At 43.6% G+C, this 144,179-nt stretch overlaps 1 protein-coding gene and 1 long non-coding RNA gene across 2 annotated transcripts; one reads left to right on the top strand and one right to left on the bottom strand.

Annotated features, from left to right (window-relative positions):
- Positions 1–77,100: 77,100 nt before the first annotated feature.
- On the bottom strand, positions 77,101–123,982 carry ZNF475 (zinc finger protein 475). The gene is made up of 5 exons (XM_090038452.1): positions 123,917–123,982; positions 108,790–108,914; positions 106,469–107,407; positions 86,181–86,361; positions 77,101–77,252 (listed from the first exon to the last, which is right to left on the bottom strand). The coding sequence occupies exons 3-5, from the start codon at positions 107,180–107,182 to the stop codon at positions 77,101–77,103; spliced, it is 1,047 nt and encodes a 348-aa protein (XP_089894578.1). The 5' UTR covers positions 107,183–107,407; positions 108,790–108,914; positions 123,917–123,982.
- On the top strand, positions 78,753–134,934 carry LOC149868363 (uncharacterized). Its single transcript, XR_016441235.1, has 3 exons — positions 78,753–78,985; positions 113,637–113,735; positions 132,647–134,934. It is a non-coding gene; the product is annotated as an uncharacterized LOC149868363 (long non-coding RNA).
- The last annotated feature ends 9,245 nt before the right edge of the window (positions 134,935–144,179 follow it).

Raw genomic sequence — 144,179 nt, 5'->3', positions numbered from 1 at the left:
TATGGGTCAACACTGCAATCTTTACTTATAAATGGGCCTTCTCATACAAGTAATGAGGGAATGCCACAGATATGAAAATAGCGTCTGAAATCACAAGGGGCTCTCTGCAGTATAAAAACTCCACCCATCTTAGGAAAGCTTATTTTTATTTAAAATGTTGAAAAACATCAAGGTATCATTCAAATAATCAAACAGGAATTTAAAAGATCTGAACTTGAAAGAAAGAAAAAAAAAGTATATTACCTACCATATAGTTAGAATGGGAATGAATTACTGGCTTACCTGCATTCAACTTTTAACATAATAAAATAAAGCATGCATAAATGGGGAACTAGCACCATGCCACTGATATTTTTGGAGTAATTAATATACAATGCTTTATGTTTAAACTGGACATCTAGTAAATAAATAATTGTTGTAGTTTTTAGTCTACAAAAATATATTTTTTAAACAAACCTGCTCAAAGAAGTCCCAGAATACATTCCTTTTGAAAACTGGTAATTTAACTGCTATTCTTAACCCTGGTTAAAACATCACATCAGGAGATTGCATATGACAGAATTCTCCCTAGAAATTTGACTGTGCAAAAGCTTCAGAAATTAACAACCTTGTCTCTGTCATTTTAGAAAATGTGAACATTAATAAAGACTTTGATTTAAAAAAAAAAGAAGCTTGAAAGACACATGGTTGTTCTCTCGTTGCGCCATTAAAATTTAGAGCATAATCACACACGTCATTACAAACTTCAACTCTTTAAAAAAAAAAACCCCATGTGTACAATAACACTTGTGATTCTTGGAGGCAAACACAGACTATAGAGCTAATGCATGACTTTTCAAGTAAAATACAACAGCTGCATTCACAGTAATCTTGCTGCATTCACAGTGACACTCTGAAATCCAAGCCTGTTTTGGATTTATCTTTTCATAGATTACAAAGGTTTATAGACTATAAGTAAGTCCTATCTTTTCATAGGCTACTTTAAATATCAACGACAATGTAGCAAATTCACAACATGAATTCTCAGGAAGCTTGTAAACGTATCTTTGAGAACAACAAAGATAACAATTATACACATCTCCAGATTGCACTTGGGCCAGGCTCACACATTACACTTTTACTGGTATAAATGACAAAAAATTATTTATACTTGTAACAGAACAGAAGTTTAGCACACAGACTGGTTTAAAGTGGCAGAACCAAGTCTAAGATTAGTCCCCTACCCCCAAAAAGGGTGAATGCATGTTCTGCTTGCTACTAATCTAAAATATGTCGCTTACAGAAAACCACATAGCTTAGAATCACCTCAGGCTTTTTGAATGTCTGTATGTAGCCTTGGAGATGAATACTGGCAAATTGTGAATGCACATTTTTCAGATTATTGCAATCATGATTTCCTCCTGGCTCATGGATGTTGGCATGAATGAACAATAATAAATTTTAATATATTGTAAAAAGGCTCAATTTTCACAAACATATACACTATATATTTATCTCTCTCTCATACATATAGGCCACGTCTACACAAGACATGTTACTGTGTATTAGCCTAATTTAATATGCATTAAGGGTGCATATCTACATATGCATGCCCTTAAGGCACATTTAAAAATGGCAGATTTAGGCTAATCGTGCCTCAATTTGATACCTGCAAATGCAAGTATCAAATTTAGGCATGATTAGTTTAAAGTGTATTAATGCACATGTAGACGTGACCCAACACTAACTTTAGTGCCTGGTGTGCCCAGCCCCAGGGCTCCTGACTGGCCACCTCTCCTCCCCCAGGCTGGGCTGCTCTGTGGCAGCCCTGAGCACTTTGTGCTCTGGGGCACACTTCAGAGGAGCTTGGAGGAGCCTGTGCATTCCCCAAAAGCTCATCAGGCCCCATGTACCCCTACGGACAGACCACAGGCTGTCTCTGCCTGACCTGTTCCCCTCCAGAGCTGCTGCTTGCCCACAGGTGAGTATTGCAAAGGGCTGCAGCTTGCCCAGCACTGAGATCCCCTTGAGGGCTGCTGCTTGGCTGTCTCTGGCAGCACTGCTCCCTGCTGCTGCTTACCCACAGCTGTCTCCTGTGCCTGCAGGTCCTATGGTGAAGTTGCTCTGCTGTGCAGCATTTAGTGCTGGGCACTGCTGCCAGCTGTCCAGGGCTGGCCATGCAGAGACAGCCACGTCAGATCCCAGAGAGACAGCACAGGATGACCATGTTGTTGTCCTCCTCCCCATCAAGCCCCAGCCTGACCCATGCGTGGACACCTTGTCAACTGCTAGGACCCCCAAGTGGACCCGGGAGGCAGCTGTGGGACTCTGGGGCCATACTGATGTGAAGGGGCAGTTTAAGCAGGGCGGGCACTTGAACATCCACATTTATGAGGCCTTGTTGGGCAAGATGCAAGAGCAAAGGCAATGACGCATAAAAGTCAGGGTCTTGCAGGTACAATGAATGGCTGTGACCAGCTTCAATCATTGGTCTGGTCATGCCCAAAAGTCCATGTCCTTTACGCAGCAACTGACCTGCATTTTGGTTCCCCAGGAGATGGGTTGCACCTCTGTGAGCACCACCAGCAGGGGCAGCTTGGCAGAGCCCCCCACCTCATAGAGATGCCTCTGGTGACACTTCACTGGAGGAGGGGACCTTGGGCCTTCAGTGCCCTGCCCTGCCTTCCTCCCCTGGCAGCTTGGGAAGCTCTGCCCAGTGGAGACCCTTGGTGCAGCCCCACACTTCAGCATGAGGAATAGTTGGCAGTGCCACTGCTGGCCACCAGCAATGTCAGCTCACCCCCCATGGGGTCCACTGGCTGGGCACCAACCTGCCATGCACCAGGCACAGCAGTCACAGCTGGATGCTGTTGTAAATGAGGAGGCCCATGCCACCAGCCCCACCAGCCCTAGACACATGGTAAGTCCTGCACTGGGGGAGGGCCCTTCCAATCCCTGCTCTTGGCCCCTGTCCCTGCCTGGCTCGCTTGCAATTGCCTGGCCCCAGGTTCCGCCCTGCCCCCCACCCCTTCCAGCACACAGACAGCTGAGACACTGTATCAATCATGCACAAATACTTGTGCTGTCCAACATTTTTGTAAATCCTCCATTAAATGTTGATTTGAGACTGAACCAAAGACTTACATGGATCAAGTCAGGTTTGCTTGGAACATTGAAAGAGACACAAAATACCATGATATTTAATGTCAAGATTACTTACATTTCACTGATTTATTTCAAAGAATGGTAGCGACTGAAATATATGGTACTACATATTAAAGCCACTGCTTAGTCTTTTTCTTTAATACAGAAGGCAGACTAGTAGATGACTATCAGGAGATCAGCTTGCAGTACTCCTAAATTATCTGATACAAGTTGTATCCTGCTAATGTAAGCAAAGAAACAAGAGAACCTTGTGCATCTATTTAAGTATACTGTTGAAAAAGAGGAAATTAACTGTTCAAATGATAAAGAAGCCTTGCTTCACATGTATACATTCTTTACAAAAATAGCTCTGAGTGTGATTCTACTATAAGCCAGCATTCATGCAATAAACCATTATTTGTTTCACATGGAAACCATATTGTAATGAAAATTAAAACCATACAGCATAAATGATTGAACATTGTACATAACCTATATATGACTTTCCACTAAGGTTACATCAAATGAAGGCTACATCACATGGGGAAAAAAAGGTGTTGTATGCATGCACACACAATATGATTGGCATACTCCAATCTACTTCAGAAAAAAACAAACAAATGTGATAATATGTTAAGGCATAATAGATACAGGTCTACATATTATTTTACTTTTTTTATAGTTTACATCAGATGCTATTTGAACACTATCCTAGTCTATCCATAAAATGTTCATGGCTTGAAGAATAATTTTACACAGGTACCAATATTCAACAGCTGTTGGAATGGTGTATATTCATGAAGTAAGAACTATATCACTATTTTTCTAGCATAGTTCCTCAAGTGAAAAGCCAAAGTTTATGTGCCTAGCAGGGGTACCACAAGGCATCAGATGCTCAGCCCCCAAAACAGTCAAAGTAGCACTATTATACAGTACTACAGCTAAAGCAGACTCCATAGTTTAAGCTAGCATAGGTTCAAGGAGACTGAAGCTCAGGCATAGTTCCTTTCACCCTTAGTTACAGATCTTAAACCAGATGCAACTCTTAAATTTAAAATCATGAACTGCAGTCCTTCTCCTGCTCACACTAAAATTAATGACAGAAGATCAGATCACTAATCTTTCAAAAAATGGATTTACTCACCCTCCAATTAGCATGAGTAGTTCATAATTACTTGAAATTATGTTAACTGGCAATATACCTGCTCAAATGCTTACTTCTAGCTCTCTTCCCCATTTCAAGTATTGTCTCTACCCAGGAACTCTTAAGTCCATGTTTATTTTAAAACCAGGAATTTAGTAAAAACTATTAGAATTTCTTTAGATACAATTTACTTGGTGGAATGAACATTTCAACAAATACTCTGTTTGAAAAAATTCAGCAATTAAGCTATCTTTGCTCAATTTATGTCAAATATTAGTAACTTTTCTTAGATCACTTCTGTTATTTTTAAGATCAGAGTTCTCTTTGAAACATTTACCTAAATCTTTCACTTGGATCCTTAATTTTCCTGATCCAAATTAAATCATTCCCCATTACATTTTAACATCTTATAATTCCCTCCATTTGAATAATCACTTTTTGACATTTTATGAGCAGAACTAATGCCAAATGGCATTCAGTTAAATAACATTCAAACCGTGTATAAAAAATTGAAAGCTTTGCGTGTCTAAATTTGCATGCCAAAATGCACAACTTGAATCTAATCCCCAAATGACCTTTCCATATAATTCTTAATTAAAAATAAAAATAAAGGGATTATGTAAATAAATGTCTCTCAGGTAACATTTTTTTCAGGCTATAGTATCTGTCAAATTTATCCAGGACTTGTGTAAAATCCTCTGTAATTAATTCCTTGCTTATTTGTAAGGAATGCAAATGTTGTATGCCTGAAATACTGCTAGAATATTCCAGTCTATTTCTAACGTGACTAATCACACCCATTGTTGTCTCTCTCCTATCCAACAATACGTAGGCAACTGTTTATCCTCTGGATCATGGTGTGAGCACAAGAGGTCTACGACCATCACACCAAGACCTCTGATGCATATGCCTAGGTGAGAGTATGGAGGAGTGGAAGCTGCCCAAGACCTACCATCTTCCCTTTAGACCAGAGACAGAATCCAAAGGCTAGACCAAGTCCAGACATTCAGTGCCTCAATAGTTGTAGCTACTGCCAGAGTTCAATAGATTAGAACAGCTGCTGACTGCCTAATGCCTCAGTAAGGGTGCATTTCTGTCAGGGTGTTGTCCCTTAGCCTTTGTCCAACTAAACAGTACCTACAACCAAACAACAACTGCATATCAGAATGAACACACACCAAAAAACCAAAAGACAAAAATATCCAGTTTCCTATAGGTGCCCACTTCTCGCAAGACAATTACTTCCTCTCTGATCTCACAGTTCTGATCCTCAAAGAGAACTTACAAAACACCTTTCATAGATGAGCCTATGAACTTCACTCCATAAATCTACTGGATACAAAAAATCATGGACTTAATATAGACATTGGATTTATGACACATTACAATCTGCCTGACATCTAACACACCAGGAAACCTGCCTCAAGCTGACCACTTGCATTCTTTTACACATTTCCCTCCCTATATTTACTAACATAACTTAGCAATTTTTAATAAATATCACTGTAACTAGAAACTAATGGTTTCATTCCAAATTTCAAATTAAACTTTTCAATAATGTTTACTGGACAGTAAGATTTATTTGAAGTCTGGTTTTGCACAATAGTGAACAACTAACAGCACATATGGAGAAAGCAACAAATTATTATGAATAGCGAGTTACTCTCAGACAGGACACATTACAAAAAGGCTACATGTCTATGCATGTCATGGCCATAGACAAAAAGTCTTTATAATGTATAACATTTTCCTCTGATTTTTGTCTCTTTGACCAGTTCACTTCCTAATGAAACCGCTCCATGAATTTTTACAATTTTTCCAAAATGTTTACAAAGTGTTTGCAGTATGTCCAATGATGTGCAGTGTAACTTTAAAATAATCAAAATTAAGAAACATGAAAGTTTTATTGAAAAGGAATTTATATCAACATTTTATTTATTTTCCCTTAAACAATTTAATAGCATGCTACACATTTTTCATTTTAGTGAAATTAAAATGCAAACAGTTAAGTAAATGTCCAGCCTTTCATGCTCATCATAGTTTGTTATAATAAATTAACTAACTAAAATTATTTAAGCAAGACGTAATCAAAATGAATAATGGATAATGAGACTGATCATGCACAGATGTTCACTTTCTACTGGAAGGACTGCTACTCTCCCAATAGAAACTATGAGTGTACAGGTATTTAACATTTTTCTCCAAGAGCAAAAATGCCCACTGCTGAGCCACAGGTCATTATCCCTGAAAACTCATGGTGATCAGGAGAGGCCCCAGATGATTGGGAAATGGCAAATATACAGCCCATCCTTAAGAAAGGGAAAAAGAAGGATCCAGGGATCCCTCATGGTCAAGGATAATCACTCCCATGGGTCAAGTAAAGGGTGGTAGATGAGTCTGTTAATGGCTAAGAAAGCCTGTCCTAGAGCCACAGACTCTCTGGCAAACACCACAGATGGTGGTTAAAAGGGAGAGTCAGACCATGGAGTTGTGAGTTTTGTTTCCTTTCCTTCCCTATCTATCATTTTTGCTGCCTCTAGCGCAAGACAGTTTTCCTCAAAGTAAGATGTGCCTCCTCTCACAAGGTATCATTATGTAGCCCTGTCCTGGACTAGTTTTTCCCCAATTTGTGGTGTCAATGCCACACTTAATGTTTCCCTTGACGGTGTCCTTGAAACATTTCCTCTGGTATCCTCATGTCCTTTGTCCTGGCTGAGTTGGGAATATAGAAGTCGTTTTGGTGTATGTACATCAGACATATGCACACAATGACCTGTCCACTGCAACTGATGTTGAATAATCAACATCATACCAGTGTAAGCTTCCATACTGGTAGTATTAATGTCGGTGAGGACAGGCTTATTGGTGAGGATAGGCATGTGACAATCCTCCCACTTTATGCCAAGGATCTTTTGATGGTAGTGCTGGTGATGGCATTGCAGGGTTTTCAGGACACTCCTCCAGAGAGATAGATCACATGTTTGAAAGAGCCACCCAGATACCATGTGAAGAACTGCAGCAGTACAGAAGGAAAACCCCCACAAAATTGCACGCTGCTGGTTATGACATATCACCCTTCCCTCGAACCTATATGGAAAATCCTGAAACAGTTGCAAGCCCTACTAGATGGAGACCCAGTTCTTAAAGAGATCTTCCCAGAACCACCCATCCTAGCCTTCAAACAATCACTGAACCTTGCTGACCTCATTACCGGAAGCAAACTTCCTACAGCCCAAAACATGCTGAATGGATCTAGACCATGCCAAGACAAGAAATGCAAAAGCCTGCCACCACCCCGACAATTACTACACCCCACAACAGAGCCATTAGCATCCCTGGATCTTGCAGCTGCACCTCCAGAAATGTAATACATCTCATCCAATGCACCAAATGCCCTGATGAAAAATACATAGGAGAGACCAAACAACAACTGCGCACCAGAATGAACGTACACTGGATATCTATCAATTACAAGAATACCCAATTACTCACAAGAAAACCACACTCTCTCTCCAATCTCTCAGTTCTAATCCTCAAAGGGAAATTATGAAACACTTCTCTGAGATGAGCCTATGAACTTCACTTCATCAGCCTCCTGGATACAAAAAAAAAAAAAGAAAATGGACTAAATTTAGACATTGGATTTATGACACATTATAACCTGCCTGACATCTGACTCCCCAGGTACCTCTTCACTATTTACCTGCTACATTCATCCTTCTCCCCAACCCCAATCTCTCTCTCACCCATTGACTCCTCAATTTACATCTTCACTGACTGGCTTTCTTGCATGCATGTCAGCCTTTGGCTTCTTTACTATTAATTCCATCCAGAAAGAGCACACACCAACTGCAGCTGCTTCCTCAGCCTGATGAAGGGTTTTTAAGCCCAAAAGCTTGCTAAGAAGAAACTTTCCAACTATTTAGTTGGTATAATAAAAGCTATCAGATTTACCCAAAGAAACTTGTTCTCCTCTATTTGGCACGGGTGAAGCCACATCTGGAGTACTGTGTCCAGTTTGGGCCCCCCACTACAGAAGAGAAGTGTACAAATCCTATTATGCTTCACTTCCATCATCATGGGCAGAAAGGCTGGCCCTGCTACCATGACATGGGGCTGCTGCTGCAGACTTCCTCGGTGTCCCACTCCCTCCGGGCAGCAGATTGGGAAACGGGGTGGGGGCAGGGTTCCAGCTGGGTGGGATCATGGAGCTTGGGGCTGGGGCTGAGGCTGGCTGCAGCACAGAGCCCTCACCCAGGGGGGCAGAAGCAGTGCAGAGATCAGGTGGGCAGGCTGTGGGCGTGAGGAGGGAGGGGTATGGAGACCCCTCTTACACTCCCCTTATGGTGCACAGCCCTGGCAAGCAGTGAGGGCAACATCAGAAGTGGCTGCTCTCTGCTTCACGCTAGTGCCTGGCTCCAGGCAGTGCTGTGAGGAGGGCAGCCCCCACCAGGCCACTGGTTTTCCTGGCACTCCCCACACTCATGGGGCACAGGAGGGAAGCCCTAGGCACTGGAGAGGGCTGGGGCAGGGAAAGCAGTCAGCTCCAGTGCCTGGGGCTTCCCTCTTGGCTCCTGCGATTATGGGGAGTGCTAGGGAAACAAGTGGCCCAGTGGGGCCTACACTTCTCACTGCAATGTTCAGTGCTGGCCAGAGCCAGGTACCAGCACCTGCACCTTCTGGTGTGCCATGGGGGGTGGTGGAAGGGGGCATATGGGGAGGTCCCCACAACCCCCCACCAACCACACAAACAGACACCCCCCCCATGTCCCCCTGTTGACTGGGGAGGAGTGTGTTCCAGAGGCACACACCCACCAATGCCACACAATCCCCCAACATACCCCATGCCCCCCCACAGTCACAACTCCTCACAAGTTCCCCCCAAACCATATACATACACCCACAACAGCACCCCCAATAATATAAAATACCAAGAATTTATTTTTGAGTTATTATGCAATCATCTCCATATACAGTACACAAACACAAATCATGACAAAACATTTTATGTAATAAAATTAAAATGTTATAGTAGGTGTTTGACTTTTAGTGTACAATTTGTTTTTTTCTGGTTCTAAGATGGCAACCCGCTCCCCCCGCCCCCAAGGAGTATTTCCACGGGCCAAGGGGAAGGATTTCTGGTGGCAAAAGTCAGGGGTTGGGGTGGGACTTCTGGTACCAAGATGGCAGCCACGGGCAACTGTCAAGGGGCGGGGCTACCCATGCGGCCCTCCACCTGAAATACTTGCCTGCCCCTGTTAATACGTGCACTGTGCATTGTGAAAAGAGAATCAGGCAGACAGAAGATTGTACCATAATGCACATGCTCTAGGGGAAAATCACAAATCTTTAATTTCCTAGCTTTTGACTGCTTGACTATGTCACCATAGAAATATTCTTTTAATAGGTTTTATTATTTGTTTTTATATGAATTCCTATCCTTTTTTTTATTTCAGGAAGCTGGGGTAAATCAGCCCACACTCAGCTCTGTGCTGCCACAGCTCAGGCTTCCAGTACCCAAGGCAGCTCATATCCCATTGCTGAGTGTTGAGTGAAGGCTCCTACTGCTCTACCAATGCAAACCGAAGGGCAAGAGAACACCAAGAGTGACTTTGGGAGATGGATTTGGGGAGTTTTGAGAAGTCTGAAATTGCTACATTGTTCACAGGAAAAAATGCTGTACACTGGGCACATAAAAAAATTAAGTTATATGCAGATTTACTTTAAAAACTGATCCTAAGTTTTGCTCAGGAAGATGCTGTCAGAGCAGAAAGCTTATTCTGAGTTCTCCAATAGTTCCACCCTGGTATCCTACCCACTGCAACAGCTCTACAGTGATTTCCAAGTTCTCCTGGAGAAGCTGTCTTGCTCCCAGGAGTCCCAGTGCAGTCTCTGCTGCTACTGCTGCTTTGGCAGTAAGATTAAGGTGTTTGTATTCTGTTAATATTTTGACACTTTACTCATTATAAAAGCAAAACACAAGAACAGTGATTTTCAAAAGTGCTTATCTCAATCAAACCCAAACAAATATTCATGAAACAAAGTAAAGGCATTGTTATAACCTTGGGCCTTTCTTCCATAGCAGGCTACAGACTGTTTAGGTGTTAGGACTTCTCAATAAAACATTGCTAGGATCTTTTAAAATGGAAAGGGTTAGGCCACGGTCAGCTCCATATATTATAGAAACATGTTGCCATTAACACCTCCTATAATAAGTGAAGACATTACTCATTTTATAGATGGAGGATCTGTAACATGATTTACTCCAAGGCAACAGCATAAGCACCAAGATTAGAAATTTCATGTTTCTAGTTCAGTAATCCATGAATGACAGTGCTGCTGTTTATCCTACACCAGCAGATATAGGCAGTAATAAAATTAAATTTCTATAATAAGTCTTTTTAAGCCACAACTGTAATATAAGGAGGGGTGACAATATTCTACTTATTTCAGTACAGTCATGTATCTAAAAAGAACGTTTTTTTATCTTGGCAGATAAGCAAGCTGTAACATTCCACCAGGCTGAAAGCTCAGGTTCACTTTCTGCCTCCAAAACATGCAGTAATTCACAGAGACACAAGTCTTGTTGCATCTGCTTCTTACATTTTGCCTAATAGTCAGAGGTTCTGCCTACCATACTTTTTAACTGCACCCTCTTCATGTTAAAACCTGTTACTCAATAACTATATAGTAATCTTGTATTTAACTGGAAACAAGCATATTTCCACTAACATTTGAAAGGGTTGTATGGCCTGTTGAAGGCAAACATTAAGTTATAAGCAGTATCTTAAACAGCCATATATCAAAATACTGTATTGGGTGGGGGGGAGCGGAGACCCCCCCCACTAACCTTATGTGACTTTCTACTTGTAAATTTGACTAACAAACCTCACCAGAAACAAGAGTTTTCTGTAAATTAGATGTTTCTTGAAATATTCAAAGACTGAACAAAACGCCTATACATCATGATAAATAGAAGTCCATTTAGTACAGCTGAAGTAATCACTGTATACAAGACCCTAAATAGAATGTGATTATATGTCTTCATGAATAGCCACATAATTGGCCTTTTTGAAATTACTACATAGTTGTGTTCTAATTTTTTTTAAATAGGAAGTGTTTAAAAAAAGTATTTAGCTCTGCACACTTAAGATTGCTCGTCACCCAAGTATTAGCCTAAACCCTCCACTTACTTGCATACAAAAAACTTCTCATTGGATATTAAGGGTGCTTTGAGTCAGTTACACCCAGCTTGGGATACAAATTAGAACCTGGTTATATTCAGACTGGAACCAATACATTTTGTAGTAGGAAATGCGGGGCTAAGGGGGTGGTGGGAAATCAGTTCCTCAGAAAGAATATGCAACAAGTTCTCCCATAATTGACAAGTCATATCTCTACATGAAAAAACTTAGTTGGCGTGGCAGCAGCCCACTCAGTTTTGTCTCACTGCCATATGAAGGCTTCCTCCAAAACAATTAGCAATGTAAATATTTCATACCAACATAAAAATCTACAGCACATTAAAAATTACAAAGCCATTGAACAGTAACGTAATAAAAAACATGATAAAGTGAAAATGTACTGATAATACTATTTATTTTCTTATTTAAATAGTATCAATAATTTTTAAATTTATTTGAATTTGCAGTTTTGTTTTTCATGCCAGAGGGCCTCTTAATCTAGAAAGTACAGTTGCAGATTTTAAATCCATTTTGCTACAAAGAACATAATGCCATATATTTATGGTGCTAAGGAGTAGGCTACCCTTTGAGGCAGGGGTGGACAAAATGTGGCCTGTGGGCTGGATGCGGCCCACCAGGCCATTCTATTGGGCCTGCAGGGCCCCTAAAAATTTTAGAAAGTTAATATTTATCTGCCCTGGCTGCCTGTCACGCAGCCCTTGATGCCTTGCCAAAATTCAGTAGGCGGCCTTCCGCCCAAAATTACTGCCCACCCCTGCTTTGAGGGCAATGGATGGCTGGTGGTTTTGAGGACAGGAAGCCACAAGTCATGAAGAAGCCATGAAGTTTTGAAGGGGTACTCCTGCACACTTATTTTCATAGCTACAGGAATTTATTCACATGCTTGAAGTTAACATCATACCTAAATATTTTGCTGAACAGAGGTTTGTGTGCTTAAGTGTTTTGCTGAATCATGACCAGAGTTAAGGAAAATTGTTTGGCCCTTGACACCTAACCTAAGGGCATGAACAGAACAATCTTTGTGTTTGCACATGACTTCTTATCACATTACCTGGACTAGATATTGACTCGTGTCCCTCCAGGTGTTAAAAAATGCTATTCTTCATCCTTAGTCCCTTGATATGAAGATGAAAGTAGTCTAGAGTGGACAAGTAAACAAATATCCTGAACCCATACTCAATGAGAACACCATTGGAAAGAAAAACATTTTGATTAACTTTATTCAGTCCCTGGAAAGCCTATTGTGCCCCCATGAGCCCTGGGACCCCCAGGGCCTGCTAAGAGGACCCCCAGCCCGCTACCCAGAGGTGAGCAGGGGCCCATGGTGGGAGGGATGTAGCCCAGCTGTGGTGAGGCAGCTGAGTGGAGCTGAGGAGGGTCACTCCCCCACATTTCCTACCTTTCCAAGCCCCCCAGGGAGCCATGCGACTGGAGCCTTGTGAACAGGATGTGCAAATAGGCATGCTTCAGGGCCCAGCATGTGAGTTAGTGCAGGAGTTTGCTCAGGAGGGTGAATGGGAGGGCCCGAGACCCTGCCAGTGAGCCCCAAGGGAAGACAGTCACAGCGGTAGCCGGACTACCACTGGTACAATGTGGATGGCCACATGCTGCACCCAGAGGATCCCCTTGGAGTCTGAGACCTCCCGCTCTGGTGCTTCTGAGGTTTCCACCCATATGGAACCTACAGTTCCAGGCTCCACACAGACTGAGCCTCTGGCTCTTGGCTGTGGGGGCTGCCTGGCATGAGTCCAGGCACATGGGACTGGGAGCATGACCACCTCCCCTTGTAAAGTCTGGTCCACTTTGAAGTCTGTGGCACCAGATAGGGGAGCTCCAGACTGGAGTCCAAAGACTGTGTCATCAGAGATGGTGAGCAGGAGATCGACTCCTACTGCCAGGCCCTTCACCCCATGAAGGCTGAGGGTCAACAAAGGTCACCTTCCAAGACAAGGGAGGACTTGAGGATCTCCCAATGCATCAGGATCTTGAGCAATGTCTGTTCACCAGAGTGCCCCAAAGGATGACAAGGGATGACAAGGTCCAATGGTCACAAATCTGGACAGCGCTGTAGTGGAGCTGCCAGGTTCTGGCATGTGGCCTGCAGCTGTATAGCATGTGGGGGTGGTTTCCACATCATAGCCACACCACCAGCACCTCTTGTCCCGGTGGCCAAAGCAGATGGCCCCATTCAGAGGCAGGCAGTTGAGGTGGGTATGGTGAAGGAACTGCCAGTCCACAAAGTGCGTGAAGCTCCCACTGGGCATGAAGTGGTTGCTGAAGTCTCACTTCAAGGTGATGTCAAAGACCTTGCCCTGGTTTAGTTTGGCCCTCAGGTCGCCAGCATACTTGTTGCAGATGCCATCCAACAGGAGACATTCCAGGAAGGTCTTCATGCGGGTCATCATGGTGATGCGGTTGGCACGTGGGGCTCAAAATGGATGCCTCACAGGACACCCTCAACCTTATAGGCTAGATGCGTAGCTCCAAAACCACTCCTTTACCATATCCCATGCCATGTAGGTGGTATTCAAACATTGTCCCTCTGAGGTCTTGGTCTAGCTTGGCTTCCTGTCATTACTGGGCTCTCTGCAGCCCTATCTATGTGCCTTCCCTGGTGTTGGGCTCGCCCAGCCCTGTCTCTCTGCCCCCTGGCACTGGGCTGTCCACAGCCCTGTCTCTGCACCCACACTGGCACTGGGGTCTGCTCACCCCCTTTTCACTGCACATGAACTTCTCACAAGGAGTTAAGCACCTTGTAGCCCAAGGCACCTGGTGAGTTCCTGGAGCTCCATGAGTCCAGTAAGCAGCATATCAGGTGGGCACAGCATGTCTGGGCAATTATTCTCTGCAGGCTCCTTCCTATGGGTCTTGCCAGAGAACTATATGTGCCCAGGGCCCTGCCTTCTTCCGGTCAGCTGACTGGGTGCAGGTGCAAGTTAATTCCCTCATTAGCCTGCTGCCATAGTAACCTACACCTGTGGGGTTTTTGCCTGGCTTCTAGGGCCCTCTCCCTAGGCAGTTTTTGCCCTTAAAGATGGAGGCACTTTAGTGACCTGCAGCACTGAGACAGTGGGTGGCATTGTGCACTTGGCTTCACAGGAAGGTGAAGTCTCCGCTGTTTCTGCTAAACTCGCCCTCCAGCAAGCAGTGAAGAAGGTGGCTAGGTCACATCTAGTGGGTTGCCTCACGATCCTCTTGTAGGTGGTCTCCTTGAGGGCACTGGCAGTGCTGATACTTATCCTTGGGTCCAGACAGGTCAGGAGGAAGTAGGCTTGGGTAACCGCCATGATGTCACAGAGGTCTCCCACGCAGGGGATGTTGGTGACTCCCTGCTGGTAGGGGATGTACAGGCTCTCATTGCTGGCCCTCAGTGGCAGGTGCAGCCACCAGACCTCAGCGTCCACCTTCTTGAGGGGGGTCTTGGGGACCGCCAAGCCTCTCAGGATGCACACGACATAGGAGGTGAGGAAGGTGTTCACTGCATCTATCTTCTGCCAGGGGGCCAGCAAAGACAAGTTTAGCTTTTGGGCATCCAGAACAATCCCATTGATGGTCTCCTCCGGCATCTGCTTGGCCTGGTGGCCAGTGGGCATCCCAAAGTGGCAGTAGACCTTGCTGTCATGCAGGTGCCTCATTGCCTGGCCCTGGACTATAAGGGTGGAGTCCAGGATGTGACTCTTCTTCCTGCCATCAATGTGCAGGGAGGTGCACTTGGCAACACTGAAGCGCGGGCCCATCCACCTGGCTGCCTCGGACGTCACATCCAACATCTGCTGCAGCTGGGTGGCAGAGTTGGTGAGGAGGACGAGGTCATTGGCATAGGTCAAGATGCTCAACTTCTGGTCATACAGGTTGAGCCTGCTGCAGCTGCCCGCCACAGCTTGAAGAAGTGGTTCCATGGCCAGGTTGAAGATGATGGGGCTGAGGGGACAGCCCTGTCTCACCCCTGATTGGATAGAGATCTCATCAGTCTCTCCTTCAGTGGACTGGATGGTAATAGTACAGCTGTTGTATAGCTCCTGCACCTGGTCAATGATTCCATCTGGCAGGCCAAGCTCACGGAGGGTGCTGAGGAAGTGGTGGTGGGCCATGGAGCCAAAGGTGTTAGGGATGTCCAGCCACGCCACTGCGCACTGCTTCCTGGTCCTCCAGGTATTGTCCAGGGCCATCTGGAGGGTGAAGTTGTGCTCATAGCAGCCCTCCTTCTACATGAAGCCCTTCTGGATCTGGCTGATGGCTCTGCCGGTCACTGCTTAGTCTGCAATATGGGCCGCCAGGCAGGTAGCGTACAGCTTGGCTATAGGGGAGCAGAGGGTGATGGGTCTCCAGTTGCCTGGGTCCCCCTTCTTATGGACTGTCATGGCCCCCTTCCAGGCACTGTGTGCGCGCTGGTACTCTCTGCACCTGTTGAAGAGAAAGGAGAGGATGAGGCAGCCTGGGTTGCAGTTCTTCAGGAGGCCGCACTGGATGCTGTCCTTGCTGAGGGCAGTGTCCTTGGTTCTTTTGAGGTGGGCCTCCACCTTTTACAGCTTGAAGGTGGCCTTGAACCCCTCTGTAGGGGCAACAGGGGTTGGAGCTTTGACAGTTGCAGGATGTGGGGTGGCGCCTTCCACCAAGGGGGTTGAAGACCCTGCTGAAGTAGGTGAACAGAGTCCTCAAGCGGACCTGGCAGAAGACCTGACCTGACCTTGCATTGGACCTGAATCCTACAAGCCCATACTGATACAAGTTGTTTTTTCTTACATTCCTTTTGTTGACTTCAGTGGTTTGTAGAGCTAAGTCCTGTATTGTTAGAATACACTTGGAGTCATTTAATAGTAATCTACATGGCAGTACATTTTCCTTATAGCTCTGTAGCTCATGGCATTCAAGCTAATAGGATGCTATGCTTCAACTCAGTTTCTTTAGCAGGAATAAAACAGAAACCTTTTAACTTTAAAATTTCAATATGCATCAGTGGACGATCCACGGTATTTAAAACCATTTCCCCACCCGGGATGTCTGGCTCAGACCAGACCAGAAATAAATCTGTATTGGCTTCAGATTTCACAGAGAACATGCACTCAAATGATTTTTACAGTGGCACTTTGGAGAACTGACATCATGTATATACTTAGCCCAAATAAAATCCTTCACATTTGGCCCTGATTTCACGTGGAAAACACTACCCCAGTTTGGCTCCACTTCACATGGGGGTGGGGAGAGAACCAGCTCTTTCTTCTGCTTTCCTTTTCTCTTGCCTCACAGAGCTGTCCTGAGATGGATACCTGCTTGTCATAAGACGTACAAGGCTCTGTGGCTTGTCTTAACCCTCAGAGAAAATAGGAAGGAAGTGGGGAACACAGGAAACAAGAGGCGGACAGCATGTTCCTTGCCAAACATTCCCATGCTGGCAACAATTCAACAGGAAAGAAAAGGGGAAGAAAAGAAACAATGCCATTTTAGGAATGAATTCCAAACAAACCCTGCAAACGGTCATCGTTGGTTCTTTTGGAAGCTGCTGGCTTCCTTGCAAGGGAGCCGAGCAAAGAATGACCATGTTTCCTGTGGAAACTGTGCGGCTGCCAGTAAGCGTCCTAAAAATTTTTCTTCTTGTGGCTGGGGGCATTGGGCTTGGTTGCTGGTGCATGGCTTGCTGTTGAAAAAGGAGCAGAAGGTGGCATGTTTCTTCAAGATACCAGCAAGAACAGCTCCCCACCCCAAATGACCACCTACACAGCAAAATCATTGGGGAAGGGAACCTCCAACAGCACCAACCTCCAACCCCCTAGTTCTGCACCTGGGGCTGCTTATGATGTCACTGAGAAGCAGAGTTGTGAGGGACCTCCAGAGCCCATCTGTGCTTATCTGTCAGTCTCCATCTCCTCCAGTAGGGCTACTGAACGTTCCTATATTGGACAGTTGACCTAGAGAAAGCTTTAAAAGAATAACTGGACCTTGTTTTCAATAAACCCTACCTGTCTGGAGATCTAGTGAGGTAGGATCATCCCTACCCAAAGCATCCCATACAAACCATCACCTAAACCCTCTAGACGTTCAAGTCCTGAGTTATGTTCTGGAGTGGTGGTGCTGGGAAGAAGGGCAGCAACCTCTTCTTCATGGATGTCACCCCCTGTCCCCACCCTCTCTACTCTGATCCCATCCCTCCCTCTTGGGTTCCTGGAAAGAGAGATAGATGCAGGATGCCTGTGGGGATGGGAGGCTTCAAGCACCATGTACAACTACTGCACTCCTGGGGCTTCACAGATGAGCCTTGAAGTGCCCTTCTCTCTATCAGCTGCCTTGCATCTGGCATCCTCCTCTCCATCTCCCTTGCCCTGCCCTGATCCTTCCCTTGCATTGCAGCCCCCTCCCTGCTCATCTTTTCTTCATTTTCTTTCTCCCTGTCACATTCCCTTTACACACATAGCCCCCTTCCCTCCTCCTCCTGGGTTCAGTGCAGCCTCCTTCTCCGCATGTGTCTTCCTGGCATCACCCCACAAGCCCAGAGCAGGAGGGCACCACAAAGTGCTAGACTTGTTGCCTCCCACCAAGAAATCCAAAGGATGCTTGCCCCCCAGTTGGCCCCTTCAACTAAGAAACCCCTGCTCCTATGACCCAGGCTACCAGTCCATGCCTTTGTTACCTAAGCAGTTAAAAAAGTGGGGTGGGTGTGGGCGTAAGCTTGCTGGGCTACAACCACCAGTTCCTTTAGTTCTTCATGCACCTTGTTTGCCAAGGTGGTGCTTACACCAAGCAGGTCCATAACCACCCCTGTGCAGTGGGATCCCTTCAGGTCCATAATCACCCCTGCAGTGGGCTCCCTTCAGCTAGAGGAATGAGGCAGATACATGAAACCCTGTGGGGATGAGTGAAACTTCTCTTCAGCCTTCTCTTGTGATGCTTTGACCACAGAGGAGAAAAGTCAAGACGGAGAGCCTGAATGGGCTGTGCACATAAAACTTCCCCTGGATGCTCTTCTAGCGCAAGACCACCACTAAAAAAAATAAATTAAGGCTGTAGTTATAGAGAGGTCCAGTGTCATAATCAGCTGGCACTGCAATGCACAATTTTTAGCTATGTATAAAATGTGTATAGTTCTCATTTGAAAAGGCATCTTATCCTGCTGTATAAAATAATTCTCTCCTGTTGCACTAAAAATTCCTGAAAATATTGAGCTGGTTTCATTCACATCTGCTTAAAATAATACCTCAGTTTTTGGCCTAATATAAAACCTGGAAAGCACACATCATAGTTCCTTCCAGTAGATACAGATGGAGCTGGTGCTACCCTTGCAATGTATGGGATATACTTCCATTAAAATAATTTTAACTCCCTCTGTTAGAAAACCATATTTCATTTTATGTCATTGTGGGCCAATACAGTTGGAGGCTGCACCTCTACATCCAAATGTTTCAAATGGGTAGTATATCTGTCAAAAACAGGCCAGGTGGTCACTGCACTTACACTCTGCAGTAGTTTATTGTGAGAAGGTTCTTATAATAGTTTAGTCTTGTAAGTAACATCACATCGATGTGAAATCAGATGGTAATAGGATAATACTGTCTGGTAAGTGATGCTTTTGCTTAATGTATTTTCCCCTTTTTCATAATTTAAGTATATTCTCTGTTCTGCCATGTTTTCTCAGTACTGCCAGGAGACTTCTTTTACCTGCTGCTCTCATACGCATTTTCCATCCTCTCTCTTAACCTTATCTGCTATATAGCTTTCTCCCATGTATCTATTCTATATGCTTTTACATTCCAAAATACTTATCAGGACTTCTTGGAATTTCTGCCTCAGATGAGAAAACACTGTAAAACCCACCAGAGTGTGCATAGTAAATTACAATGAATTTCACAGAAATTCAGAAAGACCCATCAGATACTAACAACTCAGAGGTATTTCTGATTTAACCTACATTTGCACCAGTGACTTAGAGATGAAAGGCAACACAACATTCCATGATCATTCCCTTGAGCTGTCTAGTCACTGCAACATAATGCGTTTTCATAAATTTCACAGCTCATTCGGTGTACTTGCCCAAAGGCAGAAAACTGCTACATTTCTTTTTTTAAAATTACACTTTTAAGATGTGTGAAAAGAAGCTAGAACAGGAATTACAATGACTTTTTCATATACATGGCATGTTACATGAAACAATAATTTTCAGAACTCCACTCTAAGAAGGTCTATATAGTACCTGAAAAGAGTGCTGATTCAGGATGAGGTAGAGTAGGGGTTTATTTTGCCAACAATTGACTCATGCCGGGCTCTTAGGAGAGGGCATATTTAGACACTGCATGTTTCACACTTGTACATATATGGAGATTAAATAATCCTTTGGGGTACTTGAAATGCATTTGATTAGGTGGTTTTATAAAGGAATGCTGGTCAGCTGTATGTAATTAAATGGTTTTAAAAGGAATGCAGGTCAGCTCCAGAACACAATGTCACATGAATGGGGCCTATTTGAAGACATGGTATCGACAATAAAAGCTTTTATTTGAATTTATAGGCTGTAAATACACTCCACATTTAAATACTGCCATGTGCCAAGGACCTTTTTATGTGTTATATGTGATAATATCTCAATTAGAGTCAATATTTCTGTTTATGGATCTGCTCCAGAAATTTTGCAAAGTTTGTTTGAATAAGGAGGGGTGATCAAGCCATGTGCAAACAGTACCTAATGAGATACAAGGTTCAGTTCCTATGAGGACTGTCAAATGTAGAGCTACATTCAATTCCATACCACTGTCATTACTCCTATTTAAAGGATAAGCACAGAACATTCTGTCTTGTGTGCAGTGGCAAAGTTTTGCTGAAATGTAAAACTACCCCATGTTATCACTTTATCTCCAGACATATAAGGTTTTTTGAAAACAAGCTAATGTTCTGTTAAAGCTTTCCCTAGATCAGCTCTCCAATATATGAAAATTCAGTTACCCTAGTCGATGAGATGGAGACTGACTGATAGTCATATAATTAAGATAAGAAACATCTTTAATAGATGTATCCAAGTAAGCACCTGATCCTGTTCCCAGTGTAGCAGCTGAGGACTGCATCTTGCTGTCTTGAATTCTACTGCTCTGGTCAAGCACCCTCTGAAATCAGGAGGAATCTTTCCACTGACTTCAGTGTGCACTGCATCAAACTCTGTGTCTGAAATTCAGTAAAGGTGACCTTCACATAAGTTAAAAGAAACAGATCATTTTAGCATCATAATGAAATATTGTACAACTTGGTAATATCTCCCATATCATATTTTTTAATATAGTGTTTTATTATTTATACATAAAGACATTTACACTACCTTATCTAAGTATATACTGTGTTCTGTATCTCACAGTGGTATGAAATCACCGTCTACAGACATTGATGGTAATATCTAACTGAAGTGAGAACTGCTGACTGAATAGAATCTGCATCTGTTAAAATAAAGATTTTTTTTTTTACTTAGTAATATTATGGTTACTCTGTATATTTATTAGAAAGAATAAGCAGAAGTATATTTAGTTTTTCTACTTAGAATTTAAGGCCTCATGTCCTGGCACACTCTAAGTAGTCTTTGCAACTTTTAGAGGGATAAGTCAAAACTAGGTTAATTGTTACTACCGCCACATCCAAACTTGACAGCTGAGAAAAATGGCACACTGATCCAAATTAACTCTGGTTTTAGTTATTTTAAACCAGCCTTAGTCTTCCCCATCTCCAAATTTTCATCTCAGTAGACTGAATATGTTGTGTAATTTACATTAACATTTATGTTCTGAAAAGTGTGAAGATATATACCAATACTATATTTGTTACTACTGTTTAATTAAGAGCATGAAGACAACATTTTAAAACTATTGGAAGTACTGACCTACTGAGGGTTGAAATTATGACCAACAGTACTTCATAAGTGCTGAAAAATAAATTACCTTATTTTAGAGTAATGAAATTGCTGCATTTTGAGCAGACACATCAGACCCTGCTTCTGGGACTGCAATAAAATGAATTATCTTGTGCCATTTCCTATTTTCAATGCTGCTTGTAACCTCTGAACCTTGTCCTCTAATCCTTGCTCAGGAAATCTGTAGTCAGTAAGTTTCAGAGACCTAAAGGTGGCAGAACGAGGAACGTAGATCAGGTCCTCATTCAAGATTAGAAAAATGAGGTTAGAAACACTTGAATAATTAATCAAAAGCTATATGCATTGCAGGCAGATTTTAGTCTGGGATTTATATTTAGTTTTTTCCCCCCAACAATATGAAAAGGTCATTTATCTGATGACCAGAGCTGGGGAAGAAGTCATAGGCCTAGATATTATTAAACTCTTACTGACTTTATCCTAGCCTTTGGGCAAGTCACGGAGGTTGTGATTTTCATCACCTTCATCATGTGTGTGGTTTTCTTTTGGCCATTCCTGTACCATAACAGTGGAGGCAAAGTAAGCGTAATACAAATAGCTAGAATTCCAGCACAATGTCATTGGGTTTAAGGATCTGCAGGGTAACAGTTGAACTTTTTGCATAATTAATTCCATTAGTTACTTATCTTTGCCACTAAAAATGTGCATGTTGAATTTGCCTAATTTCAGATTCTACCCACTGGATACTGTTATATCTTTGTTTACTATAGCAAAGGCTCTCTATTGTCAGAATTTTTTCCGCTTGCAGGTCAGAATGCAGCATGACTAACTCACCTCTTTTTTCTGTCTCTTGGGCTAGGGACAGAAGTTACACATAAACCAGTTTAAGTGATTAGAAACTGGCTTACAGAACAGAAGTTCAGTGCACATAAACCAGTTTCAAGATGGCTGAAACTGGTTTAAGATAAACCTGGTTGAATGAAGTATCAGATTTAACTGATTTGGGTCAAAACTGGTTTATGAAACTTCTGTCTCAGACCCCTTTCTGCATGGGGTCTGAGACAGAATCACAGTCCTCCAGCATCCTAGCATGCTTTCCAGCCCTGGGCTGGGCTCAATTGTCTGCTCCAGAAAGCAGGGCTCACCTTGCCTCTCTGCTCCCTAGGTGGAGCAGTGAGAGTTGGCTGACAAGGGGGTGGTGCTGGGGGACAAGTCTGGCTGGGGACGCAGCCTAGTCTATGGTGGGGAGGGGGACTGTCCCCCAGACAAACCCTGGCTGGCATCTAGGGCCAGGGAAGGGGGTTAACACTCTTTCTCCTGCTCAAATTTACTGCTGGCTGAAACTGTGGACTACAAATCCCAGAGGCACCTGGAAGCAGGAAGAGGAAGTGATCAGCAACCCTGCTGAGTCTTGTTGCTGTAATTCTGGACTGCAAATCCCAGAAACCTCAGGGGCAGCAAGAAGAGGAAGTGAACACACAGCCAGAGAACTGTACTCTAGTGCCCCCTGAGTCCTGGCTAAAGCCACTACAGACGTGGCTGCAATTCCTGAATCAAAGGTAAATGTCTGTTCACTTCTGTTTCAGTTTAATCTGTGCAGCTTAAACTAACCTGCAAAGACTGAACTGTTTCAGCCACAGGCTTTTAAATGTTTGTATTTAGCTTTGGAGAAATAAAGAAATGGAACTTGTTCAGACTCTTGCTGTAATGCAGCTGTTGCAAATCTTGAATTATTCTTAGAAATGTTTTAATGAAAACTTCTTCCAATTGGTCAAGATTCCAGTAATGGTTCCTCTAGTACTGTGGGAGTACCACTTCCCTTTTTCTCCCTGATAGTTCTATGCAAGAATATAATTGAGGATTACCTTGACACCCTTAGCTAACTCCTGTCCATCTGTTTGGCTGCCATGATCCTTTGTCCCTTCCCGAGTCACTACTTTCCAAAATGTAGTTTCCCATCCTGTGTGTGTGACCTACATTCTTTGATATGACCTTCCTAGGAAAGAGAGACAGGGAGAAGAAAGGAGGAACTGTTGTTTTATTCAGCGAGAGTATAAACACATGCTCTGTTGTGCCACTTGAGATAAGCTATACAAAGTCAAAGGCTCTGAGTTAAGTTAAATGTCAATGTACACATATCCTTTTCAATTCAATAGGGCTATAAATGATTCACTTTAGGAAATCCTGACCATCAACATGTTTAATTGGATTAAGACCACTGAATAGAAATGATTCATTTGAGCCTTAAGCAAAAAGTAGTACCATCAGAAACTAAAGTCTGCAAATGAGTCCAAATCAAAGAAATCCTGTTATTTAATGAGGAATTTTTGAGGCTATAATCAACAAACCATTACTAATTAAGCCTTCTGCTGGGCTTTTAAGATGCCCTAGTGAATAACACAATTCTGAGAAAGTTTAAATTCACACTTGCAGTAAACCACTTAAAATACAAAAGAAGAAGAATATATTTCCTGGGCTATTTTAAAACAAGGTATTTAAAGAAAATTCATAAAACGATGTTGAAAATAATAATGTTCAAACAAATTGGAAAAAGGCTTTGAGAAACAATGCTCTGCTATTTATACTTAGTCAAAAGGCAATGTTAGACATCTGGAGTGCCTCATAATGAACCTTCTCTAAGAGAAGGAGGGTTATATGCAAGTAAGTAACAAACATGGACAAACTTAATATTCAGCAGAAGCCATCAGATACTAATATGAGGAGCCAATCCCTAATTATTGAAGGCGAGGAAAGTTTTATAATTAACTTGAATAGGAGCAGGGTTAAAGCCACAGAGATATGTGGGAGAAGTTCTAGAAAGTGTTGGGAGCTCACTGAACTTCCTATTCTATTTCAGCTGGAGTAGACAGGTTATATCTAGGGGAGTACTGTAATTTCATTGTTTCAGAAGCAAGAATCCCATATACCCCACAGAAATCAGTTCTTAACAATATACAACAATTTCTGTTCTGTTCCCATTGAAGCCAGAAGCTGAACTCTCAAAATCCCTCAGAAATGTGTGACTATGAACCAGCCAGAAAATAAACTGGAATTTTATCATTTTAACCTCTATTCTGATGCAAAGGAGGGCTTCGCTCCCCCTCCCCCCCCAAATTATTATTATTACATTTTTATTTTTTATGAATCAATCATATAGCATTGGACACAATGGTTCTCAAACCAGAGTAGAAGGTCAGATCCTTGATCCAAAGAACTCACAGTCTCTTGTTTCATACATTCACAGATTGTAAGGCCAGAAGGGACCTCAGAAGATCATCGGGTCCAGCCCTCTGCAACAAGCAGGAAAGATAACTGGGGGTCAGGTGACCCCAGCAAGGTGACTGTCCAGTCTCTTCTTGAAGATTTCCAGGGTAAGTGATCGCACCACTTCAGAAGGGAGTTTATTCCACAGTCTGGCACCCTCGCTGTGAAGAAGTTTTTTCTAATGTTGAGACTGAATTGATCTTCCAGGAGTTTTTGGTCATTACTCCTGATTTTCTCCTCCAGTGCCCTGGTGAACAGTTGCTCACTGAGCCCTTGATGTACTCCCCTAGTGTAGTGGTAAGTTGTTAACCCACCTGTTCTCCTGTTCCATGCTCTTCAACATAGCATATAAATGGTATACAAAAACAAATCAAGCCTGCAAAGTTTAGAACAATTTGGTTCAGATAGTCACCAGATATAAATTAGCACAAATCCTTCACATTCAATGGAATTATAAAGATTTACACTAGGAGAGAAGCAGCAGATGGGGTTTTTTCCTCTTCCTCTTTCTCTTTTCCTTAGCTATGTATATAACAATCTTAAATAGTAGCAAATAATGATATGTAGTTCTTATCTTGTACAGATACATTCTTAATCTGGTCAGGCCGCAGCTGGAGTACTGTGTCCAGTTCTGGGTGCTGCACTTCAAGAAGGATGCAGAGAACCTGGAGAGGGTTCAGAGGAGGCCACTCATACAGTTGGGGGCCTCCGTGGCCAGCCCTATGAGGAGAAGCTGAGGGACCTGAATCTCTTCAGTCTCCACAAGAGGAGACTGAGGGGGGATCTAGTGGCTGCCTACAGCCTTATCAGGGGCCACCAGCAGGGACTCGGGGAAAGTCTGTTCACCAGGGCCCCCCTTGGAGTCACCAGGAATGATGGCCACAAGCTGAGGGAGGATAGGTTTAGGTTGAATATTAGGAAGAACTACTTCACTGTAAGGGTGGCCAGTGCCTGGAATAGGCTTCCCAGAGAGGTGGTGCTCTCACGTTCCCTGGAAATCTTCAAGAGGAGACTGGATAGGCACCTGGCGGGGGGCTTATGACCCCTGCCACCCCCAGTGCTCCTTCCTGCCCATGGCAGGGGGTCAGACTAGATGATCTGTCTAGGTCCCTTCCAATTCATTGATTCTACAATTCTATGATTTTTTTCCACCAGAATCACCTATTTCATTAGTTGAATCTCTTCCTTCAGTCCCAGGTAGGGTTCCTGTTTCTCATTCTGTCTCTATTTTGTCTCTTCTCTCAGGATAGTATTGTTATTTGTGCTGGCAAAGGAGGCATCTTGAAGAAAACAGATTGATTTACCTGAATTTCAATTGGCAGGATGATCCACAGCCATGGGATACCTGTAAACTCTGTCCTCTGCTCTTATGGACAGTTCCAGTGTTCCTGATGATTACTTTTATTGTGATGTATTACAGTAATGGAGGGAGATGGTCCTTCAAAATAGTTGCACGCAAGTCATTGAGAACTAGAAGATCAATATCAGGATCAGTATTATTTCCCTCCTTTTTTTATATTGGCCTCTTTATATTGTTGGAACAATGCAAAAGAACCAGCAACTCGTCAAAGCTGGGCAAGTCAGAAATCTCTGGCAACCGAGGAGCCTTAAATTAATATGTACCTGCTATAACTCTTTTATATGCAGTTCCCCTTCTCTGCTTCAGAATTGGAGCAGAATAGTCCAAATGACACTGCACCCTGGGGATTCTTAACTAACTTTTTAGGCAACATTAACAGCTGGCGTGGCTTACAATTGTTTCTGGTATACTTTAAATTGCTGTGGGGCTGTTAGTCCACCAGGCTGTTTAATTGCCCCATCCATCTGGAGTGCCAAGTAGAAGCTGAGTGCGACAGAGAATTAAGATCCAGGTGTCACAAATTCTCCCAGGGCAGTATTTGCTCAGTTATTCTGAGCTCCGTCATTCTGAGTACTCCTTGAAGCCAAACCCAAGTGTAACTTGCAGGCTAAGTACAGATGTTCAAAAAGGCCAAGGCAGAATCGATCTAAGTTAAGCAGCATAATTTAGATCAGCAGCAAACAGAATACACATTCGCCCTTTGGTGGGAGGAGGCAAATCTTAGACCGGGTTCCGCCATTTTTAAACCAGTCTATGTGCACCAAACTTCTGTTCTGTTACAGGTATAAACCAGTTTCTGATCACTTATACTGGTAAAAATGTAATGTCTGTAGAGCGAGAAGTCCTTCTGACTGAGACTCTGGCCTTTTGGTCACTTATTGTCCATGTCCTTCCTCAGGGAGTTATCTTCCAGTTCAGCCCCTAAGAGAAGGACTTACCTATTCAAAAGGGAACAACAGGCACCCTTGATGTCCCAAGCAGTGAAGCAGAAAGCTGTTCTTCAATAAAGGCTTTTATTAGGGCAGAGGTTACTAAGTAAGAAGACCCTGCCCCTCTCCAAAGCTTTAAGTACTCCTTCTGTCTCTAGCCCTTACTGCCCTGAGCACCCCAAAGTTAGTTTAGCAGCCCAGTCCAGTTTTCTTTCCAGTTTGGACAGCCTTGAATACCCCAAAGTAGCTTGGCTCTTGCTTCTCTTCAGACTCTTCAGTTACCTGGTCTACATGCTACTTTCTAGGCCGCTCTGTGCATTGTGATGCTTATTCCCAATCTGCTTCCTTTTACACCTCCAGAGCATCTCCAAAGAATGTGTACCAAGCCTACCTGAAGTGTCAGCACAGCTATTCAGTTCTTTTGCTGCTGGAAGTGCATTGTGTCTCATCCTGCATGTAGGTAGCTCTGGATTCAACAAGGACTCTAATAATAACCCTTCTTTCTCTGTATACAAGATAATCAGGAAACATTGAAGCATGCAAGATTATTACAATATGAAAACATTTAAACCAATATTATTGCAACAAAAAACTGTCTGGTGCACCAGGATTTTGAGTTTAATTGAGAAACCTTAGCAGACCACATGCTGTCTGTTGTACCAGAGCTGTATTACTAAGATGGACTGTTACACTCACTAAATGTTACTAAGCGGACTGATGGCACTCACTGCCAATTCTTTATTTTCCAGGTATCACACTTTGCATTAATCAAGTCTAGAGCTTGATATTTGAGGATGATCCACATACTTGCAGATGCCCAGAAACAAGCAAGTATGTGGATCATCTTGGTCAGGTCTGTTTATGAAGACGCTTTGAAGATTTTGAAGGTCAAGTTTGTATAAAGGCCCAATGAATGGAGAATAGACACCCAAGTACTATTCACGAGGGCAAGAAACCTCAAGTTAGGCATTTAAAGACAGGAATCCAGGTAGAAGATTCAAAGAGCTGATGGTTACAGCGTCAGGAGAACCTGTAATTGGAAGTAGCAGTAAAAGAAATTTAAACCATGTGAAAAAACCATGATGTGAATACATCTCTTTCTTGCCCTCCTAGAGTTTGTTTGATGAGCAGCATTTGTAGGATGGATTGATGTGTATGTGGAATATAAATGATCCTTTGAATTACTCTAACCAGTCCTGTTTATTAAAAAATATGTTTGCTTGCAGGGTGAGATTTTTATCTACATGTGAAATGAATATGAAGGGATAAATTCAAGAGAAGTTCACGCCAGGGTTAACTGCTCCCAGGAACAGCATCTCCCTGTGTATCCAGAACAGCAGCACATCAAGCTAGGGTGGAGTAGCCCCGGGCTGCCACCAGGCTTAGGGAATCAGTCCCAGTTGTCAGATGGTGGTGTTGGGTGGCAGAGGGGCTGGCTGGGGAATGTGCGGAACTGTGTAGCTAGGCAGCAGGTAGGGGTCTGGCCCCCTGCTGCCTGGGCTGACTGGGTGCAGTTTATACCTGGATCAGCATTTCACTGCAGTTAATAACTCCATTGTAAGACAGTACTGTCTCCAACAGTACTATCTTACAGCAGAGATAATTACTGCCTCCTAATACTGGTGCATGTGTAGACAATGACACTTTACTGCAGAGCCAATTAGTCAACTCCACAGTAAAGCGCACACATGTAGATGCACCTAGTGGTATTAGTCTAGAAGCAGCACTTTTCTTTTCACTACTGGGATGCATTTTCAGTGTCACATTGAATGAAAGGAAGTAAAATATTTCATGTTTAACTATATTCTGACCTAACAGGCAATTACATGCCTTAAACATTATTTTCCTCCTATATTTGTTCTTTTTCCTAGTTGCTACTTTTAGGTTTTAGAAAAAATAACTCTGACTCAAGGAAGTATGAAAACACCTGCTCCTTCTCATTTGCTCCATCCTTTCTTATTGGTTAATGTTTGTTCTTTTTATTTTCTCCAATTGTACAAACAGGAAAAAACAATCATAAAAACTAAGCAAGGAGCCAGAATGCATTTTGACCAAGAATGTAAAGAAAAGAATGGAAATAAAACAGTTTATAAAGTTTTCAATTTACAGTAGTTGTAATCATATAATATCAATATTACACGGAAGTGATATTTTTACTACTTTTCAATAAACAACATAACATCTGCAAGAGGGAATATATTCTTAACAAAAGAAAAATTAAGATCCTTTAATTAGGTTTTGTAATGTTCAAAGTAGGGTTTTAGGAACAAACAAAGTGGTTATATAAGAAAGAACTCTCTCACAACCAGCAGTTTGAAAATCAACATGATCAGCAAAGAGACTGGTAAACTTTTTTTTAGCAAGTTCCTCTTCTGGGTGTAGAAGGCTATTCTGTTTCAGAAAGTAAGCTCTGTGAGTAGGCAGAACATTGGGATCCACCTATGAATTATGCCGAGTTCTCATTAACTTTAGCCTTGACTGCTTAGTTTTTGTTTCATGATTAGATCTTGATTTGTCTTCATGGAATCAGATTAAACGAATAGGGATTTTGCTGTGTACGTTTAGAAGTAAAGTAAGACAAAGGCTTATTCAGCTTCAGGGAAGTGACAAAATCCGAAGATAACCTTAGAGCCTGATCCTGGGCCATGCTGATCATCATTAATTGGCAAAAAACTGAACTACTTCAAAGATGGAACTTGATAAGTATATCAAAAGGATTATGGCAGAAGATGAATTATCCATGGTAGTAGGGGATTTTATGAGCCGGGGTCCATCTCATCTGTATGTTTCTAAATGGGATTGCTGGCAGGGGCTGCCTGGTGACTAGCAGTTTGCTCTGGGCTGCTTGCTCCCCCATCTCTGTATTTGTCCATGCACATGCAGCTACTTTCATACGTTTTGCCCCACTTGTTTTCGTGGCTTTTTTTTGGTACTGGAAAAGCTCAGTAGCAAATTTTGCTGCTGTGTTGCAAATTAGTAACATGGCACATGGTTTAATGTGCAAGGTGTGTGGTTTGTGGTGCCACAAGGAGGTTAGTGAGGTCACAAACTGCACGTGCCTGTATGTGAGGACATGGCCTAGTACTCCAACTAGTTGCAGAATTTCAGTATTCCGATGCTTAATTTCTGGTGCATATTAATTCATAGCCAGTTAGCATTCATTTGTTCTTATGCTAACATTATCCTTTAGTTTAAAAAGTTCTTCACCCTCCCTAGCATGTCCCACTTCTACCTTACAAGTATTTATGGAGAATAACAATCCCTCTTCTCACTCTTCACCTTATTAGACTAAACAAGCCAGGGTCGTGCAGTCTTTTCTCATATGATAGATGCTTCATTCCATTGATCATCTTGATTGCCCTTCCTCTGCACATGATCTGGTCTGAGATCATTCTTCTTGAACATAGATAACTAGAATAATGCACAATATTCCAGATGTGGTTCCACCAGTGCCTTGTACTCTGCTCCAGGCTCACCTGTTAGGGCTGCGCATGGCAGCAGCAGCTGCAGCCCGCCCCCCACCCCCCCACTTGCCACACCAGGTAGTGTTTGTCAGCTCCACCTCTGGGCTGCCCAGCATGGAAAGCAGGGTGGCTGCAGCTGCTGCCGCCACACATAGCCCCGACAGGCAAGCCTGGAGCTGCGGGGGGCCCAGGCTAGGAGCAGGGCTGGGTTACAAGCTGGTGCTGAGCATGGGGAAAAGCAGCCCCTCACTTGCCCCATGATGTAGCCACTTGCAGCCCATGTGGAGCTGCCTGTGCCTGCTCTGGACAGTCCTGCGTGGGCTGCAAGCGCCTGCAGCAGGGAGAGCCAGCCATGGGGCAGGTGAGGGGCTGCTTTTCCCCATACTCAGCACTAGTTTCTTTCCTGCTGGCAAGCAGCAGGTTGGGGCTGTGTGCTGCCCTCACCTGTACCGCAGGGCTGGGGGGCACTGGGAGAGAGTGGGTGGGGAGCCAGCAGGAGCATGGGGCCCACACCTGTGTCCTGGGGCCAGTGCTGGTGGGGCCCAGAGCAGGGTGGCAGGAGTGCAGGCCCCCAGCTGGCAGAGGCTCTATGGAGGGACCAGCTCTCCCTCCCCCTCCTGGTGCAGCCCAGCCCAGATCCAGGGACCTCTGCCAGCTTGTGCCCCACCAGTGCTGGCCCTGGGACATTGGTCCCAAGATGGTGACCAGGGAGCAGGGCACCTGTCAAGTGGCGAGGCTACCAATTCGGCCCTCAACAGCCTGCCAAAACTGGGTAAGTGGCCCTCCACCCAAAATAATTGCCCACCCTAGGTCTGGACAGACCTCAGCAGTTCCTGTTGTAAGAAAGTTTCTCTCAAGTTTAATTCTATACTTTTGATAATTGAAAATGCCCTCACTGTCTTAAAAATATGCTGAAATTGTTACATTGTAACTCTTCAATAGGTGCAAGTGTAAAATACAATACATTCATGTATTGTAAGATTAATTTAGCTTGCAATTTAGTCCCACTTCCCAAAATATCTGAGCCATCAATCCTGCTACAGGAACAGTTCTTTAAAATACAAAATTTAGACTCAGAGTCTCTCCCTCTCCCCCCACTGCTTTTTTTATTTTTAGTTTTAGGCAGGATATAGTGTGGTATGACCAAAATAGAGAGATACATGATAGAAATAGACACTTCTCCTTTCCATAAAGTTGTCAGTCTTAAACCATGGAATAAGATGAATGTTGTTTCATTTTTTTTCCCTTTTGCAGTCCTTTGATCTTAATTGTCCATTTCCAGTATGTAGTTTATGGTTTCACACAACAGTTATAAATATCTGTATGCCTTTTTAGCTGAGGGGAATTGTTTAAAGAAAATATATCTGTGCTTTTTTAAGGGAGGGATGAAGGCGGGGGTTGTTTAAAGAGATGTATTTTTAAGAAATGCTGACAGATCTTTAGCTACAGAAATATTAGGGAGCACTGCCATGGTAATATTATAAGCTGTGCTAACAGAGTCCATAATAGGATCAAGCTGGATAAACCTTTCTCCTTATGCATGAAAGAACACCTTTATAAGTCCATGTTTCTTCTCAGTTATAATCCTTGAAGCCTAATGCATAAAAAGTTTATCACATGGGATTTTCACTCAAGTAGAAGAATACAGGCTTAAAACTAGGGCAGGAGTTAGATTTGAAAAAAAAATCAGCTGTAGTTTTGAGTTATGTTTCTCCATGCAAAGTAAAATTATTTCCTGCAAAAAGGAACCAAAGATGATAAATTAAGGATAATAGAAATTTACTATTTGTTTGCGATCATTTTATATGTATATGTTAGAAAGAGAGAGAGAGAGAGAGAGAAAGCTCTAGTGTAAGCTCCAGGGAAAACTGACTGTCCTTTCTGTTGTATAAATTCCACTTAAAGAAAAAAAACTTCAGAAACGCAGTACAAAAACACCTGAAGAAGAAAATGTTGTTATGCCCCTGAGTGTACTAATGTGTTGAAAGCATAGTGGAATTTGCATAGTTCCTGGCCAACCACAACAACCACAATAAAATGGCAAGTCTCTGGAAAATGGAAATATGCTGGTGAAAAGTTCACCTGGACTTCATGATCACCTTCCTGAAAGCATTGGGGTGGGGAGGACACAGAGGATACTCAGTTAAACTGCCCAGAAGGTTTTTAACTGCATATTGCACTTCACTATCCAGTAAAGTATGGTTCAAAGTGAGATCCAAGCAAATCAGTCATAACTAAAACCTCTACAAGATGGGCTGTTCTCCCACAGGATGGTAAAGAACCAGAGGACAAATCAGCCATAAAGCAAAAGATACTAGAAGATGAAAAGGTGCAGAATGGGAAACAGAGAATTATATATGGACACACCTATGACAGAAGGCTCAGACACAGTATGGCAGCTAAAACATCGGAAACTAATGAATGACACATTTTAGAATAGATGCAGGCACAGAAAATTGCAGAGTGGCTGCCTTCCCTATTTTCAGTACACATCTTTTCTCCTGGCCTGCAGCTGGATTGATTGGCATCCTACTCTATTCCAGAATCTGTTGTCCTTTGCTTCCAGGTCTGGAAAGCTGTTAATCTAACTTGCTTTATGTTCAACAATTTAATTTTGCTACTGAAAAAAAACAGTGAGACTCTTTCCTCTGCAACATTGTCAGTTAATCCTGGAGTTTTAATATTAACCAAAGAAGAATACTTAAAGACAGGCAAGGTAGTGCTTTTATACCCACAAAAGAGAGGTAAGGAAGGTTTCCTTTTCACTGTTGTTTATAAAGCCAGATGCACACAATTCATTAATCAAATTCAGCACTTTTCAATGTGTGAATTGCCAATAAACAGAGCACTGTTTCTATAAATGTGTTTCATTGTATAAAACATCCATAATGTCAAACATGTCTGAACATGTTTCAGGCTATGATTTCCCTATAACTGTTTTCTGTAGGGACTACTATGAGTATCTGATAGTCACAATTTGATATTTGAGCTGTTTCTAAGTTTCTGAACTAAGTTTCTTAGTTTTTGTGGAATTCTCTCTTCTCCCAGACACTGAATGACTGAGTCTTTTATACTCTCTTAGGGAAAAGACTGGAGCATTTGAGGAAGAGGTAGCAGAGATAGGCAGGCCTAGGAAGTTATAGGACATTTGCTTTTCCCTTTATTGTTTTCCATGAGAATATAATATTTTGTCACAATTATTTCCAGGCTTTCAAGCAGCCAAGCTGCAGAGCCACGCACAGATGGACAGTATCAGGCACAAAGTCTGCCCCGGTAGTGTACCAAGGGTCCCAGAACTAGGTCCCTAACCCAGATGGGAGATCCTGGGATTGAGTTTACACAGAAGAGACTCAGATCTATCCCCAGAGGACTGCGCCAGGTTGTGACAGGGTTTATCTAGTATTGCTAGTAGATTTTTCTTCCATGTTTTGTACCATATATTACCTATTGCTTATACTATGTATGGCTGAAACCAGCTTTTTAGTTCTCAGTTAATCCCCCAAGACCTATGCCTGCAGATTTGTTTGTTTGCTTGTTTTTGGCGCAAGTTTTGTAAGGGATGCACGTAAAACAGACTCATGGCCTGCAGGCCAGATCCGGCCTCTGAAATGACTGGTCCTAGCCTACAGGCAGCTATAAGCAGCTTGGCCCAGTGCGTCCCCTTCCTCGCCTTGCACCAGGCTGCTGATCCTCTCCACAGCCCTCCCTGCTTTCTCCCTCTCCCTTCCTCTAGGCAGGCACCATTTATAGGTGACATAGGCACTGGGATGATATAGCTGGGGGTGGTCCTGTTCTGAGCAGGGGGGTTGGACTAGATGACCACCTGAGGTCCCTTCCAACCCTCATATTCTGTGATTCTGTTATTTATATCAGATTTAAAAAAAAAACCTCTTCTGTTTCTTGACTGAAAAAGGCACAGCCCTTTGAGAATAATATTTTTTAAAATTTACTGCAGATTATAAATTCATTTTCCCCATCACAAATCACAGAAATAATTGCCTGTCCTTGCATGTGTTCAGCCTTATTTGAGATAACTACAATCTATGTCTATCCCACGCTTTAGTGACAGGACTGTACCAGGGACTTTGGGAACAGTTAACAAATCACAACTTTTAGCAGAACTTGTAACTATTAACATAATTTTCTTAGCCATGATGGTCATTGATATCTAAGATTAGTTTTCACAGTCAGTAAGGGAAACAGAGAGTCATCCAAAAAAGCCTGAGTTTGGATAAATATCAATTTATGAATTGGCCGACAAGCTGGGAAGAACCATGTTAGTAGGTGATCCATCTAGTATCTATCTGTTCCCAGAATCCCCATCCTGGGAACATCTCCTGTAATAAGCAGACCAGATAATGAAAGTTGTAATGTCATTCCTGAACCTGAGATCCAAGAGGATATTGTCTAGCCACTAGGCTGCCTTGTCAGCTGTTTTTTTTGCCACAGCTACACTGTTTAATTTATTACTTTTCATAGATTCCAGCTGTGTGTGTGTCATTAGTTCATCTATTGCCAAAAAAAGAAGATTCTCCATAGTCATATTTGATTTTTTATATACAGTTGCATCAAAACCACACTCGCCCACAATGTGATTCTTCACTTTGTTCTGCATATTCACTGTAAAATATGTCAGCATCTGCAATGAACATAGCATCGTCTAAACTCTGTCACTTTTTAGAAGGGATGGCAGGTCAGTTTTTCTAGTTTTAACGTCTTTCACTGATTAATTAATTGAGCTCAAGTGAGTAATGTTAAATGTACTATGTAACTGTAGTCCTACAAGTCACTTGTTTGCATTTTGTTCTCATATGTTTTATGTTAGCTTTGTTTTATACTGCATTGTCTATTGAAGATTCCCTAACAGTCTTCAGTACTTTATGTTTAATAACATTATTTAAAGTTGCATTAACTTACAAAACCAAACCATATTGGAAATTAGACAATTACAAAATCTAACTGAATTGGAAATTTTTATAGTAACTGCAACAAAAATAATCACTGATTTATTCAGAGTAAAATTCCTCCCTCTACAGAAAACCAATAAAAACCATTTTTACTAGGTACTACAGGATCATACCCTCCAGGAGCCTGTGTCATGCACAGTATGCATACTGTTCTTCTGAACTTAGCCGAGGTGTATGCTTTTGCTGAGCAAGTCCCTCAGACAATGGCCTTGAGTGTCTACTTCAGCAGAGCTCTGCTCAGGTGGCATAGAGGGAGAGATCACTAGTTGTGGCTCTTGATTCCTAAGTAACTGAGGAGCCCTTTTTCAGTTTTAGACCAAGAGAGATGGGAAAATTTTCTATTGGCTACTGGGGAATCCAGCCTACATCACTGCTGTCAGAATAGCTGATAAGTATGGCTACTCATGGCAACAAGGGAAGCATAACAAAACCCAACAAGTACAAATGTAATGTTTGTATTAAACAGAGGACACATATCCCTACAGCACTGCATATTCCTGCTGCATGTTAGTATCATTGCTGGGGTTCTTCACACAGTTATGAAGAGAAAAGTCTACTGCTACCCAGCTGACTTGCAAACAGCATGTCATTGTTAGAAATCAGGAGGAGGGGGGAAAAATCTGTTTTGTCTGCTTTTAAGTAGCTTAGATTCAGTCTGTTATAGGGAATGAAATAGTCTGCATTTTGGGAGTGCACAAAATAACTTACTAGTGCCATGCCCAGTAGTACTATTGTAATAATGGGGCAGGTCCTAGTACTATTATAAACTATGTATTCCAGGGCTTTGCAAGCACTTAAACACAGATTTTAGTCTGATTGCATAAAAGGAACTACCACTGGCAACTATAAAAGAAATGCAGACTAAGTCCCTCAAATCTTATTGTAGACTGGTGCCTTTCACTATTTTTTTAATTTAAAAAAAGGGGAGGGGGGAAGCAAGCAACATGACCTGTGTGTACTTGCATAACCTTCCAGCCTAAGCTGTTTCTTGTGACGGTCAGCTACATCAATAAAACGATTTAGTGACATACAATATCAAATTCTTTACTGACATGGTATCATGTCTGGAGGGCCTAATGATAATATCAGAGGGAATTTCTCATTAAGTGTACTACTGGGAATGGCAACACTGGCACAACAGATCCAAAGAAGTTGGAGGCAGGTTACAGTGTCAGTAGAAGGGTTTTGGTTTTAATGGATGGGTCTCATTGTCTTGCATTTTGGAAGTGGTACAATGTCAATAGAAATTGGTTTTTGGTTTATTTTGAATATTATATTAAAAATAAGGAAAATGCATTAAATATAATTAATTCCAATTAAACCTAGAAGAGTATATCTGCCCTAAGTAGACATTTTAGCACATATAATATTTAAAATTCCACACTTATTGATGTCAGTTGGGGTAGTATCTGCAAACTGAATACCTATAATACCTGATCACAACGAGATGACTGGAATGAGTCTTGACCACCTGAGTTACCCTGAATAGTTCAGGCATCAGAATCAGTATAAGTGCAGTTACGAGGTGCTCTGCCTGGGATACACTAGTCTAGATGAGAAGTAGGATGTATTTGCATGGGGGTAGCACCACAATAATGTGGTTAGCCTGCTTTCAGCATCCAACTAGTTGGTTGACAGTTCATTTGGGTATTTCTGCATGGCACTGCATTATGTCATACAGAATTATAGTCATAGAGAAGCAGGGCTAGAAAGGATCTCCAGAGGTCATCTAGTCCAAACCCCTTCCTCAGGCAGGATCATCCTTATCCAAACTATCCCATATAAGCCATAATCTAAACTCTACATAAGGCTGCCATCAACCCTGACAAGACATAGACCTTGTGACAGGCTGGCTGGCAGTGATCTAGCCCAGGGGTTTTGAAGGGGTAAAAGATAATTGGAGGACTTGGGATTCCTTTTCCGCACCAACCAGGCCCCAGGGACTCACCCTCCATGTCCCCCAATTGGCCCCTTGGGTCACCTGGAGGGGGATAAAAGGGGCAGTGCAGCTGAGAAAACCCAGCGAGGAACAACAAGGAAGGAGCTTCACAGAGCTGAGCCAGTGGGGCAGGAGCAGTGCCCCAGAAGAGCCTGAAAGAGCAGGACCTGCAGGCAGCAGTGGGACCCTCAGCAGCATGGTGTGCGGCTGGCTAAGAGAGGCTCCCCAGCTCCAGCAAGGATCTGAGCAATGACCTGAGAGGTTCCCAGCTCTGCTTCCAGCTCCTCCAGAGGCCAGGCAGCTCAACATGAGGCCAGGGCTCTGGGAAGGTCAAGACCCCTAGTAGGTTAGAGCAGTACCACCATTGGTGGCTGTATAGCAATGTTTCTGCCTACCATGTGGGAGTTCTGAGTTTAAGTCCCAGATGAAGTAACTTGGGGTAAGTGAGCTAACAAGAAGCAAGTCTTCTTGCAGTGGAAAGAGGGCATTGTGTTTGCCCCCTTTTCTCCCCCTCCAGGTACCTAGGCTCTATATTTCCTTGACATTTTGTATTTTGTGCCTTTTTATATTTCACCAACCCATATTGTTTGTTCTGCTGTTTGTGTTTTATATCTTGTTAACCCTGTCTTTTGTCAATGATTGTAAGTGTCTAACCTCTGTTGAATCGTGCCCTCTTCAGGCATTGTAGTGTTTACTATACCCTCTGATTTATGCCTGTTATGTTCCCAGTATTGTTCCCTCATTAAAAGGTATATGGTTAAGTCCCCATTGGTGGTCTGGCTCTGCTCTGTTGGGGGGAGGAGAGTCCCTACACCTCCCACAGTGCTTGTGCACCTGCTTTGATCCCTTGAATTGGAGAGGCAGTACCTCTTGGAGTATGGCCCAGGTTACAACCTAATACCCTAACCTGCCACAGGTAAAGCAGGGGAGCCATAGCAGCCGATGTCCTGCCTCTACAAAATGTTATCAATATATGCCCAAGAGGGCAGAGGGCTATGCCCCCAGCTACCAAGGAAGGCAAACCCCTCCTACAGTCCTTACCCATCTGAACACGGGGTAAAATTCCTTCCTGACCCCAAATATGACAATCAGTTGGACTCTTCTTTTCCCACATTCTTTTGGCCCTTCCCCTGCTCCAATCCTGGATCTGAAGCTGCCACTGCCATTGGCAGCAGCGGCAGAGGTGGAAGAAGAGGGGGTAGCAAGTGGCTGGATGCACCGCTGCTGCTCTGCTTGGCTCCATGCCATCGCTGCTCCACCCGGCTCCTTGGGGCCCCCCAAAGCACAGGGCCTGGGGCAGTTTCCCGATTCACACCCCCACAAGGGACATCCCTGTATCCCAGTCTCCTCTCTTGTACTTTCTTAGATGCCTCCTCTACCTTCACTGATGCTCTGGGGTAAGTATTCGTCACTATCTATCTTTGTCACTCTGCACATCCATTGGAGCATTCTTATCTCTGTCATGTTTAGTCTCCATTCTTGAGTTTTCTTCAGGGGCCATGTCTCTGCTCTGTACGATAGAGCTGGATGCACACACATCTTGTAGGCTTTCCACTTCAGCTTCACTGATATTCTCTTGTCACATAATATTCTTGTCACCAATTTCCACTCTGTCCACCCTGCTGTTAAATGATGGTTCAACTTTTCATCTAACTCTGCGTCCCACTGAACAGCTAACCCCAGATACCTGAACTTAACTTGTCAAGTTTTCAGACGTGTTTCTCACTGATTATCGCGTTTCCAGCATCACGTACTTCAGAGGAATCACAGTGCATATACAGGCATACCTCGTTTTATTGCGCTTCATTTTATTGCGCTTCACAGATATTGTGTTTTTTTTACAAACTGAAGGTTTGTGGCAACCCTGCATCGAGCAAGTCTATCGGCGTCATTTTTCCATCGGCGCCATTTTCTCAACAGCATTTGTTCAGTTCGTGTCTGTGTCACATTTTGGTAATTCTTGCAATATTTCAAACTTTTTCATTATTATTATATTTGTTATCGTGATTTGTGATCTTTGATGTTACTATTGTAATTGTTTTGGGGCGCCATGAACTGCGCCCATATAAGACGGCAAACTTAATCGATAAACGTTGTGTGTGTTCTGACTGCTCCACCGACCGGCCGTTCCCCCGTCTCTCTCCCTCTCCTCGGGCCTCCCTATTTCCTGAGATACAACAATATTGAAATTAGGCCAATTAATAACCCTACAATGGCCTCTAAGTGTTCAAGTGAAAGGAAGAGTCGCACGTCTCTCACTTTAAATCAAAAGCTAGAAATGATTAAGCTTAGTGAGGAAGGCATGTTGAAAGCCGAGATAGGCCGAAAGCTAGGCCTCTTGCGCCAAACAGTTAGCCAAGTTATGAATGCAAAGGAAAAGTTACGACTCGCTGAAGGCTCAGATGATGGTTAGCATTTTTTAGCAATAAAGTATTTTTTAATTAAGGTATGTACATTGTTTTTTTAGACATAATGCTATTGCACACTTAATAGACTACAGTATAGTGTAAACATAACTTTTATATGCACTGGGAAACCAAAAAAATTCGTGTGACTCGCTTTATTGCGATATTCGCTTTATTGCGGTGGTCTGGAACCAAACCCGCAATCTCTCCAAGGTATGCCTGTATTCTGTTTTGGATCAACTAATCTTCATTCCTCTTCCCTCTAGCACTTCTCTCCATTGGTCCAATCCAGCTTGCATGCTGTCCATAAACATCATATTCTAGGGTAGTCTCCTTATTTGTTCAGTAAACACATCCATTGTTGCTACAAACCAAAACAAGCTGAAAACTTATTCTTGATGTACTCCCATCTTCACCTCAAAGCTTTGTCCCTTGTGACTGCTCCTCACTTTTGTTGTATATTTCCAATACATGTCCTTGATGTTCTGACATTTCTCCAGCATCTCCTTAACTCTCAGACACTCCCGTATTTCCTCCATGGGTATATGATCACAGGCTTTAACCAGGTCAATAAAAACAAAATGAATATCTTTACAACCTTCCCTGTATTTCTCCATTGTTTGTTTTATTGCAAGAACCAGATCTAGGGTACTTTTCCCCAGCAAGAATCTGTACCGGCTTTCTCCAATGACCATGTCAGTCCTTAACCAATTCTCCACCACTCTTCCCAATGCTTTCAACGTGTGAGACCTCAATTGGATTCCCTGATAGTTGCCACAATCCTGGACATCACGTTTTTGCTTGAATATTCGCACCAACACACTACCTCTCCATACATTTGGCATCTTCTCTGTTGTAAATATTGCTTTAAAAAACTTCCGCAGTATATTAATTCCTTCTTCCCTCAAGACTTTCCACATTTCCACTGGTATATCATCAGGTCCTGTTACTTTTCAATTCTTAATTTTGTTCAAGGCTCTTTTCACATCCATTCTGCTGATGTCAGTCACCATGCCTTGAGTTTGTGGCTCCTGCTCACAAACTTCTTAGGTTCTCTTTGATCAAAGACAAATCTGGGAGACTGTTGACAAATGAAGAAGAGATTAAGGTGAAAGAACTATTTTGAAGATCTGATGAACACTCTCACATGCATCATGTTTCTTGTCAATCTCTGTCTTATTTTAGACGTCCTGTACACTTTCTTCTGTCCCTCTTTTGTTTCTAGCCTTGGGTAGAAATTGTCCATTGCAGCATTTTGGCCTTAGTAACAGTCCTCTTTGGCCTCTTCCTCTCCACTTTGTATGCTTCAAAGTCCAGAGGGACCCTTGTATTTTTCTATTTCTCTTTCTCCATTACCACTTCCCAGACCTCCTCATTCCACCACCACATTTCCTTCCCGATGAGCATATTTCTAGATGACACTCCACAGATTCCTTATCTTATCCACTGCCTCTTGCCACCATCTTTCTGTCTATTTCTTCAACCTGTATTTCTTCCAACACTCTTGCTCTGAAGGACTCTCTTGCTTCCTTGTCCTGCTGCAGCCTCCATCACCTACTTTTCTAAACTCCTTGATATTTAGCATTCCTCACTCCTTTCACCCCCATGTCCACAACTACCATCCTATGTTGCATTCTATAGCCCTATATCCATTACTGTTCAATATCTTCATTAATTACTTAGAAGATTGAAATAAGTGTACACTTGGAAATTTTTAGATGACAAAGCTGTGTGATGTAGCAGACAGTTTGAAAGACAGGGTTAAAATTCAAAATGATTTTGATAAATAAGAAACACTATCTGAATTAAAGTGCATAAAATTTTCAATGAAGAAAAATGCAAAGCTGTGTTCTTAGGAAGGACCAATCATATGCACAAATGCCATACAGATACAAAAGGACTAGAGTGTTATTTCTTCTCCTATTTGGCAGTCATTGGCCTCAGGACAGCATGGAGATTGTGTCTTTGATGAATACAACCACAGGTTCTTGAGTAGCTGAGGAGTCCAACATGCAACAAGCAGACCCTCCAGCAAATTGCATATACAAAATCTGTTGAGCTTATGCTGGCATGCTGAGTACTGTCTTGTCTTGCTTGCCTCTGACACCTCTTTTCTGTTTCATAACTTACCATCTCCATGTCAAAGCAATGTAGGCCCTGCTTCACAGTGGCTTTCCACTCGCAGTGGTCCAAACCAACTGATTCCCAGTGTTGGCCATCAATGCACAGCTCACAACAGGCTTTTCTTGTAGACAACAAGAAAATGGAGCTTGGGCCATCCAAGTTGACATTTGCCCATGGCCAGCTCACCATCTCCTTGGGGATTTGGCCATTTTTATATGATTCATGTGGGCATAATTTGGTAGAGTATGTCCTTGGGGATTCTGCCACTACTCATACGACTCATGTGCCCTAACCAACAGTGGCATCTCTGTCTCAGGAGCACAAACATACTGGGTATCTTGGCCCATTTCAGAGCAGAGAAGTTGGAGACTTTGTTATACCAAATCAAAAATTAAATATACCAAAATAAAATTAACAGCATAATGCCTGCTCTCTGCATTCAAGTAGCAATGGATGCTGCTGCGGCTACTGCTGTAGTATCATAGGCTGAGGCTGCTAATGCTGGGGAACAGGCTCTGGAGGTGCGGGCTCACCAGAAATTACCTCTGGTTCCCTGTTTGCTTCCCTCCCTGCCCAGGTATGCTACAGAGCATAGGGCTGCTCCTGCCATGACAAAAAGATTTGATGTCATCCCCTTGCATTCCCAGATATACTGCTGGGTAAGGGGCTTCACCTACCTGGCTGCTATGGCCAGGCAGCATGGAACTATTCCTGCTGTGGCAAAGCCCCCTCTGGGAGAGTACCCAGGGCTGGTGTCCCAGGCACTCTCCCCTAGTTATGCTACTCTCTATAAGGGATGTTAAGCCCTGGAACAGATTACTTAAAGTAGTAGTAGATTCTTGGTCCTGGAAGTTTGTAAATGCAGTTTAGACAAATAAGCGTCTTGGTTGATTTAGACAGGAATAATCCTGCCTTGAGCCTGGGGTTGGACTAGGTGACTTCTTGATATCCCTTCCAACTCTGGTTTTTTCTGATTCTAGAAGTAAAGAAGAGGAGAATGCTGCTTTAGACAGCCTATTCATATACTCACCTAAAAAGGGACACATCTAGATTCTAGCCTGTGCTTCCATTAATATGTTTTATACAAAGAAACAAACTTTAAGCAGGACTTAGAGCCTCTTGCCCCACCTAATACACTGTAGCATGATGGTTAAATATAGGTGCAAACTCTCACAAAACAGGGTGTGTCTACATATGCTGTTACTGCACATGAGTAAACTCCAGAGCTTATTGCTCTGGAGTTTATCGCTCCCAGGGTATGCAATTTAAACATGCATTCAGGAGCAATCAATTTGAGTTTATTCATGTGCAGTACATTGAGTTGGGTCAGAACAGCCCTCGCAGGAAGGGGGCCCAAGGGGTCAGCCTGCCAGCCTGGGGCTGCTCCCCCCTGGCTCAATGTACTGTGGAGAGGCTGGCTGGGGCACAAGGGTGCTTCAGTGTGGGGCTAGATGGCAGGCAGCCCATGCACTGGAGCACCCTCATGCCCCAGCTAGATGGGGGAAGCACCTACACTTGTGCTGCTGCAGAGTAAAAGAGAACTCTGCTGCAAGATTGCACTTGTGTTTACAAGTACTACCCTTCTGTGGAGTTAATTTACTCTGGCCTAATAGGGGTGCACGTGTAGATGCACAACATTTACTGATAAGCTAATTAGTCCACGCCACAGGAGATCTCGTGTAGATGCACTTACTGGGGAGGGACTAGCACCTTGATTCCCATGTCCTGGTTGAGTGCCATAACAACTGAGCAGTTGGGTAATGTGAGCTACTATCTACCTCATCTTTAGTCCTTTATTGCTTTGCTTTCTTTCAAGAACGCAAAAATGAAATATTTCATTTTCGCTCAGACTAAATGTTTGTTTTGATACACAACAGTTTCAAATGTGGTTCATTTCAAGCCAAACAGTTTTTTTTTCCTGTTTTCGGTTCAGTTGCTGAAACATATCATCACTTCTTTGCATAGGCAGGATCTAGACCTTTTAGTGATGTAAAAAATTCTCCGCTGGACATTACTACTAGAGGAGACTACACTGGGGCAATCCTTTTGTGATGTCAGAACATATTTAAGGCTATTCTGGCTAGTAGTTTGATAGAGAGTCTGCTGTGCAAGGGAAATCTGAACAACCCCATTTAGTAGCATAGTCTTAGAGTAATTATTACAACTTATGAGACAATGTTTGCTAGACAACAGTCCAAGCCAGTCCATTTCTCACACCATCCAGTGAAAAGGCAGAGGTCAGTTTTCACTAGCAAGTTCTGTCCTGGGCCAATTCCTTTAATTTTCCAAAATCCTATATTAAATGTGGAAGCAACCTAGAGCAGATGACTCATCAAAATATCAGTTTTTGGTCAAGGCAATGTTTGGCTGGTTCCTAGTACCTCTATCCACTTATTCAAGTACCTGAGATTGCAAACTGTGAGGGCTTTTTTCTGTTTTAATGACAAGAATCTTTGCTGAGGCATGCAGTTAACAGCCCTCATACCTGGAGAACCAGGAGAGTATATTTGTCAGGCCATAGTTCTTCTGCTTCCCCAGCATGGATCTCCTTGCCAAGAGGAAAACTTCACCATCCTCACTTGTTGGCTTATAAAGGCCTGAAAACACCCCAGCAACTGCAAAGTACCAGTCTGAGTAGAAGCTGCTTATTTGACAAATACTTTTTTTTTTTAAACTTTTACATGGAGAATACCACAGCAAGTCTCAGCCTGCAGAAATTGCTCATACAAAACTGTCATTGACATTCTAAGGGGGTATTTGTTTGAGTAAAGGCAGCAGCATATGGCTCTCACTCTCCAGCTGAGTTATTACAATAAATGTACATTCTGATCTGGCACACTCAGCAAAAATGCTTCACAATAGCATAAATTGCTTATATCTATTCTTATCTGTTTTCTGACTCATTATACTTCTTCTAATGGATTGTTTTTTCTGACAATTATTAGGTAATGGAAAGTCATAACTATGATTATTATTAATTCAATATACTTACAGTAAACAGAATGTGATGGAGTAGTATAGATAGTTGAGGACATATATAAAAGACACGATCCTGCCCTGAAGACCCTGGATCATGCAAATATCTAGTCATAAGTGGGTACTTGCATGTACACAGACATGAAATCAGGGTACTGGTAAACAGGAATATAAGAGAGAAAGGGTGAAAATATGAGGAAAAAGGCAATATGGTTGAAGACTGATGTTAAGTGCCTTTCTTGGAAGTTATACTTTATTTTGTTGTTGCTGCTGCTTGAAAAAAGTTATGCCATCTGCTTTGTTCACTCATCTGAAAGGAAGATCAGGTGCCTTCACCCTTCGGGAAAAAGTGTGTTTTGAATAAATGTCCTAGTGCAGCATAAGCATCTTTTATCCATTGTTTTTCAAGTTCTTTAATGAGTAGAATTTCTATGTGAACTGGTAAATTAGGGATATTAAAAAGCCAATAAAAAGTGATGAAAGAGCCATGACATTTTAAATGCTGGTATGAGTCACAAAATGACAGTCTTGTCTACTGAGAATGCATTTATGTACTTTTTAACCATCCTTTTCCAATTTTGCTTTTAAACTGTTCTTTGTTGCAACTTCTTGTTGTCTTGCAATACCATTTTAGTAACTAGTAGCTGAAGCCCACAAAACATTTGTGATTACATTTTTACTGCAAAAGTATTTCTTTAAATACAGGATTTTTAGTTATCCTTTGACTGCATACTATAACGGTAGTTTCACATAGCCCCTGAGCTGTGGGGAGCCCTGATGCTTCCCTCCGTGTTCTGTTTGGTTGTTTCAGTAAGCATTGCAATTGGCTGCTGAGATAACCAGAGTGCTCCAGACAGACAGAATAAGCCTATTATTATAGAGTAATATCTTAAATTGGCTGGACTTAGTGTTTATTCTCGTGAAGCGTTCCATATTTTTACAGGAAATATATATTTTTTTTTGCAATTTCTCAGTTAGTCTAATAAGAGGTATCATTTTGGAACCAAGAGTTCTAGACTTTTGCATTTCTGTTCATCACAAAGCACTTGACAAATCATACCTGAATGGTATCATCAAAGTGTTATATACCTCTGCAGTGAAAGAGTGTAACTTAACTCTGTTACAAAATAAATGAGGGGGGAAACTGAACAAATGTAATGGATTAGGACTTCCACTTATATAAAGTATCATGAGATAATTAATAGATACTAGGCCTGTGCAAAGTGGTTAGTACTGGCTTTAGGTTTGGCCAGTTCGGGGGAACAGTGATTTGATTCGGCCAAGTCTGATTTGGAGATTTGACTGCTGCTGAATCAGCCAGATCTCCTAATCAAACAGGCCCCATCCCCTGCCCGCTCTCCCAGCCCTGTCAATGCCTGCCCCATTTGGCCCCAGCCTCATGGCTCTTTAAAACAAAAAAAGAGCAGCACTCACTGGCTACTGCCATGTGGGGTGGGGGCAATCCCCACTGCCCCACGCTGTGTGGGGCGCTATGCTGCAAGCCCCCAGAAGCCCTGATAGCTGCTGCTGCAGCTGGTGAATGGGGGCTTTTTTTTTTCTTTTTTTTTTTTTTTTGTTTTTGAAACTGGGAGCTGGGGCCAGGCGAGGCAGTCATGAAGGAGGCTGGGAGAGCAGGCAGGGGATGGGGATGGCAGGGATCCCCCCATGGTCCCATCCAGGTCCCCCCCACCGCCCCATATTTACCAGCATGGAGTCTGGGTCCAGCTCCCTTTGGCAGCTAGTGGGGACTGCCCAAATCTCCAAAGCTCTCCAAATCTTTTCCGAATGGATTCAGAGAGCTTCAAATCAATTCAGACCTTTTTATTCGTCTCCTGATTGAATTTGGATTCAGAGATTCGGCTGCCAAATTGGGTCAAATCTCCTCCAAATTGAAATCAGCACCCAAAGCCTTTGCACAGTCCTAGTAGACACACACAATGGACAAGAACCCATTTTAAGTTCTCTTCTAGCAAAGAGAACATCCTAGAAGTATGTAATTTGGACAGATGAAAGAACTCACTGCTGCTAAGATTTGAGCTTGTAGCTATGGAGACCAAAGTTATTCCCACACATGAGGCTTAAATCACACTAAGCCATCCCTTCTAGCTGGAGGAAACTCTTTAGTAGATGTCTATGTGGTATGACAGTTGGTGTAATTTCAGATGCCTGAATTCATAGTTTGAGGATAAATCTGAGCCCACCCAGACTTGCCATGTTTGAGTCCACCAGATTGCTCAAATTGCAACTTTGGTTTGGCAGACCTAGAAGGGTACTACATTTAAGCATTTATATTGGAACATCACACCATAGCTTTGCAATGATAAGAAATTGTATATACCATATAAGGAGGAATATGCCAGCTGTTTCTTTGTAGTAATAATCCACATGCCTACAATATATATACATACACACACAGAGCACAGTCAACACATATGCTAGTCTAACAAGTGAACTCTACTGTGTAAGCAGCTGGGGTGAAATCATCCTGCAAATACTGACTCATCTAAAGTCACAGCAACTATAGATAGAATACAAGACAATACAGGTTCGTCTTATACAAGCCAAACATGGTTGGATTTCAGTTTGTTTTATTTTGTGGCCAACAGCAGTAGCACCATAAACTGAACTTCTACAGGCTTACCTACCTCTAATATTCATGCATGAGATAGTAAGATAGCATCCCTAATTTCAAGGTAAGCTGTCATTTTGGGACCCAAGGCACATGGAAATCAAGTGATTTGCTTAATGCTACTTCACAAGTTAAAAGCAGAGTTGAGAATAGACCCGAGATTTCCTGACATCTTTTCCCTTTAGACTAGAATGTACTGCCTTCTACTCACATTTCATATAGTTATTTCATTCTCGTTTTCAAACTATTCTATCCTTTCCCCCCAAAAAGTGTCTAGGAATAAATATTTTACTTTCAGAAAGAAGAAAGAAAATTGCAGCACATTTTCATGGTGCTTAAAATTTTTTTTATTCTATTCACTCATTGAATTCATTCATTCTATTCACTCAATTCACTCTATTTTCATTCTATTCACTCATCTGAAAGGAAATTGGCTCCATGGTCAGACCCAGAGGGTAGTAATTGATGGCAGTCACTCATCGTGGTGCCCTGTGACCAGTGGGGTCCCCCAAGGCTCAATCCTTGGACCCATACTGTTCAATGTCTTCATTAATGATGTGGACATTGGAGTCAGAAGTGGACTGGCCAAGTTCACTGATGACACCAAACTTTGGGGAAAAGCATCCACACCAGATGAAAGGCGGGTGATCTAGGCTGACCTGGACAGGCTCAGCAAATGGGCAGATGAAAACCTGATAGTGTTTAATATTGAAAAATGCAAGGTTCTCCACCTTGGGAAGAAAAACCTGCAGCATCCTCATAGGCTTGGCAGTGCTACGCTGGCTAGCACTATGAAAGAAAGAGACTTGGGGGTCAGCATTGACCACAAGATGAACATCAGCCTGCAATTCGATGCTGTGGCTAGTAAAGCAACCAAAACGCTGGCTTGCATCCACAGATGCTTCTCAAGCAAATCCCGGGACGTCATTCTCCCCTTATACTCAGCCTTGGTGAGGCCGCAGCTGAAGTACTGCATCCAGTTTTGGGCTCCACAATTCAAAAAGGATGTGGAGAAGCTTAAGAGAGTCCAGAGGAGAGCCACGCACATGATCAGAGGTCAGGATAACAGGCCTCACGATGACAGGCTGAGAGCCATGGGGCTCTTTAGCCTGGAAAAGCGCAGGCTCAGGGGTGATCTGATGGCCACCTATAAGTTTATCAGGGGTGACCACCAGGATCTGGGGGAACATTTGTTCACCAGAGCGCTCCAAGAGATGATGAGGTCGAACGGTCATAAACTACTACAAGACCATTTCAGGCTGGACATAAGGAAGAATTTATTTACTGCCAACTTCATCATTAGTTTGAGAAAGACCATTTTTAGTGACAAATTTGTTGTACCCATCCTATTTTAAATGTATTGTTTGTTCCTTACTTTGTTAGAAGGACACTACCAAGAGGTTGGTATTAAAATTAAACAGCCTTAAAGCTGATATGAGGTAGGAGCATCTCTCATGCATTTTATCATTATAATGCATTTTAAAGCAATCATTGCTTCAACACTAAATTTAAAACACACACAACAATGGTGCACCCAGGAAAAGCACTTATTTATAGTGCCAACCCAGTCAGTCTGGTAGCTTGGTGGCTTTCTTTCTAGAAATAGTGTTTTAGTAGTGGCCAATTAATAAAAGAATACATTCCTGGGAATGCTGATTTGCTATAGCAATAGAAATTAATTTCTAAGATGTAAGAAGACTTTATAAATAATTTGTACTAAGAAGGACCTGTATAGTAATCAACTATGTTAGTATTGCAATGGTACTGTAAATTGGTAAGTATTGTTGTTCTTAGAAACATTTTACAGATGCGTAAAGTGGAATACAGAGTTTGTGACCTGATCAAGATTACACAGAAAGTCTCTGACAAAGAGATTAAAATTAGGAGTCTTGATTACCAGTTGTCTTCCCAACACATATTTTAACATAATTAAAAACCTATTTGACCATTATATGCAGGAACCTTAAAAGTCTCTCTAATATTTAGGCGGAACTTGCTTACGGGCAGAATTCTCTTTGTTCAGACTTTTTTGCAATGGAGTCGGTCAGAAGGAACTAGCACCACTTACATTAAAAGGTGTGTTACAATAAAGATATTCAGCATGATAATAGGGAATGGCTTCTACTTCTAAATAGTTGCTAGATTTACTTAACAAATTTTATATTTTGCAACTCATGCTTCCACTTCCAGGTGAGAGATATAGTCTGAAGGCTGTTCTAGCGATGTATGAAAAACTGTCAGAAGAGCACTAGAAGAGTTGCCAAGGAAAGAATCTCTGGGAAGAGAAGGGTACCCCCTACTGATGGATCCTTTGCCTCCTACCAACCAAGGGAAACACACTCTGACTTTTATTTGGGAAATATAAAGGAAAAAAAAACTTTACCAGGTACTGAAGTGTCAGCCTTAGCTGCAACGCAGAGCTGATGTTTCTTTACCTTTTACCTGTTCCCTCCCTTCGGCCTGTTGACTTGTGGCCTTAACCCAGGGGTGGACAAAATACAATCCAAAGACCAGATCCAGCCTGCCAATAGATTCAATCCAGCCCATGGATAGACAGACACCAGTTCTAAAGACACTTGTTTTTAAGTGAGATGTCTTTCTCTAGAGTGAATTCTGGCCTGTGACAGGAGCCAGTCTCTGCATTTCAAGCTGATGATAGCTCTCAGAAATCAAGCTGGCTTGCTTACTCCTTCCTCTAACAGCTACAGCTGCTCTCCCTTATTTCCCTTTCTCGGTGTGGGAGAGGAAAGGAATAAGGAAGAATAATATGAAATTGCCCCAAATCCAGTATCTTCCTCCCAAAGCCAGAATCTGAGGGTCCCCTTGTTGTACAAGCTAGGCTCTTTAGAGAAGCAGAATCCTTGTGGTGCTAATGACTGACACTTTGTTTGAAAATATGACAAAAGTGGCAAAGTCAGCATGGGAGCAGAACTCATGTCTCCATCTTCAACAGCGAAGCTGAGGCAGAATTTAAGAATTAATCTAAAACAGCTAGCACCTCTTTTAAAATAATCTCCAGGTGTGGGCATGTACAGTATCTATCATCATCTAGGTAGTGCTGGTACAGCAGAGGTAACTGGGGCAGTTCTGCACACTGGGTAGGGGCTGTGAATGAGGCAGTGGCTGCAGCCAGGCTGCTGGCAGCATCTGCTATTTGTTTGCCTTCTCCCACTTACTTGCGCTACTGTGGTAGGATAAAAAATGAACAATAGCCACACATCAGTACATTGCAAAGATTATCATCTCTTGTGTTGTTGCATGAGAGGTGCAGATTTGCAAACTGTAATCGAGAAACTGTAGCTGCAAACATCAGGCGCCCCCAGAAAACACAGGAAATTTAGTCATCTTTGATGGCAAGCAATTCTACTCCATTGTTAAAAGAGAAGGTAGTTCTTTAAATGACCCATGTGTGATATTGTGCTGGCTTGCATCAAACTGTAGCATGTCACATATGATATGTACAGTAGTTTATGTTCTGAAAAATGATGAGGTGAATTTCAGGTCAGGAGGATACTGTAAATGCTATTCCTGCTGTTCTTTGGAGTATTGCATACACTTATGGGAAAATGTCCAATTTCTTTTTACACTTGTGGATACTCAGAATGGGCCAGATCTAGATTGGTGCTGAGAGCCTGCAGATGTTTACAGATGTCAAAAACAACCCTACCAGTTCACTTCTGCTCCATTTTAATTAGAAATGGGCATGAACCAAAACCTCAGACCAAGTGCTCCTGAACAAACTAAGTTTTCCAATTTGAAATTGAGCTTTGTGGCTTAAGGCCAGCCTTAATTTTAACATTCTCCCTCATTGCAAAATAAGATACATAGGCTCTAGAAAATTTGCACATCCAGTAAGTCAGGTGGTTGACAAGAGTAAACACATGATATGACACTGCACCACCTGCACAGGAAAGGCAGCCTGATGGCTATATAATTGATCACTGTCCCAAAGGTGACTGTGGTCTTCTTCTATGGACAGAATCCATGCTATACACAAAGTCTGATCTCAGTTATACAAGTTTAAATCCAGAGACACATTGTTGAATTCTCTTATGAAATGAGAGGAGAACTTGGTCTTAAATCTCTCTCTCTCTTTTTTTTTTTTATTTGGTGCGGTTTCAGATATAGAAAAGTCTCCAACTCATGCTAGAGTATGAACACTAATTATATACTTGTCCCTCCTCCCAAGATTTGGCAACTAAAGTGTTAGTTAAAGTTTAAAACAACTCAGCTCTTACAAAGATTATCAGAAAGGTAAAGAACAGAAATGAGGCGGGGAAAGGGGATAGTAGGGAAAGAAAAATAAAAGTAAAAAGGAAGGACAGGAAGAATGAAATAATTAAAAAAAACCCAAAAAACTCAACACATGCTGGAACCCAAGTATGCTTACATGCTTTGTCATTGGTATGGCATTTTTTCCCCCCATAGCAGATATTTTCTCATAGCTGTTGAAATAACACAGCTGGGGAAGATTTTTGTTGATACTGTATTTTTTGTATACAACATGCCCCCAAATATAAGACACACCCAACTGTCACAGGTTGGGGTTCCCAGGAGTGACTGTTGATGCCCCGGATGGCTCAGCAACCATGCTAGTTCTGCCCTGAAGGCACCCTCTCATCTTGCCTGCCATATCTTGATGCCAATAAATAAATTGGAAGGCTGTTTATGGGCCTTTGCGTGGCCCCGGTCCACTGAACCCCACAAGAACTCACTGGTTTTTGGGCCCTTCTCTGAACCTCACTCCAGCGCTGTGCCACATGGGGCACCTTGAGCCTTACAAGCTAATTGTGTGGCTCCAAAACCTCCCTTGCACCATGTCTCATGCCTTGTGGGTGTGATGAAAGTATTGTTTCCTCTGTTGGGGCTTTGGCCTCCTCGGCTTCTGCCCATTTAATCTAGCTAGGCATTCTAGTCTAGGCCCACTGCATCAGGCCTGGTTTGAGGCACTGGCTCCAATCGGTCCCATCCAGTCACCAGATCTCTGGCCCCTAGGCCCATGAGGCTGCCCCGCTCTGGTGCCAGGCCCTCTGGCCCCTGTACAGCTGTGCCCCTCTGGTGCCAGGCCCTCTGACTGCTCAAGCCCTGATTCTGCCTTTAGGAGGGGTCAAGAGGATCAGATGCCCCTCCCAGGCACTAATGGAACCTCCTTAACCACTCCTCACAGTCCCATCCTAAACCTCTTGTTCAAACAGCAATGTAAACATAAGCCCCTGGGCTATAACATAAGAACAACAATGGAGACAACACTCTTTCCCTTTAAGAGAACAAACCTCTACCCTAGCATAGGACACCACCTAGCCCTGGGTACCTGTGACCTCCTGGAGTTTTCTTATTCTTGTAGGCAGCAAAAAAAGGCAACCAAACATCCCTGGGTACCTTTCCTATACAGGAGCTCCTTCCCCTGACTGTTGACAGAGAGCAAACTCCTACCAGCCCCAGCCTTGGGCTTATATGCTCCCAGGGCCCTGCTCCCTTCCAGTCAGCTGACCACCTGCGGTGCTGGCTAATTAATTACCTCATTAGCCTGTTGCTCAGGCAACTTGCTGCTGTGGTGCCCTGCCTAACCTGTAGGGCTTCCTGGCTAGGCTGCTTCTATTCTTAAAGGAGCAGGCACCTCATAGTGCCCTGCAACACCTATTTCTGGAAGGACCTACGAAGGAAAAAAAAGATCTCACCTTGGAGTACCAGTAAATACTTGAGGACTGGGATCTCAGGGGCTTGGAGCCATGCACTGGGTCTGGGGCCTCCAGAGTTGAAGCCTTGGGAGGTGAGGCCACATGCCAGGGCTCTGGGCTTGAGAGCTGGGAAGCTCTAGACTGTGGTCTGGCCCAATCCAGTGGTGCTAGCACAAAGATCACACAGAAGGGCTCAATCCAACTGTGGTTTTGTTGGGGACCATGCAGTGAAACCCAATCTAGCCATGGTAGGATTGGGGGCCATGTGGTGGGGCTGGGCCTGATTTGGCTGCAGCAGCACTGAGGCCCAACTCAGGAGAGAAGGGGTAGGGAGCCACACAGTGGGGCCCAATCTGGCTGTAGCAGCACTGGGGCTGCCTGGCAAGGTCCAATCTGGCCATAATGAGGCTGCAGGCTGCATTCTGGGTCCTAGTTTGGCCAAGGCAGTGCTGGGGCTTTGTGGTGGGTCCAAACCTGCATGCTGGCTCCAGGATCACACGCCAGTCCAACCTAGCATACAGCCTTAAGAACCAGCACGTGGTCCTGGACTCGGCACACCGAATGTAACTTAGCACTCAGCTCTGGACACCCTGTGTACCCTGGTCTGGACCAAAGCAATTAAACACTGCCACCTCTCTGCCTCACCTCCAAATTTCTAGACCCATTGAGAGCCTTTTCCTTGCATATAATGCACATTCCAATTTACCCAGCTGGCTTAGAGAGAAAAAGTGCAGGTTATAGGCAAGAAAATACAGCAATTAGGTTAGGTTCTTCAAACTTAGATATTACTGTGATGATGTGGTCTTAGCTTTCCATCCTTACGAGGAGTCAGACTTGGAAGTGCAAATTCCTTATACAGATGTTCAAATGATCACTTAGGAGCACAAGTAAGCCCTGTTTAGGCCCTGAACTTATAATAACTTGAGTAGGGCTACACAACCCATTTTTGCAGTAGGGCTCCACATAGTTAGATGGATCTACTAGCATGCAACTCTTTGCAGGACTGGACTGTTAAATATTAAAATATGGGACTTCAGATTCCTAATGTTGGTGTTGTAACTGGGAATATTGAAAGTATTGTTTCAATTTGCAGACTCCCTTCTAAACAAGCCAGTGCTTTGTTCTGAGAGGGAGCAGAGTCCAGTTCACAGAGGAGAGGGCTGGGCATTATAACTAAATTGACTTGCTATACTGACCTAAGGCAATCAATTTCCCCAGTCTTTTAAAATAGCATTAATAAGACTTCCTGGCAGGAACTGTAAGCCTGAACTAATGAATAGTTTTAAAGCATTTGGAGAGCTCTGAATGGAAGGTGCTATGGAAGTGCAAGGTATTATTATTACAGTCTGTCAGATCTCTTAACAGAATGTTCAAGGTTTCAGAGGCTTCCTAGCACTCTTGGTTCTTAATTTCATCTCAGGGGACTCTCCAGTTACTTCAGTACCCAGAAGAAACCTTCATCTCTACTGGGCTCACTTTGTCTATATAATCCTTTAAGCACAATCTTCAGCTTACTGCACAAAACTAGTTCACTGCTCAAAATGTCTTCCTTTAGTGTACTCTGGGCATACCTACATGTACACATTTAATGTGCATTAGATCAGTTCAAGGCACATTAAGGGCACATGTCTACACACATAAGGCAGATGTCAAATTTAAGCGCGAATAGCCAAGTCATACTGGCGCATGTCTAGACGCATTAATGTGCCTTAGCACAGTATGTGTCAATGGATACACACCATGCTAATGTTCATTAGCATGCCTGCACATGCACTAATGTGACTTAGCTATTTGTGCCTAAATTTAATGCACCTTAATGCGCATTAGCGTGTCCACATGTAGAGATGTACCTAAATTGCCTTAATGCACCTTAAGCAAAATATTAAGTTTATCTATACATGTATTTACATGTGGCTGATGTCATCTGTGTAACATATGCACACACATATCCTTTCTTTCAGAACTCTCCATATAAGTTGTTTAAAATGCCCTCATCATCTCAGCTCAAATACTTTCACTTGCCCTTAAACGAATAATAATAAAAGTAATTGGTGATCAGTTAACTCTCAGGAGACCTAACCCCACAAGCTTTTGAAGAATGGTTGATTAATTACAGACAGAAAAAACCTTTTGAAACCTTAACCAGATGAGAATCTTTGTATTAAGTGACTCAAATGTAAAACTCATTAAAAGCAGTGTTTCAAGAGAATGTTTTAATCAGAGGTAACTGTTAGCTTTCAAAAGGCCATTTAATAAAGAAAAACGATGAGGTGTGTTTCCAGATGCAGAGTGCACCCTGTAATTGCAAGACACTCTGATCAAGCCCAGATACCAAAATGGTACTTGGTAAATCCCAAAGATACACATACAGAAAGGATCCAGAGATGGAAAGAATCTCAGGCTCTCACACATGGAATTTGCATTATGTTAGTGAATAAAATCACTTTGAGTGTTCAGACTTATTTTCCATGTGAGAGTTAGAACCATAAATGAATAAAATTATGTTTTTCTTAAATCTTCTTAATACTCTTGGATGACAGGAGTTTAACGATTTCAAATTACGAGAAGTGCCTACATTGCCACCTGCTGGGCTTTGTTGATTCATGAACAAATGAGACAGGCTGCTGCTTTTCCAAATGTTTACTAGGGGTTTTCAATGTTATTTGCACATACCGACTGGTCAGCAATTTGTTTTCAAGTTGGATGGATCTCGATACTGGATTAAAAAAGTGGAAATGTCACTGTTAATTTACTTGGCAGGTTGTTTTGCACATTTTAATTGTGTGTTAATATTTCCCAGACATCTAACCCCATCTTGCAAATGAATAAGTTTAGTGAAAAGTCCTTGAAACAGTTTTCAGGAGACATTTTGAGAGGATGCTATCAGCAATATCCTTTGGTTAAATTCAAGACAGGGAAAAGTACGCTTAGAAAATACTAAAAAAACCCAGTTTTCTGCTTACTGCAATATTTATTACTACCATGCATAGCATCTGATGAAGTAGTCTGTAGTCTATGAAAGCTCATGCTTCTCTGAATGAGTCAGTCTATAAAATGCCACCCTGCTCTATCTTCACCTGCCTTCCAACATAACATAGCTAACTACCCCTATATTACTAATAGGGACAGCGCGATATTGAATGTTTTGGTTTTTCCTCAAAGTCTTTCAATCCTTGTCTATACTAGAATGTTTAGTCACTGACATACCTGTATCAGTTCACTGGAGCTAACCATGATTTGTTCAGATACAGCTCATCATAGTTATCCCAGCTAATTTTACCAATGCAAATCTCCATTTATAGAAGTATAGTTTATCTACATAAGGCTGTGCCTACAGTGGGATAGATATCAGTGGCTAAAATCTCATGAAATGACAAGCCATCAATGAAAACAGTACTCTTCAGAAGTCTCTCTTGTATTTCTTTCTGTATGCATATGTGTGTGCATGCATATGTAGGCTAGAGAGTCACCTTATAACCCTTTAGGCCAGGGACAGTCATTCAAAAAGCCTGAGCCTGAATTGGTTCAATCTTTGCAGGTGAAGTCTAACCTGGCTAGGCTGAACTGGTTTGTAACTGCACAGACTTCCCAGACATGCAGGAACATGCCTGCAGTGGCTCAGGCTAGAAGCCAGGGGATTGGGAGGGCAATAGAACAGCCCTCCCATTCCTTCCACAGTACTGAGCTGAGTGGGACTTGGCTAGATCCCAGCAGAATGCTCTGATTAGCACAGCAGGAAATTGAAAACAGTGTTTATCACCCCTCAACTCAGTTTTAATCACGCCATTAAGAAAACAGAGGGACATTACCAGCTACCTGTTAGTTCTACCTGTTGATTCAGCAGGGCCCATAGCCAACATGTGGTCTGCTAGCTAATACACAGACACCTCTCCCCAAGCAGGAGGGGAGGGGAGAATAGCAGGGAGTGGTGACGGGGGGGGGGGTGTGAGTAGCCTGTAGTCTCTGCTGGAGCTGCAGCCAGGGAGCAGAGGGGAGGGGCCAGCCCTGCTGTGGAGCAGAGAGCCCCGCCCAGCCCAGAGAACATGCTGGGATGCTGGGGGGTGTCTGGTTTATCTTAAACCATCAAGGGGTCTGGGACAGACATAGCATAAACTGATTTGACCCAAATAAGTTAAGTCTGATACTACATTGAACTAGGTTTATCTCAAACTGGTTTCAGCCGTTTTCAAACCAGTTTTTGTTCACTGAATATATGTTCTGTTACAGGTTTAAACCAGTTTCTGATTACTTAAGCCAGTTTGTGTGTAATGCCCATCCGTAGACTTAGATATCAAAAATCGTATGGTTTTGAAGAATAGTAGGAAATAGTTAAATATGTGTGCAATTTGAAATGGCTTGCAGTGTGGGGAACTTAACACTAAGCCAGCATTTTTAAGAAACCAAATTAAATTAATGTTAAGCAGATTTAGTATGGTTGGGGTAGATTTTCACCTGAAACGTCTTTAGACAAGAAATGGCCTTTTGTCAAAAATAGTTGTTGTTCTGAATGCCCAATTTTTAAACCAAAGGAAAATATAGAAGACATTTTTTAAAAGTTAAAGCCAACAAGTTTGGAGTGGGTTAAAGCCACTTTCCTTCTCATTCCACCCTTTTTTTTTCTTCCCCTTTTTCCATTGGAAAGAGGAGCGGGGGGGAAAAACCCCTCTAAAACTGAACATTTCTAGTTTCTTCAGTCTTAGGATAGTTTTCTGTTTTTCTCCACAAAAGCAAAATATTTTAATTCTGTTAAAATTATTTGTTGTAAAACATGCCTATCATTCCTTAGAGGGCTCCAGTCTGCTACTGTTTCCTGCTAAAAGTCTCAGCCTTTTAACTTAAGTGGCAGAGGACTCATGGGTTAGCTCACAAGATCCTTAACATCTATTGACACAAACAGGCCTGAACGTACACATTCCAACATGACTGAGATATAGCAAGTAGGTGCAAGAACACCTTAACCATTTTGTCTTTATTTCTTGGCACCAAACTCTTCTACTGTAAGTGGAAAAAATAAGTCCTAATGCTTGACTTATTTGATACTCTAGAAGTCACTGCAAAAATTCAATACAAATGAGATGCTGAAGACAAGAAACTGAGTGTAAATGTATATCTTCACAGGGCCAGATTCTCTTCTACCTTACTTTAGGCATAACCCAACCAGAAATAAAAAACACTTACATTTATGTAAAACTAATGTCTAAATCGGAGCAGAATCAGGTTCAATATTCTAAGTTTATCTGGATGACAGTGCTAAACCTGCCACAGAGACTAAAGGGTGAGCAAGTTCACATTCTTCCTATTTTAAAGAAGAATAGGACTTGATTTGGTCTCAGCATATTCTGGCATACCCTTTAGGCTTCACAAATTTGCATCCTGGATGCAATGATCTCTGAGCATAGCAGCATCCTGGCCACAATCTTTCCCCTTTTCAGTCTACCCTGATCCTTGTCCACATTCATCAGGTCTCCTGCACTCTGGGAACCTTTGCAAAACCAGCTATGGTGGCTCTGCATTTCCCTGGGATTATATTGTGGTGAGAAGTTTTGAAGCCTCTGAGTTCTAGTTATGTCAGGGAAGAGTACCTCTAATTAGCCCTGCAAACAGATCAACTATGCTTGTGTTAGAGAAAACTGTAAGACACCCTGGGTGCCTGTACACATATGAGATGGCTGCTCTGACATGCTATAATTTACAGTGTGTCAGAGCAGACTCAATTAATTGAGCATGTTAATTAACACTGTGCACTAATTAGCATGATTGAGCGAGCTTCTGTCTCATGTATTAGCATCCCTGTGCTTCAAAATGGCAGTGGGGCGCTTTAACTAAAGCTTGTTCGATGAGCTAAAAGCTCATTTAGTGCAAGAGACATTGCGGGTGCTCTAAATAAAGTACCCCTGACCCCTGGAGCACGTATACAATTGCCCCCTGTCTATATTTATAAGTAACAGTTCAGCATAGGTGCATTAATCTGTCACATATGGCAGCTGTTTGTTATCTCTGTCTTTTTAAAAAGATATGACTTCCATGCGAAGGCATAACTAAACACCTGAGCGCCTTCAGCAAGACCAACAGACAGAGAAGTCTGTATAACTACAGACTACACTGTATAACTGTATAAGCTGTGCTATAGTTGGTGGTGGTAGCAGTGAAGCTCCTGCTATTCTTGCCCTCCCTGCTCTGCTAGGGTTGGGACCTGGAGTTGATGCCCTGGCTGTTGGTGCCCCCCTTTGTTACATGATTCCTTAAGTGTAATTAAACCATTGAGAAGCATTTTCTATCTAATGTGAAGCTTAAGAATCAGAACTTATTGTAGAGGTGGTATCTTTTATGAGAACAATTAGATTATTGCACCAAAAAAAAATAAATGTTTTTTTTAAAGCTTAAGAATGAATCTTGAACTGGAAAGAAGAATTTGAAGGAAGACTATGTGCAAGCTGATCAGGGTCACCAGCTGAATAACTTTTTGTATACACAATAGATAAAGCAATCAGGATCTGGATTTTTGAAGAGTTGATAAACTTAAGGCACTAGAAGATTAAATAAAAACAAAACAAAGTATGAGTGCTACACATAAAACTGAAGAAAGACTCAAGAAGCGAGGTAATACACCGGGGCTATGTTGTGTCCAAGCTGGGCTTCAGAGATCTTTGCCTACCCCTCAGACTAGGCCATCCTCCAAGCTGTTTTCAGAGTTGGGGGTGGGGAGGGGAGAGGGAGAGGAGGGAGTTTGTTCTGAGGCTTTTTCAGTCCCTGCTGGAGGGTGTGGGGGGTATATTGGAGCCACCCTCCAGCACTGGCCAGGGAACCCCTAGAACAAGCTTCCTCTGCTCTCTTTCCCCCCTCCCATTCTGAAACAGGGACAGGCAGGAAGGGAGGAAGGGCAGTTGCTCAGGGAAACCAGCTGCAGGCTCCCAGTTAGCAGCTAGAATCCCCTCCCCCATGGAACCAACAGTGAACTTCTGTTTGGTCCGGGAGCTTGTTGCAAGTCAGAATGCTTCCTGCAAAGCGTTCCGAGTTACAGCGGGGAGCTGCACCTCTCTCTGCACCTAGGATTGCTGGACCTGTATTATAGATAGGGTGACCACGTGTTCTAGTCTAGCTGGGACAGCCCTGGATTTTGGAGGCTGGTTCTAGCCAGCTGTTAAAAATTATGATGAGCATCCTGGTGATGGAGAGGTGCATGGCATTGTCTAGCATGGAGGTGGAGCAGCGTGGAGGGATGTGGTGTGCCAGACAGGTGGACAGGCAGGCACTGCTGCCTGGTCTCCGACCTGCCAGGTTCACCATGCCACATTGCCCCTGCCTAAAGCAGCACCACTGACTTCTATGGTTAAAGATTAAGTAGCGTGGTCGGATTGTTTGAAATGGTATGCCTCAGAAAGGGACAGAATTAAGTTAAGAGTCCCAGATCTGATCAGTGGGTTCCCAAGATAAAGCTTTTAATAAAAAAAAAATTTTTTTACTAATGTGTGTGTGTATAGCTTGGAAATCAAAACATGATTTTGTTAAGGCCCCAAAGGTTACCGATTGCTCTGTTCTCTAAGCCAGCCATAATATACCTAGGACATCCATACGTTTATGCTTTCTTTGAGTTGTATGGAACAGGAACCGCTCAGACCTGTCCAACATTCAAACACTTAGTCTACACCACAGAAAGAACATCACATCTGTGAAATGTTACTGGTCCTTCATTCTTTGCACTCAATGCCATGTAACCCATTGTTTCACTTACCCATTGTTAAGCACACAGACCACACTTAAACTTCCACCTAATTGCTGAGAATCCCCATGAAACTGGCCAATTGTTTACTCCACTTACTAACACAACTTAAGTAATACAGCACTAGACCTCCCAAAGTACACAAGCTCATTCCTTTGCTCATACAAAGGAGCAGTGAACAAAATCACCACTCCTGGAGAGGCACAAACCATGCAGATCACTTTATATTTCAATCCCAGATCTGCCAACATACTTCAGCTAAGTCATCTACCTTTGAACAAGGGTACACCAAACACTATGAATGCAGCTGGGTTGCTTGCAGACTATTCCTATTGGTTATTGCCACCTCCAAGCAGGGAGGAGGAGGAGATTTAGGCATGGCTGTATGGGTATGTATCTATCCATTTTCCAGGTTTCATAATCTCTGAACCTTCTCTAATTGTCCAAGCCATTTTGGTCTCCAAACTAACTCTGCACACCACCAATTTAAAATGATACAAGCTTAAGTACCACCAGGAAATTTCTGTCATATAAAATAATTGGAGGGGCTGGACATGTTTAAATTGGTAGGTCCAGATGCTCTTCATTCGAGGGTATTGAGGGAATTGGTGAGGGGTCATAGTCAGGTCCCCAGGATGGCTCTATGAGCACTCATGAGGCACTGGCTGGGTACCAGAGGATTGGAAAAGGGCCAGTGTGGTCCCCATTTACAAGGGGAGAGAGGAGGACCTCGCTATGACCTCTATATGGCAATTATAGGCCAGTCAGTCTTACCTTGGTCCTTAGGAAGATCTTTGAGAAAATTATCAAGGAGCACATCTGCAAGGGCCCAGCAGGGGAGGTAATGCTTAGGGGCAACCAACATGGGTTCATTGAGGGCAGGTCCTGCCTGATTAACCTGGTTTCTTTCTATGACCACACAGTCCCTGGATGAAGGTGTCTCCACTTACTAACACAACCTAAATAATACAGCACTAGACCTCCCAAAGTACACAAGCTCATTCCTTTGCTCATACAAAGGAGCAGTGAACAAAGTCACCACTCCTGGAGAGGCACAAACCATGCAGATCACTTTATATTTCAATCCCAGATCTGCCAACATACTTCAACTAAGTCATCTACCTTTGAACAAGGATACACCAAACACTATGAATGGAGCTGGGTTGCAGATGTCATCTTCCTGGACTTTAAGAAGGCCTTTGACATGGTTTCCTACCACATTCTCTTAAAAAAAAACAACCTTGGTGACTGCGGCATTGGTGCCTACACAGTCAGATGGGTGGCAAATTGGCTAGATGGTCACACCTAGTGAGTGGTGGTGGTGGACAGGTTGTTTTCAACCTGGAAAGATGTGGGCAATGGAGTCCCCCAGGGCTCGGTCCTGGAACTTGTACTGTTCAACATCTTTATCAGCAATCCGGATGTGGGTGTGGAATGCACACTGTCCAAATTCACTTATGACACCAAGTTGTGGGGTGAGGTGGGCACACTGGAGGGGAGGGGCAGAATCCAGCTAGATCTAGACAAGTTACAGAGGTGGGTGGATGAGAATAGGATGGCATTAAACTCAGACAAATGCAAGGTACTGCATCTAGGGAGAAGGAACCAGCAACATACCTATAGGCTGGGGTACACCCTTCTTATCAACATGGTAGCAGAAAGGGATCTTGGAGTCATTGTTGACTCCAGGATAAACATGAGCTGCCAATGCGAGGAAGTGATCAGTAAGGCTAACTGCAACTTGTTGTGCATCTACAGATGCATCACAAGCAGGTCCAGGGAGGTGATCTTCCTCCTCTATGTGACATTGGTCAGGCCACAGTTGGAGTACTGCATCCAGTTCTGGGCACTGCACTTCAAGAGGGATGTGGCTAGCATTGAGAGAGTCCAGAGGAGGGCCACTCATATGGTCCACTGGCAGTGGGGCAGGCCCTATGAAGAGAGGAAGCTGAGAGGGGATCTTGTGCCCATTTACAAACTCACTGGTGGGGGACCAGCAAGAATTGGGGGAGGCTCTGTTCCCCTGGGAACTACCTGAGGTTACTAGAAACAATGACCACAAATTGTTAGAGAAAAGGTTCAGGCTGGACATCAGGAGACATTACTTTACACTTAGGGCTGCCAGGCTCTGGAATGGGCTCCCAAATGAGGAGGTATTCTCTCCTACCTTGGGGGTATTCAAGGGGAGGCTGGACAGATATTTGGCTGGGGTTATATGGCCCCGGCACCCATTCCTGCCTGGGGCAGGGGGTCAGACCTGATGATCTATTTAGGTCCCTTCCAACCCTAAGCACTATGATAATTATAATAAATCTGTTAACATGTACCACTGACAGGTTGTCTGTGTACCACTGGTAGGACTCGTACCACAGATTGGGAACTGCTGATCCAAGCTGTATAACCTATACATAATATCCAAGGATCATCTTAACATATGATGTTGTAGCAAATAAAATGAGGAACTCATTGATACCTAAATTTATAGCAAGGTTGCTTGGGCACAGCAAGGTCCAGAGTGCTGTCTGGAACCTATGCATTACTTACTTCTGATAGTCCAATCCCAGATATGCTCCTTCTTTGCCTTGTACATTCATAGCAGGACTTGAGAGGTGGTAACTCTTCAGGTTTTGCTTCAGGGGAATCCTTCCTGTATGAATATAGGTCCATTTGCCTCACCCCAACCTTTTAATTTAGCATTAAAGGGGCTGATTAAGGTTAAGATTTGCAACCCAAGATTTACTATAAAAGGATACAATGGAACTTACACAAAATAAGAGTTTACTTAACAGCTAGCTTCACACTCCTCACACTATATAGCCTAGATATAACCTAGATATAGCCTTTTCTGCTTAGTCAGAGAGAAAAGCAAGAAAAATGACAGCTCCCATGTCTTGGAACCAATTTCTTCCCTATGAGTAGGCTGGCAGGTTCTTTTCCACTTGAGAAAAACATCACTCTGCTGTGCCCAGAGATATCTGTACTTATGTCCTGCTTATCAAGCCTCAGTGGCTCAAGCTTACATGACCAAGCATGCTTCTGTCAATGCAAGAAATAACCCTTGAATTCCAGACCCGTTTTTTTCAGTTCCCTGCTCAAGCAATAGCTTGAGGGCAATCTGCATTCTGTATCAGAGGGTTCACTGTGCATGCATCTACACAAGATGGTTTACTATGCATTAGACTATTCAAATGCACCGTAAACCACCACTGTCTACACATGCACAGCAGATTGAAGTGACTTTTCTTAGTACCCAGATACAGGTACTAGAAAAGAGCATTTTAAATTAAAGTGCTGAAGGACATGTGTAGCTGCTGACTAGCAGCAAATTGCTCCTGGTCAGCCTAGGCCACAGTGGGCAGGGGGCAGCTGTCCCAGCTTGGCAGGCATCTCCTTGACAGCCATGGGGAGATCAGGACTGGTCCTGATCCCTGGGAGGCAGGGGGAGTTGTCCTGGCTTGGTGGGCAGCTCCCTGCAAGCTGGCAGAGATCTGTCTTGGCTTGGAGCCAATCCCAGTCTCCTCTATCTTGTACAGACCAGGGCTGGCCCCACAGCCAGGGCAGTGAGGGGCTGGCACCCAAGGGAGTCTGGAGTTCACCTTTGTTGCTGCAGGGGGCAGAGAAGCCCTGGATTGGGCTGCTTCTGTTATGCGCAATTTGCTCCCAATCTAGGCACATGTATAGACATGTGCCTGGAAGTGCTTTAATGAAGGCACCTTAGTTGTACATGTAGATAAGCCCTGTGCATACAAAGGTGCATTTAAAGACAATTAATTAAAGTTATCCAAATGCTTAACTACCTAGCGCAGACATAGCATTTCACAGGGATCTTGGTTTTCACTGATTTAAAAAAAGATAAATAAATAAAAATTAAATAAAGCCAACATTTTCTGATTAACTCTTCCCCGTCCCAACCAAAATGAAACAAAAAAACCCATATTTTCCATGATTAATACAAAACACTGGATTTTGATTGGGCTGGTTTTCTTTTTTTAATCCAACATTTTCTAATTTAAACAGACAGAGAAAACCAGGATTCCTGCTGAGTGGTCTAGTTTTAATCAGGAATCATTTCCATCAAGTAGTTATTCCTTTTCATGTGTTATAAAGCCAGAATGGAATGTTATGATTATCTATGACTTAAAATACTGTTGGGCCATTTTCATGATTTTCCTGAGCTGTCTAATTTATTATTATACTTCTTGAATTGTGGCTACCAAAAACTTTTTTTTGGCCAAAGAGCATGACTTTTAGGTGTGTCCTCAATTCTCTCACAACTTAGCTAGTATCAGCCCAGGTCTATAATATTATGCTAGTGCCAAATGACCCAAGGTGCCAGACTGTCCAGACACAAAGTAGAGAAACTATGCCTCCAGTAAAACTTTCAAAGGAAACAGGAATACCAGAGAGGATTCAGAGATATAACAGCCAAGCAGACTGATGGTCTCCAAATATCATGTTTAGAGGCAGTTTTTTAATTCTTAGGATGGGGTTTGGTCTGGAAGGAAAAAGGGATGTAGACAGGAAGGAATGACAAGGGAACAGCATATGGGAAAGGAAGGGAGCTGGAGGCTGGTATGAGAGGCAAATGGGGTGTGAAAGGGAGGTGAAGAGACTGTGAGAGTGGTGGGTAGGAGGGACTTGAGGTAGACAGCTAGTCAGTGTTGAGGAGGCAATGTAGAAGTGAAAATTGTGGAGAACAGTCCAATGACACCATTAGCATTTGCCAGCCCCTGCTGGAGAACCTCCCCAGGCTACTTCTGCAACTACTCTACTGATTTGAGAGTTCTTGGACTCAAGGTGGATTAGCTCCTCCCTTCTTTCTGCTTCCCTCTCACACAGGGTTCATCCCTACCACCCTCCATTGACATAAACTTCAAATCTAAGTTTATACATTGGCAGCATGTCCACACATGCAAGCAGGTGCGCTTGCAGCAGCTTAAATAGAAGTGGTGCAAATTTGAGCCAGGGCTTTTTGCTTCAGCGCATGTGCTCAGTCATGCATTTTGGTGTGGAAAAAATTGCACCACTTGAAGCAAGATAACCCTGCCTGGCTCCTCCTGGATCTGCAGCCAGAGGGAGTTAGAGCCTGGGGCCAGCACCTGTGCTGTCCCCAGCAGTATAAGAAGCTGTCCTGTTCTAGCCTCATCAGTATAAAAAGCTGCCCTGGCAAGTAGCTCAGGGCTATTAGCTCTCAGGAGCTTCTGGGGCCCAGCCAGTTGGTACCTGTGGACACTACCCCTTGTGCCAGCTAGACTGCTGAAGCAGCCCTGAGAGTTCCCTGCACCCTCTACCCACCGTAGCAGTCTGGCAGTGGGGTCTTCTGCCTGGCTGTGACCTGTTGCACACCTGCCAGACCTGGATGTGGACTGCAGACAGTAGAGGCATCTGCCTCTCTGGGCCAGCTGTCAGTGGACTGTGGTTGCAGGGTTGGCTTCTGTGCGGCACTACTGCGATGTGTGCCCCCTGCCTGGCCATCTGGGCAGCTATCACCCAGAAGATGTTTTGGGTGTGGTGGCCTGCTTTGAACTGTGAAAGCATGTCCTCCTGGCCCCATTTGGACAGGAGGTAAGTCACAGCCAGGTGGGTCCAAAGTGCCAGATCTGAGCAGGCAACATTCTGCCACTGGCCTCCCTAGCAGGAATTCTGGTGTTCCCCATTCAAAAACTGAAAAATCCCAGATAAAAACATCCCAAAGTTACTCTGTAAAATACCCCCAAATCCATGTTCCTCCATGAGTAAAACAAAAGACTACTATAAAGAGGGAGAGTGAGACAGAGACAGTAATCATAGTTTTATAGTTGGTCAGGTTGGAAGGGACCTGAGCAGATCATCAAGTCCGACCCCTGCCATGGCAGGAAAGAGTACTGGGGTCAAATGACCCTAGCAAGGTCTTCATCCAGCCTCCTTTTAAAGATCACCAGGGTAGAAGCCTGCACCACTTCGCTTGGAAGTTGGCTCCAGACCCTAGCCGCCCTGACCGTGAAGTAGCGCCTCCCGATATCTAGCTTGAATCTACCCTCTGCCAGCTTGTGACCTTTATTTCTTGTCATTCCTGGTAGTGCTTGGGGGAGGAGGGACTCCCCCAGTACCTGCTGGTCCACTCTGACTAGTTTGTAAATGCCCACTAGATTCCCCCTCAGCCTTCTCTTGTGGGGTCTGAACAGGTCCCTTACCCTCTCCTCATAGGGCCTGCCCTACTGTCCCTGATCATGCAAGTGGCCCTCCTCTGGACCCTCTCCATGTTGTCCACATCCCTCCTGAAGTGCAGCGCCTAGAACTGGACGCAGTACTCCAGCTGCAGCCTGACCAGTGTCTCATAGAGGGGGAGGATCACCTCCTTGGCCCTACTTGAGATGCATCTGTGGATCCACGACAAGGTACGGTTAGCCCTACTGACTGTTACCTTGCAACGTCAGCCCATGTTCATCTTGGAGTCAATAATGACTCCAATATCTCTTTCTGCCACTGTGCTCTTGAGAAGGGAGTTTCCCAGCTTATAAGCGTGCTGCTGGTTCTTATTGCCCAAGTGCAGCACCCTGCACTTGTCTGTATTGAAGGCAACCAGGTTGGCCTGACAGTACCTGCCTCTAATGAACCCATGTTGGTTACCCATAAGCATAATCTCCCCTGCTGGCCCCTCACGGACATTTGCCAGGATAATTCTCTCAAAAAACTTACCCAGGACCAAGGTAAGACTAACAGGCCTATAGTTTTCTGGGTCCTCCTTCCTCCCTTTTTTGAAAATGGGAACCACATTGGCCCTTTTCCAGTCATCTGGCACAATGCTAGAGCACCATGACTGTTCATGAAGCTGTGCTAGGGGTCCTGCAATGACTTCTGCTAATTCCCTCAGCACTCTGGGATGGAGATCATCAGGACCTGCTGCTTTAAATACGTCCATTCCCTCCAGAAGTTTCCTGACTAGGTCCTCTCTGACCCTAGGCCTGGGTGCATCTCCCCTGGGGCCTATGGGGGTCCCAGTGAGGGGGGTGGTGTCTCAGTCCCTGCTCAGAAAAATGGAGGCAAAGAAATTGTTAAATAAGTTAGCTTTGTTGTCTGGTGTGACAACCAGATTTCCTAGCGTGTCCTGCAGAGGCCCCACGTTACCCAGTACCTTCTTTTTACCCCTATGTATTTAAAAAAGGACTTTTTGTTGTCCTTGATCCGGGTAGCTAGTCCCAGTTTCATCTCTGCCTTGGCCTTCCTGACTGCTCCCCTACAGTCCCGAACAACATAGGTATAGTCCTCCCTGGTGATGGCCCCTCCCTTCCATTGGGTGTACATTTCCTTTTTAGCTAGCAGACCTTCCTGGATGCTTTTGGTGAGCCATGGGGGCTTTTGCACCCTCTGGCCCCCTTTGATCCATGTTGGGATTACCTTCTTTTGGGCTTGGAGGATCGTGTCATTAAAGAACGACCACTCTTCTTGGACACCCAACTCCTCTTCCCTCTGGGACCTCAGTGTCTCCCCAACTATTCTCTTTACCTCATTGAAGTCCACCCTCCTGAAGTCCAGGGCTGCTGCCTTGCTGTAGACCTTTGCCACCTTGTGCTGAATGGTGAATTCCAGCAGGCAATGATCGCTGTCGCCCAGGTGGTCAAGCACCTGCACATCCCTCACCAGGTTGTTGCCCATGGCCAGGACCAGGTCCAACAAAGTGTCTCCCCTGGTGGTGCTGTGCACCTCCTGGGTTAGATGGAAGTCCTGTATCTCAGCTAGGAACCTGTGTGAGTGGTCAGACCTGGCTGACTACTCTTCCTAACAGATGTCTGGAAAGTTCAGTTCACCCATGATGACCACATCCTTTGACCTAACTGCCTCCGTGAGCTGACTTAAGAATTCCTGGTCTAAGTTTTCCCCTGGGTTGGGTGGTCTGTAGTAGACCCTCACTGTTAAGTCCCTTTCCCCTTGACCTCCTAGTATTCTAACCCAGAGCAGTTGGACAATTTTTTATTGATATATCTTACAGTGTTTCATGAATTCATATTTTGCTGCACTCCCATAGGGTGATGGCCCTCACAAGGGGGCCAAATGTCCCCTGCAGGGGCTACAAGGCCACAAGGCCCACATGCCCCACCCCAGTTCCCCCAATTGCTGCCCCACCTGGTCCCATCCCCCACCAGCTGCTGCAGCCCCCCCAATGGCTGCCCCACCCAGCCTCACCCCCCAACTTGGACCCCCAGGCCCTCCCCAACAACCCCAAGCACCATCACTTAAGAAACAAAACTCAGAAAAAAGAACAGGAAAAAAAAAAAGCCTCTGCTTACCTTAGAAGCAGGGGTGGGAGGGCTCCAGGGCCTCCTGGGAGAACTCCCCCAGGCAGGACAGGACAGCAGAGGGGCAGCAGGGCCTGGGCTGGGGCCACTGGGGCTGTCACCCTGCCCCGCACTGTGCAGGCAAGGCCTCAGTCAGCCAGATGTTAGCTCCAGCTGCTTGTAAAGTGCTGGGTTTTGTTTTTTAAAGTATGGGGTGGGAGGGCAGGAATTAGGGGGGTTTGGGGGGGATGAGGCTGGCTGCAGCAGAGGTCAGGGGTAGGGGCAGGGGTCAGCTGCAGCAGGGGTTGGGGGTCCCCCCCATGGTCCTCTCCCCCATCCTCCTGACCCCTTACTCACCAGCACTGGAGCCCTGGTGCTGAAACATGTAGGCTGGCCTGGCCGGCCTCATGTTTCAGCACTAGGGTGAGAGGCCAACCATAAAGACCCTCTGGCAACCAGAGCATCTCCATGGAGGACCCAGCCTCCAGTTGCCTCAGGACATGGTCTGGGACTGTGGCCAGCTCTGCTTTTTTTACACTTCTATTTTTTTAGACCCCTAGTGCATATGCCTGTTGCCCTGCCTCAAAGGGGTTTGAGACGGAGCAAGAGGCACATGCACACTCATCTGGATGCACCCAGGGAGAGTACCTTTACTTTAAAAAAACCTTTATTCAGACAAGAACCTGCACAAAAGTTCCTCAGGCCCTTCACAAATTACTTGCACAACATACTGGAAGGAGAGTTTGGCTTTTATTGATAAACAGAAGTCCAAAGTGTTACTTTGGTGGTCATCTCGATATCATGGGCCATGTCTAGATGAGTGTGGATGCTTGGTTTCCCAGGGACAAGTAGCAGCAGTGCACCTTGCCATGCACATTCTGGCGCATGGCAAGTTACCCCGGAGGCAGTAGGGGAGGCTGAGGCTGGCTGGGTTTCTGGGGGCCTCCTGGGGTTACAGCCACAACAATCCTGCCAGGCAGATCCTAACTGGCAGCCACAGCACAGCTCTGGGCAACTTGGCTCTGCTTGTAAGCAGTGCATGTGCACTGTGCATGCACTCCATTCCCCACCCCCCATAGAGTTTTTTGACCTCTGGATATTCAGGAGTCAATAAAACCCACAGGGGAAAAAAAGAAAAAAAAAAGACCAGAGCAGCGCATGCACGGGCAGCGCACCCTTGCAGTGTGAACACCTCAGTGTGCGATATGTGTCTGCAGCACCACATACTGCATGGCCACGCTTATTTGGATGCTCTCATGGGTTGAATCCTTCACTGATTTAAGTCAAGGGTAACATTGCAACTGATGTCTGTGTTTATAGAACCATATCTGACATTGGTGAATCATAGAAAGATGTAGTTCTCAAGGATCAGGAGGTGGCATCAGAAGCATAATTTCTAGATAATGGCAAACTTACTTCAGGTCTATGTACCAACCAAACTTACACGGAAACTAATATCATTTTAGAAACATTTGGACATTTTCATTTCTATGATTTGTCAAAATATTTATGCAAATGGAACAGTGTGTTTGTAAAAAGAAAGACTAAAGGAAGTTCCAATCACATTTAAAGGGTTTATTTAAAAATAAATGGATTTAGTAATATTTAACTAAAAAAAATATACAGTTTTTTGAACACAAAAAGACTTCAAGTAAAATAGTTTTGCAAAATGTTTATGCTTATAAAATATAATGCTTTCTACTTAAACTAACAAAAGCAATGATTGAACTTCCACATTTTATTCTTCATTATTCTTTCACCGGGGTTTTTTTTTTCTTCACACATTATCGTCCCCATTGGGCATATCTACATGTGCACTTTACTGCTCAGTAGACTTTACTATGCAGTGAAGTGTCACTGTCTACATGTACATGGCAACTGGGCTGATGTTCAGACTAATTTATAGTGCAGTCAGTTCCATCAGACATAGGTACTCTGATGGCAGAGTAAATTACTGTGCTTAAACACACATGTAAACAATGATGTCAGAATTAGTTTACTCTAGGTTCAATTGCAGTTTATTTAGTTGCATTAATTGCACATGTAGACATGCCCATTAAGAAACTGAAGCAGGTAGTTATAGAGTCACAAATCTCACAATGATCACTTCTAAAATAGGTTCTCTGCTGATTAAATATCTTCTCCATATGATACTGTACTGATTTTTGAAGTAATATATCACTCCCGGGTTGCCAAGCTAGATACAAGTTTTCTATATAAATCATTTATTTGTACTTGTAAATTTTTTTTGATCACGCCAGGTCTCCATATCCAGGTTCAGTAGGAATGTAGCCTGAGTAAGAACACGAAGATATAAAGACCATATACCCTACTTCAGGCTTCCCTCCCTGGAATGAAGACGTCTGGGCTAGGAACAGAATTTACACATAAACTGGTATAAGCGACTGGAAACTGGTTCAAATCTGTAAGACAACAAAAGTCCGGTGTACATAAACCAATTTCAAAATGTCCAAAGTTGGTTTAAGGTAAATCTGGATGGATGTAATATCAGACTTTACTGATTTAGGTTAAACCAGTTTATTGAACTTCTGTCCCAGCTTCCCCCCCAGATTCAAGCTGTCTGCTCCAGCTGAGTAGAAAGGCAAGCTCTAGCACCCTCCAACTTCTGGCCTGGGCTCTACTCCTTGCCCCACACAGTCAGGGCTCTTAGCCTCTCACTAGGCTCCATGCCCTTCCCCAAACTCTGGGCTCCTTGCCCCTCATTTGCTTTGGGCACTTTGCCTCACTCTGGACCCCCTTAACTCTGCCAACCTCTTTACCAGGTTACCTTCTAACCCACCAGGTTGTGGGGGCTCAGGTTATAAGGCACCCTTGCCCACCTTTAACTGGGGTGGTAACTGGCCTGGCATTTCTTGGGGGCTGTCCCACGATGAACAGCCCCACCAGGTCACCCATCCCTGGCAGGGTGCAGTTTCAAGTCATGCCTAGGACCAGGAGCCTCCAAGCCACCCTGTCAGCTCCTGTGCTTACCTCCAGGGTGTTCTAGGAACAGCTCAGCCCAACGTTGGCTCTTTGGCTGCTGAACACAGACTGCTGCCTCTCTGGCCTGTTTGAAAATGGCCACCCTCATCAGGTACCTGGCGGCTGCCTGCTCCTGCCCTTAAAGTGGCAGGCACCAAAGCTGCACTGCCACATTGACCTACTGTGCAATGACTATTTCCGACCTGAAGAAGTATTCCTCTTCTTTCAGGGTGTTTGTACTTTGCATGAGAATTAGTAAAATTTTAGCTGCTGATCTTTTATAATTACTACATGGTTATATTTTAAATCCCATCAATAGCATTCTTGGGAAACTAGATGGATTTTCATTGTTTCTTCAAGAAATGCAGGAAAATGTTTTTCAGCTCTGTGGAGGTGACAGCAACATGTATGTGGTGCCAGCAGAAAAATAGGACAGATGTGAGACCAGCTATGAGCCAACTAAGAGAGTGATAAAAAAAAGTGACAAATAGCCAAGGTACAGTCAATAGTTCCAAAAGCACGGACTGTTAAAACTCTGCTTTCTTGATTCCATGTTTTCTCTTCTGGAAGAAGCAGAATAATTAATGCCGAAGAAATATGGAAAAGGCTGATCACACAGCTTAGTGTGAGGCTGGCTGGTGGTTATTAATGCAGTTCCCATTGGACACATGTCACCACAGAATTCACTGCTGTAATCAGCACTGGTGAATATCCTTGCTGATTGTCACACTAGAGAGATCCGTGACTGAGTTAATTTGGACATGGACCTATGGCCAGGTTTGAGGTAGATCGCTGAGATCAGAGAGCAGAACCTGATATGCTTCTGGCAGTGCCGTAGCTCTCAAATGGATAAACTGAGGACTTTAGTCTCCAGCACTGCTAATAAGGTATTTTTCACACGCATTTGATTTGTGCCCACTTAAACAACTACCAATTCCTCACCCATATCTTGTGGGTGCTCCCAGATTTTAGGAAACTTCTTCCTCCCCTCATTATAGCTGCCAACTGCTCTCAGGAGCTGTTCTTGCACTTACAGATCACTGGGCATGGAAATATACCCTTTTTCCTTTGGCTACATCACTCATCTCAGCTAGAGGGAAGAAAGTTGGAATAGCTTCAGTGTCATCCAGGAATTTCCCCATGGAGTGAAGATCCTTAAAAGGGCAGGTCTGTTAGATTTTCACTGCAGAGGAAAAACTGAACCTTTGATTTTTGGAAATATAATAATTAGAGAAAATTATATCCTTCTCCTGGAAATGAAAGGGCTGTTGTGGAGCACTTGATTGCTTCAGAAATTATTTTTATTAAAGAATGCTGGTAACTTTTCCAATTTCAAGTGAATTGTTGTTGGGGCTATGGCCAGAGGTGTTTCCTCAATAGCTGAACAGTTGTATTTATTCCTTATGCTCATATGGCAAATTGTGAGCTTGGAAAAAAAAGTAGTTGAGGTCCATAGTTCATTTCTAAGTGCATAAAGCTATCAACTGTAATTTGCCTGAGTTTTATAAATGCAACAATAAGTGCAAATGCTTTAGGAATAGCCCCATTTGTCACACGGTACATACAAGCAGCTTCATGGCATTAAAACTGAAGGTGAAAACTTACATGAATCCGGTCTCTTTCAGAAGTTCAGGAAGTTGATATTATTGCTGAACAGCATGCATTGGATTTTGTTATACATTTCAAATAACCTCATTGGCCACTTAATAAAACACTTTAGAGGGGGAAAAAAGAAGTGTTCTCTTCTGCAACCCTGTTAAAGTGTATATTATTTGCTCTTGTTTCACCTTTTCACTGCTGTGCGTTGGCACTTACTATTCTGTAACATTCTTTGAAATACTGATTTAGAAAGAAAAACACCCCCAGACCTTCCCAAAGGAAAGTGCACCCTTGTGCATATACTGGCATTCTCAAGTGGTCACACTTGTACACAGTGTAGGGCTAGATTCTACCACCCAGGTATATTGGGCAGAACTCATGTGGCTCAGTTATTGGGTTTTGAGAGCTAAGAGATCATAAAAAAAGTGAGGGCTTCCTACTCCAAGGTCAAATGCTGTGGAATCGGGCAGTATGCCTGGAGAAGGGATGGGGTCTCATGGGTTCTGGATATGAAACAGCAGATCTTGTCACACAAAGTCTGGTAACGCCTGATCCTGAAGCACTGAAGTTAAGGGGGTAAGAGTGGAGTTTTCTTATGGCATTCAACAAGCACAAGATCAAGCCACCAGTACATGTCTCCTTGTGGAGGATGGGGACAGTCACACATAATGTTATATGAACTCATTTGCTTTTCTACTAACTAGCACTTTTAGACCTGGGATTGTGTAGGCCAGGGCTACCCCACTTCAAAGTGGCTGGGAACCACATACCCTGCAGGAGCTGCATACTGTGGGAGCAGTGCTAAAAGATACCATGCTCCCCCATGAGGTTGCACACGCTGCACATGGGTGCTCAATCCCTGCTGCACTGTGTGCACAGGCAGGCAACCCTCCCATCACCCTGCTGCACTACACACATGGCCCAGGGCTCTACCTCACTTTCAGCCCCTTTCAGGCTTCCTTGTGGCACTATGCCATAAGCGCCCCCAGCACTGCAGGCTGCACTGCACCATGTCAATCCACCCCTTGGGGCAGGGTTATGCCTGAGAAGCCAGGAGAAGGACTGGTAGCCAGAGCAGTGGCTGGGTCAGAGCCCAGAGGCTTCATGTTAACTGCTCAGCCAGTGGGCTGTCAGTTTGACAGCCCAGGTGTTGGCCAGTTGAGTTACATCCTACTACAGGCCACAGGCTAGTTCCAGTTCTGGATTAAGAACTGATGCTAACAAGACCTTAAAAAGAAATGCATCTAGGAAAGGAGCAAGAAGGCAAAATCCCAATCAGCATCACTGACTATTACAGGGTAGGCCCCCTCAATATTTGACACTGATTTTTCCCTGCCATCTGCGTATGATATATTGGATTGTTGAGTGTTTTATGCTGAAATGAAGAGTCATTTCAGCATAAATTTTAAATTCTATCTATATCTGTCCTTAGGTTTTTATACTGTCACCCATCTTCATGGTGCCTTCCATATAAAATCAACAGCAAGGAAGCCCTAGACTTTCTGATCTACATTGTCCCAGAGGAATACATCTGGTTTGGTGGTTCATAGATTAAAACGTGACCTTTGATGTAGCAGGGGTCTGACTGGCTAATGGCTTTAAAGCACAGAACCAAGGCATTATATTGAAATTAAAAGCTGACTAGGAGCTAGGGGACAGACTTGAGCACAGGCCCACCTTGTTCGTGGCAGATTATGCCATGGAAAAGACATACAGCTAATTCCAGTACCAGCTGGGGCCAGTGCATTGTCTTCACATTCAGCTGCAGATATAGTGAATAACAGTAATGCGGCCTAGTGGTGACAAATGCCTGGATCATGTGGCCAGGTCTTCAGTCAGGAGGAAGGGACAACATTTTCTAGCAAGGTAGATGTAGAAGAAATCATATTTAGCTACTGGTGCCATTTCCTTCTGTCATCATTGTGGCTGCATTCACACAAGCATGGACTTTTGATTCCCTGGGAACAACTAGCACCGGCACACGTGCCGCTACTAATTGTCCCTGGGGAATGCCTGTGCCATGTGCCCTCTGGCTTATGGCAGATTGCCCCAGATGGGGTAGGGGAGGCTGGGGGCAGCACTGGGTCAGCCCCAGCCACCTCACCTGGGGTCCTGGGAGCCTTCTGAGGCTGCAGCAGTGGCAATTCTGCCCCTCAGAGCCTGGCTGGCAGCCGGAGTGTGGCTCCGACTGGCCAGGCCCCAGTTTTGAGTGGCCCGCACAGGTGAACCACTTTTTTTTTTTTGCACAGGTTTTTTTGACCCCTAGATATCCAGGAGTCAACCCCCCCCCTCCCCAAAAAAAAACAAAAACAAAAAACCAACCCTCCATACTGCTCCATTGCAGCACAGAAAACAGTCGAATGTGTGGTATGTGGTGCTGCAGACATGTCTGCAGTGCCACATGCCACATGGCTGTGCTCATCTGGACACAACCAGTGAGGAATCAGAAAGGAGCCTGAGGCTTTGCACTAAAGTGGAAGGTGGAGAGAACATCTCAACTAGCTGTATATTCAAAGCATTCTCCTTTTCTGATCACATTCCTTTGGTCTTGCCCAAGTTTGGCTTGAGTCAGCTCTTCATCCAAGCACTGATTTCTTGTAGGTGCTCAAATAGCTTAGTATCAATGATAGTTGCATCATTTGGGAATAAGACACATAGATGTCATCAGTATATTGTTGACAAGTATGCCTCTGGCATTTTGCTCTCTCTTTGGCACAACTGCTTTCCAAGCAGTGTCATGTGGCTGTTAAGGAAAAGAGGGGATGCTGAACCTGAACCTTTCAAAAAGCAGACTTACCCATGTGTCATTTCTTTTTCTCCTTGCCAGGCCGAAAAGGCAATAGCACCATCCAGTGCCATGCAGAGGTACCTAAGTTGGCCACAAATGAGCTAGATAAAACAGGGTACAAACAGAGTATTTTATATTGGCCCAGGGCACTAATGTGCTATGCTATTTTCAGTACCTGAGCTAGCTCATTGTTAGCTGACTTGGGCACTTCTGCAAAGTTGCAATGCAGTGCTATGTTCTGGCTAACGGCCAGAAGACAACCATAGACACCCTGGCTAGTTCTGAAAAAAGGGTTGTGCCAGAGGCATGTAAAGGCTAGGGCTGCAAAACACAGTGCTGTAGAGACTCCAGGAAACACTAGAGGCCATAGACAAGCCCAGAGAGACTTCTGTAATTGGTGTTTCCAGCCCTGAAGAATAGCACAGGATCAAGAGGGGATGCAATTAATTTAAAGCCACCTTAGTACTCCTTTACGTGTGCCTTTGAAGCTTTATCTCTTAGAGCACGGAAATAAAATGATATTCTACATTTCTATAATGGTGTGCTAAACATTGCTGTATTTGACCTACATTCTAGCAGCTACTATTAATCTTACATAGGAGATGTTTGGATCATGTGATTTGATAGTGCACTGGGGCTCTGTCCTCTTCTTTTTGTCTGGATTTTATTCCTCTTATGCTTTGGCTGGGACGTGTGTATCTGCGCAAGGGCATTTTACTTTGCTGGTTTCGGTTTACAAGAGCGCTGGTGGACAATCAGTCTGTCTGGCAGGAAGGTACGTCCACAAATATCACATGGAACTAACTGGCTCTGGGCACTGTTCCAGGAAGCCTCATTTAAAGCATCAAGATCATAGAAACCATGGGCTGGAAAATTAAAAAAAGAAAGTATCAGTTTTCATTCTGGAGAGCCATATCCAGCTCTTCATGGAAAATATTTTCAGGAAATACCTCCTGCCTGAGCCTTTTGGTTTTAACCAAATCATATTGCTTTTGCAAAAGGAAAGGAAAGAAATGAGAAAAAGAGGGGAGAGAGAGAGAGAGAGAAAGAAGGCTCTGCTTATTGTCCCAGGGGTTAAATAAAGTTAACTACAAACAGTACCATTCTGTATTGTATTAAAATGAGAAGAAAACATGGCACTATGTGTTATGCATGCATTCTTAACTAATTGTTAACACCTTTTGCATACATGTTATTATCAGTGAATTTCACTTTTTGGCCTTATTTCAAGCTCTGCATAATAAGAATCTAACCAAGGGTATGGAGAGAGTTCAGTGCAGTTCAGTTCAGTTTAGTTCAGCATGTTCCCTCTTCAGCATTTTGGACAAAGGCCCCAGTTCTCCTCCTATTGAAATCTATAAATATTTTGCTAAAAACTTGAAGAAAAGTGAGATTAAACCCCAAACCTCATATGGACAAACCCTGAAGTTCCTATTTAGGTAGAATTCCCATGGAAGTCACTGATTCTGCAATTCTCAGATAACCCCTGCCCCCACTTTACCTTCATTACCTTTGATGGGCGTTTACCTTTAGTAAGAGTGTAGCTTTAGGCTTGAAAAACCTGTTTTAAATCCTGCCATTTATACCATAAAAGCTTTATTTCCTTTCACTTTGAAATGATCTTTCAAAACTTATTTTTTAAACACATTTCAAAGCTACGTTGCCTAATGACTACATTTGAAGAATATGGAAAAAAAAGGCTTGATTTGAAACAGGAAAAATGTTGGCCTTCCCAGAACATAAATAATACATATAGCATTACATAGATAATGGCTATCATTAAATAGATTTTGTCTTCAAACTGTGAGTGTCACTGCACTTAAAAAAAGGCTCTGTGCATTTTTAAAATATTCCATGGTTTCTATCACTGGCATGATATGGATCTATTCATTAAGAGTTCATACAGTTTTAATATGTTTCATATCCAATGGGTCTCATAACCGCAATAAACCTTAGAACTCTTAATATGTCTGTTCCTAATGTTCTTTTTGTTAGAAGAGCAGCAAAGTGGTGTTTCTTTTTTTGGCTGAGACAAATATCCCTTTCGCTTGAAGGAAATGAATGTGTTTTTTTCTGTACTTTGGAAAGTTTATTGACTATAAAAAAGCGAGTAAAAAAAGGAGGTGGTTTCTTGTTACAGGCATGTGTAAACTGCACAAACAAAACACTGTGTGATCAGTGCACTGGTTCTGTCCAGTGACACTTTATATTTTTACAAAACAGCTTTATGTAAGTTATAAAAAGCTTTATGTAAGTAGATCACATTTCTGGCTTAAAATGCTGCTCGTTCCATTCACTGAAAAGCTAGCCCCTCCCCTGAGTTGTGAAGCAGAGAGGCATGCCGTACGCATTTGTGGTTTGGGGGGTCAGTGAGTATTCTCCTCGTGACTGGAGCACTTCTTAGTTCAAAAGAACAAAATGAAGATTATTTTCTGAAGACCGGGAAGCGGGGTAGCGTGTAGTTTTTGCTCAAATGTGGTATGGATTAGATTTTCACCAGCAGACAGATAGGGCCATGCTGCCAAGTGCCTCTGGGGAAACTAGTGGCATACAACACCTCATGGGAAGTACTCAACGCCATGCCTGACTGCTTTCCCAGGTATGAAAAAATACTCATATTTATATCTGAGAGACATCTGCTGGGCCGCTCTTTCAGAGAAGAAGCTTTTCTTTCCTCTCCTCATTTCCCCCAAACAGCTAGTGGCTAAGATGACAACCAAACTTTCAACAAAACCTGGAACATCCCTTGAAACCCAGGATAACCAATCTTTTTCTTTCTTAGCTGTATCCCACAATAAAAAAGCTGATCAATAAAAAGAGAAATGACATGAACATGCCTTCTCAGGAAGCACATTTTCCTTTGCAGATTTAACTCATGTGCTCAATATCTGGGTTGGCCACGTGGCTGCTTTTGAACCATCAATATTTCTCCTGAATGACCACATAGTTAGCATTCATATTTGTTATTACAGAATAGGGTTAAAACTCTGGTATCTCAGAAGCAACACTGGTTATCACTGGAAATTGCTAGAGTTTAGGTTTGTATGGCTAACATTATAGAAGAAAATCTGGCTGAGTGTTTGGTCCCAAAGTTGCCTGAAGGTTATTTTGTTTTCATGGTTTCATAGTTTCATAGTTTCTAGGGTTGGAAGGGACCTGAGTAGGTCATCTAGTCCGACCCCCTGCCATGGCAGGAAAGACTACTGGGGTCAAACGACCCCAGCAAGGTGTTCATCTAACCTCCTCTTAAAGACCCCCAGGGTAGGGGCCAGCACCACTTCTCTTGGAAGTTGGTTCCAGATCCTAGCCGCCCTGACCGTGAAGTAGCGCCTCCTGATATCTAGCCTAAATCTACCCTCTACCAGCTTGTGACCGTTATTCCTGGTCACTCCTGGCACTGCTCAGGGGAACAGGGACTACCCCAATGCCTGCTGATCCCCCTGACTAGTTTGTAACAGGCCACTAGATCCCCCCTCAGCCTTCTCTTGTGGAGGCTAAGTAGGTTCAGGTCCCTTAGCCACTCCTCATAAGGCCTGCCCTGATGCTCCCTGACCATATGAGTGGCCCACCTCTGGACCCTTTCCATGTTGTCCACATCCCTCTTGAAGTGCGGCACCCAGAACTGGATGCAGTACTCCAGCTGCGGCCTGACCAGTGCCGCATAGAGGGGGAGGATCACCTCCTCGGACCTACTCAAGATGCATCTGTGGATGCATGACATGGTACGGTTGGCCTTCCTGACTGCTTCCCCACACTGCCGACTCATGTTCATCTTGGGGTCAATGACGACTCCAAGATCCTTTTCTGCCTCTGTGCTGACAAGAGGGAAGTTCCCCAACCTGTAGGTATGGTGCCAGTTGTTCCTCCCGAGGTGCATCACTTTGCACTTGTCAGTGTTGAATCCCATCCTGTTCTCATCCGCCCACCCTTGTAACCTGTCTAGGTCCAACTGTAGCCTATTGCTCCCTTCTAGAGTTCCCACATCCCCCCACATCTTAGTGTCATCAGCAAATTTGAACAGGGTGCTTTTTACCCCCTCATCCAAGTCGCTGATGAAGATGTTGAACAGTGCAGGCCCGAGGAACCCCACTGTCCACATCCCTCCAGGCTGAAAATGACCCATCCACCACCACCACTCTCTGGGTGCGGCCCTCCAGCCAGTTGGCAACCCAATTGACTGTGTGGGTGTTGACACCACAGTCCCCCAGTTTCTTAATGAGAGCAGGGTGAGAGACAGTGTCGAAGGCCTTCTGAAATCCAGGAAGACTATGTTCACTGCTACCCCTGCATCTAATGATTTGGTTATCTGATCATAGAGGCCACCAGGTTGGTCTAACAGGACCTGCCACTGATGAACCCGTGTTGGTTGCCCCTAAGCATGACATTTTAACAGAAGGGTGTCAAAGATCTGGGTTTGGGGCTGGATTTGGCCCATGGATCCCTATCACCCAGTCCCTTGTGCTGCTTCTGTGTCTGAGCTGACCCTCACAGTGCATGCTGGATCAGCCCTGCATGCAGGGCCTTGGAGGAGCACCGAACAAGATGCCGGGTCCAAGATCTGCATGAGCCATGACATCCACCATGGCTGGTCTGGGACTAGGCATGGGGCACCTGTTCTGGCAAGTCTAGGATTCATGTTGCAAGTTGCAACCCTCTGGCCAGTTCAGGACCCATGCTGCACATGGTCTCAAATCAGCTGGAGCAAGCACTGTATGCAACATGAGTCCTGAACCAGTGAGGTGTGGGGCACACGGGCCAGGCACCATGTGCAGCATAGGTCCTGGTGCAGGCACATGCACTGGATCTGGCATGGGAAGGAGGGAGGGAGAGTCCATGGTACTGATTCAGCCTGTGGACCGGCCCTGTGCCACTCATCCAATCTGCAAGGCCAGATTAATTTGATGCCTCTGTTTTAATTAATTGACATATAAAAATGGCACTGTTGCAGACCACTTAGGTGCCCTGCGCCTGAGAACAGGGATGGCTCAAGAGAGGCCCCTAGTGGTGAGAAGGGGGAGGCGCAGCTGCCAGTTACCAAGGCAGCAAATGTGCTGGTTGCTGGGGCAACCAGCAAAACACCCTGACAGGAAGGGGCAGGGCTTAGCTCTTCTTAAACCCAGGCAGGAGGCTAGGGTGGCAGTTCCTCCTCTGGCAGCCAAGGAGTGAGGAGCTCAGCCCATGCAGAGAGAAGGCCAAGGTTTGGCTGCACGAGCCCGTGGATTGCTGCCATGAGCTGGAGTATTTTTGCCTGGTAGGGGTTAACTGTTGTCTGACCAGATGGTTTAGCTTTATGTTATAGCCCAGGGGCTTTGTGTTTTGTGTTTACTGTTTAACCAGAGGACTGGGTGAAGCTGTAGGGGTTGGAGGAGGCCACACAGGGACTCCCGAGTAGCGTGGGGGTTCCTGGCACCGGAGAAGGCACAGTGTTTTGGCATTGGCCTAGCCCCGAGAGAGCGAGAGAGAGGGGACAGAGGAGCCCCCAGAGTGCAGAGGAGCCCTGAGGGCAAAAGGAGGGCCAAGACATAACAGGGCCAGAGTCAGATTACACCAGCACCATCTGCGGGGCTTGGGCTGCGGTGTAGGGGAGGAAAAGGAGCTACAGATAGCACCCCCTGTTATCAGGGCGCATAAAAATGGGCAGCCTTCCACTAATTACAGCAATCTATTAATTAAATAAGATCAAGGCGTGGCCGGCGAGTAAGTAGGCAGTTGGCTCATTAGAGGAGGGCGGAAGGTTGGAGTTGGACTAGCTTCCCGGATTAAGGACAATAAGAAGTCCTTCTTCAAATACATAGGGGGTAAAAAGAGGGTCCCGGGTAATGTGGGGCCCCTGCAGGACACGATGGGCAACTTAGTCATCACGCCAGATGACAAAGCTAACATATTTAACGATTTCTTTGCCTCTGTCTTCCTAAGTAGGGACCAGTTCAGCCACCTCCCTGCTGGGCCCCCCTCGGGCCCCGAGAGAGACACGCCTGGGCCAAGGGTTAGCGAGGAGTTAGTTAGGGTACTTCTGGAGAGGCTGGACGTGTTCAAGTCCGCTGGTCCGGACGATCTTCACCCTAGGGTTCTACAGGAACTGGCTGAGGTCATTGCGGGACCCCTGGCACGGCTCTATGAGCACTCGTGGTGCTCTGGCGAGGTGCCGGAGGACTGGAAGAGGGCCAATGTGGTCCCTATCTTCAAAAAGGGAAAAAAAGAGGACCCGGGAAATTACAGGCCAGTTAGTCTTACCTCAATCCCGGGTAAGCTCTTTGAAAAAATTATCCTGGCACACATCCAGGAGGGCCTTGCGGGGGAATGCATGCTCAGGGGCAACCAACATGGGTTTATCAGTGGCAGGTCTTGTCAGACCAACCTGGTGGCCTTTTACGATCAGGTCACCAAATCATTAGACGCAGGGGTTGCTGTGGATGTAGTCTTTTTGGACTTCCGGAAGGCTTTCGACACTGTCTCTCACCCTGTCCTCATCAAAAAGCTGGGAGACTGTGGTGTCGATGCCCACACGGTCAAATGGGTCGCCAACTGGTTGGAGGGCCGCACCCAGAGGGTGGTAGTGGATGGGTTCTTCTCGACCTGGAAGGATGTGGGCAGTGGGGTTCCGCAGGGCTCGGTCCTCGGGCCTGCACTGTTCAACATCTTCATCAGTGACTTGGATGAGGGGGTAGAAAGCACCCTGTTCAAGTTTGCTGATGACACTAAGATGTGGGGGGATGTGGGTGCACTAGAAGGGTGCAATAGGCTACAAGCTGACCTTGACAGGTTGCAACGGTGGGCGGATGAGAATAGGATGGGGTTTAACACTGATAAGTGCAAGGTGTTGCACATGGGGAGGAAGAACCGGCACCACACTTACAGGTTGGGGAACTCCCCTCTTGCCAGCACGGAGACGGAAAAGGATCTTGGAGTCGTCATTGACTCCACGATGAACATGGGCCGACAGTGTGGGGAGGCAGTCAAGAAGGCCAATCGTACCCTGTCATGCATCTACAGATGCATCTCGAGCAGGTCCAGGGAGGTGATCCTCCCCCTCTATGCGGCACTGGTCAGGCCGCAGCTGGAGTACTGCGTCCAGTTCTGGGCACCACACTTCAAGAGGGACGTGGACAATATGGAAAGAGTTCAGAGGAGGGCCACTCGTATGATCAGGGGTCAGCAGGGCAGGCCTTATGAGGATAGGCTACGGGACCTGAACCTGTTTAGCCTCCACAAGAGAAGGCTAAGGGGGGACCTTGTGGCCTGCTACAAACTGGTCAGGGGGGATCAGCAGGTATTGGGGGAGTCCCTGTTCCCCCGTGCGCTGCCAGGAGTGACCAGGAATAACGGTCACAAACTGGCGGAGGGTAAGTTTAGATTAGATATTAGGAGGCGCTACTTCACAGTCAGGGTGGCTAGGGCCTGGAACCAGCTTCCAGGGGAAGTGGTGCAGGCTCCTAGCCTGGGGATTTTTAAAAGGAAGTTAGATGAGCACCTTGCCGGGGTCATCTGACCCCGGTGCTCTTTCCTGCTAAGGCAGGGGGTCGGACTAGATGATCTACCTAGGTCCCTTCCGACTCTAGCTACTATGAAACTATGAAACTATGGAACCATACCCGGAGAGGCTCCAATAGTGGCACTCCTGTCACAGGCACATTACTCTTTTTTTAAAGATCCAAAAAGGTAGAATATCCAAAGATCCAAAAAGGTAGTGTGAGGGAGCGGCGGCTAGGGGCGGCCCTGAGCTCCCTAGCGCCGCCTACCGTCACGTTAGGGTGACGTAGCACCCTCAGAACCTCGCCCGCCACGACTTTGATGGTAAGATATGTAATGTGGAGGCTGCCAGTTTCCCTAATGGACGGTCTAGTTGTTCGTCCCTATTCCAGACGGGTATTTGATAAGCGTCCTGCCTTAAGGGCAATGCGTGCCTCCAAGCCTCCCCCTTAGCACGCCCCAAGCCTCGCAGCTGTTCCGGGGGACGCTTGTCTGGTCCCTCGCCCCTCGGGTGCCCTTGCTCTCACTCTCGGGCACCGGGGCTCTTTGCCCACCTGGCGCCTCCTTGGGTCGGGCCCCAATCTCTGGCCCGTTCCCCACGCCCTGGGCCTATCATGCTGGCGCCCAGCCACTTGCTGGCGCCTCCTGTGTCGGCTCCACCAGCGCCGCTCACTACCGGCCCCCCCTGGACCGGGTTCTAGCCGGCGCCTGGCTAATCGCCGGCTCGGTCTGAGTCTGGAGCACTCTCGCCGCCCTAGCCTCGGCGCCCTTGGGCCGGCACGCTCCCTCTGCCCGGATCTCGGCTCTCTCGCCGCCCTAGCCTCGGCGCCTTCGGGCCGGCTCGCTCCCTCTGCCCGGATCTCGGCTCTCTCGCCGCCCTAGCCTCGGCGCCTTCGGGCCGGCTCGCTCCCTCTGCCCGGATCTCGGCTCTCTCGCCGCCCTAGCCTCGGCGCCTTCGGGCCGGCTCGCTCCCTCTGCCCGGATCTCGGCTCTCTCTCGCCGCCCTAGCCTCGGCGCCCTTGGGCCGGGTTCTAGCCTTAGCTCTATCGCCGCCCTAATCTCGGCGCCCTCGGGCCGGCTCTCTCTCGCCTGGCGCCCTAGCCTCGGCGCCCTCGGGCCGGCGCTATCGCCGCGCGCCCTAGCCTCGGCGCCCTCGGGTGGCTAGCTAGGCCTGGCTATTCGGCCCCTCTCTGGGGCCTTGCCCCTCAGGGGCCACTACCGCGCTCCCTGCGCATTGCCCCTTTGGGCTTCCCCCCTCCGGGGCCAACACGCCACGCGCCCCGCGCCCTGTCTCTGCCCCGCTCTTGGGCCTTGCCCTCTCGGGGCTGACTCCGCACCCCCGGCGCCCTGTCTCTGCCCCACTCTTGGGCCTTGCCCTCTCGGGGCTGACTCCGCGCCCCCGGCGCCCTGTCCCTGCCCCGCTCCGGGGCTAAACACCACCCTTATGGGCTGGGGTCTATAACCCCGCACACTGCACCTCCCTGGCGCAATATAATGCCCAGCCGCACCGACACTAGTGCCCCTGGCACTGTGCCTCAACTGGGCACTGGGGACCCCCAAGCTGTTGGGGAGCTCCCCTGAGGCCTCCTCGCTCCCCTACAGCCCCACCCGGCCCTCCGGTTAAACTGTAACTCAATACTCAAGCCATCTGGCTATAACATAAGCAAAGGCTCCACACGCCTAACAACTCCAAGCCCCACCAGGGCCCGCAATCCTACCTCCAGTCAGGGCGATGCTGTTCCCTGCATCATTGCAGCCGGTTAGCGCGATGAAATAGCAGCCACTAACCCAGGCCGCTCAGCTCAGCCGCAGAGCTCCTGCTCCCGCGGCCGCCAGAAGGGAACTGTGTCTCAGGCTCTGGCCTACGCTGGTTATAAAGGCCAGGCCCTGCCCTCTTCCGGCCATGTGACCACCTGGTTGTCCTGGCAACCAGGCACCTGAGCTGCCTGGGTGATTGGCAGCTCTGCCAATCACCCTCTCAATCACGGAGCACCTCTGTGACTCCGTGACAGGTAGACAATATCCACAAAGTAACTATAACGAATGCAGTAGTTATGGAGCAGATCGAAATTTGACTGGTTTTCGACTGGAAACTTCTGACAAAGAAAAGGGGCATTACTTGAGAGGCACTGACTACACTTAACTCTTACAGACTCAGTGGCAGAAGAAAACAGAATGCTTAAACATAAAGCAAAATTATCTCCACCAGAAATATATCCCATTTTGACTGGATGCAGAAAATCCCATACAAAATTTTTACTTATTCTTAAAACCAAATTTCTTCTACCACTTTCATCCTCCCTCTTGTTTATTTTCTCACTTACCTTGTATGGATTTGACTTCTGGCTTTTTGGGTTCAGGTCTTCGTAGATGTTTGGGTAGCATGTCATTCTCATTGTGCCACTTTTTCAGACATTGTGGCTCATGGATGGCAATAGATTTAGTTCCATACTCACGGCCACATATGTAACAAATAACTGTTGGCGGCCGTCTTATCACAGGGGGCTGAAAAAAACAAATGCAGTTAAGAAACATCATTGTTTTTAGAATGCTTTGTATACAACTGCTCTTGAAAAGATCTGATATTCTATTGAAATTATTATTTCTATTGATTTTAGTGAGCTTTGATTCAGCTTCAGAAAGGTACATGCACTACTAAATGACTATGTGGAAAAGGTTGACCAGTTCTTTGATCTGAAGTTATTCTATTCTATTCCATTCAGGAAGAGCACAGACCAACTGCAGATGCTTCCTCAGCCTGATGAAGAGTGTTTATACCCAAAAACTTGCAAAGAAGAATTTTTCCAACTATTTTAATTGGTCTAATACAAGATATCAGATTGACCTGAAGAACCCTGTCTGCCTGTGTCCTTAGACCAATGTGGCTACAACCTGTACCCTTACATGGCATATATTAATCTTCAGCCCGGAGTGATCAAAGAACTAGTTGACTTTTTCCAAATAGTCATTTAGTAATGCAGGTACCTTTCTGAAACTGAATCAAAGTCCACTGAAATCAATAGAAATAATAATTGCAATACAATATTAAAGCTATTCTATTCTGTTCCACCCAGGAAGAGCATAGGCGAACTGCAGACACTTCTTTAACCTGATGAAGGGTGTTTGTACCCAAAATCTTGCAAAGGAGATTTTTTCCAACTATTTCAGTTGGTCTAATAGAAGTTATTGGATTTTCCCAGAGAACTTTGTATGCCTACGTGCCACTTAGTAAACTTTAACTAGTTTGTTATATAGAATTCTACACCCAATCACAGCTTCCTGGCAAACCGGCATCATTGATTTAATCAACTTGTTCTCTTGGTCAAGTTGCTTTATGAAACCCTGTTTCATCTTAGTTGGGGGAGTTGCAGGCAAGTCATAGCAAGGCAGAAACACATGTAGTTAAATGTCTCAATTCAGTTGATGTGTCGAGTGATATGTTGACAGTCTGTGAATCTGAAACCCTTTTTTTATTCATAAAAATGCCAGAAATAACATGGAAGCCACAGTAAAAATGTCTGTAGTTACCCATTTAGCATGTTAACTCTGCCCTAGGGAGACTAAGTGTAGAAACAGACACTGCCAAATGAAGCAGCATCAGCTCTGCTTGGACTTATGTGCTTCATTGGGAGAACGTATGTTGCTCATTGTCTTGCCTGTTCATGCTGCAGGACAACAGGCAACATGTTATTCTGGAACTTGAGGAGCCCAATCTTGCATATGCTGGGAACTTCCTCAGAGAATTGGACCCCCTGGGGCATCTGTCTGGCTTTTCCCACTTACAGAGATGCACCCTGGAGAATCTTGGGGCATGTCTTCCTAGGCAGGGAAAGGCAGCATTTCCCTGGCTGCAGACATACACCCCGGGGTCTCTCTGGTGAGCCTCCTTAAGTGGAGAAAGCCCAAGGTTTCTTTGATTACAGAAATGCACCCCAGGCTTTCCCTGGCACATTAAAGAATTCCCTAGATGCAAGGATTGGGTCTTTCAAGCCTCCAGAGCACCTACCCAGGGTCACTGCATAGTGCAGGCAATGCCAGGGTGACTGCATTTTCCCACTACATGCAAAGAGATGTCTGCTAGTAAAAAACAGCATGCTCTATTGCCACCTTTGTCATGCCCAGAAATTGTGGGCATTTGTAGCATGATAAGGGATATGGATGGCTGTTTGCTTTATCTTTGTCATGCCATAAATTTTTTATGGCAGCACAAGGGCCAGGAAAGGTGATATCTGTTGCCAACCTGAGTCTAAGAGCAGAGCATAGTTAATCCATCATTGCCAATTCAGCCCTTGGCATCTCTGTAAAACTTACAAGTCATGAGTTTTTTTGGTGATTGTGGTACTTGATTCTTGAGAAATTTCAGCTCAGTTGACATCAGATAGCTATGACATTTGCTGCTGCTGGATTGAAACTGGTGCTAAGTCAAATAATTCAATTATGGATCACGAAAGGAAATGGAAATTTTCTCTTTTGCTCACTGATATCAATATGAATGTTGTCATCGACTTCAATGAGAACAGAGTTGGGCTGTAAATAAGGATGTTTTTACTCTGCAGCTGTTTTGTCTGTGGTAAAAAAATAGCTCTACTCATAAAGAAATAGGCAGTCAGGTTCTACATTTGGGTAATAGAAAAGTACTGTTACTGTTCTATTTGGGTAATAGAAAAGTAGTGTTACAAATTATAGGCTAGACTGTACATTTGGAACGTGCCTCACTAGGTGTGGTGTGCCTACCATGCCAGTGCTGCCTTAGAAGTTAGCCCTCAGATGCATTACATCTCAGACGCATCATAATAATGGGCAGAATTTATTTATTCCCCGTTTTTTTGCTCAGGAGGGATGAAGAGAAAGGATCTACTTGCACCATGCTCTGGTGGAGTGTGTCTTACTTGGCTGAGCAGGGATGAAAGATAGGGCACAGTCTAATCCAACATTTGCTGCTTCTTTGTCAGACCTTCAGTTTATTTAAGAAGTTCCATGCAGCTCTTCTTACACTTAAGCCCGAAGTCTGAAAATGTCATTACTGCATCATCCATCTAAGCTTTATTTCCTGTATCACAGGTGGGAACCCTATTACATTAAGAAACTAAATACTACTCCACAAAGCAGTATGTGATTGTTGGGAAAACTTTGTCTTTGCTCTAAAGATTGTAATGCACAATCAGAATAAGTCTTAAAGAAAGACTTTTACCTCAAAGAAACGCTGAAATATATTGATTCTTTAATCTTATATCCCTTCGTCATCTTAATTTTTTTTTTAGCAATTTCTTTAGCCATGTTTGATAATAGATTATTTTTATTCTAATAATATGTTCTCTTCTCTTCCCATCTGTAATATAGTGAATTTATACTACTACTACTACAATGCCTCCTTTATCTTGTTGTTATCAATACCCCTCACACCATCTGCTATTTCACCCTTTGACCTGCGACATTTTGTGTTTTGCTTATTTAGTGTAATACTCAGACTTACAAGCTTTCTACATGTTCACTGACTTGGCAAAAGGACTTCAGGGTCTGATCCAAAATGGTTTGAATGCAAAGAAGCATCTTTCTTTTCACCTCAATGAGTTTTGGTCCAGGCTGTTAGACTGTAAGCTCTTCAGGGCAGGGGGGTATGTACATTTGTGTATATTTATGGTATGCTATGAATACTTTTAAATAAAAATGCTTCTTGGCTTGGTTCTTATTGACACCAAAGCCCATTTCTGGCTCTGGCCTACTCTAGCCAGGTCCTTGTCATTTTGCCAGCTAAGCTACATTTACACCAACATTAAAGCTTCTTTTATACTGCCTCAATGGTATAAAAGAAAAAAATACTACTTTCAATTTATTTGGAATGGTTGCTTAAAAAAATTGAACTGTGGAAATTTTATCTCCCGAAGGGGGAATAATTATATCCCAAAATGCCATACCTGAACCCTTACTACAATATATTTTATCCCCTTCTAAAAATGTGGACTGCATAGATGATTTTAAAACAAAAAGTGAAAGAAAATTCTCTTCACTAATTCCAGTAACAGCTCCTTATTAAACTATGGAATCTCAGTGACGAATGGGTTTGTTTGGAAATGTTAAGGCTACTGGCGTTCAACATTCATTTACTTTTTCCCCTCTTCAAATCAGTACTACCCAAATGTCACATCTGGAAAGATCATTGTTTGAAATAATATTATTTTTGGAAATTACCAGGTGTCAGTTCAAGGAATTTTCCAACCCAGACTACTCATAGGCTAGGAACTAGACTGTCTGCTATTTACTGTGTATTTTGTTTTTTACCATTAAAGAGAGCAATAACAGAAAAGACCTGTTCCTGAGAAACATGTCCCTATAAAAATACCTACAAATACTTGGCCAAGTGCCTAGGGTTTGTGTGTGTTTTAGTTATTTTTAGTTATTTGACTCAAACAAATAAGCAAACAAGGGTGTTTGTGCACTGCATATTAGACACAAGGGTAATATAGTCAAAATTCAGTCTGTAATAGTCCCAGGAAAGCTAGTGCCAATTATTGGGTTGGGAACATGTAAAACTCTAGGTCTGATTAAGAGAATGGATGCCACTGAAAGGCTAGAAAGCAAGAACATAGAAGAAGAGTTTTATGATGTATTTAAAGGCATAGGGAAACTGTCAACTGAGTACAAGATAGAATTAAGAGAACCAAATACTCCCACCATACATGCTCCCAGAAATGTTCCCTCTTGTACTAAGGGAGAAATTGAAAAAGGAATTAGATAGGTTAGTTAACATGGACATAATAGGAAAACTAGAGCAACTAACTGCTTGGGTTCATTCATTATCCATAATAGAAAAAAAGATGGATTCTTGAGACTGTGTCTGGATCCTAAGCAAATGAACAGGTACATCAGCCGGGAGCATTTTCCTATTCCTGTCAGGGAAAAGTTTTTTGGCAACATGGCAGAAAGTAAATATTTCTCCACTTTGGATTCCTCTTCTGGGTTTTGGCAAGTTTCCTTAGTAAAGAATTAGCACTAGATTATGTACCTTCAATACACCCTTTGGAAGGTATTGCTTTTGTAGGCTTCCTTTTGGACTGTGTTCTGCATCTGAATTATTTCACAGAAAAGTGCAACAAATTTTTGAAGGTCTTAATGGAACTATGGTTTATATTGATGATGTATTATTTTGTGGAAATACTATGGAAGAATGTGGCTTGAGGTAAGAAAGGCACTAGAAAGAACTCACAGAGCAGGTTTGAAACAGAACCAACAAAAATACAAATTCAGGGTGAAAAGGAATAACATAAATGGGAGAAAAGCTCTATGAGAAAGGTTGCAAATCAATCCTGCAAGGGTTAAAGACACTACAAACACCCCACCCGCTACAGCTAAGGAAGAAGTGCAAAGATTACCGGGAATGATCAATTTAGTAGGGAAATATCTATCTAACATTAGCAGAGCAAACCAAACACCTTAGGTCACTCCTACATAAGAACACTCAATGGATATGGAAACATGAACATGAAACTGAATTGAAAAACTTGAAGGAAAAAATAATGAAAGCTCCAGTACTAAAATACCACAACCCTAAAAGACCCATTTAATTGCCAGTAGGTGCTTCTAAAGAAGCCATTGAAGCAGTTTTGCTTCAAAAACATGGGGATAGCTGGAGACCAGTAGCATATGCATCTAGGGTACTCTCTAAGTTAGTGTATCTATATACACAAATTGAGAAAGAAAATTTAGCTCTGGTATATGGCTGTAAGAAATTTCATATATTCATCTATGAGAAGGCTGCGATAGCTGAAACTGATCATAAGCCTTTGGTAAGTTATCAGACATGCCACCCACATTACAGAGACTTTTCTTTCAATTGCACATATATAATCTAGACATGTAGTATATGCCAGGAAACAATCTACTTATTGCAGATACATTGTCCAGGGAATATGATACAATGGAAAATGACAGAATTCCAGACAAAGACATAGTACATGTTAATCTAATTAAAAGAATGATTCCTGTCACAGATAAAATGTGGGCACTAATTACAGAAGCTACTACTCAGGACACTACATTGCAAAAAGTGATAAGACCTATTTGTGCTGGTTGACCTGGAAAACATATACTTAGCCCCTACTCTCAGTTCAAGGAAGACCTGTCAGTCCTGGATGTATTTTGTTCAAAGGCTCATGACTTGTTGTTCCAGCAGTGCTAAAGAAAAACATGTTAAAAAGAGTACATGAGGGGCATCTAGACACTGAAAAATGCAAAAGGAGAGCAAGAGGTGCTCTATATTGGCCCAGCATAAATAATGACATAGAAAATGGTGTTAGGACATATACAACATGCCTAAAGTATAGATAAGTGGAAAGAAAAGAGCCCATGATGGGCATAGAGGAGCCTGTATCTCCTTGGTATCAAGTGGACTTAGTCATGCATGCAGGAAAAAATTATGTATTAGTGCTGGATTATTATTCTGAACTTGCTGACACTATCCTGAAATTGTATTGCTCAAAAGCACAACAGCAAACCATGTCATAAATCAAATCGATTTTTGCTAAACATGGGATTTCACAAATTGTGAGAACAGACAATAGACCTTAATTCAACTGTCTTGATTTTATAGGGTTTGCAAATAAATATGGATTCTGTCACAACACTCCAAGTTATAAATACCCACATCCAATGGTCTGGTGGAAAATGAAGTACAAATAGTGAAGAAATTGTTGAGAAAAGCTACAGATTCACACACTGATGTTTACCTGTCACTCTTAAATTACAGAGAAACATGCATGAAACATGGATTGTACCCCAGTAGAAATGCTGTTTAACAGGAAACTCAAAACTAGGATGCTAAATCTTGTGGATGATGCTCATCAGAATGAAAAGCAAGACGTGAAAATATTAAAAAAATTCAACAAACTCAAACAAAAATGGAACTATGATGTGGGTTCCAGGCAGAGTACAGTTGTCTGAATAAACAACTTTATCATTCTATAAGCTTAACTCCTTGGTCTTCTGAGAACAACACAACATGTATTAATCCCTTGTGCATTTCAAAATGGCCACAAGACACTTTTATCTAAAACTCATTCAATGAGGTTTAGATAAACTGCCCCTATGGCCATTTTGAAATGCATAGGGGCTTAATACATGTGATAGTGAGGCGACGCTGCGGCATTCTAATTAGAACATGGAGCAGACTCAGTTAATCAAATCTGCTCTGACACATTCTAATTAGAATGTGAACGAGCCCATCTACGGGCACCCACAAGACTGTGTGTTGAAGAGAGAAGGGACTTTCCACTGCTTGCAAAGATAACATGCTAATATAATAATGGGCTTAGTCCATCTGTCTGTCTGTCTGTCCATAACACTCTTGGAGCAGTCTGACTGGTTACTGAAACAACCAATCAGAGTGCTCCAAGAGCATTCTGGACAGGAGGTGGCAGCAGTGGTGCAGTGGAGTGCCACGATGATGGTAGGGATGGAGGAGACAAAGTAGGAGGATGAGGCCAGCATTGCTGGCCTCACCACCCCCTTGCCCTGCTCCCTGGAGGTGGCGGTGATGGCACGGGGTGCTGGCTGAGGGGATGGCGGGGAAAGGTTCCCACCCCTGCTCTTGGGAGGTGGCAGTGGGGCAGCATGGTGGGTGGTGGTGCTCTGTCCCCACCCGTCATTCCTGATGGGCAAATGGATAGTTCCTTAATAAAACTCTTTCAAGACTTTCTTTGTCCATTCTTATTTACCATTTTTGTCTTTATATTTACAAGTAACTTCTAACAAACTGACCAAATCTGTTCCTGTTAAAATTAATGGAAAGTCAGTTATTGACTTAAAGGACAGGAGCAGGAGCAGGAGCAGGGCATGCTATGTGGAAATACATGATATTTGAAGGCATTTCAATTTTTTTTCAGTGGGTAAATAATGTTGTGTTGGAGCAGGTTATGCTGTAAAGTTTTTATTGGAACAAAGAAAGCTAACAGAACAGATTCTGTGTTAGGATGTATGATACTGCAGAAGAAAGACATAGCTAACATTTGTATTTTGTGGGTAGATATTACAATAGGCAAAAAAAAAAATAGGCAGCAGATGGCAGCACCAGATGCTAGAGATAGATACTATAGGATTTTAGGACTGAAGTTATCATTTTCTGTTGCAAAAGAAATTATAAAAAGAACATGCATATCAGATACTATTAATCTGCATAGTAAGAGTTGTGCATTCACTGGCTCAGACCTCGGTTTAAAGAATATAATACTTGCTGTCAGCAGTCCCTTGATATGAAATGACAGAATGTAATACTATGCATTACAATATAATGTAAATGGTATGCAAGAATAGAAATCTCTAAACTGATTTGACTCCTGAAAGCCAGTTAGGCAAAGGCTGTTGTTTGCTTTACATACAGTTAGACTTGACTGATTCAACTGAGTCCATACATTGTATTTTTGTTTGCCATCATTTGGATTAAAAAAGCAGTAATATACCAGGTAAAGTATTTTGCTCCAGAGGCATGAGTTTAAGCTTCACTCTGACTTCTACTGAAAGCTATCTTCAGGATTTCCAGCTGTAAATGGATACCTGGTCATTCAGTTTGGGAGTGCTGGGAGTGCTATTGGCTATAAAACCTGATGTGCCTTAACTATGGTAGCCCAACAAACCCAGGGGCTTGAATATTCCAACAGGCTTTATCTAGAGTTGTATGAATGCTTTGGTAGAGGCTGGGAGTGTCTAAATGAGATGCTAAATGCACGGTAGACTAATTCTACTGCACATTAACGCATCATGGCAAAAGTCATGCGAATGTGCTAATGCACAGTAGAATTAGCCTAGTGCGCATTAGTGTCACAAAATAATTGTGTTGGCAATACTGTGCAGTAGTGCTGATTACGGCACTGTCACGGAGTCACAGAGGTGCTCCGGGATTGAGAGGGTGATTGGCAGAGCTGTCAATCACCCAGGCAGCTCAGGTGCCTGGTTGCCAGGGCAACCAGGCGGTCACATGGCCGGAAGAGGGCAGGGCCAGGCCTTTATAACTAGCTGAGGCCGGAGCTAGACACACAGTTCCTTTCTGGCTGTTGCAGGAGCAGGAGCTCTGCGGCTGAGCTGAGTGGCCTGAGTTAGTGCTTGCAGCCTTACCCCACTAACAGGCCACGATGATGCAGGGAACAAGATCACCCTGACTGCAGGTAGGCCTGAGAGCCCTGGCAGGGCTTGGAGTTGTTAGGCGTGTGGAGCCTCTGTATTTATGTTATAGCCAGATGGCTGGAGTATTACGTTACAGTTTACACCGGAGGACCGGGTGAGGCTGTAGGGGAGCGAGGAGGCCTCAGGGGAGCTCCCCAACAGCTTGGGGGTTCCCAGTGCCCAGCTGAGGCACAGTGCCAGGGGCACTAGTGTCGGTGCTGCTGGGCATTATAGTGCGCCAGGGAGGTGCGGTGTGCGGGGTTACAGACCCCGGCCCATAAGGGCAGTGTTTAGCCCCGGAGCGGGGCAGCGACAGAGCGCAAGAGGCGCGGAGTCAGCCCCGAGAGGGCAAAGCCCCGGAGCGGGGCAGCGACAGAGCGCAAGAGGCGCGGAGTCAGCCCTAGAGAGGGCAAGGCCCCGGAGCGGGGCAAAGACAGGGCGCGTGGCGTGTTGGCCCCAGAGTGGGAAGCCCACAGGGGCGAAGCGCAGGGAGCGCGGTAGAGGCCCCTGGGGGTGGGGCGAGGCCCCAGAGAGGGGCCGAATAGCCAGGCCTAGCTAGCCACCCAAGGGCGCCGAGACTAGGGCGGTGATAGCGCCGGCCCAAGGGCGCCGAGACTAGGGTGGCGATAGAGCTAAGGCTGGCGCAGTGAGAGCAGCTGAGCTAGCCACCCGAGGGCGCCGAGACTAGGGCGGCGGGAGTGAGCCGGCCCGAGGGCGCCGAGACTAGGGCGGCGGGAGTGAGCCGGCCCGAGGGCGCCGAGACTAGGGCGGCGGGAGTGAGCCGGCCCGAGGGCGCCGAGACTAGGGCGGCGGGAGTGAGCCGGCCCGAGGGCGCCGAGACTAGGGCGGCGGGAGTGAGCCGGCCCGAGGGCGCCGAGACTAGGGCGGCGGGAGTGAGCCGGCCCGAGGGCGCCGAGACTAGGGCGGTGATAGAGCCGAGATCCGGGCAGAGGGAGCGTGCCGGCCCAAGGGCGCTGAGGTTAGGGCGGCGAGAGCGCTCCAGACTTAAGACAGAGCCGGCGATTAGCCAGGCGCCGGCTAGGACCCGGTCCAGGGGGCGCCGGTAGTGAGCGGTGCTGGCGAGCCGACCCAGGAGGCGCCAGCAAGTAGCTGGGCGCCAGCGTGACAGGCCCAGGGCGCGGGGAACGGGCGAGAGATTGGGGCCCGACCCAAGGAGGCGCCAGGTGGGCGAAGAGCCCCGGTGCCCGAGAGTGAGAACAAGGGCACCCGAGGGGCGAGGGACCATACAAGCGTCCCCCGGAACAGCTGCGAGGCTTGGGGCGTGCTGAGGGGGAGGCTTGGAGGCACGCGTTGCCCTTAAGGCAGGAAGCGCATAGATACCCCATCTGGAATAGGGACGAACAACTAGACCGTCCATTAGGGAAACTGGCAGCCTCCACATTATATATTTTACCATCAAAGTCGTGGCGGGCGAGGTTCTGAGGGTGCTACGTCACCCTAACATGACGGTAGGGGGTGCTAGGGGGTTCACGGCCGCCCCTAGCCGCCGCTCCCTCACAGGCACATTAAGTTATTACCTGTTTAGTATCTGTTATTACAGGTACTAAACTTAATGCGCTGTAGTTACAGCACATTAATGAATGTGTAGACATGCTGACTGAAGAAAATCAGGACTAGCACAGGAATGGTGGCTCACATCATCTGCTCCTAGTTTCTATGTGCTACTTTGGGGCTGCGAAGTATAACCATAGAGCTATACTAATCAGCTGCTACAGGGTTCCCTAGTAAGAAGATCTCTAGGTAGCAAAGACTTCCTATAGCCACTCTGATCTGATTATCAGCACAAGAGGCCTGGCCAGGGGGAAGGTGTGGAACTAGGGATTACTAAACCTCAGATAGCAGCAGCAGTTGTAAAGGCTCCCTTTGACCAGTGACTTTAGGGTAAAAATTACATAAGCCCTGAGATTCTTCAAATGAATGCTTGCCCCAGAACTAAAATATAGAGGCATAACTGGCCAGTACTGCACCCTGGGCAGTTGCTTCTTACCACTCTCCAGTTTTCTTGCAGTGCCTTCAGCTCTGGAGGTTCCAGCACTGGGGAAAGCGGAGCAGTGGTGGCAACGAATAAGTGTCTGGAGGTTTGCTGCTGCTGGGGGAGATGGTCCCTCTTTTTTGCCACCAACATGCATGCCAAGTAACCAAAGTAACACTGGTTTTCAGTGGCAAAAAATGAGGTGACATCTTCTCCCAGCAGCAGAAATTCCATTTCCCAGAATCTCTCTCTCTCTCTTATACACACACCCATCTGCTACTGCTGTTGCTCTGATTCTACCCTACTAAATATGGAGCTGGAAGCTGCAGGGAAGATGCAGAAGGTAGAGAGCAAGGGGAACAGATAGTGAGACCATGAGATGTCCCCTGCTTTATTCTTGCATGCTCTCCTCCTCAACTTTAGGCAGAGCCTCTGCCTTGTGCCCCACTTGCCCACCCCCATCCTTATACTAGTAGGCTCTCTAGAATAATTCTCCTTACCAAGAATGTCACTAAAACCTGGTGTTGTTCTCTTCATCTCCCCCTTCTTTCTACCCCAAAGACATGCCCTAAAGCAGCATTCCCCCAAGCGGACATGCTTGGATGCAGTCCCTTGAATTAACACAGTATACTGACTATATATTGTATTTGCCAAACTACTCTTGCTGCCTGCCCAACACTCATCCTCCTGGGAGCAAAGGAGTTTGATATTATATAATCAGCCATAATTTATTTACTCCTAATATATTTTTCACTGGTCATATCTACCCAAGATGTTTACTGTGCAGTAGATTAATTAGCTTTGCATTAACTATCTTGGTGTCTACATGTGTGCCCCTGTTAGGCTGGAGTAAACTAATTTACTTTGCACGTAAATTACAAGTACTGTCCTGCTGCAGAGTAAAAAACTTTGCACCAGCAGAACATGTGTAGACAGTGACGCAGCTGGCTGGGGCATGAGGATGCTTTAGTGGTTGCTGACCAGCTAGCTCCATGCTGAATGCCCCAGCCAGCCCTTCTGCAGCAGGGTGAGCTGAAGGGGCCTGCTGCCAGCCAGGGCTAATCTAACCTGGCTCAATGTGCTGCAGTCCTGGGCACAAGTTCAAATGGCAATAAACTCCGGAGTTTATTGTTTCAGAATTTATTGCTCTCTGGCATATATTTAGGCACATATTGTTCTCCAGAGTTTATTGGTTTGCATTAATTGCATGTATACACATGCCCCTTGGTAGCAAACTGAAGAGGAACTGGTTAGGTGAACAAAAGAACTTGCTTGAAAGGCCAGCTCTGTAGATGATATATTTCTTTTGCAATCTTTTTGCTATCTTGATGTCACCTAGCACATCCATGCTCTGCTTTCTAAATTGATCCATTCCCATCTATGCTTCTCAAGTGCAGATTTATATATAGAATAATGGCTCCATAAATTTAAAAATACTTTCATTGCCTTTCAAAATCTCTGTGTTGAAGGTTCTCAATTTACAAATACAAGATTTTATTTTCCAATGGCTAGAATTCAGCCTCATGTTTGAAAATGTAAGTGGGCTCTGTGGGCATGCATGTGTGTTTCGTCACTAATAACAAGGTTCTACAGAATAAACTACAGTTAGTCCTACCTATACACTGTACTACCCCAGCTAATGCCACTGGGGTTGAACAGCTCTAACTGACCAAACTAAGCAATGCTGTTAGTGGTGGTGCCAAGAAAGAAAATAATCCACTTCACTTCATTTTGGCTCCATTCGTTCTACAATGCTCCCAGGAGTACAAAAGCAGTAATAACTTATGTCAAGTCAACACAAGTAATCTGCTGAACAAGAGAGTGAGATGTTCACTTTCTGTACCACATTATACTTTAAACAATTTTTCCCCCTACAGAACTGAAATACAGCTATTCTTTTCTGATATTAAAAAACACCTATCCTTTCTTTTTTCTTTACAAATATATAGTAATGTCCAAGCGCAAACTTAACATTCTTCACTCATATGTATTGTAATAGCATCTTTAATTGTACAGTTACACTGCATTTCAGAATGATACAAGCTACAAGTTGAATGGAATACAATGAGGATGCATACTTTTCTCTTTTCAATACATACAATGTAATATTTGCATTATTTATATGTCTTATGCCACTTGATCATGATAAAGAGAAACGGTGTTGTGAAATGGGCCTGATACACCAATGAAACTTATGATCTTAATTGGCCCCAATTAGTACAATATCTGAGCATCTCACAATCAATATACTTATGTCCTCACAACACCCCCACAAATTAAGGAAATGCTCTTGCAACACAGGGCCTAAGGTTAAGCTCTGATTTTAAAGGCTATTAAATGTTGCTCCATTTGCAGGCCTAAATGATCTAGGGTCAGTCCAAGTCAGCCTTGTAGGTGCCCCACTTAGGTGCCTCACTTCAGGAGTGTGATTCAATCAATTAAGTGCCTAGACATTCTATACAGTGAACAGGGAGACATAAAGGTGAGCCAGAATACCAAGGTACTCAGTGGGGAAGTGCCTACAGCAAACCAGTAGGAAATGGAGTGTGTCTGCAGAAAAGGACCTGGGAGTTAAGCTGAATATGAGATAACAGTGTGCCCTTGTTGCCAAGAAGGCTAACAGCATACTAGGCTGCATTAGAAGCATTGCCCGCAGATTGAGGGAAGTGATTATTCCCTTCTGTTTGGCACTGGTGAGGCCACATCTGGAGTACTGTGTCCAGTTTTGCCCCCCTTACCTTCCCCGCGAGAAAGGATATGGACAAATTGGAGAGAGGGCAACCAAGATGGTTATAGACTGGGGAACATATAAGGAGAGGCTGATACAACTGGGCTTATTTAGTTTGGAGAAGGGAAGACTGAGGAAGGACTTCATAGCAGCCTTCAGCTACCTGAAGGGCGGTTCCAAAGAGGATGGAGGTAGGCTGTTGTTAGTGGTGATGGATGACAAAGCAAGGAGCAATGGTCTCAAGTTGTGGCAAGGGAAGTTTTACCTAAATTTTCTCACTAGGAGAGTAATAAAGCACGGCAACAGACTATCCAGAGAGGTTGTGGAATCTCCATCCTTGGAAATTTTTAAGACCTGGGTAGATAAAGCTTGGCTGGGATGATCTAGGTGGGAATGTTCCTGTTTTGAGCAGAGGGTTTGACTAGATGACCTCCTGACATCCATTCCAGCCCTAATTTTCTATGAATCTAGACCCTAGTGTCACGGGGACACTTGGGTGCCCCGTGTCTTGGAGGAAATAAGGGCAGCTGCTACACTTTAAGGCCGCCCAGGTGCCGGTTGCTGGGGCAACCAGGCAGGTCAGGTGACCTGAAGGGAGCAGGGCCAGGCCTTATAAACAGCCCAGGCCGGAGCCAGAGAAGCAGTTCCCTTCTGGCTGCTGCAGGAGCAGGAGCTCTGCGGGGAAGCTGAGCAGCCTAAGTCGATGGTTGTGGCCTGACCACCCTGACCGGCTGCAATGATGCGGGCAAGTGAACCCTATAAGAGACTGTGATTAAGGAGCTGAGTGAGTGTTGTGTTATAAGCCGGTAGGCTTCTTGTTTGTGTTGCAGCTGCTTGGCTCATAGTTTTGTTATGGTCAAACCGGAGGACCGGGTGAGGCTGTAAGGGTGTGAGGAGGCCTCACGGGAGCTCCCTAATAATCTGGGGGTTCCTGGTGCCCAGCGGGGCACAGCTAGCGGTGCCGGGCGGGCACAGCTGTTTGCGCCAGTGGGGCGCGTGTTGAGGGGTGTTGACCCCCGCCCTGTGGGGTGAGATGAGAGAGAAGCCCTAGTAGGGCAAGGGACTGAGACAGTGGTCCTGGGGGCCAGGCACGGCTGCAGCCACCTGAGCCCCAACCAGGTGTAGGACCAGGAGAAAGTCCCAGAGGGCTCCATAGTGCTGGGGACTCTAGTGCCACAGTGGGCACGGCCAGCGAGCGCCGTAGAGGTGCTCGGTGTATAGGGGTTGAGGCCCCAACCCGAGAGGGCGTGCAGTGCGGGAAGCGAGAGATTGAGGCCCCTGAGGGGGCAATGAGCGCGAGACGCACGGCACAGGCCCCAGAGAGGGTGAGGGAGCGCGAGAGGCATGGCACAGGCCCCAGAGGGGGGCAACAAGCATGAGAGGCGCGGCACAGGCCCCAGAGAGGGCGAGGGAGCGCGAGAGGTGCGGCACAGGCCCCAAAAGGGGGGCAACGGGCACGAGAGGCACGGCATAGGCCCCAGAGGGGGCAATGGGCGCGAGGAGCGCGCACAGGCCCCAGGAACGGGCGCAAGTAACCATCAGACACCCAGTGGGGTGTGGACTAGAGAGGATCCCGAAGGGTCAAGGGGGTAAGGCTCAGGCAGTCTGAGCCTGATTGGAAGAGTATTGCCAGCGGGTCCAAGAGGGCCAGCAAGCCCAGGGGCGCCAGAGAAGGGGCACCAGGTGTGAGACAAGCCCAGGGGTGCCAGAGAGGGGCGCCGAAGGGCAAGGACCCAAGAACATCCAGGAACAGCTGCAAGGCTTGGGGCATGCTGAAGGGGAGGCAGGAGGCACGCATTGCCCATAAGGCTGGGGTGAGAGCACCTCACTAGGAACGGAGGTAACATCGGCGCGGTGTCAATGGTGCAAGTAGGCAGCCTCCTATAACTGAACTCAGAAGATCAAAGACGTGGCATGCGAGTCAAGGGTGCTGGATCACCTTAATTGACACGGCAGGGGGCGCTAGGGAGCTTCAAGGCCGCTCCCAGGTCCCACTCCGTGACACCTAGGACTAGGGACAGAAGTGACACATAAACCAGTTTAAATGATCAGAAACTGGTTTAAACCTGTAACAGAATAGTTAAAATAGCTGAAATGGGTTTAAGATAAACCTGGTTGAAAGTAGTATCAGACTTAACTGATTTAGGTCAAACAAGTTTATGAAACTTCTGTCCCACACCCCTTCCTGGTTCAAGTTAAATCAGAGTCCCCCAGCATTTTGCAGACCTGGGCTGGGCTATCTGTTCCAGAAAGCAGGGCTAGTCCCACCTCTCTGCTCTCTAGCAGTTAGGGCTGGCTCCCTTTTCTACCCTTCCCCCTGCCCTCCTGGCAAAATCTGGCTGGGTTCTGGGGTCAGGGAGGAGAGTTAAACTTCTCTTCCCCCAAGTACAGAGCTGCCTTGCCCTGCCCTGCCCTGCCCTGTGAATCTTACTGCTGACCAGTGGTGATGCGTAGGAGGTGTTCGGGGGTGCACAGGTATCCCCTGAGAGCGTTGGTGCACCCCCTGACAGCCAGCACTTCCTGGTTAGATGATGGGTAGAGGGTCAGGCGGGAGTGCTGGTGCCCAGCCTGAGAGCTCCCGCTGGGGAGTGGGGGCACCAAGAGAAGCACCACTGCCACTTTTGGGAGCACCGCTGGTGCTTTTGTGTCAGCAAGATTGGTCGCAGGAGACTCCCACCCCACCAGGCAATGAGATTGGCCCAGGAGGCACCAGTCACCCATGTCACTGACTGTAACTGTAGAGTACAAATCCCAGAGGCACCTGGAAGCAAGAAGAGGAAGTAATGAGTAAATTTGCAGATTCCTGGTGTTGTGATTCTGGACTGAAAATCACAGAGACCTTGGGGCCATGCTCTAGTGCCCTCTGGCTTCTGGCCTGAGCCACTGCAGGCATGAGGCTGCAATTTCTGAATCAAAAGTCAGTATCTGTTGATTTGCTTATTGGTTCAATCTTTGCAGCTTAGACTAACCTGAAAAGACTGAATCAATTCAGCCTTGGGCTTTTTGACTGTCTGTACTTAGTCCAGGTGTCTGACTTAGGGCTGCAAAGGAGAAACTTCTATAATCTCAAGATTCAGAGTGCCCTGATTAGATGTGTTGATCCATTTGACAGCACAGCTAAGTTGAGTTCATTATGAAGCACTGAAACTTTTTTCCCCAGTCTTGAATATGGTTGGCAATGGTGATGTTGCTGCCCACCTTTTGCCCAGTTGCCACATAGAGAACTCACCCAGGAAATAGGAGAACTTAGGCTGACTTCAGGTAACAGCAAACAGAGATGGCAGTTGTATACCTGGGTGACCAACACATGAACCACTTTTGAGCATTCACAGTAGCCCAAGGCTAGGTTCCAAAAGATTTTTCAGTCCAGAATGTAGGTGACTAATGAGTCTAGGCACCTCTGCAATTTTGCAGCTGCTAGAAGGGGTGATTGTTTTGACTTAGATGCCTAACTTCCATGTAAATCTTGTGTATGTATTCACCAGGTCCATTTGGTTCTAGTCTGTAAGACTGCTAAATCATACTTTCAGAAATGAGGGAAGCATTTAGGAAACCAAGTCCCATGAAGGATTAGGTCCTTTATTTAGATGCCTCACCATGAACCAACAAGTCTAACTCTTATTTTTTTAAGTCAAACCTTAGAGGATGCAGAAATGCACTCACAACAAACAAAGAATCCTAGCTATTTTATCAGTGTTCATGTAGGGTTTTGCTAATAGGAATTGGCCCTGTCAATCTTGTTTCCTGCATCAATTGCAGTGGAAAAACTGTGCAATCTGTGTACTTATTTGTTTGTTATGCTCCGAGTTGCTGGCTTTGAACATACAAGCTCCAGTGAATTAACACAGAGTTCCATGGTTAAGTATAACATTTAAAAAAAATGTAAAACAGCTGAAATGATTAAAGGATAAGGAAACATTATGGTTCACGTTAATTGAATAAAAAAAATCTGATGTCTGTTTGTTTAAACATGTTAGAAAATGCAAATCCATCTTAAAGTAGCACAATAGAATCCTAACAGATACTGGCCTCTTGTGGTTCCCCACAGAAAAGTAGGAAGTGGGAACTTAGATGTCTCGTTTTAACAGGAAAGATGAAAAGAGGAAGAAAAAGGATTGAAAATTCTGTGATTTCCCATATGCACACAATATTCCTCTCCGCTCATGGCTCGTCTGGGAAGCATCTGCAGCAAAAAGACCTTTTTTAAAGCAGATGGCTTTGAAATTAGGGTGTGATGAGAATTTATGACTTCAATTACCCGGACATCTCGTGGGAAGATCACTCAGCTAAATCTGAGCGGGCGCAAAGCTTTCTCTCATGCGTGGATGACCTCTACCTGACTCAAGAAGTCTATGGGCCAACGAGAGGCAAAGTGCTGCTTGACCTGGTACTGGCTACGGGGGACGACCTAATCGGCGACCTAGTGATTGATGGGAAGTTGGGTGACAGCGACCACGAGCTGATCACCTTCACCAGCCACCGTAAAGCTGGCAAGTCAAGGACTTCTGTGTTGCTGACTGACTTCAGAAAAGCCGACTTTGACAAGCTCAAGAGGCTAGTCAGCCAGGCCCTCAGGGACCATGACGACAGGGAGTTGGGAGTTCAAGAAGAGTGATCGCTTCTCAAGAAAGCGATCCTCAGTGCACAAGCTAAATCTATTCCAACACGGAGGAAAGGCAGCAAGAAGGCACAGCAGCCCCCCTGGCTCTCCAGAGACCTAGCGCACCTACTGTGGCTAAAAAGGAAAGCCTACAAAGGATGGAGGACGGGATTCACCTCCAAGGAGGATTACTCCACGCTGGTCCGGTCCTGCAGGGAGCAAACCAGGAAAGCCAAGGCTGCAACTGAACTCCAACTAGCTTCAGGCATCAAGGACAACAAAAAGTCCTTTTTCAGATACGTGGGGAGCCGGAGGAAAAGCAAGGGCAACGTTGGACTCCTGCTAAACCAGATGGGGCAACTGACAACTGACGCCCAGGAAAAAGCCAACCTATTAAATAGGTACTTTGCGTCAGTCTTTCATCAGTCACACGGGATGCCCATGCCTGCTATGGGACAGGGAAATCTGGGTGAGGGGGATCCCCTACCCTCCATCAATGCTGACCTCGTGAAGGAACACCTTGAGAAGCTGGATACCTTCAAGTCAGCTGGCCCTGACAACCTGCACCCCAGGGTACTCAAGGAGCTGGCGAGCGTCATAGCCCAGCCCCTGGCACGGATCTTTGAAAACTCCTGGCGCTCTGGTGTAGTGCCCGAAGACTGGAAGAAGGCCAATGTGGTGCCGATCTTCAAGAAAGGGAGGAGAGTGGATCCAGCTAACTACAGGCCCATTAGCCTGACTTCTATCCTGGGGAAGATCTTAGAAAAGTTTATTAAGGAGGCCATCCTTGAGGGACTGGCCCAGGCTAACATTCTAAGGGACAGCCAGCATGGGTTTGTTGCGGGTAGGTCTTGTTTGACCAATCTCATTTCCTTCTATGACCAGGTGACCTATCACCTGGACAAGGGAGAAGAGATTGACGTCATATATCTTGACTTCAAAAAAGCCTTTGATCTGGTATCCCATGATCACCTCTTGGCCAAACTGCCCAGTTGTGGCTTTGGCTCCACCACGATCCGCTGGCTGGGAAATTGGCTTCGTGGTCGGACCCAGAGGGTTGTGATTGATGGCAGTCACTCATCGTGGTGCCCTGTGACCAGTGGGGTCCCTCAAGGCTCTGTCCTGGGACCCATACTGTTCAACATATTCATTAACGATGTGGACATTGGAGTTAGGAGTGGACTGGCCAAGTTCGCTGATGACACCAAACTTTGGGGCAAAGCATCCATGCCAGAAGATAGGCGGGTGATCCAGGCTGACCTGGACAAGCTCAGCAAATGAGCAGATGAGAACCTCATGGTGTTTAACACCGAAAAATGCAAGGTTCTCCACCTTGGGAGGAAAAACCTGCAGCACCCTTATAGGCTCGGCAGTGCTACGTTGGTTAGCACTACAGAAGAAAAAGACTTGGGGGTCATCATTGACCACAAGATGAACATGAGCCTTCAATGCGATGCTGCAGCTAGTAAAGCGACCAAAATGCTGGCGTGCATCCATAGATGCTTCTCGAGCAAATCCCGGGACGTCATTCTCCCCTTGTACTCGGCCTTGGTGAGGCCGCAGCTGGAGTACTGCGTCCAGTTTTGGGCTCCACAATTCAAAAAGGATGTGGAGAAGCTTGAGAGAGTCCAGAGGAGAGCCACGCGCATGATCAGAGGTCAGGAAAACAGATCTTATGATGACAGGCTGAGCGCCATGGGACTCTTTAGCCTGGAAAAGCGCAGGCTCAGGGGTGATCTGATGGCCACCTACAAGTTTATCAGGGGTGACCACCAGGATCTGGGGGAACATCTGTTCACCAGTGCGCCCCATGGGATGACGAGGTCGAACGGTCACAAACTCCTGCAAGACCGTTTCAGGCTGGACAGAAGGAAGAATTTCTTTACTGTCCGAGCCCCCAAGGTCTGGAACAGTCTGCCAGCGGAGGTGGTTCAAGCGCCTACATTGAACACCTTCAAGAGTAAATTGGATGCTTATCTTGCTGGGATCCTATGACCCCAGCTGACTTCCTGCCCTTTGGGCAGGGGGCTGGACTCGATTGATCTCCCGAGGTCCCTTCCAGCCCTAATGTCTATGAAATCTATAATATCTCAGGTATCTATTATCAAAAGAATCACAGATCAGATGTTTAATAGTTTACCTTGTCTGGTATGCCTGGTGCAGCCCCACCTTTTTGTTCACCTTTACTAGATTGATTGTTGTGTGCTGCAAGGCCAGAGCTAGGACCTCTCACAGATCTAGTGTTATTGGAGGATGAAGGACCCAGACCATCGTCCTTTGGTTTGCAACTCCTTTGGTGCACAGAGAGACGGTCAGGAAGGAAACTGCGTCCACAGTTATGACAAGGCATGAGCTGGGCCTGAGCACTTTGGTATGCTGATTCATTTGCGGCATTAATATCATAGGAACCACCAGTTAGAGCCTGAGGTTTACTGGGTGCTGGTCTTCTGAGATGCTTTGGTAATTTCTCATTTTCAATATGCCACTTCTCCAAGCATTTGGGCTCATGGATGTCCAGAGATTGTGACCCAAATTCTCTCCCACAGATATAGCACACCTTAAAGCCAGGTCTCCTTGGTGGAATGACTGGTCGTTTCAGCTGACTCTGAGACATGCTTGAAGTACTTGACCGTTTTGATAATATTACTGTGCCTGGTCTCCTCTTCCCAGTGCCTGTTTTTACTGTGGAATCTGCACTTACTATTGCTGGCAAAACTGTGGGAAGATTTGACGTACTGGTTGTTGCAACCTGTTTTGAAGGCAGGATGGTAGAAATATTAGCGGGGGCCTCTCCAGCACTTGGCAGAGTTTTATTATTTTTGCTCAAATTCTTTTTCTTTCCAGTTGTTTCCATTAAGAATACAATGTTCCATGAATGCTCTCTCTCTACTTTACACAGGGGGACTTGAGAAACTGAGAAGGTCTTTTGTTTAGTGTGATGCTCACTTTTGTTGACTTCACTTCCCTGAGCTGAACACAGCAGATGCTTTAATACTGTATCCAGTTGATCTTCCAGTTCAAGTGGTTTTGATTTGCTTTTTCTGTGCTTTCTTGTTTTGTTTTGGGTTGGTTTATTTTGCTGTTTGTTTGAAAGAAATTAAATGAGATATCAGTAATTAATGTCTTTCGCAAAAGTTGGCAACAAGAGATTTAGCAAGAATAACCTTACTATTATGCCATACTTTCAAATACCATACAAAAAAGAAAGGCCATAACAAATGTTCAACCCATAATTATACCTGCCAAATTATTTTATGATAGAAATCTGAAACTGTAACTTAAGCAGTGTGAAACTATGAGAAGTAAAAATAAATAAATAATGAGTTTGCACGAAGCCCTTTAAATTCAAACTACTGAGCTTCACATAGTTCTATGTTATTAGGAAGTTTTAACTTCATTCCTGGGTTATGTAGTTAATTCATAAAATGTAGTGAATTCATGAAATTTCCCAACGCTATTGTATTCTGCAGCTACTATGTATTTAATCTCTTAGGGTCTTATAGTCAGCTTTTGGTATTTACATGTATATGTGAGGAGTGTCAGGTTGAGGAGATGTGAATCATCCCTTTTTCTTGGCCTTGTGTTTTGGACTCATGACTGCATTTCCTCAGAGAGACAGATTTTTCTCCCTCCTATGTTTATCTTTATGCCTCTCTTAAATAATACTATTTTGAATTTCTATAGCTATAGAGACTTCTATCACTCCAAGGAGAATATGAGGAAGAGATAAAAATTAAAATGTATACTCCACTGACTTACATGCTTACAGCTATCCAACTTTAACTTGGTGGCTTATCTAAAACCACACATCATTACGAATATGACAGACATCTCTTGCCCTACAACTCAAGCTCTAACTTCTGAGCCAGACTGGTTGCCTATCACAACAGTAGTCAAACTTCTTTCCTCTAACTGAGAATAAATGAAGGAGACTTACTATGTAATTTCTTGACACTGTATTTGTATTCCCTTTGTGAGGCCTCAGGTGGGGTCCTTTTTAAATCTGTTTGATATTGCTTGTTTTCTAATAAAATGTAAAAAAAAAAAAAAAAAAAAAAATTCTTTATGAGACCATGCACTCTTTAAATGGCCAAAGTGGTTGCTAGAGAACAATACTAGTTTCTCCTTTCTTTTCCAGGGTCTGACTTTGTCATTCCTACATATTTTCCAGTTCTTTCCAGGTCACAAGCAAACAATAATGTTTAGGGTAATCCTGCACAGTGGAGCATTATGCCACCCCTAGACTTTCTCGTTATTCGCTGTATTTCCGTGAGAGAAATTCTCCTGGGAGCAGAAAGCCTGACTGTGGCTTGATTATTTTTTAAGTAAATTGTGCTAGAAACACTACATGCCTCATCTCAGGAAAATACAGGAAACCTTGACTATTCATGCTGACCTAAGATTTTATTTTAATCATTTTTGCATATGTAACATTTAAACAAATATTTTCCTCTGAATTACTTTTTATCTCCATGACACCATCCTTCCATGCATTTCTGATTCAGGGTTGACTGGCAGACAAGTTCACAACCACAGATGTAACGAATTTGAAAATCCAGACATCATTCTGGCATATGAAGATGATTCTGTGTAAGGAAAAAAAATACAGGATGTGTTACTGAAAAACTAGATTAAACCTTTAACATTAAATTTTCAAGTAGGTATATTTCTAAATTTGCACTCTAAATTCACAGTGAAAACAAAGAATAAAATTAGCAATACATTTTGGATTATACCACTTCTCTGGGAGAGCAAGAGAATTCACTATATAACCACGAGTATGGGATAATGAACTATAAATTTAGCAAAGTTCTCTTGGGGCAATTAAATAAAAAATTAAAATGTCAATTGGGTTCCAAGATAAACACGCAACCTAATATTTGTTCAGTTTGGATTCATTTCATATTCCTGGATAGATTAGAAGTACAGCTGCCTTGTGTACTTCTGTACATACTACCTTATAATTCATATCCCTTCTTGAACTCAGTTTTCAAACTCAGTTTCCTGAAAGTAAAATTTGATTCTTTAAGGTAGTGTTGTGGAAATGGAGTCTTAGGAATAAAAATAAATCCGAATTTTTACTTTTGTTACCAGAGCACATCCAACCCAGCTATGTTAGGGTGGGCAGGATTCCCTTGTGAGTTACATACCACCAACAGAATTTGAAACTAGGTTCTAAATACAGGGGCAATTCTTTCATGAAATGTGCTTATGCAATCTTGTTCAAGACAAGTTTTATTAATGCAGATGGTAGTGTAAGAGTGATGTTGTAACTGTGATGGTCCACGGTGGGAGGCAAAGATTTCTTTGGGTGATATCTTTTATTTACCTTCCTATGGTATGGTTGGAAGAGAGTGGGGATGTCATATAACAAGATAAAAACCCAGCTAGACCTTCAGCTCCCAATATGAAAGGTTTATTTATAAATCCAACAGATGTTCTAGTCAGGACATGGAATGTACAAACAAAATATAGAGCTAGATTATGTTGCCTTTACAGAGTTACTTAAGAATAAGACTGACTGGTAAAACCTGCAAATATGCTTAATTCCCAACCTAGACTTCCACTTTATTAACTTAATAATTTAGATTATTGAACCAAAGTGATGTGTTTAGAAAATATTCAGTAACTATCACCAGCATTTGCCATGAGAAACCAGATCAAATAAAACAATTTGTGTTGCAATCAAATATTTAACAATAACTCACTGTAGCATTGTCATACTTGACAGAGGATCTCAGAGCCTACAAACATGAATGAGGCTAAATTTCACAACAAAAGAGGAAATCAAGCACAGAGAAGTTATATGACTTATTCAAAAATATGTAGAAAGTCTAAGGAAGTGGCAAAAATTCACTCTGTGTCTTTTAACTGCTAAACTTCTGGTCTTAATAATATGACCCTTCCCTCTGCTAATAGCCTCAGAGTCAGATTCTGGACCAACATAAGAGGCAACAAATTCCAAGCTCAGGGCCAGCCTATTTGTCTTCAAGAATTCAGCTCTCAGCATGTTTAAACACTAGGCTTCTTGCGTTTCTTATTGTTTTTGTATATTCTCTCCTCAATATATACATATATTTTACATGCAAGTCTTTCTAAATTCAAGGAAAGTTATGTGAAACTTCAAACTTATTTGGTAACTTTTATTCCTTGATTTTTTTTAATTTAAAAAAACCCACCACATAATAAGGACTCTCATGGGCAGTTTTAGGCACCCTTCTGCTTAACTAGCATCCTTTCCGTTAACTATATACACAATACAACATGAAAAAAAATCACTAAAGCAAAGCCATAGCAGAAAGATATTTCTTGATCAAGATTTTCCCCCTCTTAATGTCTTACAAGGATATCATTTAACCTGGGACTTACAGAGTATTTGCTTCAAGAACTTCCTTTTTTGCAATTGGCTGATTGTACTGCTTGGACAAAATTTATCACTTATGCCTTTCAATGTGTCTAATCAGAATATAGGCCTAATGCTCATACTACAGGCAAATTTAATTTAGATTGTAAGCTCTTTCAGTTACTATTTTATTGCATGAATACACAAGTACCCATCAAACTGGGGCATGATCTCTTGGAAATCCGTGTGCCATCATAAAGAAAAACACAACAAAATATCACCAGAGCGATGCAATGTTCTTTCTGCTGTTAGCCCTACAAAGAGTTTTACTAACACTTCTGGCACAAATATAAGGCTGAATTTTCCAAGGAAATTTGTGACACTTTCTCATTCTACAAAGATTCTTAATAGCTCGATTTCCTTGTACAAAAGGTGTAGCGCGAATATAAGGGCATTGTGTATCCCATCAGAGCAAATCTGTGATATTTATAGGAACACATCTTTATGGGCAACATTTTGTAGTATCCAGCCTACTGGTGAATACTAGTGAAAAAGTTTAGCATTTGGAGTTCATCATCTCTAAACTTCTATTGTATTGTTACATCTTATATTCTGATAATTAAAGTATAAGGTTGAAAAGTTAGTAATTTTTGAGACTAGCAGGTACTTGTATATCCATAGACATACAGAAATGCCATAGTGCTTTTATTTTATGTATCAAAAGGGTTATTTTCCAGAGTTTTCTAGTCACTGTGCAATGTGAAACTGTGAAACAGCCTTGGGAAAAAGGCATTAAAAACTAATGGACCTAGAAATGAAATTCAAACATTTGGGGCTAGCTACTATAGCAAAGCTACACTGGCAGCTAGCTGGTTTTGTAGTGATGGCTCTATGTCAGAGAAATAACTTTTTCCACTTCTGCTCAAGACATTTAAATGCAGAAAACTTCCCTTTCTTTGCTAAGGGTGCATACAGACATTCAGGGAGGTTAGGGGCAGGCTAGATCATGTTAAAAATGTCCATCTGATCTAATATAGTTTGCCCAGGTGCAGCCCTTACACTTAGATCCCTAGTTAGGTTGATCTAAGTCTGAACTGTACAAAAGGATAATTGGATTGGTTGAAAAAAGCAGACCTGATTTAAATTAACCCTACCCACAAGGTGGTCTAATTTAGATGGGGTTGGCCATTTTCAGACTAATCTAACCGTCCTGAACTTCTGTACAGTTCCCAGTGCAGCTCCAGGGCTGAGAAAAGCCAGCTACTGGCCACAGCCCTGGGACTGTGTTTTTCCTACCTCCTCCCTGAGCTGCCCCCACCCTCAGATGGACAACTTCCCCCAGCAGACTGGTCAGCTCCCTCCCCATCCCAAGCTTGCCAAAGCCCCCATCCCACAAGCTGCTCCCAGTGCTCATTTTACTGGTATTCAGCAGTGCCTTAAGCCAAGGAAGCAAGTCAGCGTGGGGGGAGAGGTGAGCAGGTTTGGGGGGTTGGTTCACTGTGGGAGGGGGTTGTTTGTTTTGGGGGCTAAAAATTGCTTTTGGTCTTAGGGGTGGTGGAGAGAGCTCCCACAACCTCCCAAGCCCCCCCCCCCCAATCCCATGAAACCCTCCCAGAGCCCACCAACCTCTCCACAGACCCTACCTACCACCCCAATCTCCTGATCCCCCCCTGTAGACTCTGTCTGCTCCCTCAGTCCCACCTAAAGACTCTGCCTACACTCTGTTCCAACTGATTCCTCCCACTGTCCCTGCCTGCCCTCCCCGATCCTACCCCAGAGCCTGTTTGCCCCTGTAATCTGCCTAAGCCCCCCAACTAGCCCTCCCCATCCCAACTTACTTTACATGAGGTGGCCATTTTAAATTAACCTCCCCTAATCACCCTGAATGTCTGTATGTAGCCTACGTGCCAACTATATAGCAAAGGACAAGAAATGTTGTGTGTGTGTGTGTGTGTATACACACGCACACACACACACACGTACATACATATAAATGTATATACATGTATATACATATGTGCTTTTAGGTTTATATAGATATATATATATATATATATATATATCTATATAAACCTAAATATATATTTATATATAAATATATATAAACCTAAAAGCACATTCCCTTTCATAGCAATCTGAATTTTCTGACCATTGCTTCCCTGGAGTTCAACTCTCTACCCCACAATTGTCAATCTCCATTGCTGAGTAAGAGCTATGGATCTAGAATGTACACAATTTGTATTACTTGTCAAACAGGGCCTAACAGCAGGATTGTTTTAACTGCAAGGCCCTTTCAAAGAATGGGAATATTTCTAGGGAGGGTGACCTATTGGATGAACACAAGTTGGGCAATAACTTAATTCCTCAAGAAGGTCCAGGCTAATGGAGACATAGGGAAACTTTTAGGATCCTGAGAAAAAACGGAGATAAAAATTATTGGAGGGTCATGGGAAGGGAAAAGTTCAACTAAGTCTCAAAGACCCCTGCACCTTGCAAGTTTGTGCTTATCACTACATGTTCTATTTAATCAATTATGACAAAATGATCATTATGTTACCTGAAAAAAATTTAAAACAACTTCAAGCACTGATTTTCATTTGACTATTAGGTGACTCAGACTATTAGCATTAAGAATGAATCAGCCAATAAAAGACAGTATAAACAACCTATTAACAATAACATCTATTGTTGGACTTCCAAGCTCACTGTTGTAAATACTTCATAACAGAGTTATGCTTCCTTGTGGGAATTACAGCATTTGGTCTATGTGTCTTCCTGCCAAGTGGACAGTTATTTATTGGAGAGTATCTACAAATGCAGTGTACTATGTTCAAATTTATTTGAACAATTCAAACCCACATTTCTTTAGGTTAATAACAAAATGCATTCAAATCCTTCAGAGTTTGGAATTAAAGTTTCTGTACAGAACACGACACAAAACATGTTTCTTGTTTTTCTTTCCTAGATTCATAGATCGTAGAGTCAGAAGTGACCACAATGGATCATCATGTCCAACCCCTGCTCCTGGCAGGAAAGAAGACCGAGGTCAGACGACCCCAGCCAGGTGACTATCAAGCCTCCTCTTGAAGACCTCCAAGTTAGGTGATAATACCAACTCTCTTGGAAGCCCATTCCAGATTCTGGCCAAATGTTACAAGAGTTTGATTAATACAGTGGAAATGAGTTATAGTTTAGTATCTTAAATAGCAATGCTAGCTGAGTGCCATACTTTAAAATATGGAGTTGTAATGACAGTCCATTCTAAAATACTGGACTCGTATGATCCAATAAAAAGCAACTGGAATACTGCAATGGCCAGCTCAGCTTCAGGAAATGAGTGGCATGTTATATGCATTATAGCAAAATAAGAAGGCTGAAATCAGCATAAGTTAGACCACACACATTCTTATTCTCCAGTAAGAACAAGACCTATAGCAGTCTTTTCAAGTGATTCTAATCAAAAGTCAGAATAATGACATTATCATTTGCTTTCTCTATTGCTATTCTCTCCAAGCTGTCAAGAGTGTAGGTTAAACAATTGGTTTGAAAGGAAGGGTTCTACCATTAGTTGGAAGAGGAGGGTTTTTCACTTAAATGGCTGCTGTTCTTATTGTTTAGGAGTTATTCCATTTCTGTGTTGGAACCAGGAATCAAAGTCCACACATACGTTTCCTATTTCCCCCATATAAAACTCTTCCTGAAGAGCCTCTCTGTTTTCTCCTTTCTCTAAAATCCCTTATGTAAACAACCCCTCAAAGCCCATTATCAGGCCATTTTATAAGCCTGGATGCCTTGACTGAACTCTACTGAACAAAACATATTTGTGCTGAGCAGGGGATTAAATTGGCTGCTTCTTAATGAGTCCTCAACATTTCAGCTTTCACTTAAAGAGGAGTTCCATGAGGAAAATTCACAACTGAAAAAACAGTATTTACCTTGTAGAAAAAACACATTGCAAAATGCTTCCTTCTGCTGGGAGAGAACATGCTTCTTCACTAGTAAGATGAAAAACTAGTTGTGACAACTGGGGGAAATCTGTCAATGTACAGCATGGACATTTTATTTTGTACTGGGGATTATTTGTACGTGTCTGTCAGACTGCAAATTTGGTTTGAGTGTGGGATGTGGCTGTCTTCTTTGATGTCCTTTTGCCTCCATATTGACCTAAAACTCACAAGAAGTGATGGGAGAAGTTCCTTCACCTGGCACGGGGCTAACAATTGGGGTAATTAAATGTGGGTGAAGTACCATTGGCCAAAATGTTGGCTATTTCCCAGGGTAAACCGGTTTTCATATCTGAACTCTGGGAATGGAGGCTGTTTAGAGATTCACCTGACAAACAGAATGGAAGCTTTTAAAATACCGAGTCGATCATAAGATATTTTGAAAGAGAGAGAAACTACATAAAACGGGCAGAGGAGGAAAGAGAAAGATGCTCTAGAGTATAAACTATATGCAGATGGACAGAAAGAATCCTGACCCCCGTAGAGGACTGACACCAGCCCAAAGAATGCTCAAGAGACTGAGCTGGGGAACTTGAAGTAACAGAGGCAGCAAAATATTATTATTTTTAAGATGGAGCTTGATTAGTTTATGAAAGGGATTCTACAGTGGGAGTCTAGAGGCAGAAGGGGATTGCATTCCAGACCCTTCCAGTCCTATGTCCATATGCAAGCTAGGGCCTAACTAAAACAAATGAGGTTTTTAAAATCCTTACAAAACCTCTGCTTGCTTTCATTATCTCTTGCCCCTGAAATGCTAAAAGAAATGGAGAGTGCCCATACGGCAGGAGCTCTGGGAAAGGCTGCATTTAAAATAATGGGGGAATCTGGGGGCGGGGAGGTGGGTAAATTTTGGAAGCCTCTGGCAGCTGAACTGAAAGGACCCACTTTTGCGAATGCGGATTATGGCTAGACCAAGGAAGTGTGCTAAAGAGGCTAAAGCCAGAGTCAGCAGGTCTCAGAAGGCCCAGTGAAGCTAAAACACATAGGTCTCTGCATGGTGGGATGTAAACAAAGCAGTCAATTGGGCACCCTCCTCAGGCTGTGACTGTCATGTAAGAAAATGAAAAAAGTACATCTTATTAAAAAACTTCTGTGTCAGCACATATTAAGAGAAGTCCTATGTGCCAAAGCCCTTATTCAGGGAAAACTCTCACTGGTTAAGAGAGAATTTCACTTAGGACTGTAGAATTTGACCCGTTGCCTGCCTTCACTGCTGTCCACAACTCTTCACTTTTTGTGCTTAACCTTCACTTGATGGCTGTAGTGAGAATTCCTACTTGGGACACAAAATTTATTTTCACATTGACCAGTGGAACACTGGTTGTCAGAAAAAGTTATAATCTTACTTGTGACATCCAATTATTAAAAAAAAAATATCTCACAAATAGGTTTACAATCATCATCACCAATTTAATTATGTAACAGTAGCAAGTTGAAGTCCTAACCCTGGGAACATGATTCCCCTGTACTAGGCTATGTACAAATACATAGTAAGAGACAGTGTGTCCCATGAAGAGGCTGTAAGCTAAATAGACTAACAAAAGACAAGAAGAAAAGTAAAGTGATTTGCTCACAGTCACACAGAAGGTCAGTTGCAAAGGCAGGAACTGAGTATATATTTCTTGACTGCCAATCTGGTGCTTTACACATGAAACCCTAATGGAGCAAATGCTGCTTTAGAGCTAGCTAATGTTTTCAAAAGTTGGTTACTTAATCATACTCACAAAAATGTGCATGCACGTCTGGGATTATTAAGGGCAGGATGCCCACTTCCAATGCAAATATCCATCAACATCTGCAAACTAAAGTTCCTTTGCTTGCAACAGGTGATGCTTTTTGCTTCTCAAAATGTGGTGTTTTTCTTACATTAACACAAATGTCTGCAATAAATACTTATGGAAGATACAGAAAATAAATGCCATACGTTACAGGCATATTTTTTCAGTATTAAATGGTTTTCAAACTTTTCCACAAGCCTTCTAACTATTTCTTAAGGGAAAACATATAATACTAAATAATAGATTGAAATAGCACTCTTTGTGCTAAAGTTGCCTTATACTGCTCAATTTTTAAATTGGGCTAGAAATCTATGATATAAGATACTTCAAAACAGTTTTTAAACAGTGTGGGCTAATCTGCTGTATTTTATTATATGACATCTTTTAACTGAAAGACAAAAAGCAAAAAATAAATACTTTCTAACTATGTTCTTAGCAAATCCATCCAAATTCAAAACCTTTATATATTTCCTGTATATTATATTTTTCTCCAAATAACAGTCCCCTTTAGTCAGTCAAGGAAGTAAATTCTTATCATTTTAGTAAAGTCAAAAGAAACATGCATTATCTGATCAAGTCTGAATTAAGTACATTGAAAAAAGGATTGAAATACCATGTTTCCCAGTCAGGCTGATTTATCTTGTCAGAGCTGAGCAAGATCCACATTTCTGTATATCCTCCTGTCTTAAGGAATAGTTCTCAAGATCTTCTCACAAAATATTGGCATATACACCCACTTCTGGCAGTTGCAAAGCCCTGTGAGACTGTAAGACAGGGGTGGGCAAAATGCAGCCTGCGGGCCAGATGCAGCCCATTAGGCCATTCTATCTGGCCCACGGGGCCCCTAAAAAAATGATAAAATTAATATTTATCTGCTGCTGGCTGTCTGTCATGTGGCCCTCGATGGCTTGCCATAACTCAGTAAGTGGCCCTCCACTCACAATAATTGCCTGCCCCTGCGGTAAGATCTAATATCACAGGAGCCTGGCTTAAATCTCTTATGAGTAATGCACTCAGAAATGTCCAGAAGTGAAGCCTGTTCAACAAGAGAGGCAGCCACATGTGTAATAGGCACTAAGGGATGTGACACCCCCACAACTTGTCTGCAGAACATGGGTTGGTCTCAATACCTTCATTAAACAGGGATAGACACACATAGCTGAGGGCAAGTACTCTTTAGTAGCTGTGAGTCTCAGATACTAAAAAGCAGTATTGTGTAGATAAACAAAAATAACATTGTACTATCCCCTAATTAAACAGCTAGAATAGAGCCAGTCAGGAATTTTCTGGCCATATGTGTTTTCCTGATCAGAAAAGGTTGATTAGTCAAGATGATTTCTTTTTGCACAATGTTACAAAGTTCAATAAAATTTTTATAGTGTAAACCACTTTTCAGAACAAAAGAGAAACTGACCCTTGCCCAAGAGGTCAGGCACATGGTATGTAGGAGTGAGGTCCCAGCTTTTAATCTGGGACAGAGCAGGTACTTGAATTTTGATCTACCATCATCCAGATTAGGGCATTCACTGGTGCAGTGGGATGGGGTGGGTCTCTCCCTTGCACTGTTTTTTTGTATGATAAATTTTGAAGGGTCTCTCTCATGGAATAAACAACTTAAAACATCTTAGGAACTTACCAAGGTAAGTTCATGACTGTATTTGCTTGTTGCAGTGGAAAGCTTGAGTGAATGACCCAGAAAGTTGTTTTTTTCCTGCATGCTATCCTGACACAGAAGAGAAATGTTTTTATAATCTCAATTTTTTGAGAGATAAAATAATTGTTTTCTGTCTAGTTCTGAAAGAGACTTCTTGTGACTTTAATAAAATTTATTTTTATTTGTGAGCAACTGTGATGATAGCAGAGCAAATAAAAAAATAATTTATCAACATTTTCATGAAAAAGTTACTTCTTTTTTCTTTGAAAATTTTCAAAATGCAAAGTTTTGGGACATGCTTTAATAAAGATGACATTGTCCTTAAATCTACTGTGAGTCCTAAGGATTTGCATTACATTACATGATTATCAGCTTAATCGGGCCTTAAGTAGTAACCTAGCTACACATTCAATTCAATTTAAGGCGTGGTAATAGAGTAAATGAGCCACAAAGTTATTCCCATAGGTGACTTGTAGGGAGGGCATGGGGGGGGAGGCATGTACCCCCCCACCCCAAGATTGGCACTTGAAGGCTGGGGAGTGGGGAGTGATGGCTGGTTCCCCACCCCACAAGATTGTGGGGGTACTGAGAGAAGCGCTGCCAGCACTTTTGCCGGTGGTGGAGATTGACCACTGCTTGGCGACTGGCTGCTGGGGACTCCCCCCACTCCAGTATCAGGAGGCATCAGCTGCCCATATTGTCTGCCATGGAATGCCCATGCCATGTGAACTTTGGCACACAGCAAGTTGCCCCGGGTGGGGTAGGGGAGACTGGGGCCGGCACTGGGCTGGCCTCGTCAGCCTTACCTGGGACCCTGGGGGCCTCCTGGGGCTGCAGCTGAGGTGATTCTGCTGCACAGAGCCTGGCTGGCAGTGGAGTGTGGCTTTGGGCAACCCAGCTCTGCTTTTCAGCAGTATGTGCTGGCCAAGCGTGCATTGCTCTGTTTTTATTACTGCCTTTTTTTTTTTGACTCATGGATATCTGCACATACTGCACAACTGTGCTCATCTGGATGCGTCCCCAGGTTTCAAGTTGCCGAGGCAGGTAATCATGATCCCAGGCTCCCCCTGCATTGGCAAATGGGGCATGATTGGGATTTAATCCCTAATTGCAAAATCATGCATCCTGCCATGCATGTGGCATGTCAGGAAGTGCAAATGTTGGGATGGTAGATTAAATCCTGTCAGGGACCTTAGTGAAGCTTTTTGTTCAAGAAGTTATTTCTTGCTAGGAAATGTATTTTCTTTTAATTTCCTTGCAAGAGCGAATGACTTTAAAAAAGGCAGGTTCTGGGTTAGACATCTATGCATGAACTCTGTCTTCTGTTGGTTGTCTCCTTCAATGGACACATTTTAGGATTAGTGCATGTGATTTGTGTGTATGCACCTGTGCATGTTCAGTGTACTATTTAGTTTGAAATGTGCAGCTTGCTGGTCTATAGACAGCATATCTGCATATGGAGTTTACTTTTTGGAAGAAAAAAAATTGTCTTTGTGCTGCTTCTAATCAAGAAAGTTTATAATTACCCTTCTGGCTATGTTTAAAGAATGCTCATATTGAAAATATTAATTATCATTTTCTAAATAAAATAATGCACATACATTTACTGACATACTTGCTAATTTTTACAACATCCAAAAGATTTGGATTCTATATTTATCCTTGTATTTTATTACAAGCAGTTACTACTTGATGCCAAAATCTATTTGTAATTTTTTGAGCTGAAGATCCTTTTACTCTAACCTAGTAGCACTTGTTTGATTTATTCTCCTCATTTTGTAAATCAATTAATCCTGTATTCAGCCCCCAGAAAAAAAATGAGAATAGATATAAAAGGGGTCCAAAGTTGAGAGGCACAGAAACATTTCCAGATGGAGACACTGAAAGATCAGGCAGCAGATTCTTTGAGAATGCAAATTTTTCAGGCTAAATAGCTGGAAAAAAAGTTCTTTGCAAGCTTTCAGGCATAAACACCCTTCTTCAGGCATATCGAGAGTCTGCTGGTGAATTGTGTGCTCTCCTGCATAGAATAGAAGCCAAAATGCAAAATGCAGGTCTGTGACAATGCAAACGCCTGGCGGTGAGGATCACAGGGGTGGAAAACAATACTGTGCATAGTGCCAGTTACTGCACATTTATGTAGTACCTCATATTAGAGGTAATAAACTTAATACACAGTAGCAATAGCACATTAATGCATGTATAGACATGGCCAGTGAGGTGCTGTTGGCACATTTGACTTTGTAAAGATGTTACTTTGTGCCTGATAGCCTCTGCTGTGTTGCCAGAACCCAACTGAGTTTCCCTTGCAGGGATTGATATTTGCAATGCTTATCTTGCCTAACGCCTGTTTTTCCTAAAAGTATCACCATATATACATGTTAATTAATACAGTTTAAACTGCCTAGTTTGGACTGTCTTAGTCTGTATTAACTTTCAATGAGGATTAGCTCATTTGGATTGGAGCTAATTTTAATTCAGACTACAAAACATCCACATATATATAGTGATGGCTGTAGTCCAGATTAAACCTAGAAAAATGTAACATGTATAAATAGCCTACTGTAGGGTACCTGTAGATCTGTAGGACACCTGCTCCAATGTGCTGTAATTACGTGTGCTAATTAGCATACTCCAGCAGCCTCGGCATCTCATGTATTCAGTGTCACCATGCTTCAAAATGGCCTTAGGAGAACTTTAACTAAAGCGCATCAAATAAGCTTTAGTTAAAAAAAACCTGCTGCCATTCTGAAGTGTGGGATGCTCAATACACAAGACACTGTGGGCACTTTAATTAGAGCAGCTCCTGAGAGCTGCTCTAATTAAAGTACCTCACCCCCTGGAGTATGATTAAAAATGTCCCTCGTGATTCAGGTAAGAGTGTTAACTATTAAATCCCTTCCTGCTTTCTGCTATATGTAAATAGCAGTTAAAGGCCTCGCATTCAAAAACTGTTTGGACTCAATTAATGTGAGCATATCACAGCATAGAGTAGTAGGGAAGCTGTAAGAAACAGAGTAATAATTTACCAGATGTCCCAATCAGCTGCAAGTTGATGATGAATTTTTAATACCTGTAACAGGGAGGCTTTCTTGGGGCCGGTCTGTCATTGGCCTGCCCACCTGTTTCTGGGCCAGCTGCCCACCTCCTTTCCTGCCATGGCTTGATGATACATAATGATGGTATTAATTAGGCAGAAAACTGCCCATTCTTGCCCTGATGCCAGGGGGAGCCATCTGCAGCTCTGTTCCTCCCCTACACCACAGCCCACGCCTTGCAGATGGCATCCAGATGACCCAATGCTCTGGGCCTACAGCCAGACCAAGCTCAGGCCTTGTTGTCAGGCCTTACACACACACACATTCACACTGCACCCTCTCACAGGATCTCTTTCATGCATTGACAACTTATACCACCTTGCTCCCTTCTGGAGCAGGCCCCTTCAGCCACAGGCTTTATCTAGCTCATACCGTGAATGGCAGATGTACCATATTTTGGGCCTTTCTCATGACTGTCACCAGAGTAGTGGTCAGCCAATTACCTGACTGCATCCAAGATTGCCCTGGCCCCTCCTGGGGCAACTCTCCACACACAGATAGCCCCCAGCCCTCTGGTTTCCCCCCAGTGGGGCTTCTCATCTCTGCCCCCTCACCAGGGCCACAGGGCTTCCCTCCCTAGTGGGGGCTCAGGTGGCCGTAGCTGTGCCAGACCCCATCTGGGTCTTATACCCTCCTTGGGCTCAGGTGGCCATAGCCGTGCCTGGCGCCCTTGTACCCACAGCTATTGTGGGGGCTAGGGGTTAAGGCAACCTTAACCCGCCTTCCACCATGGTGGTAACTGGCCTGGTATTTCCTGGGGGCTCCTGTGCCACCAGGAGCTCCAGCAGGCCACCCACTCCCCAGCAGGGTGCAGTTTTAGGTTATGCCAGGGACTAAGAGCCTCCAAACCATCCCCTTAAGCTCCTGCCCTTACCTCCAGGATGTTGCATACAGCCTTGCAGCCAAGCAATGTTTCTGCCTGGCCTGCCAGCAGCAAACTGCCCTGTTTATATGGGCGGCCAGAGATCTAAAATAGCCACCGCAATCAAGCACCTGCTGGCCTTTAAAGTGGCAGGCACCAACAGTGTGCCACAATACCCTTATCTGAAAAAATATTCCTGTCATTTTTTAAAAACATGGGCTTCTGCCACAAGAAAAATGTCTCTTTGCTACAGCGTCAATGTTGACTGACTGTCATCAGTTTGGGATGCCACAAATAAGATCTACTGGTCTGAGTACTTCATTGTTCCCATTATGCTTTGATGATTTTATAATTTTACTACTTTTAGTTTTGCTTTCTCCTCATTTATGTTGTTATTCATATTATTTGTTTATATATCTTGTTTTCTGTCTTGCAATTCTTCAAATACCAGGTTTTCATTCAAATTCATGAGTCTATGGAAAAATATATAGAACAGCAGCCTGAAATACCCTAAATAATGTCAGTTAAATGAAGAACAATGTAAAATATGCATACCCAAACTCTAAGCTGCAAAATAAGCTTCATCTAGTTAGAAGCCCAACATTCCTTTTCCAAATCAAATACTAGATTCCTGGATTAATGAAAATGCCAAATGAAATAAAACACTAGTAAATTTTGCACTGATGTCAATTATGCTAATAATTTGAGCAAAAACTCTATCAGCTATATCCCTGGAGAAGAGATCATTTTATGTATGTCAGCATAAAGTTAAATCACAACCGGAAATTTTCAACAAGGAACATATGTAGTTTCATTTGTACTTTTTTCTGTGATGTGTTACGGTCAATAATTCACATGCCAGTTGTGGTTATTCTGCTCATCAAGTAAGGTCTTTTAACTTCCAGTATCCAAAATGTTATACATTATGATTTTTTTTTTGCACTTTCCCCCCTCCTTAAATATCAGAATAATCAAATTTGGTTTTCATCTGAAAGAAAATGGAATGAGGGAAGGAAGCTAAGCATGGTTTGCCCACAGAGCCTATGTATCTGCCCTGGTGGCCTGTACAAATGAGATGTGCTAAAGAAAGAAAGAAACTACATAAGCAATTAAATTGTCAAATAGTCACAAATCAATCAATGTTGGTGGGAAAAAAACTACTTAAACCTGTTCTCCTCAATAATCTATTTTCTTCAAGTCTCAGAGATCTGTAGGCATCCTGCACATTGGGCTATTTGTGTTTGATTTCTGGGGTGAAAGAAGGGGCTTAATTACCCAATCGTCACTGTGACATTGGAAAACGTGATCATGTGTCTAACCCAACATGAATTTGAGGTGTAACCAGATTAACTGAGTCCTCCAAAGCCACAGAGCAAGAGCATGGCAGAGCTGCGATTTGAATGCAACAGTTCCCAGAGTTCAGATCTGTATTCAGTCAAATAGACAGCCCAGCTTTCTTAAGGGCCAGAAGGATTACTTCTATGCAAACATCACAAACATGGTTTTCATATTTCCCCACTCACTGCCTGAGCTGGGAGCTTTATTATTTTTCTATCCTGTTACCTTTAAGGCATTCATGGAATCATCTGAACTGAATGGCCAGAGAGTCTGAAGGAAGTACATTGACAATTTACTCTAAAAATTATCCCTGTTTAAAAGGGTGTAGGCAGCAAAATTTAGATCTAGATCCTAATTTCCCCCAAGAACATGGGCATTTTGATTCTGGATTTTGATTCTTGCTCCTGTCTTCTTAAAAAGAGAAACTCTGCAGCTTAAGCAACAGATTTCGAAGACCATAAAATAAAGCACATTTTCTCTAATTCTCTACAAAAACTTTTTCTTGTCTTACCTTGTGATCGCAGCACTTAAACCCCCACATTATGATCCCCCTGCTGTGTTACCAACAACAGGGCTTGAAAGGCTAGAATTTTCTGGTGCCATGGAAATGGGAGTCTCCCTCTCCTCTCCCAGGTGTTGCCCAGCAACGTGTCAACAAATGTGAATTCACAGAGCTCTCAGAAGCTGATTGGCTATCTTCATTGTTTGGTGAGAAAAAGGAGCAAGAAGCAGGGTTTAGGACCAACCAATGGGAAAGATCTTTCCATAAGCACTTTCAGTAGGAAACCTGGGAGCTCCTTCCATCGTCTTCCAAGGGAGTCTCAGTAATGACCTGCAATTTAGGAAGTGTTAGAAAAAGCAACATCTGGAACCCTTGCTTCCCAGTGAATTCTGCGTACCACTGACCTGCAGCAGGTGCTTATGAGAGGGGCAAGCAGAAGGAGCTGCATCTGGACCTTCCCTGACCCAATGGTTGCACAGTTATAATATGCGAGAGGTTGGAAGTGAAATGGAAAATGTTGCTGGATACACTTACGTACAGTCAGACAGCAGTGTACATTAGCTGCATGTCAGCCAGAAAAAAAAAAGCTTTGGGCCAAATCCTGAAAATTAATGGACCATATCTTCTATGATGCACCAGGTCCACTCTCCAGTAAGGGAGAGTTTTGTATCATGGGATGTACAATTCGTTCAGCCCATAGAGGAGAATGGGAGCATATGGCATTTAAATTACAGCTTCCACAAGGCACCACAGCACCATTTAGAACAATAATATTCTAGTTTTCTGTGAAAATATTTCAATTGTTGAAATGTTGACACTCCCTCCCTCCCCTCCCCCCCCACCCCCATGAAGTTTTCTGCACCTCTTTCAATGAAGAAGAAAAAGCATAGTTATAGCATAGGGATGCTATATGTATGAAGGTCATGCTGCTTGGTAATAAATCCATGGGGCTATCCTCATTTAATCTCTTCTTATATTTATGCAAATAAATAATAGCTTCAGTTTGTTGTGAATCTTGACAAGAGCTATGGTTTATGTGCTGCTAAGCAACAGAGGTGTATTGCAAACAAACTTGAGTAGCAGAGCTGGTTTGAAATAATTGGTGCTGTAGGTGCACCACTACTAGGAAATGATATGAAGAATGAAGTGGGTTTTTACAGTAGTGGTGCATTTTCACAGATCTGTATTTGAAGGCAACAGAAGTAGGCTGTTTTAGCAAACCCTGCTAGTTCCTGAAGTGCTCTAGCTGCCCCACATAGTGAAGAGGAGGCGGCGGCAGGAATTTCAGAAAACAAATGTACAAAATTAGGGCAGATTCAGTTGAGCTGGTAGCACTACAGAATGCAAAAGTTTGGGGGGGGAAGAGTGATGGCAAGCCATGTCGTTCGACATTGTAAAGCCATTCAATGAGACCTTTATTCCACAATTACCAGGTAATATGTTATCAAACCCCATGCATCAGCCATGGATATACATTAAGTATACATATCCAGTAACTCACCCTTTTTTTTATAAGTTAGCACTGAGACTGGGTATAGATTTCAACCTATGTAGGAGAAATGTATTTTCAATATGGCAGAGAACAATAGCCTGAGGAAGTGCTTCTGAGGCTTAGTCTCTTTCTGCACATGCCATTTTGTCCTTTAACAGGATGATTGGGAGCAAATGCAACGTTGAAAAAGGACCCACTGGGGGAAGGCCAGGATGACTATAAAACTGGGAGAAGGGGGATGTCTCTCTAGCCTGAAAATGTAGAGAACAAAGAGGAATAGGATGAAGGAAGGGGAGAAAATGAGGAGGGTGCAAATGTGGAAGAGAAAGAGACCAGAATGTAAGATAGTTCAGGGAAAAGGGGGAAAAAAAGAAAGGGAGGAAGGAAAGAGCAATCTGTCTAGAATGTGGAGATGGCATTCAGAGATGTAACTAAATGAATAAGATACGAATCCTGGGCCAGCATTTCCCAAACCTTATTGTCACTCTTGCAACCCAAATAGTCAGCTACACTTGCTATGGCAAAGCTTGCCAGGAAAGTTCTTTCTCTACTTCACAGCTTCCCAGTCCTCCCTGCTTTGTGTGGAGGGCTACATCACTTATCCACAACACCAAGTGCCAAACAGTTGCATGCTTGTAGACGATCTGCAGGGCAAATTCAGGGGCAAGACAGCAGACATGGCATCAGAGTAGGAAGTGTTGGGACACCATGGATAATCAGGTCAGAGAAGCAGCACTGCAGTCGGAAGAGAGGTCCATTAGAGGGGTGAGGGAGTGCAAAAGAGGTTTGGAAAATGCTGAGTAGAGTGGATGAGCACAGGGGGGCCTTGAAGATGACCCCCTTTAAGTCAGCACCTAATTCTCACACCCCACTTGCCTACCCCAAATTACGAAGCTGATGGCATTACTAAGAGAACAAAGAAATGTAGCAGAGCTGTGTTGTCAGAGTCACCAGTGTGGTTGTTGGTGGCATCCTTGTTGAGTGTTACTGATGCATTGTCAGTGTTGAAGTCTCAGCAACTGTGGTACTGGCCAAAGTCTCAGCCGTGAAATCCAAACAATAATCTTGTCTTAAAGAACAACAGGCTCAGTACAGTGACAGTTTGGCCAGGTTTATTGCCTACTAGCATAGCCCTAACATGTTTTGGCTTAAGTACATCAGACTGGGTATTAATGCATTTTTTACATGGGACAAGATTGTTGGCACAACACCACACAGGCTCCCCTTGGCTACTACAGTGTTCCCTTGATTTCCAATTCTCCTTTTATATAGCGATCACAACAAATTAAGTATCACATTCCATCTGTATCTTGGCTTCATGGGTATCCTATTCTAGGTGTTCTTGCCCTAGTCATATCACACAGGCACCAGACTATCCAGCACCGAGCACGACTATCCCTTTCACACATCTCATGATAAGATTGCACATCTTGCACCATCATCATGAAAAAGAATAATTTACAGACAGGTGGTAACCCAGTGGGTTAGACACTGTTTTGAAGTTATCTTGTTATACCTATCTATGCATCCATGCCCTATCTACATTGGTCTGCACATGCCTTTGTATGACCTGTACACAGTTTTTGCCCAGGTGTTTGTTCAATTGATTTAATACATCAATCCTTGGTACAACTCTGCTTGCTCTGTCCCTTTAAGTGTTGTACCCCCTGTGAAAGGCAACATGATTTTAGCATGGGTAGATTTTGAGGAATCTGTGGCTGCATTGATTTATTTCATGTATGATTTTATTAAAACTAGGTGATCCATTCCTCTTATGAGCAAGGGTGGACTCAGTGGATTTCTTTTAAGTTTTCATTCACTTCTATCTCTACTGCTTTTGCAGGTATTGTTCTAGGTTTCAGAATAGGATTTCTTGAAACCTGGCTTTCATATGGTGTGGTTGTGGTACAGTGGCTATTGTTCATGAGTCATTGGATGGTGGTTGGTCTAGGTCAGGGGTTTTCAACCTTTTTTAACAAGTGTACCCCTTCTGTCTCAAACTTTCAGCTTATGTACCCCATTTATTTTCTTGTTTTTAATGATACCAATTATGTAATTTAAGGCTGGCTACACTAATTAACATTAAATGCATTATTAATATATGCTTTAAATATATATATCATAGTTATGACGTAACAGTTTGGGCCAGGTTAGACTCAGCTGTGTGCAGGAGGCAGGTAGAACAGCCAGTGCATATTATGCTGCTCCTGGGGCACTGGCAGCAGGGTGTGGAAAGTAGCCTGTAGCAGCAGCTGCCTTTGCCCCACACACAGATCAGGGGGGCACATGCCCCCTGTACCTGCCTTGGGGATGTGTGCAGTGGAAGGAGCCCCCTCACACTCTGGATGAGCTGCCCATGCTTGAAGTGTCCCATGACCTGCCCTGGGGTCCTGTTCACCCCAGCCCCTGCCCATCTCTGCCCCACTCCTTCCTTAACTGCAGGGGCCTTGATTTGCCCCCTAACTGCTTCCCCACAACAGACATACCTGCTGGCGGAGGGGCGGGGTGCATGCACTCATGTGTGCTGACCCTCCCAATCATATTTTCTTCTTCTGCCTATGGGGAAGCAGTAGAGCTGGGGCTGAAGCAGGCTGTGTTCAGCTGGGTTGTGATGCGGGATGGAGCCGTGAGCAGCTTGTCCAAGGAGTGTGTGTGTGGGGGGGCAGGTGGCTCCTGCCACTGCATGAACCCTGGGAGGGCATGGGGGGCATGTGCCCCTGGATCTGAGTGCAGGACAGGGCGGGCTGCCACTGTGGGCTGGGGCTGGGGCAGTGTTGGGTTCTTCCTGATGGGGGCCTGGGCTGGGCTGCCCTAGAGGTGTGCAGTAGTGCTGGAAGGGGGCTATGGCAAATTTTAGGGTGGCTGCTGCCCCTACCCTATAGCCCCTTCCCAGCACTGCTGCTGCCCACCCCAAGCACAGCTTGGCCCAGCCCCTCCACCGGGAAGAGCTCAGCAGAGCCCCAGCGCACCCTGCTCTGTGCACAGATCTGGGGCACATGCCCCCATGACCTCTTGGCATGTGTGCAGCAGTGGGAACTGCCCCTACTCTCTGAGCCCCCTGGTGGCTCCGTTCCCTGGTCCACCCTGGCTATGCAGTGCCTGCCCCTGCTCCTGCCTCACTCCCTACCTCCCTCACCACGAGGCCCCCCTATCTCCCTTTCTTCCCCACTTCATTTCTCCACAACAGACTTACCAGCCGACCCGGCTTTTCCATACTGCCAGGCTGCGCTCATGGCCGTTCATTCGTTCTGTGTACCCCTTATAACTTTTTAAAGTATCCCTAGGGGTACATGTACCACTGGTTGACAACCACTGATCTAGGTCATTCATATATCTCCATCCCAGTAACCATCCCAATTATCCCATGATCCTTTCTTTAATTTTGCAAGAGCCACCTTTTTCCATTTCTTCCTCCATTCTGGGTGCTATGTCAGTATTTGGAGCATGTTGTCTTTCAAGATTTACCTTGCGGGGGGGTGATTTTTAAAATTTGTTTCAAATTTTCAGTTGCCTTTTGTAACTTTTTGTTCTGTTCCAGCACTTATTGCAACCTATCATGTGTTTGCACAGCTTGCTACCCTGCCAGCAGGGCTTGAGATTTTCAGTGTGTCACTGCTTATTTTGTTTCTTCTAACTCCTTTCCTTTTTATCTCACCTGCTCTTCTGATAATGACCTGGTTTCATTGGGGATCATTAAACTAACCCTGTACTTTTTCTCTGAGAGGAAATGTGCCCTCCAACATGCAAAAAGGGCAGGATGTAGCAGGTAGAAAACAAAAGTGAAACATCCTACAACTCTGTTGTTGGATTTATGCTGCCAGCCAAATGTAGCCTTTCATTGTCATCTTCTAATTCTGATATTAAATTTTATAAAAGAGATTTCTAGAAAATGACTTTATAATGAGTTCAGGAATTTGTTAAATATTATGATCCTGAAAGTACCTTCAACAGCTGATAAAAGCTAAAGTTTAGGAAGTTATAAGGGTGTACTTTCTAATACATAATAAATCATTTGGGCCACATCTAAAAAACTTTTCTAAAATATTTCAAGAGTCCACTTCCTTGAACTTTAATCCATATCCCACAAGTGCTGGAGGGTTATTAGGCCATTCTGTCTAATGCAGGAACAAATGAGGATTATGATCCTTCCAAATGTTTAAAATAAAGCATTAAAGATCTCAGATGGGCTGAACTTCATTTAGCATATTAGTAGGCATTATTTAATGAAATAAGACAGGCATTATTTGACACACCTAAACACATACTCCTATTCAAAGAACTACAAGGCTAAAAGTCCATCTGCAAAATTCCTGAGTAGACTCATCTATCTATTTGCTTTGGGTGAAGAACATGTATTTGCATTTTGTATTTGAAGACTGCTATATTTTCATACCTGCTTCATCTAGGAGCTCAATGACTTCTCACAAATTTCTTATATAAAGGACAATGGATATGCCCAAAGTTTCAGTGTAATGATGCAACTGATAACAGTATTTTACGGAAAATGGAACAACGTATACAGAAGAGATTGAGAAAGATAAACCCCAATCTTACTGCACAGTGGCTGGGGGCACATGGAAGATGAATGACTATTTTAAATATCTGCACTGGTTAAAGTATAAAGGGAAGGTGGCACCACACCACTTCTGTCTGTTTTGTGAATACTGCCTTATGAATCTGGCACTTCGCTTTTGTGCCCCAAATATTCCAAAACAAACCAAACAAAAGAATCCCATTCTGTATGGGGTTGAATAGAATGCTTAGTTGACCAGACTTTTTTTTCCCACTTTGGTCACTGAAATGAAAAAATTAATTATTTGCAACAGCCCTAGGAATAATCCTCCAACACCTTACATAGCCGACTGTACGTCTTCATTGGCATCTATCTTCTTACCTGGCAGAGGATGGGCAGAATGACATGGTTCCAAGACTGTGGCTTTCCTCATAGATTAGCAATAGGGCCAAAACTTGTTCTTTCATATATGTAAGACAGTGCATTTCCATTACTTTATATACCTGTTCTTGGTCTACAACTGTGCTCTAGAAAATTGCCTGTGCTCTATGCTCATGCATACGGCTACTTTATGACAAAAACTGGTGGCTCCAAAAATAACCACCACTGCATGTCAAGTCTTGTAGTTTCATTTTTCTGGCAAAATGAGAATTTCCATTAATGCCAACATATGGTATATGTTTGTTCTTCAAGATAGACTTGTGTCATGCCACTGGTTTGAATAAGGCTGTTGAAACAAAACTAGAGTGTAACAGGCTAGAGCTGCTGCAACACCCCTTGCACCTTGAAAGGACAGACATATTTCTTTACACTCTACTGCAAAAAAAAATCAATTTAATAAAAGGTAGCACAAAGAAAGTCAAGGGTAAATCATCTGTGTTAACTCTGTAGTGAAGATGTCGCTTAAGCTGAATGATGACAACAATATATTGGTTAGTTCAGAAAGAAACTGAATGCAGTCACCATCTCTGACTGAAAGACTATTTCTCTTATACATTCACAGACGTAGGGTCAGAAGGGACCTAAGTAGATCAAGTCCGACCCCCTGCCCTGGGCAGGAGAGAATACTGGGCTCATATGACCTCAGCTAGGTAAACGTCAAGCCTCCTCTTAAAGACCCACAAGGTAGGAGCCAGCACCACTTCCCACTGATGTTGTGGATAAGTGAAGGGCTCTCATGATAGCCCTCTTCTTTTCTTTGTTTGTGAACTCTTATTTCTTTTAATAGCATTCACATATTCACTGTAAATATGCACAAGTATGGGTTTTTAAACAATTAAAATCCTGCCTACATCCTTTCTCTCATCATTGTCACAAGCTGGAGAAGGGAGAACTGAACTTAAAGATGATGTCAGAGCTTTGTATGATTCCAGTCAAGCTGCTGAGCCAATAGTCAGTTCTCACATTCCCACCTAGAAAACTTCACCACTGTCAGGAAAACAATGTATTTACCCTGTACCATATACAATGGGATCTTTAGCCATGGAAACTCATTTGGCTCTGCTGTCAAATTGCTGGACCTCATTTGGCTCTGCTGTCAAATTGCTGGACCTCTGAACCCCATGAGCTGGATGACAAGGCTCTGCAGGCCATATCTTGGTCACCCCTGAATTACAAAATAACACTATTTATATGATAAACACTTTTTCTACTAGTCTGTTTTACTCTTCATCCTACTATTCCACATAAAACTATTTGTATCATAAACGGGTATGCTTACACTATAGATTGCGATATAGCATAGATATATTTGAGTCAGCTTTAAGTGAGCTAGATCCAGTACTGGAAGTAATCTAGTTACAGCAGCACAGAGCTAATTTGTGAGCTAATTTATGTTGCCAAATGGTGTAAATTATTCTGTGTGGTGATCCAGTCTCCTGTGGCTAGCCTTCTTGAGCTAGGTTACGTACCTGTACATTACTTTGTACTCTCTATATGCAAATAGGTTTTGTCTCTGCCCTAAGTGCGGCAGCAGAGGTTGTCCCTCAATATGAGAATGACAATTTTCCTGTAAATAAGGAAGGCATTGCTGAATATGTAGATGACTAAGGAGGCTGGTCAGATGATGAAGTCTATGACAAATAGGTTTAAAACAGAACAAAAATCATTTGATTTTTTGTCATTTTATTAGTATTGCTAGTCATCCTACTCATCACTGAATCCTCAGGCTAGATGGGGCATACACCAAATAAACAGGTATTCTTTAAACCTCAGAGAGAAGAATTGACTTACGCTTTAAATTTCTTTTGTATGTCACCCTCAAAGTTCGACTACATCAAACCATTGGCAAGCTACCCATGGTATAGAAGTTCGTTTTGTGAGGTAATTTAACCTTCATATGTATAAGAGAAAATACTCAGAAAAATATGCGTAGTTGGCTAGGATACACATGACTTAACTTTTTCCCCAAGATAAGAAATTTGTCTTCAAATATGTGAATCTCATCAAGAGCATAAAAGAAAAAAATATGAAAAAAGTTAAAATTGCAGTACCAAGAGTATTGCATGCAATTTTTTTGGTTCTTATACTGATTTAATAATATTCCAGAATATCAAATATTTATAGAATTTCCTTAAAAGCTGGAGTTATTTATATGTAGTAGAAGATGATTAATCACAACAGTAAATTTTTGTATTAATGCTCCCTGATAATAACCTTATAGGCTAAGCAACATGGCTAATTATCTCTTGATGATAAGAATTTTGCCTTAATCACCATGCTTTCTATCTTGCAGGAAGCCCTGACCTTTCTGGAGGTCAGCTGAGGGGAAACAGAACAAGAAATAATCTGGGATCATGAGCCAAGTCTTCAAAAGGAGCTGTGGAAAAGTGAAAGAGGTCTTGAATTACTGGAACCTCATTATTTTTACTATGTACTACAATTCATTTGCTCAGGGAGAAACCAGTACCATCAATAGATCAAGAAAGCATATTTTATCCTTTATATTTGCTTTGTAATTTACTTTTCTTGGATTAAAAAGTATTCATAACTTGTTCTGCCCATTAAGAGGTATTACTATAATTATAACATTATTATTAATTGAACAGTCAATTTGGATTTAGTTGTGCTTATTAAAATATTTAGCTAACAGAAGATATTGAAGATATAGGAGTTTGACTTTTCCAGCCATAAAATTCAAACCTATGTCTAGCCTTGAAGGCAAAAACTGTAGGATTTTCCTTTTCTTTTTCCTTTTCTGTTTCTTTTATTTTACTGCTGACATTGCTTTACGTTCATACCTCCCTAATGTCTTACTCTCCAGATTAGCATGTTGATACTGCAACAAAAGTGTCCTTTAAAGTATCTAAAGCTATGTTAAGAACGTAATTAACCTCTGCTGGAGTTAGCATTGAAGGACTGTTCTATTCTGGGACAGGGAAACAGTGACACAGGAGTTGAATGCACCTTGAACAGCCATTTCATTACCATTTCTCATGGGGAGCCAGCAGATATAAAAGATTATATTGCTTTATGTTCGTGTTTTATATGCTAAAACACAGTTCAAATGTGCATGACCCAGATTCTCCTTTGAAGCTTAAAATCTTCCTGGGGAGATGAATATGGCTGCAGCTGAAGCAACAATGACTTTCTCACCCAGTGAAATGCTATCATGCATTCCAAAGCTTGGATTATACCAACCAAATTATACAGTACTCTTAATGTGAATCCATGGCTATGAACACCTGAAATTACCTAAACAAACAAACAGAATCTTTATTTCTAATATTACTGCTACACTTGTATTTGCCTCTTGGATTGAAACTGCTGGATTGGGTAATAAGTTGAGACATGAATTAAAATGAAGAAATTCAAAAAAATGAAGAAGGAAAGAATTCCTAAGAGTGGAGCTAAAGAAGGGTACTTAAAGAATAGTACTAAAGTACAACAGAAATAATATTCATAGTATAAAGACTGTGAAATTGAACTTTGTAATCAAACTAGAATTTCTAAGTCTTGGCAAAGAAGGATGAAACATTAATTATAACTGACTTTCAGAAACAAATATTTCTCACACATGGGTGTCCATTGTTCTGGACATTTTTAATGAAGTTAGACCACAACAGAGACTGTTGTCCTACTTTGAGTTCAGACTCCCTCTGTTGGACTGCTGCTGCACTGCATACTAATCAAAGCTTCCTCAGACAATCTGAGAGATTGATTTAGGCTCATTGCTCTCATTAGTCATTACACTCTAAAGCGCTCTACAAAGAATTTCCTCTCTCTGACCAGGGATGGATGGATGGGGTGCAGTGGTGCAGTTGTACCCCCCCTCCCTTTGATTCCTGCTGCATCCAAACTTTAAAGCTATCTGCATTTCGATTCAGCAGTGCTGGGGGAGTCAATTGATTACATAGCTCATTATAAAGTACCTGATTCCTGATAATCTTGCTTCACCCACAGGTGTTAATGACCCTCTCTCCTTTTTAATGGTCTTGATGTTTCATTAATCCAGTTATTCTGTCCTATGCAATGTTGCTGTCTTGCTATTTCTGGTAAACTAATATCTGTCTTCTATATCATAGCATTGTACACTGTTGCGAGTTCTAGCTAAAAATCTCAATTCAGGTCAACAACATTAACTTAAGTGTAGAAATGACTGACTAAAGTATTGGATGTGCTGTCAAGATGCTCAGGAAGACTAGATTTTGTTTCATGATCTGAAGAAAAAGATGTACATTTACTTATAATGACCACAGGATCGATAACACAGTATCTTTGGACTATTTTTGTTTAGTATGTTATGCTTTGTAACTTAATAGGTAAGCTAGCAAATTAGTACATATTCCAACAAAGTTATATATTTTTTTACTTTGATCTTAAATTGAATAATATAGCACTGGGCCCCTAGAATATTGGTAAAGTTTCTATTTTTTCTTTAACTGGAGGAAAAATATGTGTTGTGTTATATGTAATAATGCACACCACCTGCACTCCCCTTTTCAAGATCCTAAATCCACTCATATCTTGGACTAGGAAAGTCCATATCATAGGGCTGCCCTGCTACAACTCTGTCCTCAGATACCTGCCAAAGGATTTGGAAGCATCTGAAGCCCCAGGCAGAGGTGGAGGATATTTGCTGGTAGTAGGGCCACATTTGGTTCTTGATTGACTCACAGAGTTGGAATTGATTTGGCTGATTTGACTTGGAACACGAAAAATTTTCCTTAAAAAATAAAAGGGGGCCTGCTGGCAGTTCTATCTAGCAAAATGTATTCCAGTGTAGCCTATTCAGTGAAGTACAGCAGAGTGTATTCCAGTATAGCCTATTCCATTATCCTATGAGGATCAGTAAATAGGTAGTTGAATTTTCATAGTTTCATAGTTTCTAAGGTCGGAAGGGACCTGAGTAGATTATCTAGTCCAACCCCCTGCCATGGCAGGAAATAATACTGGGGTCAAATGACCCCAGCAAGATGTTCATCCAACCTCCTCTTAAAAACCCCCAGGGTAGGAGCCAGCACCACTTCTCTTGGAAGTTGGTTCCAGATCCTAGCCGCCCTGACCGTGAAGTAGCGCTTCCTGATATCTAGCCTAAACCTGCCCTCTGCCAGCTTGTGACCATTATTCCTGGTCACTCCTGGCAGTGCACGGGGGAATAGTGACTCCCCCAATGCCTGCTGATCCCCCCTGACTAGTTTGTAACAGGCCACTAGATCCCCCCTCAGCCTTCTCTTGTGGAGGCTGAACAGGTTCAGGTCCCATAGCCTCTCCTCGTAGGGCCTGCTCTGCTGTCCCCTGATCATACGAGTGGCCTCCTCTGGACCCTCTCCATGCTGTCCACATTCCTCTTGAAGTGCAGCGCCCAGAGCCCCAAATCTAGAGCTAAAATTACCCTAACTGTTGTGCCAGTGTCATACCACTCCATGACTGCCTGGCTGTGCAATTTAGAATGGGGGATTTTGTCTCTGCTCTAATGATCCTGCCTGAGCCTTCTAGCATTCCATAATTTGCTATTTACAATATAAATACATTAATGTAGCTATATTACTCATCTATAATTCATTGAGTACAAAATTCTGGGTTATTTTTGGTGAAAATAGGGTATTGGGTCTTGATTCAGGAACCAATCTTTCATTTATAACATCATTTCTTATGGGAAAATCGGTTCTGAGTTACAACATTTTGATTTAAGATGCCATTTTCAGGAACTAATTGTGTTGTAAGTCCGAGGGCCACCTGTATTTCGCAGACACTATTCCTAGTTCTCACACATCTTACAGATGCCCTTCATTTAAGAAATACCCTCACAAAGATAAAATACTGAGTACTAAAAGGACTCTAATCTAGCATTGAAGGACATAACAAGAACAAATGACTGGTAGCTGAAACTAGACAAACTGAAATTCAAAATAAGGTGTGCGTTTTAGTGATGATGGATAAAGAACTAAGGAAGAAACTATGAGAAGTGATGCTATGGGAGGGTCCTCCCTTCATTCCTTGAAATCTTCCAGATAAAGCTTCCTATTATTTTGAAAGATATACTTTAGTCATGCAAGTTATTGGGCTCATTATGAATGTAACTGGATGAAATCCTGTAGGCCATGGTAGGTCAGGCTACATGATATGCTGATCCTATCTATAGATACAAAATCTAAGAGCCATGTAATTCCTCAAAAGTGGCCCACATAAGAATTTAAATTACCATATTTTCTCACATACAGAAACACACCTTCCTCCCCGCAAATCCAGCTACTGGAAATTGGAGTACACATAATATGTGAGGAAATATGGTAACAGAGTTTCTGCTATTTACGGGGTAAAAGTGAAAGTAAAGTGTGGATTGGAACTACAAATGAAAAGGCTTGGCTCCCTAGCTGCTGACACTCAGTTACTGACTACAATAAAATATGTTTTTTCTTTGTTGGGCCTTTCAAAACAGGATGCATACTTTATTTTGAGGTCCGTTGTATGTGAGAAAATATAGAATACCTCCATCCTCAGTTTTTGGAATATTCAATCAAAAGTTTTTTTGATATTTCTTTCTTGTGCCCTCTTACCTCCTATTTCTTCACAACTGTTCCTCAAGACAGATTTCCCAGTAGAGCAGAAGCAGCTCACTGCCACTTGACAAGGTCTGTCTTTTAGCACTGTACTTGTCTGTCTCTTTCTGAGCAGGTAGGAGAATAAATGAACTGGAAGTAAGGTCAGCGAAAGAACTCATTTTCATTTCTTTCCTAAAGATGATATTTAGTCTACATCTTGACTTTCTACACAGCCAGAAAAAACAGGTTATACTTAATTTCTCTTATATTTCTGCCCTAAACCCAAATATCATTAGGAAAATAGCTGCATGTATTGGATATGAAATGGGATTTAAAGCCTATCTGCACTGGACCAAAAAATGGAGAAAGAGGGTCTTCAGCCTTCCTTCAGGGGGTTCCAAAATGCTTAAAGTTCTCCAATATGCAGTCTGCACAGGGATCAGACTAAACATATGCCAAACATGCAAAGCATCCACTAAGACCTCTCCTGGGGATATTAAAGTACATTCTGTAGGGGGTTCATCAAAATCTTAGCATAGAGCTTTGTACTGTGAGATTTATGATACAGCCACTTACAAGATTGGCAGTCCCTTCAAGTTAATAAATGTTTAGCTCACTGCCTCCTTTTCTTTTGATCTTCTCTTTCCTTCTTCTATTGACTCATCCTTTTTTCTTTGTAGAATACTGGAAGTTTTCCCCACTCCACGTTACATTTTTTTCCACTTTGCACTATTTTTTCCTCCTCCTCTCACACATTTCCCCCCTAAGTTATTTTCTATTTATCTACCTTCTTTTTCAATGCTCTTCCCTGTTTTTATCACTAACTCTTTTCTCTTACCCTTAATTTATCTTTTATTTTCTTTCTGCCATGCCCATTCAGTCTTTTCCTCCTTTTTTCACTGCCTGGCCACATCAACCACAGGGGGGACAAACTGGTCCTGCTGACAGCGAGCTCCCCAACCTGTATATGATAAAATATGGCATTTAATGTCTCCACCCTCATTTTTGTAGTGTTCAGAAGTTTTTTAGTATTTCTTCCTTATATTATAAAACAGCCCCTCTACCTCAAACAATCTCTCTCAAGCAACAGACTAGCTAATTCCCGTTCTCATTGAGGTACCAGGTTTTGCAATGGACCCAAATGCATGCTGTGTCCCCACATCAATACAGACCACATCATCAGCAGACCAAATAACAAAGAGTACAACATACAATATTTATTCACCTGCCATCACTTTCTTACAATGCCCATCTGCTGTCTACATTGGACTGACAGGACAATCCTCACACGTAAGAATGAACGAGCACCGATCTGACATCAGCTGCAGAAAGACAGAAAGGCCTATGTCAGAACACTTTAACCTCTCTGGACTCCACTGCCAAGTATGGTTTAAACAGGAACTACCTGGATTAGTGTTCTGTCATCCCTTTGTTCCTGTGGGCTCTTATATGCCTCTCCCAACACTGCCTCCTTCTCCCCTTCCTCTGCCTCTTTTCCCATTCAAATCATTCACTCACTCACTCCACTTTATACACTGCTCTATGCTCTCCTTTTTACAGCACGTGAAGAAGTGAACTCAAGTTCACAAAAGCTTATTCTCTCTATATATCTTATTTAGTTAGTCTTTAAGGTGCATATATACCCTTCCATCTGCTTGACTTCAGGCTAACACAGCTAACTACCTCTTCCATCCACCACTCACACTCTGCCAAAAGCACTTGTGTCCTTACTCACTTATTCGAGCTACATATGCATACTTAGCATCTGATGAAGTGAGGTCTTGCTCACAAAAGTTTGTGTCTCTGATTCAGTTAGTTGACAAGGTACAGCTCTATCCTGCCTTCTATCTCCTCTCCTATGAGGGAGCTGGGAAATGAGGAGCCCATGAGAAGCTGCAGGGGAACCACCTTTTCCCAAAGCTTAGCTTCAGAAGATCAAAGGGCTAAGAGAACTTCAAGAGGCTTACATTAGGTTACATTTGCTTAAGTTAGCAGCTGCAGGAGGGGGCAAGTTTTGCTAACAATGCTCTGTTAAAAACACCTGTGGCAAAGAGGTTGAAGTCACAGTAATTCAGCACAGTGGTGACAGGGTTCCTGCCAGTTTTCTTCTCTGATGATGCTTCTTCCACCACCCAATGTTATCCACTCTCCCATCCCTTTCTACTGTGCTTTCCAGGCCTCCTCAGTTGTTGTATTAAGCTAGGCTGCTTGTCTTATTTTCTATAAGCTTGGAGAGGATTTCCACCGGTCTCCCCTGCCTTTAAAGGATGCAAGCATGCATTAACAAGGACCAAGGCACTGGAATTTACTTGTCCAGAATGCCATTTTTCCATTGTGGACTCTGAAAGGTTTTGGGAAAATAAGAGGCCAAGCAAATTCAGTCCAGAAGCCATTTCAACTCCTACATAAATAGGCAGAAATCACAAAGACAAAGCAACACGCCAAAGCCATGAATGCATTTTAATAAATATAGTTAGTCATGTTAGTCTGAAGTCCAGGTAGAAGGCAACTGATGGTCAAGAAGCAAAGCAATCTTTTTTCCCCACTTATTTCATTTCCTTCAGCTCCTTCAATACAGTGACCTTCCTCCATCTCTCCAGGGTCCATCAGCATTATTAGTAAATTGGTTGTGACACAAAATGTTCTTGTGCCTAGGAGTGAATATAAGAACCTAAGATGTGCCATACTGGGTCTAACCAGTGGTCCATCTAGCCCAGTATACTGTCTCTGACAGTGGGAGAAATGAATGCTATACAGGGAGAGCATCAAATTGGATATCTGTGATCTTTCCCTATTCAGTACCCTCCCTGGCATCCCCCAGAGAACTAGCAAAGATCTTTCAAAGACATAAAACAAAACACATCAATGCACTCATTTTTCATATACTGTTTGTAATCTTTCTCTCTCTTTGTCTTTCTTCAGGGGTTAAAGGGAAGGTGAGGATGTGAGGGCAGGACTGATTGTTTTTACAAATATTTTCCTGCAAGGGGTTGCCAGGAGCTGCAGGAGGGAAGCACAAATAGTAATAATGAAAAAAGGAGAGAGGACTTAGAATAATATTTTATTTCACTTTGCTGGGGGTTGTTTTTTTTCAATCTGGGCTGCTGACTGCATGTCTCTGTGGGCCCATCAACATCTGGTACCTGTAGCACTGCCTGCTTATTCTAGGTAGGAGTCAATTAATGTTCATCATCATGAATTATTTACAAGCTGTGTATCTGTCTTCTCAGTTACATTTTAACTTCATCCTATGGAACTGATTGTTGAATAGCACTAATAAAACATAAACTAATTCTCGTCTGTGTCAGGCAAGGCTGTATCTGAATTATTTGGGAATTTGTGGGAGTACTAAGAGATAGAGTGGCAAGAAGTTATCAGTGAGAGACATGCACACAGTCAGCTAGTTATGATGAAAAGTACAGAATACAGGCAAAGTCTTAATTTCATATAAGCAAAACTCAAGACTACATTAAAGCAAATGATATGCCTATTGATAGCAGTGAGCATGACTGCTTTTCACGGCCACTAGCAACCCTCTGGTCTTTTCCCCACAGAATGTCTGGAAAGAAGTTTTATTTGATTTCTAGTTCATCTGTGAGCAAGAAGTTGCCATCATCATATTCCTAAATATAGACAGAAGATTTCATATCATGCTGTAAGTCAGAAGTAAGACAATCCCAAAACTAAGAAGCTTCAAAATTGTATTTCTAGGTGGATACAAGTCCTCAGAAAGCTGACACTATAAATATACTGTATGTTTTGCACTACATCAGTAGGAATAAGTTAATTTGATCTGAATTGGTTTCATGCCATAAGATTTCCATTGGTTGCAGTTTAAAATATCTTAAATAATAACCAGGTGAGTTCATCTTGACAAAGTACAACTTGTTGCAACTTTAAAACTGGTTATATGGGCATAGAAGGCATAATTTACTGTGGGTTAGTGCTTCTGAAAATACTGCAAGATGGTTTCTCATCATTTGTCACTAATTTTCATGCCATGGCCATATTGTATTATTTTAGCTTTCTGTTTAATGCTTTGATTGGGTTGCATGGTGATGTAACAAAAACTAAAACAAGGCTTTATGGGTTATTATTTTAAAGGACATTGCATGGTCAAGTACTTTAAAAAGGTTTTATTTTATATTGTTTGGAAATCCCTCCTAGGAACTTGCAAATCAAATCTTTTTCTCTGTTGTTTCTTGCCCTTATGGCAAATGCTGTATTTGCTTGTTTGTTTTGTTGTGTTACTGAAGAAATTTGAAATGTAGAACAGGATCTTTTTTGCCGTGCCTTCATTTTAAACTAAGCAGTATTTCTAGAACAAACATACTGACAGTGATTCTTTCTTGGGTTGCTGCCAACTGTAAATATGTTCTGAGTTGTTTACATTTTCATCCCAAGCAGTTTTAAAAATTTGGTGTTGGCTTTTGTGCTATGTTAAAATCCTTTCACCCAGAAGACTGCTATTCAGGATGCTTAAACTTTATTGATAAACTACAATGATTGACTTTAGTTCTGAGACTGCTGGGGACATTGCATGAAAGTGTGTTCACCTTATGCTTGATGGGAGATTGCTTTGAATTTTTTGTTCTTCATAATCTGTCTTCTTCACTTTCTCACCTTGTTTTCCCAACATTATTGCTATCTCCTTGCAGTTGGGAAATGTGAGTTTGTACATTAGCAGGCTGAGGAAGGAAAGGAGCTTTGGTGAACACTCTTACTACTCACATACTGAACACAAAAGGCAAACCCAACTCTCCTTTTCTTATGAGAAACAAAACATTTTGTCCAGGATGATATGGCACATTTTGTATTGAACAAAACAAATTGGGGAGGGTAAATTGTGACAAGAAAAACTGGAAAAAAGTGGAGTTACTTGGAAACTCCTCTCATTTTTTGTATTTTGGTTCACTGATGATCTGAAAAAGATCAATTATTTACACAGTTACTAAGTTCTGAATGGCAAAATAGTCTTTTTGAATTTCCCTATCTTCTGCTAGTATGTAAGAGCTGCCATTACACATAAGAGCATACTAATCACTGCTTCCTTATATTAAGTTTACACACAGTAAAATATGCAGCTTTTGGCAGTACTGTGTGCTCCCAAGCAATGGCTGAATACTATTTATATTACAGAACACATAGGCAAAAATCTATTTTATTCAAAAAAGGGAAATCTATTTTAATAGTCATTAAACCCTAGAACCCAATTAATTATTCTGCATCTTGCTGTCTAAAGAGAAGAATACCAAAATGCCACACTTCTGTATTCCACAAATAAAGGGGGATAACAAAGGCTTCTACATAAAATGCAACTTCAGATTGAAGAGCTGGATTTTGTTTGTATTGTTCAATGGGAGGAAAGGAGACAACACACATTCTTGCTGTAGAAGGAAAACCTACTTGTGACTCATACATGGGAGAATTTTTTCCAAGAACAGTTCATCCTTGCAAAAAAATGTTTCTCAGGTATTGTTGCCAAGGCTTATCTGCTCTTTAAAGCAATATTGTCAGATTAGAGATGGTGGGCCATATCGTCAGCTGATGTAGCTCCAGTGAAATTACGGGAGCTATGCCAGTTTACACCAGTAAAGATTTGGCCCAATATTTAAAATTATTATATTGTGTTCTTGGTACCAAGTTAGAGTTTTACATAATTTCCAGTTTTCATTATATAATTTCCTTTCACTGCTATTCACATTTGCCATTTCATCTATGACAGTCAAATTGTTTCAGTCTAGTTCTTACATACAGTATTGTAGATTTTTGACTGAAAAGGTAGCAGGGCCATTTTTGTGCACAGACCACTATTTTGACTGAAATCAACAATTTACATTCATATTAGTGCATAGTGTTCTATCAAGTTCCTGCCACATAAGTAAATATAAATATTTGTTTAAAACAGAGGTATACAACTCATAGACCCCGTGGGCCAAATCCAGCTGATGGGTTTCTTATGGGACAGATGACACATCTCTGGCAGCAGAGCAGTGGCTCGTAGGTATGTCAACTAGAGCAGCTACACTGGTATAGCTCTGGAACCAGTGGACTGAACACTGCCATCACTTGCCCCACTCTTTCCTCTGCTGCTGATTCTGATTACCAATGATGACTGAAGTCCCTGAATTCAGAAGCCAATGAAGAGAAGAGAAGGAGCAAGCAGCAGGAGTGCTCACCTCTAGGTTCATGTAAATGTAGCCAAAACAACAAACCCTGTGGGCCACAATTTAACCCCTCCCACACCATATGTGGCCAAAGGGCTGATAGGTAAATAGCTTTGGTTTAAAAACTGCTCTATAGTTCTCTTTTCTTAATCACTTCCAAAGAGTGGGTGCATCTACACGTGTGCTTTACTGCAGAGTTGACTAATTAGCTCTGCAGTAAAGCGCCACAATCTACATGTGCACTGGTATTAGGCAGTAGTAAACTAATTAACTCTGCTGTATGATAGCACTGTTGGAGACAGTACCATCTTATAGTGGAGTCATTAAGTGTAACCAAATACACATGTAAATGGTGACTGCTGGGTGCAGCCCGGTCAGCCTTGCCAGCCAGGGGCTGGACCCTGAGTTCCTGCCAACCCTTCCACTACCTGACATCATCACCTGGAGCCCAGAACTGACCTCCTGTACCTCTGTATTCTGACAGCCGCTCTAATTAAAGTACCCGCAGCATCTGTGCATCAGTGTTTCTGCACTTCACAAGGGCAGCAGGGGAGCTTTAACTAAAGCTTGTTGAATGAGCTTTAGTTAAAGTACCTCCCCATTGCCATTTTGAAGCATGGGGATGCTGATACATGAGATGCAGAGGCTGCTTGAGGTGCACTAATTAGCATGCTCCAGCAGACTTGATTAATCTGCTGAAGCATGCTAATTACTCGATTAATCAAGTCTGCTCTGACACGCTGTAAATGTGCATCAGAGCAGCTTCCCTGCACATATACAGGCAACTCTGGAGGGCTACATGCTGCTGCAAACCCACATGCTGTCTTGAGCAAGTCAGATATCCCACTCAGTGGATAGCAATGTACTCTGCATGTACAGTATAGGACATCCAACCAACATACAACATAATTAAAGAGTTAGTGTTCATACACTAATATTATCAATAATGTCAACAAATTAAAAAAATATTCAAATTATGATGGTGTTAATGGTGGCAGGTACCATGGCTTGCTGTGGCAGAGGACCTTTGGTGCCTGTCACTTTAAGGGCTTAGACAAAGCAGCAGAGCAGCCTGCAAGTGGTTGCAGTCTCAGTCAGGGCTCACATGGCCATCAGG

The sequence above is a fragment of the Crocodylus siamensis genome, chromosome 3 (genome assembly GCF_052110815.1).
Source record: "Crocodylus siamensis isolate JL-2025a chromosome 3, ASM5211081v1, whole genome shotgun sequence".
Classification (NCBI taxonomy): Eukaryota; Metazoa; Chordata; order Crocodylia; family Crocodylidae; genus Crocodylus; species Crocodylus siamensis.
Note: the sequence above shows the minus strand (reverse complement) of the source record. Positions and strands in the feature narration are given on the sequence as shown.

What these genes read in the sequence shown, in the direction of transcription:
- ZNF475 (XM_090038452.1), bottom strand. Translation starts at nt 107,182, where the DNA reads ATGGAAACAACTGGAAAGAAAAAGAATTTGAGCAAAAATAATAAAACT. An exon ending in CACCAGGCATACCAGACAAG is followed by an intron (nt 86,362 to 106,468) that starts GTAAACTATTAA and finishes TGTTTTTTTCAG; the next exon opens with CCCCCTGTGATAAGACGGCC. An exon ending in AGAAGTCAAATCCATACAAG is followed by an intron (nt 77,253 to 86,180) that starts GTAAGTGAGAAA and finishes TTAATTTTCCAG; the next exon opens with CCCATGGTTTCTATGATCTT.